General features: G+C 43.9%; 5 protein-coding genes across 8 annotated transcripts; 3 read left to right on the forward strand and 2 right to left on the reverse strand.

Annotated features, from left to right (window-relative positions):
* Positions 1-13,165: 13,165 nt before the first annotated feature.
* On the forward strand, positions 13,166-17,604 carry TMEM247 (transmembrane protein 247; the record flags this gene model as incomplete). The annotated part of the gene is made up of 3 exons (XM_079791622.1): positions 13,166-13,393; positions 14,117-14,449; positions 17,416-17,604. 3 exons carry the CDS (start codon positions 13,166-13,168, stop codon positions 17,602-17,604), a joined length of 750 nt encoding a protein of 249 aa, XP_079647748.1.
* Positions 17,605-42,127: 24,523 nt separating this feature from the next.
* On the reverse strand, positions 42,128-42,808 carry ATP6V1E2 (ATPase H+ transporting V1 subunit E2; the record flags this gene model as incomplete). Its single annotated transcript, XM_079791891.1, has 1 exon — positions 42,128-42,808. The coding sequence occupies one exon, from the start codon at positions 42,806-42,808 to the stop codon at positions 42,128-42,130; it is 681 nt and encodes a 226-aa protein (XP_079648017.1).
* Positions 42,809-59,838: 17,030 nt separating this feature from the next.
* On the forward strand, positions 59,839-89,462 carry RHOQ (ras homolog family member Q; the record flags this gene model as incomplete). 2 transcript variants are annotated; one of them, XM_079791707.1, is made up of 5 exons in its annotated part: positions 59,839-60,291; positions 60,880-60,938; positions 85,462-85,626; positions 85,942-86,037; positions 89,311-89,462. In XM_079791707.1, exons 1-5 carry the CDS (start codon positions 60,150-60,152, stop codon positions 89,341-89,343), a joined length of 495 nt encoding a protein of 164 aa, XP_079647833.1. In that variant the 5' UTR covers positions 59,839-60,149. The 2 variants fall into 2 exon arrangements, with proteins under 2 accessions (XP_079647833.1, XP_079647832.1); XM_079791706.1 differs by having other exon boundaries at positions 59,847-60,291; positions 89,307-89,462.
* Positions 89,463-89,769: 307 nt separating this feature from the next.
* PIGF (phosphatidylinositol glycan anchor biosynthesis class F) lies at positions 89,770-112,340 on the reverse strand. Of its 3 annotated transcripts, XM_079791705.1 has the most exons (8): positions 112,153-112,340; positions 110,181-110,429; positions 109,533-109,624; positions 108,199-108,315; positions 105,490-105,531; positions 103,858-103,903; positions 99,172-99,280; positions 89,834-89,962 (listed from the first exon to the last, which is right to left on the reverse strand). In XM_079791705.1, the coding sequence occupies exons 2-7, from the start codon at positions 110,406-110,408 to the stop codon at positions 99,257-99,259; spliced, it is 549 nt and encodes a 182-aa protein (XP_079647831.1). In that variant the 5' UTR covers positions 110,409-110,429; positions 112,153-112,340; the 3' UTR covers positions 89,834-89,962; positions 99,172-99,256. The 3 variants fall into 3 exon arrangements, with proteins under 3 accessions (XP_079647829.1, XP_079647830.1, XP_079647831.1); XM_079791703.1 differs by lacking the exons at positions 103,858-103,903; positions 105,490-105,531 and having other exon boundaries at positions 89,770-89,962; XM_079791704.1 differs by lacking the exons at positions 99,172-99,280; positions 103,858-103,903; positions 105,490-105,531 and having other exon boundaries at positions 89,770-89,962.
* A 14-nt stretch (positions 112,341-112,354) lies between these two features.
* Positions 112,355-120,259, forward strand: CRIPT (CXXC repeat containing interactor of PDZ3 domain). Its single transcript, XM_079791710.1, has 5 exons — positions 112,355-112,490; positions 116,015-116,080; positions 116,743-116,797; positions 118,709-118,812; positions 119,119-120,259. Exons 1-5 carry the CDS (start codon positions 112,475-112,477, stop codon positions 119,181-119,183), a joined length of 306 nt encoding a protein of 101 aa, XP_079647836.1. The 5' UTR covers positions 112,355-112,474; the 3' UTR covers positions 119,184-120,259.
* The last annotated feature ends 1,637 nt before the right edge of the window (positions 120,260-121,896 follow it).

Consider the following 121,896-nt stretch of genomic DNA (forward strand, 5'->3'; position numbering starts at 1 on the left):
GATGCTTACCTACTGGCCGCGCGCGCCATCTTGTGGACAAACGCGGTACTGCGTCCAGAGAGAGGCTTCTCTTTCAGAGATTTCTAGAGCAAACTTGAAAATCGGGGCGAGGTGGGAGGGGACGGATTACTCTTAAGTGCCAAGAAACCAGAACAGGCATACCTCAGAGATACTGCAGGTTCCATTCCAGAGCACAGCAATAAAGAGAGTCTCACAATCAAGTGAGTCGTCATCTTTTTGCTAGTGGAGGGTCGGTCTTGCCTTCAATTTGTAAAACACGCCACAGCTGTGAAGCTCAATAGAGCCAAGCTCAATAAACGTGCTATACCTGTAATAAAGTTCCTTTCCTACAGCTAAGATGTATGCTATGTTGTTTTTAATCATTTCCAGTGTGTCTTGCATCACTCGACAAAGCATGTACTTGAGCACCTACTATGTGCCAGATATCCTGCTGAGTCATGGAGTAGAGATGAATCAAGCAGTCCTGCCCTCCCACCTCCCAAAAGTTAAATTTATCAAAAAAGAAGCCTGAAGTCCAGAGGTCCAGAAACACATGAGCCAATAGTACATTTCAACGTGTAGTGCCTGGAAGGGTGTGCCACGTGCCCCGAAGCCCCAAAGAGGAAGTCTGCTTGGGGAAGGAAGGAGAAATGGTCCCTGGGAATAGAGAAGGTGGCATTTGGCTGGTGGCAAGCAGCACAACAGGAGGGCAGAGAAGCTTCGATTAAGTCTTGTTGAATGGAAAGCTCTCACCACTTCCCTCGCACTCCATAGTGGTCAGCAACACTGTCAGTAAAACGCTCGTCACTGGGGACCTGAAGGGCATCCAGGGAAGGGGAAGAGGTGGGAGGTTATGGGATCTTCTTGAAGATGATGTGGGGGCTGCCTGTAGGCCATTGGGCTCAGTCTGTGGCTGTGGGACCATAAGTGCTGGGGCCAAGAGGAAGTAAGATGCTGGTCTTTGGAGTTAAAGAAACTTGGAACTCCACTTGGCTACGTCACAGCTGTGTGACCTGGACAAATCACATAACCTCTCTGAGCTGCAGTTTCTTCACCATAGATCAAGGTGATAGTCACAACCACTCCTGAGGGGCGGGAAAGGAAGCACTGCATGCAGAGCCCCGCCCGAGGCCTCACACAGAGCCGCCCCCCACGTGACTGGCTGTGGTGGTGTCAGGGTGAGATGCCCGGGTCCCAGGGTGGCTCTTCTGGGGAGCTGTGTATTCAGTCACTGTTCTCAGAGGCTCCCCACACCTCACACGTGTCTTCAAAATGGGGTTATCACACACTGCATGGAACACACTTATACTAAAACGTTTGTTGTTTATCTGAACTCAAAGGCAGCTGGGCCCCCTGTAATTTTAGCCGCTACATCTGGCACCCCTAATTACAATCCCAGGTTGGAGGCGTAACCCCGGGTCGCCCAAGGAGCTGATGATTTGGGGCTGCCACGGAAGCCCCTCGAAGACACAGGGAACTCAGGAACTTCTGCCCGTCAGAGCTTCCTTTTCATTCGCCCTCTGATACTGGTCCCAGCACCACTCGGGCAGGCGCCCTGGGAGTTCCGTAGGAAACCAGTTTTAGGGCAGCAAGCACCGAGCACGCAGGGGAAAACAATTCTGAATCAAGTAAAGCTGGGAAGTCGCACTAAACTCAAGTGCAGGGTTCCTTCGCTGCTAGACTTCTCAGGCCTTTAATCTGCTGGTGTGAATTGGGGGCTCCAGCGGTGGGGACATGGTGTATAGCGCTTCCCAAACTGACCTGGAAACTTGACCTTCCTGTGCATCCCTTGGGACTGGCTTTGGAGAAATGACACCTGAAAACAGAGCCACATCCCAAACGCCATCAACTGCAGGCAGGACACAGGTGCTCACCCGGTGCCTGTCAGAGTGAGCCATTCTTGACCCTTCCAGCGATGATTAGCCTCTTGGCCAAGTAATGACAGCACAGCCATGGCTCATCTGTGGGTTTTGGTGTTTTTTGTTTGTTTGTTTGTTTTTTAATATATTTCATTGATTTTTTTACAGAGAGGAAGGGAGAGGGATAGAGAGCCAAAAACATCGATGAGAGAGAAACATCGATCAGCTGCCTCCTGCACACCTCCTACTGGGGATGTGTCCACAACCAAGGTACATGCCCTTGACCGGAATTGAACCTGGGACCCTTGAGTCCGCAGGCCGACGCTCTATCCACTGAGCCAAAACGGTTAGGGCCATCTGTGGGTTTTTAAGGAAGGTCCCACTCTCAGTGCCTGGGTATTTATTGTCTTGTGGAGCAATGAGGGGTTCTGAGAAGCTTTCCCCAAACTCCCACCCTCTCTCCCATCATTCTGCTTCTGCACCTAAAATTCCGTCATTTGGGTGTGGAGGCCTTCACACCAGTCCCAATGCAAATTCGCCGGGGAAGAGGGGCTTGTTGAGGCACGTGGTGGGATTCAGTAGGTGGATCTCTCTCGGGTATGAGCTCCAGCGGCAGCCTTGTGTTCCTGGCAGGGAAGTTACTTGGAGACCCAGAGCAGGTATACACGCTGCGGGAAGGAGCAGGCCTGGCCACCAGAGAGGAGCAGGGCCCTGCGGGGCAGGCAGAGAAGACAAGCTCAGCTCTTTCAGAATTTACCAAGCTCAGGTCTTACATGGAATCTTATAGAAAGCTAAACCCAAGCCTGAAATGACAGCCCCCCACATGCAGCTAGAGGCCTAATCCTTTCCCATAGGTTCGGCCGCCCCCTGGAGCCTCCATCTGTCCAGGGCCTCGAGTCCCCTGTGTGATTGCATAGCATTTACAGGCCCAGGTCAGACTCAGAGCCAGACCTGCTCTAACCTGGCCCCCAATTCTAGTAACTGAACCCACCCGCTACCCCAGTTCCAAGACCTGAGTGCTTACTCTTGTCCCCTCACCTGATTTCCTAAGCCCCCAAGTTTTTTAAATCCTCACTCAAGGATATGTTTATTGATTTTTAGAGAGGGAGAGAGAGAGAGAGAGAGAGAGAGAGAGAGAGAGAGAGAGAGAAACATCAATGTGAGAGAGAAACATCGGGGGGGGAGAGAGAGAGAGAGAGAGAGAGAGAGAGAGAGAGAGAGAGAAACATCAATGTGAGAGAGAAACATTGGAGAGAGAGAGAGAGAAACATCAATGTGAGAGAGAAATATCAATCGGTTGCCTCTGGTACGTCCCCCAACTAGAATGAAATCTGCAACCTTCTTGGTGTATGGGATGACTCTCCAAGCAACTGAGTCACTGGCCGGCTGACTAAGCCCTGAATTTGATTCCCTGCCAGACCCTCCTGTCCTCCTGTCTTAATTTTCTGCCTGTCATTCCATTTCTTTCCCCCCCAGATCTGTAGCCCTGTACCCTTCAAGGATCAGGGTCCTACCCCAAGCCCCAGAACCACTCTACAGCAGTAGTTCTCAACCTGTGGGTCGCGACCCACAGGTTGAGAACCACTAGCAGGGTCGCCTAAGGCCATCGGAAAACACAGATATTTACATTACGATTCATTAACAGTAGCAAAATTACAGTTATGAAGTAGCAACGAAAATAATTTTATGGTTGGGGGTCACCACAACATGAGGACCTGTATTAAAGGGTCGCGACATTAGAAAGGTTGAGAACCACTGCTTTAAAGAGTGAAGCTCCCACATCCATCACCCTACTTCCCAAAATTGAGTTGAACTTACAAGACTGATTGACACCCAGCTTTGTGGGAATTCGTCTACTGCTAAGTCACCCACATTAAAGTAGAGGAATCAAACAAGGAGCGTGCTTAGGAAGTGGGGTCTCCGGTTCTGCTTGGGGTGTGTAAAGACAGAAGGTGTAGCTCCTTAACTCTCTGGTCTGCCTGCCTATGTCACACTCACTAGCCAGAAAGGAAGCACAGCCTGGCCAGGGCCACTGGCTAAACCAGCCCTTTGCTGGCACCTACTGGGAGCAAGGCAGTGTGCTCCGCGCTCACCCAGCCTCTACTCCAGGGGGAGTGATGCGACAAGCATCACATCGTTTTAACACCAAGCAGCCTGAGACACAAAGCACTCAATTTCACAGGGAGCAGTAACTGCCTGGGTCCTGAAGACTGGGTGCTTTTCCTCAGGTGGAGATCAAGGAGAGAGTGTTTTGTAGGCTGAGGAAACTGCCAGCAAAAAGCCAGCGAGGCAGGCAAACTGAGGTGCATTCAGGGAACATCGGAAAGTAGTCCTTCTCTCTCCAGCTAGGTTATGTAGTCCACAAAGGTAAGAACGGCATATGATGATCCTTGGTTTTCCCTCCGTGCCTAGCACAGGGTCATGAACCTGGAAAGGGCTTGTGAAATACTGCTTTGGATGAATTCTCAAAAGGCAGGACAGTCCCCCGGGGCAACGGGGCAGGTGTGTTGAAAGAAAATTGAATTCCTGGTGTGCACCTGCTGTGCCAGTTACCGAGGTATTGCCTCACAGCTACAAACCCACTCTTCATTGCCCTGCTCCTGATACTCCAGCAGAACACTATAAACATTTCTTTGCCAGTCCGCGATGCTAAACTTGGCCAGTAGAGGGCGTTGGAGAGACACTGCAGAGGGAAGGGCCTCCTCTGGCTCTGGCCCACCTTCCTCTGTCTCTCTGTCCATGGCATTGCAATGACTGACCAGCACACCTCGCGGCACTCACCACCCATGAGTCCCAGGGCACCTTAGGGGCAGCTTCTCGAGTTTCCCACCAGAGGTTCTCGCCAGTGACTTCCTGGCAAGTTCAACTCCACCCCCTAGGCAGCAATCTGGTCAGTTTCACTGGCACCTCAGTGAATAGCTTCCTGTTTGCCAGCCTTGACCTCAGTGAGCTTTCACACCGTCCAGAGGCTTAGCCACACCCTCCCCAGTGAGATCTGAATTTCAGCCCAGAGGAACTCCTCTCCCAAATGCATAATTTAGAGTTCTCATGACCCCTTACTAGGTGTACCGGTTAATAATGCGTATTTTTTTCAATAGATGGAGTTACACATATGTTGATATATGTATGCCATTTTGTTGTATTGACAACAAGCTGCAAAACTTCATGTCAAATTTTCTGAAGGTATTAACATCATAGATATTTTTACGCTCAAAAATGTCGAATTTCGTGCCAAAAAAGAAGAGCACCTGGGGGAAGTTTTAATTCATTATTTTGAAGAAAAGTGCTGCTGTTATAGGTTCATTACATGTTATACAATTTTACCATGAGATGAACTACCAATAAAAATTTTAGTTAACACTTTAGGACCAGCTTTTTGTCCAGTACAATTAATTTTTCTAGAATATTCGCTTATTTCAATTAGCCAATTTAAATTAGTCTGAAAACTTGACTATTATTTTACTGTCAAATTTAATACTCTAACAACAATCTTATTTTACCCTGTAAATATTAGTGGAAAGGATTATTTGCCTTCTTGAGTAGGCCCTGAGCATTCCTGGTACTAGGTTGGATTTAGGCATCAAAAACCCACTTCTCCACACCATGGGTACAAGACATCTCAAACAAGTCTTGTTGCAGTGAGAGGGCAGCTGCTGTCAGCCATGTCTCTGTCTATTTATTACCAGGGTCCTGATTTGAGCTGTGCATGGGAAGCGAGGTAGCCATGGGGGCAGTAGACCTCCCTCAGAAGGGGTGAGGGTTCAGGCTCCCGCAAAGTTGGGGGGGTGAGGGTCTATGCCCCACCTCTGTTGACCCCATGTTCTCTCCTGTTGGCCCCTCTGTGACTGTGCCTGTCTTAGGTTGTTCCTTCCCTGAGGAATCTTACCCGTTTGGGCAAAAAAATGAAAAAGGATCCCTAGTCAAATTTATTGAAAATATTCCTTTATTAACTTTTGGTCGAGATATGTTTGTATATTTTCAGAAAACAACTCCAAGACCATGTGGATTCCTGCAACAGAGAGGAATTGACAGGACTGCTCCAGCCATGAAGACAGAAGAGAAACAGTCCAGAGATGGAAGATGGTGACGACGCCTTGCCATACTAGCAGTCAGCATCTGTGCGTCGCTGCAGGTTGCCCAGGACCAAACCAGAGAGGGTCGGACCTGCATTGCCACCATTTGTCCACCATTCAGAACTGAAATATCATTGCTGACATGTACACATAAGGAACTGTTTGACATTGAAATTGGGACTCAAAAGAACTGTTGGCCCAGAATGAAACTCACTACAGACTGATTCATTTGCCTCCCAGCATAACCATTATTGCTTGCCTCATTTTCGGTTCTTATAAGTGTATTTCTTGTATCACATGATCTCACTTATCTAGGGGAAATAGTGAACATAAACTGATGAACAAAGACAGACCCGGAGACAGGGAAGCATCGATAAGACTGTCAAACCTCAGAGAAAAGGTGGGGGAGGGTGGGGGAAAGGGGAGAGATCAACCAATGGACTTGTATACATGCATATAAGCCTAACCAGTGCTCATGGACAACAGGGGGGTGGGGACATACATGGGGAGGGGTTTGGGATGGGAATGGGGGATGAGGACAAATATGTGATACCTTAATCAATAAAGAAATTTTTTTAAAAAAGCAAGAAAAGTGCTGTTGAAAGTTATCGCATACTTCAGGAAGCTTGTGGTGAACATGCTCCATCTCAAGATCCTTGTGAACGCTGGTTTAAAAGCTTTAAAAGTGATGATTTCGATGTGAAAGACAAAGAACGTCCAGATCAACTGAAAAAGTTTGAAGACCAACAATTACAAGCATTATTAGATGACGATGCATGTCAAACTCAAAAACAACTTGCAGAAAGATTAAATGTTGCTCAGCAAACAATTTCCAAACATTTAAAAGCAATGGGAAAGATTTTAAAGGAAGGAAAATGGGTACCACATCAACTGAACAAGAGACAAATGGAAAACTGAAAAGTCATCAGTAAAATGTTGCTTCAACGGCATGAAAGAAAGTCTTTTTTGCATCGAATTGTGACTGGTGATAAAAAGTGGATTTATTTTGAGAATCCCAAATGCACAAAAATCATGGGTTGACCCAGGTCAACCATCAACATTGATTGCAAGGCCAAATCACTTTGGAAAGAAGACAATGCTCTGTGTTTGGTGGGATCAGGAAGACGTGGTTTATTATTAGCTTCTAAAACCAGGTGAAACCGTTAATACTGATCAATACCGACAACAAATAATCAATTTGAACCACACTTTGATTGTAACAGGACCAGATTGGGCCAGAAGACACAGCAAAGTAATTTTGCTTTATGATAACGCACCATCACACACTTCAAAACCAGTTAAAGACACGTTAAAAGATCTTGCCTGGGAAGTATGAACCCACCCGCCATATTCACCAAACCTTGCTCCTTCAGATTACCACTTGTTCCGATCGATGGCATACACACTTTCTGAGCAGCACTTCAAAACATACGAGGAAGTGGAAAATTGGGTCTCTGAATGGTCTGCCTTAAAACAATAAAAGTTCTATTGGGATGGTATTCACAAATTACCTGAAAGATGGGGAAATGTGTAGCTAGCGATGGATGTTACTTTGAATAAAGCACTTTTGATGTTTCTCTTGAAAATATTGTGTTTTCTTTGATTACAAAATCCGCTTTATTAACCGGTAAAGGTCAATCCACATTTTTAAACTGTACCAGTTAATAATTCGGATACCGGTTTATAATGCCAATTGAACATTTATCGGTTAATAATGCGGATTTTGTAATCAAAGAAAACACGATAATTTCAAGAGAAACATCAAAATTGCTTTATTCAAAGTAATGTCCATTGCTAGCTACACATTTTTACTTCTAATTGCCCTACCCCCACCACTCCCTAACCCCCACTGATTCAACGTTCACACACTTGCCTTCACACACATCCCTGACCTGCTGGGGGAAGAGGGAGTGTCCCCAAACAGCTCCTTGCTCCCTCCGCAGTGGGATTTCCCCAACTAATCCTCTGAGCATCTTGAGTCTCCTCCTCCTGTATCAGCCAGAGTTCAGCCAAGAAAACAGAAACCACTCTCAGTATCCAAGCAGGAAGGGACTGAACACGGGACTTTGGTGCTTCAGTCTCGGCGTCACCTGCTCCTCTTCTTGTGCCAGGTGCTTTTGTCTCTCTGAGACTCACTCCCCACCCCTGTAATGACAGAGATAATACTAGTACTTATTAGTAACTCATATGGTTCCTTAAAAATTATGTAAAATAACCTATGAAAAATTCCCGGTGCCTGGTACATGGTTAGTGCCCAATGAATGTAAGCTAGTATTAGTGTACCTTTTATAATCTCCTAATTGTTCCAGCACATCTGACCTGAAGTGCCCCAAAATCACAACAGTCTGAGGCTGAGGCAGCCGGGAAGGGAAGAGGCCATTTCAGCAGTAAGACCTTCATCCCTGAAGAAAAACTACCCTAGACTGGTAGGGGGCCACGGGAGGGGAGATGATGTGTAGGTTGGATGTGGCTCAGTGGCTCCAAGATGCCCCTCCTGTCCTCAACTAGAACAAGTTCTGCATCCTAAACTTCCGTCACTCATACTGAGCAGAGCTCTCTCTTCCAGACGCCTTTTTAAAAGTCTAATTAAAAATGTAATATATGCACATTTAAAAAAAAACACACCAAAGGGTACAAAATGCTATAGTTAATAATGCCCCCCCCCAAACCCCAAACCCCCAACACCTCAGCTCTCGCACTGCGAGACGCTCATGAACCACTCTTATGTAGGCACACATACAAGTATGACATGTTTGCACACCCCAGTACATTTGGGAGCACTGGTTTTGCTTTTCCACTGAATAGTCTATTTTGGAGAGCATTCCTCATTTGCACTGATGCCTCTACCTATTTGGATTTTTCTTTAAGCTTATTCTTTTTTAAATCTGCATACTATTCTTGATATGGATACAGCACTAATTAACCAGATCCTTCCTGGCAGAAAGTCCAATTTCCCCCAGTCTTTTGCTGTTATAAACAGTGTTGTACATACCACCTTCTTTCATTTTTTTGAGGTAGAAAATCATCTCACCTCTTAGAGTTGGAGCCCCTAAAAAAACATCTTCATGGGCTGATATTAAAAAAACAACAGGAAGGGGAGTGGAAAACCTGCATTCCAGTCCTGGTTCGGCCGCTAACATCCTTTGCGCTCAGAACCAATCACTTCATCCCTCTTATGACTCAGGTTCCCTGCTTGCCAGGCAGCAATAATTGTACCTGCTTCAAATTACCTCACAAGGGCGTTCTGAGAATCAATGAGATCATGTACATGAAAGCTCGTGAGCCCTGTGTTAATATACAAGTCTCTCCTCTGGTTATTTGCCAAAGCTATGATTGGACATGTGGCTCTTTGAGTGCACCCATAATCATCAACATGGTGCCCGCTGCACCCAATGTCCACTCTAAGGGACACTGACCGCACACACACAGCTCCCGCTCACGGACAACCCCAGGCTGCTGTGCCCCGCACTGTATGTGCCTGCCTTCCCCATCTTTCCACCTCTCCATGGCCGAGTGACCGGGCTGGGCACTTTCCCAATCCTTCAACTGCCCAGTGGCTAGAAGGAAATACTTTGCCCAAATAGAAGCCAGCCAGGGCGTTCTGATTCTTGCCCTTGGAAAAGTCCACCAGGAACCACAGAGTTAGGACAAACAACACAGAGAGTGGCCACGAGGCGCCATGAGAAGCTGAAGTTACAAATACTAAAATCGAGAGGAGGCAGAGATCCCAGGCACTCTGAGGCTATGAGGTAGGAAAATGTCAGGAAGGGTGACAGTGAGGAGTGAGAGGATACGCTGCAGCAGCAACACCAGAACCAGCCACGCCGTAACCATGACAGGGCATATGAAGGTGCACCAGCCCTGGCTGCTGAGCCCAGCACAGTCCCCAGCCACCTGAGTCCCTGCCCTGTCTCCACTGCTCTCTCGTGTGGCCTTACTACACATCCCTTCCTCTGGGCTCAATGGAGGAAGGGGGGACCCTTTCCATGCTGCCAGGAGTGCCATATCACCCAAGGCTTAGGAGACCTACCTTCCCAGCTTCCTGCAAAGTCCCCTCGAGGACAGGCGTGTGAGGATTCCACCTTGGGACAGGGGAAATGAGAATCCTAGACTCCATGTTGCATTAGAGCATATTGCTTTGCTTAATGAATTAGTGCAGTTTTGTGGAGGTCTGCCTCCGAGGGAAAGGGGAGGGTGGAGAAGGGCAGAAAGCAGAAATTGAGAGGCAAATGGATAATAATTATCAGTGGAGACATTGCTCATGCTGGTCCTGCCCTCTTGCCCAAATCCCACCCATCCTTCATGTCACTGCCTCCCACAAACGTTCCCTAGCTGCTCCAACCATATCAGTACCGACCTTTTTAAAAAAATGTTTTTATTGATGTTAGGGAAAGAGGAAGGGAGGGGGAGAGAGATAGAAACATTGATGAGAGCCCTAGCTGGTTTGGCTCAATGTATATGCATCAGCCTGTGAACTGAAGGGTCCTGGATTCAATTCTGGTCCAGGGCACATGCCCAGGTTGCAGGCTCAATCCCCAGTAGGCGTGCAGGGGGCAGCCGGTCAATGATTCTCTCTCATCATTGATGGTTCTCTCTTTCCTTCTCCCTTCCTCTCTGAAATCAATTAAAATCAAATTAATTAATTAATTAACTTAAATAAAAGTGGGTGGTAGACTCAGGATTTTTTAAAAAAAGAAACATTGATGAAAGAGAAACATCTATCAGCTGCCTCCTTCACACTGGCTACTAGGGATTGAACCCGCAACCCAGGCATGTGCCCTGACTGGGAATCGAACCAGTGACCTCTTGGATCATGGGTTGAAGCTTAACCACTGAGCCACACCAGCCAAGACCAACCTTCTTGACTATGATGACAGATTGTGTTTGGGGACCCAACTCTTCATCCTGTCCCATAGCCACACTTGTTGCCCTAGGTCTTTGCAGTTCCTCCCACTAAAGGAACAGAGTGCTTTCCACCATCCTCTGACTTTGGGTTTGGCCATCTAAACATATTATTGGCCAAAGGTGATGGTGTGTCAGCTCCAGTGCCTCTTGTGCTACTCCCATCGCACTGAAAAGAGCGTGCTCAGGCTAGCTCTGTTCCCAAGGAGACGACAAGGGACATGTGAAATAAAACTGCCTCGGCCAAGCCCCCTAGACAAGCCCAGCCAACTCGTAGATATCCAAGCTAAATAAATGTGTATTGCTGTATACCACTGAGATTTTATGGTGGTTTGATATACTGCTGACCTAACTACCCATAGCACTTATTATATATTTCTGTACTTGGTGGTTTGAATCGCAGTTCATTATTTGTTTCTTTGAGCAGATTAAAATTGAGCAGATTAAAATGGACAGGTTTGGCGACTAAAAATACAGGATCTCCAGCTACATGTGAATTTCAGATAAACAATGAATGATTTTAGAATAAGTGTGTCCCATGCAACTTTTAGAATGTATTTATACTAAAAAATATTTACCTAAAATTCTAATTTTACTGGGTATTTTATGTTTGTCTGGTAAGCCTACTCCTAGTGCTTGAGGCAGGATCAACATCTTACACAACAGCTGTGAGATAGTTCCCATGGTCACCATCATAATGCTGGGAGAGGGAAGTCATGGTTCCGTTAAAGATTTGCAAGAAGGTAGATCTTGAACACTTTTTTCTCTCAGTGCAAACCCATCCCTTATAGTAATGATATGATGGTTACCATTTACTTAGTCCCTGTATAGGCAGGTAGTGGACAAATACACATTTTATTTTTACATCAGTGCTGTAATTGTAAGGGACTGGCTAAATCCTTATCCCCTTTAGAATGAGCAGACAGCTAGAGTGAGTAGCAAAGCTAGAATTCAAATGCAGCCCTTTCTCTCTTCATAATATAACCCTGCCTTCAACTACCAAAAATGTTTGATGTCATTTTCCACAAAATTAAAGATGGCAAAGTGTATTCCCCAGCCCCTCAATCTCTTTGCTGGTCCGCCTTAACCCATTGATGAATGACAGTGGTTATATGAATTTGCTAGGGCTTTTGTAACAAAGTACCACAAACTGGGTGGCTTAAACAACAGAAATTATTTTTCTCAAGTTCTGGAGGTTAGACATCCAAGATCCAGGTGTCAGCAGGGTTGGGTCCTTCTGAAGGCTGTGAGGAAAGAATCTGTCCCAGGCCTGTGATTACTGTGTCAATTTGACTACCCATGGAATGTCCAAATATCTGGTTAAGCAATATTTCTGGGTGTATCTGTGGGGGTGTTTCTGGAAGAGATTAGCATTTGAATTGGTGGACTGAGTCAACCAGATTGCTCTACACCAAGCATGTCAAACTCACAGCCAGTGGGCTGCATGCTCTGCACAGTGTGGGTAGCCATCACCTAATTCTTTGAAGGCCTGAATAGAAAAAAAGAAGGTGGAGGAAAGCTATATTGGTGCTATCTGCCTGACTGCTTGAGCTGAATATTGGTCTGCTCCTGGCCTTGGACTGAGACTTATACCAGCAGCATTCTTAGTTACTGGGCCTTTGAACTCAGATTGGCTTTCCTGGGCCTCCCACTTGTAAATATCAGCTCATGCCACTTCTCAGCCTCCAGAATAACATGAGCCAATTACTTTTAATAAAGCACATGTATAACACACACACACACACACACACACACACACACACACACACACACAACACACACATACAACACACACCTATCCATCCTACTGGTTCTGTTTCTTTGGAGAACCCTGACTCACACAAAGGCCCTCTTCTTGATTTATAGATGGCATCTTCTCCCTTATTTTAATGTCATCTTCCTCCGTGTATGTCTGGGTCCACATTTCCTCTTCTTATAAGGACATCAGTCATAGTGGATTAGAACCTACCCTAATGACCTTATTTAACTTAATCACATCTCTAAAGACCCTATCTCCAAATAAGGTCACATTATAAGGTACTGGGGGTGAAGACTTCAATATATGAATTGAGAGTTGGGGGCATAATTCAGCCCACAACAGGGTTTGTGGAGCTAATTGTAACTCATTGCATACATTCTACATTTAAAAGAGGACCCCAAGGGAGCAGATTTCAAATGATGGAATTCTGGATTTCAAGTGGTGGAATTCTAGTTTTCAAAGCAGCCCCTAGGAGTGGCAAAGGCCCACCCTGCAGTTCCTAATAATGGCACCTCGAAGGTGTGGCACCCTCCACCAAAGGGGCCCTAGCAACTGATAGAATGTGGGTTATTATGAGGGCAGGGGATTGTGATGGTGGCCAGGCTGTGGAATCTGGTGAGGCCAAATGTGAGGCCCCCAAAAGATGTCCTTTGGTCCCAAGTGGCAGCATTGTGGATTTCAGGATGACAACAGACTCCAGGGAGTTGATGGAAGCCCGGGGGGCCGGAGAAAGCTGCCCAACCTTCCCCAAGACGGTGCCTGATGACCCCATGTTTGAAGGGAAGTTCAGGGCTGCTTTGGTAAGGACGATACCTCATCTCACTGCTCCAGCCAGACCCCCAGAGGGAGGGAGAGGACTGTGGGGAGATGTGATAGGGGCTGAGTGCTATGGGATTCCAGAGAGCTGCTAAGGAGAGCAGGTGGGGGGCACCCCATCCCCACAACTGGCATCTGGTTATAACCGGGGGCCAGAGAGCCCTTCATGAGACTGTGAAGACACTTGAAGTTGACAGGTCTTTCCCATATACCTCCCCATTTGGGGCCCTTTCTTCCCTCCGTGTATGGGATCCAGATCCTCCATAGCCCTTTGGTTGGTCCCCATATATTTAAGTCCTCTCAACAAAGACCGTGGGTTTCTTCCTCCCACTGTAGCCCCAGAGGACTGGGTGTCTAGATCTTCTCAAGGATAAGTGGAATAGGAGGTGGGGAAGTTACCTCCAAAGTGATTTGAAATTACCAGGAAGAGAGCCTTTTGCCTCAGCTCCCCAGCATCTCTTTCAATTCTAGGGTTTCATTCCTTTGTGTCAGCTTGCCCTCTTCCTCTTAACTCAGGTCCTGATAACCCCATGTAAGTGCATGTCTAGTAAGAACTCAGTCTAGATCTTTACAACTCCCAGGAGGCACTCTTCCAAACACTGCAGTCCACTGTGGCCTGGGGCTCTGGGAGTGCCCTGGGGTGGGAGAAGGGGGCAGCTCCATACTGACTCCTCACCATCCCTCTACTTCCCACTTCCCCACCTCAGGAGGCAGAGTCCCCTAAGCCAGACTCCTCCTCTGACTACATGGAGGAGATGGAAACTTGTGAAGACAAAGGCTGCTCAGGGTCACCCAAATCAATGTCCTCCAAGACTGGCTCCACCACCAAAGGCCAGGCGGGCGATGGACCTGAATTCTTCTCAGAGCGGCCCATGACCCTGGGGAACCCAGCAATTGAGCTCAGTGCCGAGATGGAGCTGGAGAAGGTGCGCATGGAGTTTGAGCTCACACGGCTCAAGTACCTGCACCAGGAGAATGAGCGGCAGAGGCAGCATGAGGAGGTGATGGAGCAGCTGCAGCAGCAGGCACGGCCCCGCCTGGTAAGTGACATGAAAGTGGAGGGAACTTTGCTGGTCTCGCCAGAGGGCCAGGGGCTGACTCCAGGGGTGAGGGAACCCCCATCCCTGAAGCCCACCCTACCTGCTCCAGAGCCGCATCCTGCCCTGGGTCCAGAGCTGGGCGCTCACTGCTTTAGAGTTTCCATGTTAAACTGAGAGTTGACCCTGGAAGGGCCTCCCCGTGGTCCACCCACCTGCCCATGGTTTTCCTTCTCCGGGAAAAGTCTTCAGCATTTCCTCCTGGGCTGGAATTCCACCACGCTTTGTTCCTCTCTGCATCTCTTTTAAGAGACGAGGTGCTTAAGCTAGACCCAGAACCCCCACTGCAGTCTGGCCAATGGAGTTTGATAAAACCACCACCTCCCCTGATCAGGGCTGCATTCGCTCTGTTGGATCGCTCTGCCTTATTGTCAACTAAAACTTAGACGTCTTTGGCAAGAAATGGACCATTCTCCCCTAATCTGTACGAAATGGGGCTGAGAACGCCTACTTGTGATTAAATGGGATGTGAAGTGCTTAGCACAGTGACTGGGCCATAATTAACACTAAGTAATGAAAGATGTTATTGTTTAAAGAAGTCTCTTCTGGGCTTTAAAATCAGACAGTTAAAATCCTGGCTCCATCGCGTATAAACTGCGTGACATTGGGCAAGTTACTCATTGTCTTAGAGCCTGGGTTTGCACATTCATAAGGTAGTACCTACCTCATAGGCTCATTGTGAGGATTACATGAGAGAATGCATGTAAGGCACGTTGCCATGAGCCTAGCACATTAGGTAAGCACTCAATAAATGTTAGCTATTACCATTTTTATGTACTCATGCAATTCACTTCCTGACCCAAATGCAACGTTCATCATTTTTCAGTTTTATTGGAATATAATGTATGAGCTATGCTTCCCAGCTCTGAGTCATCCTCAATTCTGAGAAACTTGCCTTTTGCCTTTATTCAAGTCATTGCTATAACTGTTAGGAGGGTATGATCTAAAGAAAATACCACCAAAAAATCTCCCTGCATGTTCCATTAATCACCACCCATGTGTTATATTTTATCAAGCTCATATTTCTCTACTTTGTCCAAAACACTGTCTTGAGACACACTGTCAGGTGTTTTCCCAGAATTATGATATTACACTACCTGTAGCATTTTCCCAATATATAGTTTTTAAGAAAATGGAGTTGGTTTTGCATGATTTGTTCTCAAAGAATACATGCTGTCTTCTTAGCAATTATCATTTTTTTTTCTTGCTCACAAAATACCTCCTTCATCATGCACTGAATGCGTTTGCTGAGCCAGGTCAAGCTAATTGAATGGGGATTTCCAGAATCCATCTTTTCCCCCACTTTTTAAAAATCTGGAAAATATTTGCCTATTTCTAAGACTCTGGCACATTTCCAGATGTTTTTGACATCTCACAAATAATTGCCATTTTAAACGTGTTGTATTCTCAGTATCCTGGGATAAAATTTGTTATAAGTTGGAGCCCGAAACTATTGAAAGCAGGTATGCATGGAATTATGCCTTTGTTCAATGTCTCCTCCCAACCATATTTATTTTCCCTTTTCCATCTGAAGGCCTTTCTCCTTGCCAGATGAGATAGAAACCTTTGGTGTAGAGTCCTAATCTGCTTTCTGACTTCTACTCAAAAGATAAACCATTGAAAGTGTTTTAAAAGTCTAAAAGGTTTCACAAATGCATGCTTTGTTATCAAAATCATACATCTCACCCAGCAGCATTTCAGATTGAAAACGCATGCAGACCACAAAAGGTTGGCAGAGGTTAAGCCCGCGGATCCAGAGCCATAGGGAGTCTGCCCAGCCCTCCCATCCTGCTAAATCACAGGCTTCCTCCTCTGGGCTCCAGCCCTGCTTGCCATTCATTCTAGAGTGGGCATCACGGAGTCATTTTCTTCCCCCTCTGTTTGATTTCATTGCCCTCACATTTTATGTAGTGATTTCAGCAACGCTGTGTCCAAATCCCCAGTCTCTAGCAATAGTTTACAAAAGTGTTTTGTGGAAAGGTGGAGAGCTGACTTGATATTTCAACTTCCTCCCCGCTCTCTCTTTTCTGGGTGAATGGGATACATCCCATTGCATTGAAAACTACCTCTGTGGGTGTGTTTCTACCGAGTTTAGGGAGCCACAGCCCCTGCCCTCTGCCTGCTTACAAAAAAATGTGGCATGAATTTAAAAGATATTTTAAAGAATAAACCATGGGTGGTATCTTAACTGCAGATCAAATTATCACCTTCCTTATATGTTGGCACTTTCTACAGTTACAATGGTCTCTGTCAACCTCAATTATATAGATTCCAGAAAAAAACAACACTCAGGCAGGGTCAGCCAGACAACTTCAGTAGCTTTCCTCGGGACTACGATTCTCAGGGTTGAGGGAGGCCCCCCCGCCCCCATCTCTCACCACCTGTCCACAGGAAGACCAGACCCTGGGCTGAAGGACCACAGACTGACCCTATGTGCCATGGGCCAGGACCCAGAGAGTCAGAAACAGTCATTTGTGCCCAGGGGACACCCTCGCATTGTGCTACTGTGCAGAAAACAAACTGGTTAAGTGTCCTGGGAAAACTGTCAGAGGACACGCTGAGACCCGGCCTCCAGATCTAGGGTCTCAGAGACCCAGGAGACTGCCTACCTGTGTGACTCAGAGGCAGCATGAAACAGAGAGGGAAGGCCTGAGTCAGGAGGGATAAGAGCAGCCTCAGGAAGTGAAGGCCCATGAATGCCCTCTCTGGCCAGTGACCTCGCTAGGAATTTATTCCTTGTCTCTCTCTCCTGGTTACCCCAGGAGGTGGGCACTATTACTTCCCTCAGGTGATGACAACGACCTGCTGGAGGTCCCATTCAGGAAGGCACAAGAGCAGGCTGGCAGCCCAGCTCTGCCTGGCACCCAGGCCCCCGTTTTGCCAGCTCCACTCTCTTCTTTCCCCCACAGTTCTCAGGAAGCTTCCAGGACCTCCTGCACCCCCAGAACCAGTTTGCCATGTTCCTGTACTGCTTCATCTTCATACACATAATCTATGTCACCAAGGAGATGATCTTCTTCCTCTTCTCCAAGCACTACCTGTTCTGCATCGCGGCCATCTTGCTCTGTTTGATTAAAACTTTGTGGTCATACTTCTAAGTGCTTTTGTTCTCTCCATCACTGAGAGCCTACGTGCTTGTGTTAATGGGACATGATCCACGTTAGCCCGAGCCACCCTGCCTCCTCCCTCCCTGGCACCTCCTGCCCTAACACGCTGCCTCCTGGCGATCAGAACTCGCTGTTAGAAATCACCACTGGCTGTCAGCCTTTTACACCTTAGTGTGAGTGACATGTTCCGGCCTTGCACTCAACCCAAGTTCTCACTAAGGATGGTGATGCTCAATCTGCTCAGGGGGCAATTTCACAAGTTAGCAGGTTAGGGGCACATCTGTAGGAAGAGGGTTTTAGAAAGCCTTTCCAGAATCACAGAAATCATGCCACGACCAGGCTGGCTTTGGATCCATCACATCTCCTCACTTTCATAGATCTGAGGTGTGGGGAGCTGTGGTAGCCTTGGCGGTGGGCCCTCCAAAGATGTCCATGTCTCAGTCCCAAGAACCTATGAATATGTCACCTTATGTGGCCAAGGAGACTTTGAGGTGTGACTAAATGAAGGACCTTGAAATGGGGAGACTGTCCCCAGTTATCCAGGTGAGCCCAGTGTAATCACAAGGGTGCTTATAAGAGGGAGACGGGAAGGTGGGGACCGGAGAGGAGATGTGACCTTGGAAGCAGAGGTTGGAGTGATGTGGGTACACAAGCCAAGGACTGCAGGCAGCCTCTGGATGCTAGGAAGGGCAAGAAGATGGGTTCTCTCCCAAACCTTCAGAAAGAATGCAGCCCTGGCCTCCAGAACTATAAGAGAATACATGGGAGGTGCCCTGCGCCTCTAAGTTTATAGTCACGTGTTATAGCAGCAACACGAATGCAGGAAACTAGTACAAGACCCGAGACTCCCTGAGCTCTTTCCGGCTCTGCAAACGTGTCAGCGGAGCATCACTAGGCCACTGGCAAGGGTCCATGTATCGCTGGGCTGAACAGGACTGCACAGTCAGCCATGCAGGCTTGGAGCCTGCCCTCGGGCCACAGAGAGGGATGCTGAAGCTCTGGGAGCCCAGGACAGGCCTATCCGAATCTGACTGGCAAAGGGTGTCCCAATCCCTGAGCAGTGCATGCCTGGTGAGGCAGGGGAGCAAAATCTGGGCATCCTCCTAGGGAAGGAGGAATTGAACGCCTGATTGGGCCCAGAACAAGTCAGCAATGCAGCTCCAGTGGAAAAGTGGGAGGAGGAAAAAAAACAGGCCCACACAGCCCAACCCACAACACACACACACACACACACACACACACACACACACACACACCAGCAGATAAACAGTTATCCACAATAGAATTGCACACACCTCCCTCCACCCCAGATAAACAGGCAGCCACAACCTAAAGGAACAGACTTTGAACACTAGAGGGCTCGCGGGAAGCACCAAATGAAGCTACAGGGTGCATACGTAACAAGATAAAGAACTTCAACTCCCCCATTGCCAGCCCCTACCCCTTCTCACACACACTCCACCTCACGGTCAGCTGCACTGACCCCAGCAGCCCCGCCCAGGAATGATGGCTGACCGGCTGGCGAAGGAATAGGAATCTTGGATAAATGCAGCAAACTGAACGTGGCTGGACAGCTGTACAATCAATCAAGTCTTTAGGAACCTCTTCTCTTCCCAGGCACAGGGCTCTGCCTTAAGAGGACAAAAGAGTAAGTTTCTGTCTCAGGCTCCGAGTGATGCTCAGTGAAAACACATGAAAAGAAGACGACCTCCCCAGGATTCAATGTCATTACACATTATCCTGCCATCCAAGCCTATGGTGACTTCTCATCTTCCCACTCAACTCAATGCATCCACCCCCATGTGTAGCTCCATGGGACAGGTCACTTGGAAGTAATAAAGCTGTCATTTCTCATTAAATGCTCAATGGTAGAGTTTTCACTATGGGTCCTTTTCACAACCTTCTTGGAGAAGATGGTCATGTGGCTGCTCCTAGCTGCAGGGCATCAGAGATGGCAATTTTGTTTTGTTTTGTTTTTTGCATGGACACTATTGCAGAATTGAACAAAATTAGGATTCTCAGAATATGGGAAGAGGGAGAAGTGGATATTGAATAAGTGACTGTGTCTACCGTACACAGCCTTTTTTAGGCCCAGCTCCCACTCCATTCCCCAGCGCCGAGCCAGAGTCATGGTGGGGTTGAGACAATTGGGTGGAGTACAGCTGCAGCCAATCTGAGCCTGGCCCACTTCTGTCTGAAGACCTCATTCTCATACCACAGCAGGAAGGTCATGGTTTTCCCTGGATACATGACTGGAACAGCTCTGCCCTCATCTTCCTGACCTCTGCCTGGGGCCCCACAACCTTGCACAGCCAGTACAGCAGCCTGGCCTGGGGACTTAGAAGGATGCCCCTCTGTGCTGGGCCCCTTCAGCAAAAATGCAAGAGGAAGCAAGTTTGTTCCTAGATCCCTCCTCCTCCTGAGTCCCAGATCCCACAGGGCGAAGCCCAGTGCCCCCGACAGCTCGACAGACAGCTCGCCTGTCAGCCCGCTCACACCACATGAGCTGCTCAAGACTGAGGGTGTAACAGAGCCGCACATTACACTCAGCTTTCGTCCAAACAATCATGCGCTCATAGCCAAGTTTCAGGCAGGCTTAGGGAGAGGTAGATGGAACTATCTTTCCTGCTCCCCAAATGGAATCACACTGGTGGCAACCGGGCTCAAGGGCAAGACCAGTCCTGGAGACTGCTGGTCACAGGAGGGAAGGGGGAGCAGGCTGCTTCCAAAGGCCATTTCCTGCCATGTATGTTTCTAATCCTGCTTTAGGGGATGACTGGCTGCGGCAAGTTGGTTAAGCTTTCTATTTTGGTGACCTGTAAGTTATCTAGACTCAGTTTTTTGGTTTTTTAAAAATATATACCTTTTTTAACTGATTTCAGAGAGTAAGGGAGAGGGAGAAAGAGATAGAAACATCAATGACGGGATAGAACCATTGATTGGCTGCCTCCTGCATGCCCCACCCTGGGGATTGAGCCTGCAACCCAGGCGTGTGCCCTGACTGGGAATCGAACCAGTGACCTCCTGGTTCATAGGTCAACGCTCAACCACTGAGCCACACCAGCCAGGCTCAAACTCAGTTTTTTAAAAATTTAAAAAGAACCAAAGCCTAGGGTTGAATTTAATTGATTTGTGATGGTGTCCAGGGGGTTTGGTAGCCTTAAAAGTGCCCCACTGGTTATACAGGGCAGCCACATTACAAAACCTAAATCCTTGCTACTCAACATGCCAATCGGGGACCAGCTGCATCCACACTGCCTGGGGCATCTCAGAAAGGCTAGGAAGCTCTCTGCTCTAGGTGATGTGACTCAATTCTACCTGTGCCTTGTTGTGAAGACATTGCTCTTAGCCTCGAGGGTCTGGGGGAGGAAAGGTGCAGATGGGCAGGAGAAGAGAGAGAGGATAACTGAGCCCATAGCTCCTGGAAGTACTCCGGGAGCCTCCATCAGCATTGGGTGCAGCCCAGGGTGTCCATGCATATGGCCTCCCTCTGTGCTCTAAGTCCTTGCCCTGGGCTTCTAAGGAACCAAATGATTTTTCCCAGCACTCCAGGACTCACAGAAACTTCAGGAATCCCCCAGGCCTGTCTCTGTCTCTGTCCCTTTTTTGATCCACCTCTGATGTGCGCAGCTTTGGGAAAATCTTGCTAGTAGACGTTCATTCATTATTTAAAGGCTGCCACTGTTCCTTCAGGAAGGTTAAGCGTGATTAAAAGATGGGGTTTTTCCACAGGGCACAGCAGAAAAGCTGGGACTCCCGCATTTTTAAGCTGTTTTGACCAAGCCTTGTTGCATAATTTAAAGTCTGTGACTTATTTAGACTTAATTAGCCACCGGAGCAGCAGCTGCAGGTTCATTAGTCAGTATTTATTAAGCACCCTCGGAGGGTTTGGTTGGCTTTTAAGAGCAAAGTGGAGAATCAGCTTCGGACTTGCAAATTTCCTACACTTCAGTAGGATGGGTTATGCATTTTTGTTCCTCAAGGGGAACACAGGGCCTGAGGTCATGGGACAGATCCCCACAAACGACCTCCTCCTCAGCCATGAGTGGGTGATGTAACCACCTCACAGGGCTGTGGTGACAGATGAGTTTCATAAGGGGTGCAGGAGGTAAATGGGGAGCTATACAAATGATAGGTGTTAGTAAGAGATGAGCAGGGAAAGGTAGGAATTGTCCACTCAATCTGAAGAACTGGGAGAAGTGGAGAGGACCGGCTCCAGAATTTGTGGGGCCCAGTGCAAAAGGACAATGCACATGTTCAAAAATATTAAAAATTGCAAGGTGGCAATAGCAGAGCCTGAAACCAAGCGTGCCCCTCCCCCCAAATGCAGAGGTCCCTTTCAGCTTGGCAGCCTCCCAGCACAGGGGTCCCTCTGATCACAGGGTCCCCTTGAGCATGGGGCCTGGTGCCACTGCCCTGGTGGTCCACACAGGAGGCCAGACTGGGGGTTACATGAAGGAGACCCCCTGAGGTAAGGGGCTTTGGTGGTACCTCTCAAATCCCACCCTGAGAGACTATGTCCTGGGACACCCCAGCAGCAGGAGGGAGGGGAGCAGGAGCTGTGCATTGTGAAAGGGGGTGGGGGATGCTGAGGCCTCCTCCCAGGTAAAGTGGACCCCTGGTTCACCCATGGGCTCTGGAAGCAGCATCTGAGGGAGCAGGAGGCACCTCTCTGCGTGCAGGTCACACCCAGGGCTGGCAGCTGCTAATCACAAGGCTAATGACCAGGAGCCTCAAGCTCTCCAACTCCTCCGAGGTTCCCCTATCTCCTGGCTCTGCCCCTGGCCCCATTCAGCTGACCATTTTGCTCTGGGTTAGAAAATCCAAAATTAGAAGAATAAAGCTCAACTTGTACCCCCAGGAGCCTCATTTGTATCAAATGACACGGTCACTTTGCCTCAAACTTTTCATCAAAGGGGCCTTTGTAAGGTCCTGGGACAGAAAGCAGGCCTTGGACGCCAGCCACCAGGAAGCTGGGCAGAAAGTGCTGAGCAAGGCAACTTTTGGCTGAGGAGGTGGGGGGGGTGGGATGGGGGTCTCCAGATCTCCCCCACCCCCAGGAAGGGCCAGTGCTATAGCTCCCTACCATGAGCAGCTCTTCTCCCAGCTCTGGCTTCAGCCAGGAGGCACCAGAGAAGCTAATAGTGTGGCTGCAGGGAGCTCCCAGTACTTGAGGAATAAATGAATGAACAATCCAACAAACAAAAGGATGCAACAGGCTGAGCAGGGCTCTGTGGGCTGAAATACTCTGTGAAGGCTTCTTGGAGAGGGGAGAAGGGTGCGCACAATACCTCCTGCATATTCTGCCTGTCCAATGCACTTGATGCCTCCTCATTTCATCCCATGCCCACCCTACCCCACCCCATCCCACCCCCCGAAGGAGCATGATTACCACCCTCTGGTTGCAGCTGAGAAAGCAGACTTAGGTTCAGGAGTTGCCTGGGGCTTCCTCAGCCGGAAGATGGCAGAGACCAAGTGTGGCAAGGAGCTGAAAGTTGATCTAAAGAAAACAGAGAAATATACATATATGTCTATTTGGGCTTGTGGATGAAGATTCAGAGCTGCTTTGAAGAGTACTGTTATTGAATTTCCAATGGTATTGTGCAGCCCTACTGTGTGTCTCTCTACTTGCACACCTAGCAGTAGCAAATTCAAAAGTGTTTGACTTAAAAGCCTACCCTTTTATTCTACCCATTCTCTTCCTGCCCCCCACCAAAGGCTGTGGAGGGAAATGTCTTTCAGAGGGGACATGATGTAAGTCCTCACTCACTGGCCCAACCGGTGTCATACCCCTGCCATGTTCTTGAGAAGTACACAGGAGATCCACACTCCAAGCCCTGGAGAGCTTCCTCTGGACCCCACCCAACATCCTCTATTTTGTCCCTCAAGTCAGGTGAGTGGGTCTGTAGCTGGCCTGGGGGTCTTCCCTCTTGAATCAGCCATACCTAGCTCTCCCTCTGGAGACCAGGATACTAAGGCAGGTATAAGAAAGAAGAGGAAGGTGTTTGGACCCCAAGAGAAATCTTACAGTTCACACTCACTAACGTTCACTTGTGGTCAATTTCTGAATCCTCACATGCACAAAGCTCCCTGGTACCAGAGCTGCCCCGGTGGGTTCCTAGAAATCAGTGTGCTTTGACTGGAAGAGTCTGGAAGCAGAAGTAAAGTGGTAAAAAGCTCACCTGCCCTCAGATACCAAGCTAACTTCAGAGAAGCTTCAGATGGCTCTCCTAAGCAAACCACGTACTGCAGGACACGCCCCATTCACCAAATGGGGATGCCCAGAGGGCCCAGACAGGGCAGGTAAAAGAGGGACGCTGGCCTGGTGTAGTTAATAGGAAAGGAAGAGCCGTTGTAAAAGCAGCAGCCCCTACTCACCTCCCTCCTGCCCATCTTGACCATGTGAAGGTGCAGGCCTCATGTACAGTTTTTCAAGGGCAGCAAGAATTGAATCTTTTTTATGTGAACCTGCTGATTTTCAACTACTGGTTCAAGTTTCTTAGCCACTCTCCAAACTGAACAAAAGTCTGGGCCACCAGCTCACAATCTCTGAACTTCAGATATGACTTCCCTTATGATAGAGTCTGTTTCACTCAGAGACCTGCCGGGGGATCTCTTTAAACAGAATGCACTCTTAGTACAAAAATAGAACATGATCGCTCTCGTCCTCGGTTTAAGCAGCAGTAAGGGACTCTTCTCTTCACAAATTGCCTCATTTTGAGGTGTTTCAAGAGAGATAGACCTCTTAATGCATTTCAAATCGAGTTAGAGTGGTTAAAATCTAATTTTCATATACAACTTCTTGAAGAAAGATAGGACTTTGGCTCAAGCCTGGACTAGGAATGAAGAAGGGGCCCGGAAGCACCGAAATGAGGAGGGAGGGAGTGTTGGGGTGGAGGGCAGAGCTGGGTGCCCAGGCTGAGTTATGTAGAGAGAGGCTGACAACAGCTCTATGAAATTGGTCAGACAGAGCAATGAGGCCTAGAGACCAGAAACAGCGAGAGAGGGGAACAGGAGGAGGAAGCATCATTAGTTGCCATGGTGACAAAAGAATAAGGAAAGGGGGAGAAAGAGTGAGGAGGGATCTCTGAGAAGAGCTATATTGTGCTGCTGTCTACAACCAGCTATCTCCTCTCCACCAGGGGCCTTGCCTATGACTCCCTGACCCCTTTCTTACCTCCCCCACCTGACTCGGCTCATCCCTGGCATGCATAAATTACTATGACATTATATCAAGGATATTTAGATCCTAAACATGAGTGGGATGGGTGGGTACCTACTTACTGTGCCTCTGGGTCTCAAAGGACCTCTTGAATTAAAAAATATTTTCTCCAGGCTTGTGTGGCTCAGTTGGTTAGGTGTCATCTGTGCACTAAAAGGTAAGGTGGCAGGTTTGATTCCTGGTCAGGTTGCATGCCTGAGTTACAGGCTCCATCTCCGGTAAGGGCCATGCAGGAGGCAACCAATAGATGCTTCATTCTCACATCGATGTCTCTCCCTCTCCCTTCCTCTCTCTAAAAATCAATTTAAAAAATCTTTTAAAAATTTTTTATTTCTCTAGTGTTCTGCCATAAAGCTTATATACCATTAGGGCAAAATTTCTTAAACTAAGGATTTGTTCATGTTCAATTCCAAACCATCATTAAGGAAGGGTAATTATTAAATATCAATTTCTAGAATCTAATAAGAAATTAATTTATCATATTTAGCAGGGATCTCAGCTGCAGCCTAGGAAAGTCCACTACTCGAGTTAAGGCATATCTGAACATGTATGATAAACTAGTAGGGCAGATCCCAGACAGGCCAGGTCATAGGATGATTCCAATGACATCCAATGCCAGATGTGTCCAGCATTCATTGTCCCTTGATTCTCTTTTGAGGAACTCCTTGTTACTCAATATCTGTCCATGAAGTTCAGGTGGGCTGACTTTCAGTCAAGGGAGGTCCAACACCCAGACCTGACCGATTGGAACATTCCATCTCTTGGCCAAAATACTTGGTTGTTGTGTTGTCACATGATCCAAGCCTGACCAATGAATCTCAGAACTAGGACTTTTCCTGGAACTCTGGGGTACTCAGCTGATAGAATATATGTCCAAAGCTGCTGTAGGCCATCTTGTTCCACTTGGGAAAAGCCTTCCTGAGAATAGAACCAGTAGAGAGAAAAGCAGAGCCAAGAAAAGATGAGAATGCACAGGTAGGGTGGGGGTGGGGTGGGGAGGAGAGGAGAGAGAAAGTGAGTCCTTGTTGGCATGATTTGAGCCCCTGGATCCACCTAAAATAAGAGACACCCTAAAGCTTTCAGTTGCTATTAACTTGGATTGGAATTGGGTTTCTGTCACTGGAACCAAGAGTTCTAAATCATACAAGGGCTTTCCCATTTGACTAAAAAGTTGGAACCTAGGCTTAGCAATGGCTAATAGAAGGGGTATCATGGCATCTGTTCCCAGGCTGTCCTATGGAGAAAGCTGTGGGGATGAAACTACACAAGGGTGTTTGGGAGACATTGGGGAGAAGTGGTGTTCTCTCATTTGCTCTCCCTCAGGAAAGGAAGCCATCTCCCCCATTCCTTGAGGAAAAACAGACCTGCTCTGGCACCATGAAGGTAGAGACATTGATGATAGTGCCAAGGGAAAATGGCAGCATGGCCCGACTGAGAGGGACACCCAGTGGGAAACTCCACAGACAAGCATATGCCATGCACCACCAACATTACAGAGTACTACACTCAGAAGAGGGTCCATTAAAAAGACCATGAAAGCCCAGCTGGCATGGCTCAGTGGTTGAGCGTCGACCTATGAACCAGGAGGTCATGGTTCGATTCCAGTCAAGGCACATGCCTGGGTTGCAGGCTCAATCCCCAGTGTGGGGCGTGCAGGAGGTAGCCAATCAATGATTCTCTTTCATCATTGATGTTTCTATATCTCTCTCCCTCTCCCATTCTCTCTGAAATAATTTTTTTAAAAGTTTAAAATAAAAAAAAGACCATGAAAGATCGGGAAACAGCCCCAATGTTCATCACCTGATGGGTGGATAACTACAGTGAGGAATAGCCACACAGTAGAATATTATTTGGCAATACAAAGGAATGAAGCACTGACATATGCTACAACATGAATGAACCGTGAAAACATTATGCTAAGTAAAAGAAGCCAATCACAAAAGACCACCTATTCTATGACTCCTTTTTATATGAAATGTCCAAAATAGGCAAATCTATAGAAAAGTAGATTAGTGGTTGCCTAGGGCTGGAGAAATTGGGAGCTAAGGTTCCCAATTGACAGCTAAGGTTCAGCGTTTCCTTTGGGGTGATAAAATGTTCTAAAATTGTTTGTGGTGATAGTTGCACAACTCTGAATACACTAAAAGTCATTGGATTCTACACTTTAAATAGGCAAATAAAGTATGAGTATATGAATTATATCTCTAAAAAAAAAGTGGCTCTTGTGGTTCCTACCCATCTGCATGTGGTGAGGATAAGGGTGGGGGTAGGTCTCTAAAAGGCCCAAAGCTGCTGCTACTCAGAGACATGGTTCTACCCTTAGATCTGATAAGAGGGACATCATGCTGGGCTGGCACTTTAAGAGGGCCCCACTCTGACTCTTCTCTCGTCTCTTCCTCTCAGGTAAGGAATCTGTGGGGCCAAGTGGATGTGTCCACCATACTCACACATTTTTCCTAGACCCTGGGTATATAGGACACAGGAATACCTTGCCCAAAAGGTACCAAACCTGTTTTTAGAGCCTGCAGGCTTCTTCCCCTCCCCAGAGGAGACTGAATTGGTGGTGAGCATCCAAGAGATGTGATTGGGACTTAAACATGTAGGCTGAAATGTCCTTACCAGGTCCCTCAAAGGATGAGGCAGAGCTGGGGGAGAGAAGAAAGGGGCAGGCCATGTGTCATGAGTATAGGGTCAGAGGAGGTATGGGACCAGCTCTCTGCATAATCACCATGTTCCAGCAGAGTAATGTAAGGAGTATAAAAATTCTCCATTCAACTTGACCTTCTAGGTCATTATGAAGATTTTTTTTTTCAAGATAAGGAGGTTAGAACATTAAACAATATGTTAGCTAGCTTTAAAGTTATTTAAACCCATGGTTTGTGGACCCCCACAGATACAAACATCTGACCTGCTGGGAGATGCTGCATTTAAGAGAGAAATCTATCTGAGCTTTTCTTTCTAATGAATCCTGTGTGGGATTTTCCTCGGCTGCATTTATGGGTTTAGAAAACATGGTTCATGGATTCCTTGCTCCAGGCTAAAGAGAAAGCTGACACATGCCTGCCCACAACCTTGACGTTTAATGATCTTTCTCAACATTTTCTCAGCTGAGCCCAGGGTTTAGGCATGTAGTGAGGTGTGGGCTGAAAATGGGGGTGGTTGTATAAGGCATACTAAGGAATTTTGTGGCTCTCTTTTTGTTTTATCATGGTTTGTCAAGATATAATGTAATAGAGTCCAATTGGCAAGAAATTCCAGCAGAAGCTCAAAAGTAAACTCTGAGAGCATCTTCTACATCTTCCTGACAGCCCAAAACCCTGGGAGATCTGGTGCTGGTGCCCTTCAGGCATGGTCTCTGTCCTCCAAGAATTCACCATCTGGTTGAAGAAGTACCCCTGACACTGAAGTCATAAAAACACATTGTAGCCCTACCCAGTTTTCTCAGTGGATAGAACGTCAGCCTTCGGACCAAAGGGTCCCAGGTACCTCGGTTGCAGGCTCCTCCCAGGCCCGGGGCCCTGGTCAGGGCTCATGCAGGAGGCAACCAATCGATGTGTTCTTCTCACACTGATATTCCACTCTGTCTTTCCCTTTCTCTCCCACCCTATCTAGAAAATCAATGGAAAAATATCCCCAGGGGAGGATTATAAATAAATAAATAAATAAATACATAAATAAATAAATAAATAACACGTTGTAAAACAACCAAACAAACAAACTCAAAAAATATTATTTAGGGTGTGACATAAAGTCTTTTCAAGTCTAGAGATCATCTCATCCAGAGTTTCTCCTTGACACTACTGACCTTTTGGGCCAGATAATTCTTCACTTGGGGGGATGGGGGTGGGTGGGAAGGGGAGCTGTCCTATACATTGTAGTATGTTTAGCAGCATCTCTGGCCTCTACCCACTAGATACCAGTATCCAGCTCCCTGCCCTCGTTGTGACAACAAACAATGTCTCCAGACACTGCCAATCATCCTCTGGGGGTGAAAATTGCTCCCAGCTGAGAACCGCTGCTCTAGTGTAACTCCCCACCGTTCCCAGTGTAATTAATGTGTATAGACTGACAGTCCTGCAGGAAGCCTGAGAGGGGGGAGATGACTGTTGGGGGAGGAGCCTGGTTCCTGACAGAGGAGGCAGCACAGAACTGGGCCTCCAAGCATGGGTAAGACTGGCTAAACTAGCTAGAAGGCCAACACTCCACATAGGGGAACAGTGAGCTCAAAGGCAGAGAGGCGGGAACCAGCAGCATATCCAACATGGCCATGCAAGTGTGCAATGCCCAAAGGTGCCCAGATGAGGGGACAAGTGCGAGCTGAAATGCAGCCCACCTTCCCTGGCCAAGCCATGCCCCATGCACTAAGCTGTGTCTGTCCAGAGGAAAGGGAGCCTTTTTCTTAGGACAAAGGTGTCTTGTGCTCTCCACCTCCTAGGCTCATAGTGCTGCATCTGCACAGAGAAGACCTTCCCTAAGGACACAAAGGCACCACAGAGGCCAGCCAAAGCCTCATGAGTGAGCACGTCTTGGGATGGAGAGGAGACGCAGGCCAGCAAAGAAGCCAGTTCTCTGTTGGGGTCTGATGGAGGCTCTAGCTTTCTCTGGCCCTTGTTGGTCCCACTATGTTCCTTTCCACTCTACCTGGTCTATGGTTACCCCACCCTGCCCTGCAGAGACCCCCACATGGAAGAATGAGAAGGAAGTTCATTCAAGAGCTTAAAGCAGGTTGAGCCAAGAGGAGGAGGAAGGCTCTGAGAGAAGAATCTGGATCAGGAGACAGACAGCATCCAGTGTACCTAGGATTCAGATTACTGTTCCTCTGCCCCCTCAGCAGAGAGGCCCTACAGAGAGGTGGTCCCCCCCAGGGAGGTCACCTCTACCTAGAGCACCTTTCCTCCTACCACTAGACCTTCAGAACCTGTAGGAACCCCTTACCCCATTACCTTCCCTTCCTTTGTTCATCAATCCAGCAATGGGCCAAATCAAACTAAGGTTCAGATGCTCTTGGGGATACATGAAGACTCTCCCAAGGGTCTTTTTAAAAGCCTCACACAAGCACTCTCTCATACAGGTGTCCTGTCTGACCTCTCGGTCAAGGGTTCCCTGCTGTTTCTCATGATCACCTTCCTCCCACGTCCCCAAAGAAAGGCACACTTCTGACTCATCCCAAATCTTACCATGTGCATAGATGTGGTGGGAAAGGCACAGTGCCAGAAGGGGACAATCTAAATCCTGGTATCCATGTCGAAAAAAAGGAGGGACTAATAACTGGGCACATCAACTAGCCTCTGATTCTCTCCTTTAATTCAAAGTGAAGGAGAACCTATTCCACTTGTCAACTGATAAGATGTTTGATGATTCACTCATGCGATCTTTGGCATACAGCTCGAAAGGAGTTCATAAAATTGAGTGACATTGTTGTAACAAAACTCCTTACATGCCTTTGTACTTACGTATGTGAAACTGTTTCTGAGCTCAGCTCTTGTATCTATTAAAAACAAAACAAAAAAATACAAAACACAAACACACACACACACACACAAACACACACACACACACACACACACAAAAGAAAACAAACCACACACACCAGAAATAGAATGCTGAACCCTAACCCCTTCTAGCAATGAGTAATAGCCATCCAAGGATATATGAACTAATTAGTGTAGGGGAAAAAATAGCTTCATCTCATTAAGAGATGCGTTTCCAATTAAGCTTTAGTTTTTTATGCTTCCTTAGTATCTATTAAATTTTCTAATAGCATTTGTTTTGATTAATTGTGTACTAGTTGTCATGGTACAAATCCAGACAAAATGTTCCCTAACATTTAGAGTCGATGGTCACAGGAAATTTTAAAAATAAATTCATTTTATATACACAGCTTTGTTGGAGAGAAATATGATGAGGTGATACATAAAAGACATTCAATCATAAAAAAAAATATGATAAGATAAAATTCTGCAGGGGAGGTAGAATGAAAATATAAATTCAAGGAGAAAAAAAGAAAGATGAAATATTTTCCACATTTAAGGACGAACTTCGTGTATTTTTTAAAAGGATGATGGAGGGTATCCAATCACTACTATAGTATTTCATTTAGAAACATTTTTCAGAGTACTAAAACAGTTTTATTTTAAAAAGTCAATATTTGCATACATCAGAAGGCACACCCTATGTAAGTGTTTATACTATGAAAAAATTTTTGAATGTTTGCTTCTAAAAATGTGCAAACAGGTACACTGAAGGTTTGCTTCTAAAAATGTGCAGATACATAGGAGGGTGCAAGAAAAACGTTTAGAACACCTGGGTCATCAGTCTGGCTCTTGCCTGCGAGCAGAGTGTGCCTACAATGAATGCAATCAACAGCGTTCCCTAAATCGTGGGGGACTTGTGGGCACCCTCAAAAGGGAAGTAGGTCTCTCACTGGTGCCCACTTCATCCTATCAATACTTTCCTCGATCTTTTTTGTCTTCTTGCTTTATTTTAAGCTTTCCTCTAAAATCCCATGCTCTCTACTACAAATCCCCATCATACTTTTCCCCACGCGGCCTCAACCCTTCCTTTCTTCCAGAAGCTTTCGGTGCCCCCACCCCCACCCCCAGCCTCGCGGTGGCAGTCTAATACCCCTTTTAACGCCTGGCACCCACTGTTTCCTCCAGGTTTCTGTTGCTTTGGGCCTGTCCTCACTCCCCAGCTAGGCCATAAGTTTTCTCCTCTGTGTTTCCAAGTCTCTTTCCTCAGCAGTAAGAAGGATGTGGATAATAAGAATTGAGCAAGATGAAATTTGCAGAGTCTGGCCCCAAGCCTGGCCTGCAGCCAGAACTGGATACCCAGTTGCGTTCAGCAAATACTTGCTAATCGTGCTGTTAAATTTCTTACTGACCAGTGATTACAGAGGTCTGGGCATTCTAGCGTCCCCCTTCTTCTTCGCCCAGGAAACCAAGGACAGTTACCTAATTCCCAGGTCTCCTTTAGGTAACTTGCTGGCTGGGAGTGACGAACACGCCCTCCCCCTCCTGCTGCCCTCGCGGAGGGGAGGGGGGGCGGGGCGCGCGGAGAAGCCGGGAGCTATGAGGTCATGCTCAGGCCACGTGACCGCTGCTGCACTGTCAACTGTGGTACAATTACAGAGACTGTCTGGGCTTGTGACATTCAAACTAGTATCTCTCCCTCCTCCCTCTCCCGAGCGCTGGCCCCTTTCACATCAAGGGACCGTCTCAAAAGTCTAGGACCCTGAAGTTTATGGCTACAACTTAAGATCTGGGAAAGAAAGATTGAAGGAGAGAGAGAAAAAAAGTCCAGGATTGCACTTCTTGCTGCCGCAGTTTGAAAACCATGTTTAAGCCCCGGGCTCTTTAAAATCTTTTCTGCCAACGCGATTTGGCAAAAGCATTAAAGAGCCTTTTTAAAATCGTCATATTCTTTAACCCATTAATTCCAGTTCTAGGATGCCTGCCTGTGGAAATAATCCAAACTGAGGCAAAGGTTTAGATACATAAAATTCATGACTTGTTATTGAAACTTACATATATATACTGACTAGATTACAGTATAAATAAGCAATATAATATTGGGCGGTCATTATAAATAGTGATTCCCAAGACATTTTCAATACATGGAAAATGCATGAAAAAATGGCCATGGGGCGTATTTGTTATGTGCCAGATGTTTTTGCTAAATGCTTTATATGGATTGAGCCTTACAACCTCAGGAGACAGATACTATTATTATTCTTTTAAAAACTGGCCTAGAGAAGGAACTTCCTAAGGTTAGCTAGCTAATAAAGTATGAAAATTGAGGCTTCGAGTTTATTCAGAGGGCTTAACTGGGTAAGTGGCAGAGGCAGCGTTTGAAGTCAGAGTATCTGAATCTAGAGTCCAGTCTCTTAACTCCCATGCTCTCAGCTGCCTGCCACAATAGTAACGTGTAGAGATCAGGATGCAGCACAGTACCTACACACCATCAGGTCAATAATGTGTATCCACATGTGTGCTCCTACCCACAACATATGTAACGAAACAAATAGACGTACAGACTCCACATTTTCTTGATGGTACTCCCAGTGGTATAATTACCAGTGAGATAAATTCTCTTTAAACTCTTCTGGATCTTTAAATTTTTCTACAATGTGTGTGTATTAATTTAACAAATAGGCAAAACGTTAGATACAGATAAATTCCACTAAAAGGCCATGTGCCAATGACAGTATCATGTATTATAATGAAAACTTGAAAGTAGCTCAAATGTCTGTTTGAATGGTTAAATAAATTATCAAGCACTAGAGGCCCAATGCACGAAATTCATGCAGGGGCCTCTGCCGCCTCTGCCTCAGCCCGCTGTGGCTTTGTCCAGAAGGAAGGATGTCCGGAAGGATGTCTGGTCTAATTAGCATATTATGATTTTATTATTATAGATGACAGGTACAATAATTTGCAGGCATGGAAAATGAAGGTACCAAAGATCAAGTATCACTAAGTGAAAGATCAGAGTATAAGATGGTAGGCATATTATGCATAATTATTTGAGAATATCACTGTGAAATCTGAAAGAAAATAGAAAAGGGTAACTGTATCAGGATTTTTAAAACTTCTATAATGTTTTCTTATTTCTTGTATAACAATAAAAATATTTTCATTGAGTTAAGGTTCAGTAATCAAAATTAGCATGAAACACATGGGAATCTGTTTTTTCCTTTCTGTTTTATCTCATTTCATTGCCAACTCTCCCCCCACCCCCCACCCCCGACCCCATGGTCATCAGGCCCTGGTCCCTTATTTAACAAAGTGTGACTTGCCAGGTTCACACAAGGGCTGGAGAGAGTAGGAGTGAGCCTAATCCACTAGGCCTTTTCTCTTCCATTTTACTGATTAGAAAGGTGAGGCAAAGAGAAGGTGAGTTTCTGGGAGTAAACTAGCAAATAAATGGCAACCCTGGGACTAGAATCTCCCGCCCCAGGGCTCTGGCTGATAAACCACACCTATCCTTCTGAAAGGGCTGCATGGTGCTGCCTGAAGGATACAAGCTACGGTTAGTAAGACCCCAAACTCTGAGAGGCAAGTGTGGATTCTCTCCCGTGGGTGAGAGCCTGGAGGCAGGAAGCAGGCCCAATTTATGCTCTTTGTCTTCAGAGTGGGAACGCCTAAGGCTTTCTCCATCCACCCTCCAAACACATCCACCCACACCCACACCCACACCCACACACACAGCCTGCCTTGTCCCCAGATCAGGCTCCCAGAGAACATGCCTTGCCCTTGGGTGAAGAGAAGGTCAGTAGGCTTGCAGTTTATCCTTCCCCACTCCCTTTAGGGGACAGTCCTGCTCACAGCCCTCATAAGAGGAACTGTGACCCCCATAGGCCAGCATATGTCAAAGGCCAGTTGCAAACCAGGTGGGCACCAGAGAAGCAAACCTGGGAAGAGAGATCAGAAGAGGTCAAAGGTCAACAACAATGGGTGAAGCTAGCAGTGGGGACCTGGGAAGCTGAAGTGCCCCAGAGAACATGGTCATCAGGCCCTGGTCCCTTATTTAACAAAGTGTGACTTGCCAGGTTCACACAAGGGCTGGAGAGAGTAGGAGCGAGCCTAACCCAAAGCCCCAGGGAATCAAAGGCCAGGCGATGACTCCACAGAACCAGGCTCCGTCATCTGTTCAACACACCTGATGCCATTCCTGCTTACCCCATCTTTCCATTCTCATGGGGTCAGAGCCAGTACCCGATCTCCGATTCCACTTCACTGGGGGGCCCAATGACCCCATAGTTCAAGGTGGAAGAAACCTGGGAAGTCACGGGCAAAGGAGCAGCTCCCCCTCCAGGGAAATAAGCCCAAACTTCAAAGCACATGGAACAAACCACTGGGCTGAGAGTCCAAAGATGTGTCCAAGTCCAAGAATCCCAGAGCCAGGTGGGGAAAGGTTCCAGAAGGCAGGAGGAGTCCAGGAAGAGTCACGACTTGAGTGGTCCAGAAAGAGGGGCCTGCTATAAAGAGCTCAGAGAAACCCAGAGATCCCATAGGTACGGTAATGCCACAGAAAGTTCAGACGTGGGGCTAAGCCCAGGTGTACCCATCCCAATGGCTGGGCGGGCCCCTAATGAGGAGAAACGGAGGTGGCGGTGCTTGGATGGGGTGACTCTTGTCATTCGTGCATTTAAGTGTTCGTTCCCACCTTGAAGTGGAAGCCACGGAGTACCTGAATGCTAGCAGCTCCTGCTACTGAAGATAAATGGAAGTTAATGGTACTTTTTGTGAGAAAAGGAATGGCATTGGCCCCAAATGCTACTTACAGGGGGCTTTTCGGGGGTGGGGGGAGGGAAAGTGTTACCTATAAAAATACCTGTGCATTGGTCCGAGCTGGCTGGTGACTGGCTGACTTGGCTTTGGTATTTCTGTGGGGTCACTGTGGTTTCCTTTGTGCCAAGAAGGGGAGGGGCAGGTGTTATATGAGAAACCTAACAGAGAAGCTGATACGTTTTACACAATAAAATGAAGTCATGCCCCTTTCATGCTTGCAGGCCCTCGGGGGCTTTCCACTGTACATAGAATAAACCTGAATTTGCCGTGTGCTGTTCACAAGACCCTCCCCCTTCCCTCCCCCCTCCCCTTCACACACTTAGTGAGCTCCACTGGCCTCCTCTCTGCTCCTCAAACTGGCATGGCTTTTTCTGCCTCGGTGCCTTAATCTGTGGCTCCTTCTGCTCAGAATGCCCTTCCTTTCTGCCCACTCCCAGCCTGCTCCTCTGCTGTTTGCATGGCCAGCTCCTTCTCGGGCGTTAGGGGCACGGGGGCCCTGCTTGAGCAGGGGTCGGGGAAGACCTCACTGCCCAGAGCCCTGCACTGAGATCAACCCGAAATGGCCAGTTGTCCACTTGTTTGGTGTCCTCTTCCCAGTCCTGACGCCTCCCTGTGTCCCCACCCCCACGTACCACATTTGAATGTTCCTTTCTGAAAGCTGGGGCCTTAATTGTCCTGTTCACTGCAAGGGATGGAAAGCCCGGCAGAGCACCTGACATCTGGTAACCACTCAATAAATATTCGTGGAATGAATGAAGGAATGAATGAATGAGAGGTCTGCTGATTGGAATTTACCCAAGTGAAAACCCAGGGCTCACACGCCAAACCAGAAAAGACAAGACTCTTTAAACTCTTTATTGTTCCCCTTCCCCCAATGGAGCCCAGCGCATCTTGCTTCCTCTTTTTCCTCTCCTCCTTCCCTCTCTCCCTCCATTAGCTCCATTAGCACCTGCTCTGTGCCAGCTCTGGGCTAGGTACTGTGCCACCTTCCTACCCACTCTGCTCCCCAACATGCCCCCTGTGCCCTGACCTCCCACAAGGTCCCAGGCTTCCCCTGGGCTCCCTCAAGTCACATCCCTCGTGCAGTCACCCACTGGTACTCCTTCTCTGTGGGCCTTCATTACGGCCGAGGCCTGAGGCCAGAACAACCCGGAAAGAGAAAGGAAGGATTCTCTGAGGATCCAGCTGTGGCCATGTATTTGCTACATCTCTAACCTGCAGGGAGTCAACGTTCTGGAACTTCTATAATGGTAACTTTTTCATAAAATGAATGACAACAACATGGTCTTTTCAGGTTTTTTTCTTTGCAGTCCCAAGTGTCTTGGCTGATTATGACCCTGGACAGTGTCCTTGCCTCTTCTGAGCTTCAGATTCAAATGAACCTTTGCTCTCAAGATCCCTTCAAGGTCTAAACATTCTGGAACCTCTGGGACATGAATCCACCCAGATTTGTAGCCACCAGGATGAGTTAACACTTCACCCAGTATGGGGTTATCTCCCAGAGACAAAAGAATGTGCTCAATTCTGTCATGCCAAGGGTGTGTGGTGACTGGGCCAAGGGTCTGCCAGAACTGTCTCTCAGATTTAGAGATTCTTTCGCTGTGTCTGCAGAGAGAAGTGGAGTAGCCTGCCTCCCGCATGAAAGGGCTGCTGACCTGCAGGAAAAGGCCACGGGGTGAGCTGTGAGATGGTGCAGGAAAGCACTGGGCACCGTGAGAGAGTGCAGGTTTATCGTGCTTCAGAACAGTTCAGAAAGGTGGGATGGACGCGATCCTTCCCCAGTGCCTTCAATAACAGGTATGATTTCAGGATGAGGTAATGACTTAGAAGGATATAGGGACAGAAACAGGAAAGCATAGGAAGGGGCAGACTTGAGCAAATTTCCCCTGGAGAACTCAGTGAGGGGCTGCACTTGATCCCCAGAGGTGTGTGTGTAGGGGGGAGAGGGAGGGTCATGATTGGCCTAGAGTAGATCTGCTGACCCACTTCCAGGGTCCTGGGACCCCAGAGAGAGACAGAGAGGAAGCCCTGCACATTTTCTGTTCTGCCAGTCTGCTCTCCCTGCCTTCTCTGAGCTTCCAGCCCATGCTCAACGCATCCCCTTTGCTTCTGGCTCTCCAGGCAGCTCAAAATCAGAACTAACTCTATACTCTCCCTCCACCAGTCACCCCTGCCAGCAATATTCCTGGGGTGGAGGCCTCCGTGAGGGGCAGGGCCTGGCTGGGTGTGTTTCAGACCCTCCAGCCCTCCCCCAGCTGGGAGTGAGCCCACCAAAGCAGCCTCGCCCTAACTCAGCCCAGCCTCTGTCTGCCCCTGCAGCGAACAGCTTCCCTTGCACCTCAGGAGGAAGTGCTAATGAGGAAAGGGGTGGGGAGGGTTGGGCCTGCCTGCGGTTATAACAGTTTGCTCTCGGGGATTGAGGAGCTAAAAGGAGAAAGGCGCCTTCTTGAGGATAGGACAGTTAACAAGGCGGGTGGAAAGAGATGAACCAAAGAACTTGTATGCATATATATGCATAACCCATGGACACAGACAATAGGGTGGTGAAGGCTTGGGGTGGGAGGGCGGGTTAGAAGGGGTCAATGGGGGGAAAAGGGGAACATATGTAATACTTTCAATAATAAATAATTTAAAAAAAAAAGAATGCCTGTACATGTGTTCCAGTCAACTAACAAAGTGCCAGTGCATGCATTTCTAAAGCAGAGACCCCTATGGGAGGGCAGCCATCAGGATGGTGACAAACAGCCCACCAGATGGCCAAGGCTAGCGTTGGGGCTACAGAAAGGTAAAGGCTAAGGTTTGCCTCCCATGCCTGAGGCCCCTAAGGATGACCCAGCCGCTAACTTTGCACCCAGGTCCAAAGCAAACCTCCTCCCCCTGTATTTCTGAGGGAGGGAGAGAAGCAATAGGGCCCCAGGTTTGTCCAGCAGGTAGCCAAACCCAGACAAGGTGAGGCAGGGGCACAGTCCTGCCTGAGTTCAGGCTCCGCCCATCCACAGCCTTGCCCAGGGAGCAGAAGAGAAGGGTTTTCGTGTCAAGCACCACCCCTGGACTACAGAGCAGGCCCTTGTTCTCCCTGCCCCTGCCCCCATCTCCCATCCTTGCCCCTTTCTGTGGCACAATCTAGGGGCCAAAGAGAAGAGAGACTCTGAAGGCCTCCATTCAGGAAGCGGAGCCAGGCGGGAAAGAAGGACACAGCAATCAGAAATGTCTGTTCAGAACGTACGACGTGCACACCCAGCATCAGCACTGAAATAACGAGGAGGAGGGAATGCAAAGAAGGAAGAATACACACTGTCCCTGCCCGCGTGGAGCCGAGTCTAGAAGGTGGGACAAGTGGAAAGAGGGGCTCCCAGTAAATGAAGGTGAAGTACTTGATGGAGCTGCTGTCCTTGCAGCCAGGACTGTGGACTGCCAGGCGTGGTGGGCCACCAGTCTATGTTTTGCTGAAGGGACATTATGAGGGAGGAGACTGGAGCCCATGGGTTGAGAGGGCTGAGGAGAAGAAGGTTGAGGAGAAAGAGAGAGTGTCTGGCAGCTTTGGGAGAGAGAAAATTGGGGGAAAACAGAGATATTTAAATAGGACTTAAGGGAAATTTTGCCCCACAGGCACTAAACCTTTCATAAAACCTGACTATCAATTTTTTTGAAGATGAATTAATGTCACGCCCCAGTAATGGATGGGAGCCAGTTCAGGGGCCCAGAGCTGGGGTAGGCCAATGGGGTTCAGACACTCCTGGGTTACATCAGGAAATGGGGTTCCAGGTCCCAGAAGGAGCAGCAGCTGGGGGCTGGGTCAGCTGGGAAGGGACTGCTATGCTGGGCCTGGAAAGATGACTAGGAGAGAAGTCGGAAGGAGAGAAGGCAGGAGGAGAGAAGGTGGGAGGAGAGAAAGTAGGGGAACTCTGATAAGAAATTGTAAGACCGTGTGAAACTGTGATGGAAAGCCTCGGGGCCTGGACAGGCAGGAGGAGTAGAGGCGGGAGTGGATAGGACATACAGGTCACTGATTCTAATCTCTTCCAGTCTATGTATCAATGAATTTGACGACCTCACACAAGAACTGGGTAGGGTATTTATCATCTCTTACTTGGGCTGATAGATTGTTCCTAATGGGGCTTCTACCTCCCGCCTCTCCCTCCCTCCAATGTGTCTTCCACATACAGTGACACTAAAATAGTCTTTGAGAAGTCCAGTTTCCATTCTTACCTAAAGTCCTTCAATGACCCTTCACCCCCCTCCCCCCACCCCACCAGAATCAGTGTAACTCCTAAGCAGGGCATGCAGCACCACCTAATCAGGCTCCCTGTGCCTTCCCAGCCTCCACATGGTCACTCCCCCCTCACCCCTCACACTCATCACCGTGAACCACACCCCATTCCTCTAACACCACTTGCTTTTTCACTCCTTGGGGCCTTTGCATATGCTTCCCCCCCTTTTCCTGGAGTACTTTCCCTGGCTCCATTGCCAACACCCCAGAAGCTTTCTGTGACCCTCTCTTCCTTGTATATAGCACTAGGCTGGCCTTTCCACATTGTAGCATTATCATGATCCTCATGATAATGTTTATGTGCCTGTGACTAGTGAAAGGACAGGACCAGATCGCATTCTTTGCCCCCCAGCACCTAGCCCAGGGCCTCGCTAGCTCTTTATTGGAACTCAGAAAACGTTTATTGAATGAGAGAATTTGTAACTCGAAAGGACCCACATAGAAGACACCCTTGGAGACTCTGTCTAGCTGACAAAGACCCCCTTTTCTCTGAGAAATGAAGACCAACTGGACCATAGGAGGACATCTGATCTGAGCTGGGCCAAATGGACTCTCAGGAAAGTGGAACTAAATCCAAGAGAAGCACATTTGTTTCTGGAGCCACAACATGTAAAGTTCGGAATGTAAACTCTGTGGGGCATGCTCACTCCATCATCTACTGGCCCTGCACAGTAGAGAAAGTCACTCTTTAAGTAAGGAAATGAGTGGCCACCAGGGAATTTCAGATGGCTTTCTGATCCCCACGTCCAGCCCTCTCCTGAGACCCTGGAAGAGTCCTGTCCTTTGGTTCTGGGAGGCACCCCGTTGAGCAATAACCTGTCCCTAAATTTCTGTACCTTACACAGTCCTTCCTGCACAAGCCAACCTTTGCTGTTGGCAAAGTTACTTGGGGTTTTTCTCTTTAAAAATCTTTGATTTTAATATATAAATTAAACTCTAATTTATAGAGTTTAATACATTAGACTCTAAATCACCGTATCATGCAGAACTGGCCACATTATTTACAGGGCCCGAGGCAAAGTGAAAATGTGGTGTCCTTTGTTCAAAAAGTACCATGAGAGGGACTAAACTATAAAGCTTTTTCCTTTTTTCTGCAGTCTCTCTTTTGATTTGTCATCGTTTTTATTTACAATGTTAGTGGCTACGTAAATAAAAATTAAAAGTTTAAATCGTAAGCATGAATTTTATTCTTTATCTTTATATTGTGCCATGCCCAAATGGGGAGTCACCAAAATCACAGTGTGTGTTTCTTGGCTTCTCCCAGAATATTCATCAAGCTGGCGGGAGGAGATGACCCCAAGTCTCCTCGGGCACTGACTGAGCTGTTTGATGAGACCTCTGTCAGTCACGGGGACACTTGGCAGGGCAAGTACAGACCCTCATAAGCTCCTGAAGTTCCCGCCCTGAGACTCAGGCCCAGTAAGCTTGACAACTGCTGTGTCCTCTTTCCCACAGATCTATGTGCTATGTGCTGGCTGGGGTCAGGGAAGTCCTGCCATTACAGCAGGCTGGCTGACCCAACCCACAGCAGACACGTGAACCCAGGGTCTTTAAACCTCCACACCAGGATGTGCTCAGTATCTGGTGGGAGAAATACTCACCTTCATTGAGTCACCTGCTGAATGGAGCTGCCAGCCAGGGTGCTGATGGCCACTATTATGCCCAGTCATAACACCCTGCAGAGCATGTACACCCCCCTCTGACCCTCCCTGCATGCACACCAGGTCCTCACCAGGGGCAGAAGGCAGCAATATTAACTGGGTGAGGAAGAAGAAGGCTGGGGCACAGGGAGCTGGCAAGTGGTGGCTAAGAAGCCATCCAAGGGAGATGGGTAGGCTTTGGGAGTTGGCACCACGTGTGAGCCAAGGCTCCACGCAATAGTGCATGCTCCGAAGCCACATGGGGCTTCACTTACAAAACACACATTCAAAGTTAAATTAAGAATTTCAGGCCCGGCTGGCATGGCTCAATGGTTGAGCATCGACCTATGAACCAGAAGGTCACAGTTCGATTCCTGGTCGGGGCACATGCCTGGGTTGTGGGCTCAATACCCAGTGTGGGGTGTGCAGGAGGCAGCCTGTCAATGATTCTCTCTCATCACTGATGTTTCTATCTCCCTCTCCCTCTCCCTTCCTCTCTGAAATCAATAAAATTAAAAAAAAAAAAATTTTTTTTTTTTTGAAAAACAGAATTTCAAGGCAGTGGTTACAGAGCATTAAACCCCCAAGTACTGAGCTCTTTTGAGCATGGAGCCCTGTGTGAGTGACTGCACTGGTCACATATGCCCATGGAGTTGACCCTGTACATAAGAGGAAGATCTCTAAATCTCTTTAAACAACGTAAGTACAGGATGTTGAAACAAAAGAAGGAAAACATTCTCCACACACATACTAAAGAAATTTAGAGCACTCAGACCCATAAGCCAAAAATACCACTCACATCTCACCTTGAGGATGAGCTAAAGAATAGACATCTCGTCTTTACTCCCTTCAACCAGACTGCAGAACTGAGCAGAAGCTGTGGTATGGGTGGATGAACTGGAATTAGATTTCTAAGAATGAAGTAAGGCTTTATCCCAAAGTAGAATGCCTTTAGCTATTCAAAGGGTATTTCTTAAAAGAAGATAGAATGATATCAGAGCAACACAGAAGAGAAAACATGACTAGTTTTATTTGCCTTAATAACATGCTTTTATGGCTCAGAAGTTCAACATGAGCTTCATTTCCCAGAGGTTTATATAAAAAACTTCCTGTTGGGATTGGCTCCAAATAAGGTCTTTCGGATTTCTGCCATCTTTTGATGGGCTAAGAGATCCAGTCGACTCTCTAGAGTATTGGAAACCTTTATTTTCTGATTGCTACTGTAGACCTCCACACCTCCCGCTGCATTCATAGGCAGGTGCACCTCTAGATCAAGGTGGACATTCACATGTTTTTTGGAGACTGTCTTGTATTGAGGGATGGCTTTTTTCACTGCATCCTCAACCAGGAGGTGGTCCTGTGGCCTATAGCGTATAATCACCTCAGGCTCCAGCAGTCGGAACAGACCTTGTAGCACCAGTTTATACAACATCTCCTGGTAGACTTCTGGGTCTGCCACAATCCTGATGAGTCTCAGCCTTGCTTCACTTAGCAACTCTGAGACGAGGTCATTTCGGGCTTTCAGGAAATTCAGCCTTGCCTGATTCCTCATGGTGGACATCTGGATTTTCTTCTGCTGCTCTATTTGCTTTTCCTTTTTCTCATAATACTCCATAATCTTCAGTCGTTGGGTTTGCACAAGGCGTCCTTTCTCGATGTTGAATTCTTCCTCAGCCTTGGAATCTATTTGTTCTGCCTTCTCAATGGCTTCCTGCTCGATGAAAGCCATCATGTGCTTAATCCGCTTCTGCACATCGGCATCACTCAGGGCCATGGCTGCTCCTGGAAAGGGAGGTGGAGGGAGAGCTGGCAGACCCTCTGGTTCCTTTGATTAGGGCAGAGTTTTAGGAGTTCCACTTCCTTAGCTGTGGAGTGTGTAAGGGGAGGAAGGAGAGAGTCAACATCCAAAGAAAAGGATCCTGGAGACCACCTATTGGCTGCTCGTTTCACAGATGAGGAAACTGAGGCCCAGAGAGGGAAAGCCACCTGTCCAAGGTCATACCTTAGAAGAAGAAAGACTTGAACCTGGGTTCCTAGAGTTCTCTCTTTATTATACTTTCCACCTTTTTGTCATCAAATAATAATGAGACGATTAGGGCAGACCTAGTCCAGAAGTTTTCTAGGCAGTGATGGTTCAATACACAGAAAGCATTACTATTGATGCCACAGAAAATAAAAAGAATTACAAGATACTACTACAAACAATTATATGCCAACAAATTGGAAAACCTAGAAGAAATGGGTAGATTCCTATAAACATACAATCTACCAAGACTGAATAAATAGACAAGAAGAAATAGAAATTCTGAACATCTCTATAACTAGTGAGGAGATTAAGTCAGTAATTTAAAAAAAAAAACTCCCAACAAACAAAAGTCTAGGACCAGATGGCTTCATTGGAGAATTCTACTACAAATAAAAATAAAAATTAATGTCAATCCCTCTCAAACTCTCCCCCGCCCCAAATGAAGAGGAAGAAATGCTTCCAAATATATTTTATGAGGCCTACATTACCTTGACACCAAAGTCAAACAAAGACACTATAAGAAAACTACAAGACAATATCCCTGATGAACACAGATGTGAAAATCCTCAACAAAATACTAGTAAATCAAATTTAACAGCATATTAAAAGGTTCATACACCAGGAACAAGTAGGATTTATCCCTGGGATGCAGGGATGGTTCAACATACAAATATCAATCAATGTGATACACCACATTAACAGAATGAAAGATAAAATTACATGACCATCTCAATAGATGTAGAAAAAGAATTTGATAAAATTCAACACCCTTTCATAATAAAAACCACTTAACAAACTAGGAATAAAAGGAAATGACATCACACTCAACAATGAAAAAGTGAAAGTTTTTCCCTCTAAGATCAAGAACAAAGAAAGGATGCCCACTCTTACCACTTTTATTAACATGGTATTAAAAGTCCTTGCTATAGCAATTAGGCAAAAAAAAAAAAAAAAAAGAAATAAAAGGCATCCAAATTGAAAAGAAAGAAGTAAAATTATTTCTATTCCCAGTTGACATGATGTTATATCTAGAAAACCCTAACAATTCCACAAAAATAAAATGCTAGAACTAATAAACAAATTCAGCAGTTGCAAGATACAAAATCAGTTGTGTTTCTATACATTAACAACAAATAATCTAAAAGGAAATTAAGGAAACAATCCCATTTACAGTATCACCCACAAAAACCAAATACTAGAAATAAACTCAACTAAGGAAGTTAAATACTCATGCACTATAAACTACAAAATGCTGCTGAAAGAAATTAAAGAAGACACAATAAATGGAAAGATATCCCATGTTAATAGATTAGAAGACAATATTGTTAAGATGTTCATACTACCCAAAACTATCTACAAATTCAATGTCCCTATGGCATCTTTTGAAGAAAGAGAAAAAGACAACCCTAGAAATTCATATGGAAACTACAAAGAACTCTGAATAGCCAAAAGCAATCTTGAAAGAGAACAAAGCTGGAGGTCTCACACTCCTGACTTTAAAACATATTACAAACCTACAGTAACCAAAATAGTATGGCACAATAAAGATGAAATATAGACCAATGCAACAGAACAGAGAGCCCAGAAATAAACCCACACATATACAGTAAAATGATTTTTGACAAGGATACCAAGACTGTGGAGAAAGGATAGTGTCCTCAACAAATGGCGTTGGGAAAATTAAATACCTACATACATAAAAAACCCACTGAAATTGATTAGAGACTTAAACATAAGACCTAAAATTATAAAACTCCTAGAAGAAAATATTGGGAAAGACTTCATAACATTGGTCTTGGCGATGACTTCCTGACATGATACCCAAAGCATAGGCAACAAAAGCAAATAGGACTATATCAAACTCAAAATCTGTTCAGCACATAATATGATCAGTATAACAATAGGCAACTTATGGAATGGGAGAAAATATTTGCAAACCATATATCTCATAAGGGATTAATATCGAAGTATATAAGAAACTTCTACAACTCAATAAGAAAAAAAATCAAAGAATAGATATTTCTCCAAAGAAGAGGTATAAATGCCCAAAAGGTATATAAGAAAATGCTCAACATCACTAATCATCAGGGAACTGCAAATCAAAACCACAATGATATATTGCCTTACATTTGTTAGAATGTCCATTATTCACCCTCCCCTGCCATACCCCCCTCCCCCCAAAAAAACAACAACAACACAATAAAGCTGAAAATAATGTGTTAGGGGAAATGTGGTGAAATTGAAACCCTTGTACAATATTGGTGGGAATGTAAAATGGTGTTGCAGCTATGGAAAACAGCATGAAGGATCCTTAAAAGGTTAAAAACGGAACTACCATATGATCTAACAATCCCACTTCAGAGCATTTATCCAAAAAAGTTGAAAATAGGACCTCAAAGAGATATTTGCCACCCTCCCCCATGTTCATTGCAGCCTTATTCACAAAAGCTAATAGGTGGAAACAACCTAAATACCATTGAGAGTTGAATTGATAAAGAAAATATTGTATATATATACAATGGTATATTATTTTGACTTAAAAATATGACAAGGATATCCTGTAACCCGCTACATCATGGATGAACCTTGACATTATGCTAAGTGAAATAAGCCAGTCACAGGACAAATACTGCATGATTCTATTTACATGAGGTATTAAAAGTAGACCAATTCATAAAAGCAGAAAATAGAATGGTGGTTGCCAGCGGCAAAGGGGAGGGAAAGTTGGGGAGTTGATGTCAACGGGTATAGAGTTTCAGTCACGCAAGATGAAACAGTTCTAGAGATTCAACAATGTGCTTATAGTTTACAATACTAACAATACTGTACTGTAACTTAAAAATCTGTTAAGAGGGTAGATTTCATGTTATTGTTTTTTTAACACAATAACAAAATAGAATGCTGTCCCAGAAAGATGCACCAAGCTTGGTGAAAAATGACCCAGTGATGGTGACAAAGACCAAGACTCTGGATTCAACCTTCAAACTGCTATTAGAAATTAAAAAGAAAATTCCCACATTCATTTAAGATGTAATTTTTTTTAAAGACTGCACTTTTGTAAATAGAGCAAAACATTCTCTGCTCCTGAATAAGACAAGTCAACTAAATGGTTAAGGGGAAAACAGGCTCCCTGGGTAAGCACAGAGAGCAGGAGATCTAGGACGCCCCAGCTTATGTGCGTACAAGGAAAAATGTACCCTTACCAGTCCGCTGCCAAGAGCCAGCCTTTGCTCTGGCGCCTGGAGTCCGCAGGCAGAATGTGGAACTTGGAACACACACTGGAACCTGGCACTGTTTCTTCCTTCTTTCTGCAGGCGACCCTCGCAGCCTGCCCAGGCAGCTTGATCTGAAGAGCCAGGCTGTCACCGGGGAAAGCTGGCCAAGTCTGCAAGAGGAGGCCAAGAGGGATTTCCTTGGCACACAGGCCATGCCAGGGGCTTCCCTTGCATGCTCAGAATCTCAATGAATTGGCATACAGTGGGCTTCAGGCCTGGGGTAGGCTGACCTTAACCGGGATATCAGAAATGGATACGTGTGTGAACCAGACAGCCAGTTTATTAATTTACTAATGAAAAATACAGCTGTTGTGTTGGCAGATCCTGGCCTTCCTCCCCTCCCCACCCCTGTACGTGGGAAGGCAACCCAAAAGCAGTTTCATGAGAAACCAGAGCAAGCAAAATTTGCCAGATGGTCTATAAGGGGGCCACACCCACCACAGGGGCTGGCCTGCTCCAGTGGGGAGGGGGGGACACCCTCTCCAGGCCCAGACGAGGTTGACCTGGGCATCGCTGGCTCCTCGGGGTGGGCTCAGGAGTCAACGGCCAAATTTAGATCCTAGTGCTGCACTAACCATTTTGTATGACTTTGGTAAAGCAGCTCACCACTTGAAGCCTCATCTGTATAATCCTATATAATAAAAGGCTAATATGCAAATTAACCCAACAGAGGAATGACTGGTCACTATGATGCACACTGACCACCAGGGGGAAGACACTCAACACAGGAGCTGCACCCTGGTGGTCAGTGCACTCCCACAGGGGGAGCACAGCTCAGCCAGAAGCCAGGGTCATGGCTGGCGCCTCCATGGTAGCGCTAAGGATGTCCAACTGACTGTCCAACTGACGGGGAGCGGACCTATGCCGTCAGTCGGACATCCCCTAAGGGCTTCTGGACTGCGAGAGAGTGCAGGCCAGGCTGAGGGATCCTGCCCCCCCCCCCCCCCCCCGGACCCAGTGCATGATTTTCATGCACCGGGCCTCTAGTGTAAATAATAACATCCCCAATAGAATAATTGTGAAGATAAAAGAAATGAATATTTAGCTTAATCCTCATGCTTGGTAGTTACCATCATTACTACCACGATTGCTACCATGATTAGTGTCTCTTCTCTGCTTCAGGCCTCGTTCCTCCTCACAGTCACTCTGTGTATTCAGAGTGCCTGTGACTGACTTGGTTTCCACTCGCTCAAGTAAGTGGAAACACAGCCTAGTCTTGCCTCCTTGTATTACACTTAGGAGCCCTGCCTGGAGTTTGGGAAGCTCCCAGCACTTCATGGCATCTTCACCCACAGCCTCAGGTGGCCGGCCACATCGTTGGTGATGGTGGGTGAAGTCCCGGGAATCCAGGGCTCCAGGGCTTGGGTGGAATCCCCTCAGAGCCTGTCACAGTCACCATCCAGAAACTCAGTCCTGAGTTCTCCTGCCCCCTCCCACTTCTCAACAGCTGATCAGTGGGGCGACCTGAAGGCAGCTGCAAGGTGGGGCAGGTTTAAAAGTCAGGATTGAGCAACCGTCTCTGCAGGCGTGTGGGTGCCCGTGTAATGCATCTGGCAGCTGTAACTCTTAGTCTGTCTGGAATGGGGATTATGAGGCCAATGGGCCTGTGGCTTGAGCAAAACAACAAGACAAACCGAGAAATGAGAATCCCACATGTCTGCTCCTGCGTGAGAGCCCGTATGCCTCCATTGCAATGGGGCAGGCTTGTGCTATAAGTGGCATCCACTTTGCCATTGTTTGGGGCGGGGGAAGGGCAGCATCTAGGGCTCTTTAAGAAGGCCTTCCTCCTATAAACTGTTCAGTACCAGGGTTTTTCATTGCCTGCCCAACACATCGAGCTCCACCGCACCTAACAGCTTCTGCTCATACCATTTTCTCAGCTAATTGTCCCACCTATATTTTCAGGCCCAGCTTGAGCCCCACCACCTTGACCTCTGGACTCCTTCTCAAAAACAACGACAGCATGGTTATTTCCATGATAGAATCGGAGCTGGATTCAGTGTCTTGTTTTCTCAGTGACTCTGTTTCTTCCAGGAACTTCCTTGAAGACAAAGGATCTCCTTCTCTAGCAGGGGCTGGGCACAGAGAGGCATGGGAAGGGGCAGGACTTTCTTTTTTTTGTCTTTTATTGTGTATATACATATATTACACATATGGAGAAGTGTATAGAACATAAATGTGTGGCTTAATGACTTACTATGATATACAAATATCCTGTAACCACCACCCAGGTCAAGAAATAGAACATTGCCAGCACCCCTAAAAGCCCCTCCTTATGACATGAGGGAGACAGTTCAAAACTGGCGATTTTGTATTTGTGGGCCTAGGAGGGTCCTTAGAGGAAATGTGAGTTTGAGGATCTCTTCTGGGCCCTCACAGTTGCCCAGTGAGCCTGTGTGAGCCTGGGAAGGAAATGCAAATCCCCAGCCATTGAAAGGGAGGAGGGGCTGGCAGGAGTGCCTGGTGAGCAAAACGTAAAACCTGTCCTTCGGCCTGGAGCCCTGCCAGAGCCGCCAGCAACTGGTCTTCATTCCAGCTAGGATTTGTAAGCAAGTCTAAGGGCAAACATCTGGGTGTGGGCTCCCTACCCCTGGCCAGAAGAGAGGCAGCCCAATCTGGGCCTCCAGACACTTGGAGATTGCAGAGCAAGAAAGGGAAGGGACTTTCCAGAGTTAGCAGCACCGGGCAACTTGCAGAGCCCAGGAAGTGGGTGAGGAAATTGAGAGGAACACTGATTCCTTTAGGGGATTTCAAATGCTAAATATGTGGGAAGGCCGCATCCCTTTTTTTTGTCTCTCAACAAATGCTTGATGACGATCTGTTATGTGCCAGGTGTAGGCATTGGAGATATAGGAGAGAACACGTCAGACACCAGCCCTGCCTCTCCAGCCCACAATGTAATGGGGGAGGGAAACCAGGTAATCACTTGACAGTGTTCGGTGTTAGCAGTTTTAAGAAAGCTAAGTGAATGCAGGGATTTAGTGTCTAAGTCCCCTTCCTAGTTCATCACGGACTCTTTTATAATGCATTGCCTTACAGATAGGTAAGCCGTGCCGTGGGTGGTTTGAGATATTTCATCATTGACAACAGATGTCTTAACTGGGAGGCAAGTCACCTGGCAAAAGTAGCAAGTTGGGATAGAGAGACCAAGATGGAGACGTAGGCAAATGCCTGTACTGGCCGCCTCCTACAACCACATCAAAATTACAACTGAAATACAGAACAACCATCATCCAGAACTGCTGGAAAGCTGGCTGAGTGGAAGTCCTACAACTAGAGACATAAAGAAGAAAGCACACTGAGACTGGTAGGAGACGAGGAGGCACAGAACGGGCTGGTCTGGCACCCACGTGTGCCGCTTTTTTAATTGGGAGGGAGACTATCTCTGTGGAGGCCGCCTGGAGGAGCAAGAGGTCTCAGCCCCACAGCAGACGCCTAGCCCAGAGTTCCAGAGCTGGGAAAAGAAGTCCCCATAACTACTGGGCTGTAAAAACCAGTGTGGATTGGGGCTCAGTGACACAGAGGCTGCTGAAGACCCAACTGCTCCTCTTAAAAGGCCTGCACACAAACTGAACTTACAAGCTCCTGCTTCCTCTGAGCTTCAGTGCCAGGACGAAGCTCTGGAGGACAAAGACACATACGAGGAGGAACTGGATTGTCTGGCATCAGGACAGGAACTCGAGGGCAGCTTTCTTCCAGATGGAGGTGCTTTTAGGGATCATTGTTCCTATGCTGGGATCTTCCCGATTGCAGGGCTGACTGGCAGCCATTTCTGTTTGCTCTGCCCTGGTGATTCCCTGAGACCCCGCCCCATCCAATTTGCAACCCCACCCAACCTGTGTGGAGTGGATTTTGCATATGAATGGCCTGTCCTTGAAAATCTCAAACAAGCTGCAGCTGAGTCAGGGAGCCCCAAACCTATCATTAAAAGGCCCAAGACCCAGCACCAGCATCAGCCTGCCTTGCTTCACAGCCAGGCCTCGTCTGGGCATTTCCAAGCCTGATGCAAAGAGGAGGAATCTGTAGATCTCTCTGTAGCTCCTGTTGGGGGGCCTCAGGCAGGGCTGACTTTACTCTTCCCTGGAAATCCAAGAGCCAGTGTACCCAGTGGTCAGTGTCAGACCATACCAGATTATAATTCTACACATCCATTAGCAACACACTCAAGGGTCAGACTTAATGAGCACCAAAGCCCCACTGAAGCAAGTCCTGCTCCACAAGGGTGTCTCCTGCACAGCAGTTCTCCCACTGTAGTTGCAGCTGGTCCTCACAGCCCCTGGCCTGGAGGTCAATTCCTCCCAGTGACGCCAACAGCAAACAAATCTCAACTACATCAAGACTGTGCACAAAGCCCACAAAGGGGTGCACCTAGAGTGTCCACCTCAGGTGACTGGGGATGCTGAACCACTGTGTCTTATAGGGCCACTCTATCAACTCAAGGAGACCATTAGCAGCTCTACCCAATACATAGAAACAAACACAGGGAAGCAGCCAAAATGTGGAGACAAAGAAACATATCACAAATAAAAGAAAGCAAACTACTAGGTATAGAGTTCAAAATCACAGTTATAAGGTTACTCAAGAATCTTCTAGAAACCTCATAGGGACTTAGTGAGACTTTCAAGGATCTTAGTGAGAATGCCAAAAAAATGGAAAAGGACCAGTCAGAAATTAAGCATACTGGTACACTGACTGAAATAAAGAATAATATACAGGGATTCAACAGTAGACTAGAGGATCCCGAGAATCAAATCAATGATTTGAAATGTGAGGAAGCAAAAAACACCCAACCAGAAGAGCAAAAAGAAAAAAGAATCCAAAAATATGTAGATAGTGTAAGGAGTCTCTGGGACAACTTCAAATGTACCAACATCCACATTATGAGGATGCCAGAAGAAGAGAGAGAGCAAGATATTAAAAACCTATTTGAAGAAATGACAGAAAACTTCCCCTACTTGGTGAAAGAAATAGACTTCCAAGTCCAGAAAGTGCACAGAGTTCCAAACAAAAGGAACCCAGAGAGGACCACACCAAGACACATCATAATTAAAATGTGAAGGGTTAAAGACAAAGAGAGAATCTTAAAAGCACCAAGAGAAAAGCAGTTAGTTACCTACAAGGAAGTGCCCATACGACTGTCAGCTGATTACTCAACAGAAACTATGCAGGCCAGAAATATTCAAAGTGATGAATAGCAAGGACCTAAAACCAAGATTACTCTACCCAGCAAAGCTCTCATTTAGAATTTAAGGTCAGATAAAGAGCTTCACATACAAGAAAAAGCTAAAGGAGTTAGCTTTTATATGAAACCAGTATTGTATGAAATGTTGAAGAGTATTCTTTAAGAAGAGGAAGAAAAAGAAAAACATCAAATATATGAACAACAAAATGGCAACAAATACATACCTATCAACAATTGAATCAAAATAAATAAGAGATCTAATGAACGGAATAAACTGGTGAATAAAATAGAATCAGAAGCATGGAAATGGAACAGACTGATGATTCTCAGAGGGAAGGGGGTTTGGGGAGTGGGAAGAGATTAAACAAATATCTTATATGCATATATGCATTACCTATGTGTCAGGGCCAGCCTGACAGGTTGAACCAGGCTGAGGTAGGGAGGTGTGATTTGAGAAAAGAAAGAAAGACAGGACAGCGGGATAGGGAGGTCTACGAGTCAATTGAGAGACTGTAGCGAGTTTATTAACTCTGTAATGCCTTTTATACACAAATACTGAATAGGTCTGTGAAGAGGAATGTATTCTTTGTTCCTCTTAATCTCTAAGGGAGAGACAGAGCAGAAGGACAAATTCTCAGTACAGTAAATCAGGCAGATTCTTAGTATAGTAAATTTCAGTAAATAGTTACAGACTTCTTGGCAAGCCATGAATGGTTGCTCTCATTCTACTGATAACCACTATCCAAACAGGCCTGGGAAAACTGTGTGGGTAGGGGACCTAGCCTTGCTAGTCCCTTAGGGTGCAAGGACCGTGTCAGCTTACACCCAGTCTCCAACACCTATGGACACAGACAATAGGATGGCGAAGGCTTGGGGTGGGGCAGAAACCAAGTGGAGGGGAGCAATGGGGGTTGGGGAAAGAGGAACATCTGTAGTAATCTCACCAATAAAGATTTAAAAATGATAATAATAAAAAGAAAAGAACATAGAAAAAAAAGTAGCAAGTTGGTAGTATTCATTAAGGAGAATTTATCCAAATAGACAAGAATCGATTAGGTTGTTATGGATATCTGACTCTACGCAATCTAGAGAACCTTGGTTCAGAAATGGCACCTCAAATGGGATGGGATAAGAGCCAGGAGAGAACACAGGATGAGTTGCTATAGGCGTCAGCTGAAGGAGTGGTCTTGGGGGAAGGGGTCAATCCAGGAGGCAGGAGTCAAGACGATTATTGTGGGACTGATCAATGAGATAAGCAGAAAGAGAGAGCCTCTAGATGGGGAGAATGCTGTGGGCCATGGCACAGTTGTGGGATGTGTAGGAGGTCTGGGTGCAGAGAGTAGATTGGGTTGGCAGCAGCAAGCAGGCCTGCAGTGGCAGTGGGTGTAAGCAGTGTCCAGAAAGACTGGTGTTCAGTTAGGGAAGGTTGGAAATGTCAGACTGAGATTGGGGCAGTAGGCAAAGGAGACCCATCAAAGGCTTCTGAGCAGGGCTGGAACTTGGCCAAACCTGGGTTTAAGAAGATTAGCAGAGGCAGGAGAGTCTGGCTATAAGCCAAATAAGTGCCATGTCGAGACTGCTTGGGTGAGGGTTTGGACAAGAACACAAGGACAGGCTTTGGGGTAGAAGGAGATGTTGTACAGAGCCAGCTGGCAGGTTTGATGAGTCAGGGGCAGGCCCTGGCAGCCTGCTGCAGCTCACAGAGCCTCGCAGCTCAGCTCAAGGTGAGGATGTGGGAAGCAGAGACTGTGCACCCTGCTACCTTTGGAGCATGCTGAGGGAGAAGAGCATGAGCCAGAGAGTTCATTTGGTCTGGAAGTAAACGGAGACACCAGAGAGAAAATCAAAAGTGCCCAGAAAGCTTCAACTCTTTTTCAGTGCTGATGAGTAAGGGGACACATACAATTTTAATCCAAGAACTCCACCCCCAGTGCAAAGCAGGCTTTGGTCAGGGCAGAAGAAAGCTAATGCCTGCAGGGGCCAGAACCAGACAGGGTAAGAAACATTTCTCCTCAAATAATTTACATTAAGAATTCACACCTTGCCCAGCATCCACCTATGAACCAGGAGGTCTCGGTTCGTTCCTGGTCAGGGCATATGCTTGGGTTGTGGGCTCGATCCCCAGGGTGGGGTGTGCAGGAGACAGTCTATCAATGATACTCTCTCATCATTGATGTTTCTTTCTCTCTCTCTCTCTCTCTCCCCTTTCCTCTCTGAGACCAATAAAAACATATTTTTTTAAAAAAATAATTCACACCTTGCCCTAGCCAGTGTGGCTCAGTTGGTTGGAGCGTTGTCCCATCCACTAGAAGGCTGAAGGTTCGATTCCTGGTCAAGACACATATCTAGATTGTGGATTTGATCCTCAACTCAGGGTGTGTACAGGAGGCAACTGATCAATTGATCTCTCTCCCCCTTCCTCCCTCTCTGTTCCGGTTTCAGTCCTGATGTCACTCATAGGCCAGGCAATCTGGATAAAGGCTCAAAATCTGCCTGAATTCCATCTGGATCAAGACAAAAGCCTCATCTATAAAATAAGGATATTAATGAGGAATTCTGCTGCCTTGTCAATGGAGCTGTGTAAGCCAAATGTAAGGAGTGAGTAAGCTTTGTGAAGTGCTAGGTAAAATGTCAGATGCCATTCACAAAATACCCTGCCCCTCATCTGCCCTTCCTAGAACCACAGTTCTTGAGCTGTCTGTGGAGAGGCAGGCCCAGGCCAGAGCCCAGGGAACCTGCAGAAGGCTGGGAGAAAGGATGAGGAGAACAAGGAGTCCCAGGACAAGCCTCCAGTGAGCTATAGGCAGGAACAGCCCCAAGGAGTGCAGATGCTCTGCTTGCTCAGAAACACACAGTCCTCAGCTCAGAGGACATAGTCAGATGCCAAACATTGCTTTACTGTTGACTTAATTCTCAACTGAGAGGTCCTGGCTTGCTTCACCTCTGCTAAGAGGCACATCTCAATGCCTGACACAAGGAAGAGAGTGTGTCCATCCAACCTTGCCCCTCACCATGGGTAGGGACTTCCGTGATGACCTTATTGGGGAAAGTACTATTTCTGATTCATCTTAGTACTTCCCACAGAGTCAAGCACACAGCAATCACTTAATAATAATTATAGTGGGATAGATAGATGAATAGATGGGTGGTGAGGAAACAGTCTTCCCTATAGACCAGGGTCCTCAAACTTTTTAAACAGGGGGCCAGTTCACTGTCCCTCAGACCGTTGGAGGACCGGACTATAGTTTAAAAAAAAACTATGAACAAATTCCTATGCACACTGCACATATCTTATGTTGAAGTAAAAGAACAAAACGGCAAAAACACCCGCAAGTGGCCCGCGGGCCGTAGTTTGAGGACGCCTGCGACTGTCACAACTTTAGAGGTTTGCAACCCTCTTTGAGAAAAGAAAGGAAAGGGAAGGTGCAAAGAGTGCTGCTGTGGCCTGCCCCGAGGGGTACCTCCTCCTGACCTGACCACACTCCTAGAACACAGAGCTCAATAAGAATTTTAAAAATGTAAGTTACTTGGATGAATTTTCCCAGATCCTCTAGTTGAGTCTATTCTTCTCAGAAAGTGACTTGAAAGCCCAAGAAGGCTCCCACAGTCCTAACATGTCCCGTGATCAGAGATGACACTCAACACAATTAACAGCTAGCCAACCAGAATTGTCCTGCCTCAGTTGCAACAGGGTTCTGCCAGGCATTAACCCTTTATGTTGAATCCGGATGTCAGAGGGAGCCAGGGAAAGGCCTGGGGTCTGGGGCACCTGGGGGAGGAGGGTTCAGGGCAGGGAGCTTTGACCAACCAACATGAAATGATTTAATTTCGTTTACAACCTGTTCTACTACATTGTTGTAAAGGGGCTGAAGGTTAGCCCTGCCCCCTATGGAATCTGTTGGAAATTTCTACCTTTAACTAAAGGCCTCAGGAATGTAGTTTAGGACACAGCAATTGTGTTTTGTTTTATTTCCTTAGGCCTTCTCTCTGTGTGCTTTAGTTTGGATAGGTTCTATTGTTATGTCTTCAATGTCACAGACTTTTTTTTTTTGTACCATGTCCAATCTGCTGTTAAAACCGGCCAGTGAATTTTTCCTTTCAGGTATTGTGTTCTTTAATTCCAGACGTTCAATTTGGTTCTTCTTTATAACTTCCATTCCCCACCTCTCCATATTCACATTTTTCTTTAAATCCTTGTGTATATTTATAGTACCTTTTAAAATCCTCATCTGCTAATTCCATTATCTCTCATTTCTGGGTTTGTTTCTACTGACTGGTTTTTCTCCTGATTATGTTTTCCTACTTATTTGCATGTCTATTAATTCTTGACATTCTGAATTTTATGTTGTTGAATGTCTCTATTATGTTGCTGTTCTCTAAAAATGATGAAACTCATTTTGCCTGGCATTTATGGTAATAGTGGATGAACTTGTTCTTTAGGAGGCTTGTTTATAAACTTGGTTGGTGGGACATCCAAAGTTACTTTTACTCTAGGGCTAATATAGCCCTTCTACAAATGTGCACCCCTCCTGTAGTTTCTACTGAATCCTCTGGACATTCTACAAAGTCCCTTCCTATTGGCTGGTTGGAACTCAAACACCTCCTGACTCTGTGTGAGCCCTGGGAACCAACCAGCTCATGTTCTCGGGCAGTTCTTTGCCTAGCGTTGTGGAGTTTGCTAGGAATGTACAATTTAGTGTCAGCAGCCGACTCAAGAGGATCATGTTGCTATACTCCCTCCATTCTGGTCCTCTGTCTTGAAAAGTCTCCTCAGCTATCTTCTCAATTCAGCAAGCCACTGTCATCTACTACAGTTCCCCCTCATATGCTGCAATTCAGAAAGTACTTTCAGTAGAAAGTTAGGGTGATAGCAGAGCTTGCCTCATTGGTTCTGTTCTTTTAGGAATCACTGTCCCTTGCTATGTGCTGTCCAATTGCGGAAAACAGGGGTCTTGTATATTTTGTGCAATTTCCAAGTTACTTACATTAGGAAGGTATTATAAGTTCAATGTGTTCCCCCAGATTTGTATGTTAAAACCTAAAGCCCAAAGTATTGGTATTAGCACGTGAGACCTTCTGGAAGTGATTAGGTCACCAGGGCAGAGCCTTCATGAATGGGATTAGTGCCCTTATAAAGAGGCTGGACAGAGCTCCCTAATGCCTTCTCCCATATGCAGACACAACAAGTCTGCAACCCTCACCAAACCACACTGGTATCCTGATCCCAGACTTCCAGCTCCAGAAATAGGCAAAATACATTTCTGTTGTTTATAAGCTACCCAGTCTATGGTATATTGTTATAGCAGCCAGAACGGATTAAGACAGAAGGTAGGTATGACAGAAATGGGAACCTCTGCATGAAGCACAATCAATATCATAGTTCCCAATTAAATACAAAGCAGTTCCCCGGCACCACTAATCCTGCACTCTATCCACCCATCCTGCACTCTGTCCACCCACGAAATCGTGTGCTGTTCCTTCTTGCCCTGGTGTGGGGGCTGTCTTTCGCAGGCACTCTTATCTTGCTCCTATTAGCCTCTTAAACCGCAGGCCAATGACACCCTTCTGCAAATCCTTCTTCAGCTAGGTACTAACAGCCTCCCCTGCACTTCCAGAAGTCTGTTCTTTATCCTCTACCACAGCACTGATCACATTATTTAGTAATTATCTATTTGCTCATCAGTTCCTTTCTGCCTCTCCCTCCAGCGATTGCGGTTTTCCAGCTCTTTGTCCCCTGCCCAGGAATAAAGTCTGGCATCTAGTAAATCCCAATAAATGCTTGTTAAATGAAGTACTGGATGAATCAACGAAGAGTAGGAACTACAGGAAAAAGAGAAGGCTAAGTAGAGATTTCCTGATTCTCATATAGATTATTGTATGTTTTGATATATGCAATTGACACAAAAGGAGAAAAGCAAGCACAGAGCCTATGGGATGCTTAGAAACAAAGTTGATTTCTGTCTCTCAAGCCCCTGAAATTTGAGCATTATTTTTGTTGTTGTTTTGACCACTGGAAGCATTATCCTTTTTGCCCATAGGAAAAAGGTTTCTGCTAAATCTATCTGGTCCTTCCAGCTAACCCATCTGTGGGCTGGGGCATCCAGGATAATCCTCCCTCCCACTCCGCATACACACTAGTGGAATCAACCCAGAGCACTAAGTATTCCTGGCAGTCAATTTTGGCTTTTCTGTGGGCCAAAGGGATGAAGTCATCATCACCAATGAAGTCACCTCTGCATGATTCATCTGACATCAGCTCCCCACGTGAAGTGCTCTGACTTTTTCAGAGCTTCTCCCAGACCATCCAGAACCTGGGGGCCCTGACATTTTTCAAGGTTCTGGAGCTGATCCTCCAGCTCCTTGGATCGCTAGTAAATGCCTGCCCCAACAGGAACTGGGAAGCCAGAGTCCTGAACTGGGGAAGCCTCCCTGCTCCAGTCCAGGGAGAGACCTTGTCATCCTCATAAAGGCCTTCCCCATGTCTCCAACAACTGCTTCTCCTCGTCCCAAAACAGTAAGCAGGACACATTCTGAGTCACCCTAGAGTTCTCAAGGGTGAGACCTGTTCTTATTCTTACGGATGCGCTCACATTTATAGATGAGAAGTGGGCCTCTAACTAGCATCAGGGACCAAAGGCACTCTCCTGGCTGAGTAGACTCCAGTAGCTTCTAACCTCTTCAGATAGAACTTCCTTTCAGAATACTAGACCCAGCAAATGCTGCCTGAAGAAATGGTCCTATAGGCAAAGGGAGCAAGTCCTTTTTTCCCCCCTAAGTGGCAGAAGGTGACCTTGAACCAAGATCTGACTTCAAGGCTGCCTTTCTTGTCATTCATACAAAGTTTCTTCCAGATTCATTGCAGCGGGCAATGCACATGCCCACGCACACTTCGCTGCATTTGGAGGGATCTGGTGAGATCTTGAGTGTGATGCCACAAGGAACTAACTACCAGTAACCCAGGAAGTCCTCCTGGGACAATGGAAGTCAGATTTTGGGTTTGAGAGTTGAGGCCTCAGAAGTGAGGCACAGGGACCTCACAGTGAGCGTTTCCCAAAGTGAAGTGTCCTTGAGGGCTGGAATTCGCTGGAAGCCTTGAGATAACCACTCCACCTCTCCAGGTCTGTTTGCTTACCTACCACCTAAGGAGTCTAAGGAAGATGGCCCAGTTGACTTCTGCACTGCCTCTCAACACAGCAGTTCCTAACCCTGTGAATCAATGAAAGGAAGTGGTTTCTCTCATGTCAGCAGGGGGTGCAGCGTCAGCGCTAGAGTACCTCCTCTCCTCCACCCCTCTCGCCCAGTGCCTGATGTTCAAAGCTGCACTATTGGTCAGTGAACGGGACCTGGCAGCCAGTGTTTCCAGGCTTTGCCCAGGGGGATAGGGGTTGCTGCCTGGATCGCAGGCCAAGGCTTAGAGCACCATAGTGTGTGGCTCCTCAGGGATCACAACCTAACACCTTCGAAGGGCACTGGGGACCGCAGGGGGAACAAAGGTCCATTTGTGGGGTCCAAAGCCAGCAGTGTCTCCCTTTTCTGGCTGGTTCTGGGTGCTTCCATGATTCAGGATGCTGTAACTCCCTTAGTCACCAGTTCCAAAGTAAAGGATTCAAGCTTCGGCTGCGAACGGCTTGGGTGGTTGTGGGAAGGGGGCCCAAGCAATAAGCCAGGAGTCCCTACTTTCTAGCCCAGGGTCGACCACTCCCCCTCCCCCATCACTCTACCCGCCTTAATGAAAAAAAAATTTTTTTAATCCTCTTGGTCTTTCTTCCGTCCCGGTTTCTAGTTCTGTTGTGTACGTAGAGGCCGATGGATCCTGCCTTCCGGGTGGAGTTTAAATATATATGTATAATTTTGCATGGCTATTGCGTCATCGTTGGAGTCGTCGTAGTTCCCCAAGAGGCCTCCTCATCTCCCAGCATCGGGGCCTCTGGACGCTTCCGGGCGCTGCGGGCACTTTCGCGAGGAGCCCTCGGCTCCTCCCAGGCGCTCCCCCGCACGGCCCCCTCCCCCAGCCTCACCTTTCTCCCCTCCCTCCTCCTCCTCCTCCTCCTCCTCCTCCTCCGCGCCTCCTCCGCCTCCTCTCCGCTGCCCTCGCGGGGAGTCCAGCTAGGGCAAGCCGGCTGGGCCCGTGGCGGCCGCGGGCGGGGCGCGGGAGCCGGTGGCGGGCGCGGGCGGGCGCCCCGCACTCGGGGGAGGCGCCTGGGACCGCCCTCCTCCGGGCCCAGCGGGGAGGGGGCCCGGGCCCGCGCGGGGCGGGGACAGCCGCCTGGCCCCTCCCCTCTCTGCCCTCCCCAAAGTTGCGGTCTCCCCCGGGGCCGGACAGTCTTATGATCCAGCGGATCCTCCTGGGGAGGCCGGGTCGGGGCGCGGGCGCGGGCGCCGAGCAGCTGGGGCAGCGGGCGGGCGCGGAGACCGGGGCCCGGGCGGGGATCCGGGCAGCGACCGAGGCGGCGGCTGCGCCCCGGGCCCGCCGCCCCCTCCCCTTGGGCGGGGGGAGCCGCTGCATGGGGCCGGGGGGACGGCCCAGCTGCGCGGAGCGGCGGCGGCGGACCCCCCAGGCGGGCTGGGGCTGAGCCGGGGGCCGGGGCAGGGGCTCCGGGGGGACCATGCCCGGAGGCCGGCCGGCCGCAGCATGGCTCACGGGCCCGGCGCGCTGATGCTCAAGTGTGTGGTGGTCGGCGACGGGGCGGTGGGCAAGACGTGCCTGCTCATGAGCTATGCCAACGACGCCTTCCCGGAGGAGTACGTGCCCACCGTCTTCGACCACTACGCAGGTAAGCCGCGGCGCGCCGACCGAGGGGCTGCCCCCGGGCCGGGAACTTTGGAGCAACTTTGGCGGAGCCCCCCTCGCCGCCTCCCCCGAGCGCTCCCCCCGCCCCTCCCCCGCCGCGCCCTCCTCGGGGCGCCAGCCCCACCCCCAGGCTTTGCCTCGGGCCACCCCTTTGCGGGCCGATTGGACCCCTCTTCCTACCCCCACTCCCCTACCTCCGCTCTCGGTGCCGGCTCCCCGCACTTCCCAACCCCCTGGGCGTCCTGGACCGACCAACCTCCTTGACCTTCCTAACCACCGCCTCCCCTGCTGCCCCAAGCCCCCGGGAAAACATATGGGGGACCGGGCGGGAGACACGGGGCTTCGGGAACTGGGGAGAAGGGAGTAGGCTGTAGCTGGGGGGTCCATCGCACCCCCACCTCAGGCCACTTCGTAGTGAGCCGGGCGCTAGGGAAAAGGGGTGACATCTCCCTTCCTGCGCCCTCCTGCCTGCAGCTGGGTTGGGAGTGGAAGGTCCTGGTGGGAAGCGAAATTGCCCCAGAGTCTAAGTAATTGTGAGCTTTTCTCCCCGCCCCCACTTCTGCCCCTGCAGTCAGCGTCACCGTAGGGGGCAAGCAGTACCTCCTGGGACTCTACGACACGGCCGGACAGGTGAGTGTCTTGGCTCCTGGCCTACACCCCCTCCCCTTTCTAGATTCAGGGTGCTTGCGAAGGGCCTTTGGAAACTGAGGTGTCTGAGGAGGGAGGGCGTGTCTGCGAGGGGCTGCTCTGGATCGTCTTGATTTCTTTTTTTCAAGTCAGCAAATTAGGAAAAGGGGGAAAAACCCAACAACAAACCCCAGACCTGCCCACCCGCATGTGAACGCCTGGGCTGTGAAAGTTTTTGCTTGTGTTGTGTGTGCCTTCTGTATGGTGCCTGGTGTGTGGGTCCCAACTCCTGTTGCAAAGTGGCAGCAGCCAATCGTGAAGCGCCCTTATTTTTGGTTGCAGATGCCCAGGTCTCCCCCTCACAGCCTCTGTCTGGTCCCTCATTGGTGAGTGGCCTGCCTGCCCGAGGAGCCTGATTGGTGGAAAATGGCATCATCTAATATGATGGGAAGGCATTTGGTCCTGGTTATGTTTATTACAACATCACTGCACTCTGGGACTGGAGTCCCTGAAAACATAATTTGTGGTGTTACCAGGGGACCACAGGGAAAAAAAAAGAAAAGAAACAACAACCATTTAGCCACTCCCTGGGGCTGGGAGGGGCTGGAAGGGTTAGGAGTTCAGTGTGAATCTTGGAGAAGGACTTTATTTTCCCTAGGAAGGCCAGGTGACTGGCTTATTTTCTGGGAGAGATTATTTTGTAGAAATTCTGGAAATGCACACTTCTTCTGGCAGCCTCTGACCATTATTTGCAAATTAGAGGTGTCTCCTAAAGGATTAAGGTCTCTTCTCTCTTCCTCTGTCCCAGCTCCACCCTCTTCCCAGACCCACTATTGCTGTGGGGGCTAGATTGTATGATGGAGTTTTGCAGAATCCAGGCCTGTGATTAGATATGAAGGCTCAGGCAGAAGTTTCCACATGTCATGCAGACTTGGGACCTTGAGGATATGTGAGCAGCTGAGAGACGTAGCGGGTGTCTTTGGGGGATGCTCTTATCTGTAAAATGGGGGCTTAGCACCGAGTCTGGCACATACTAGGTAGGGGCTCAATAAAGGGGACCTGTTCTTTGTGGCTTTTCTAGTTTTGATTTCAGAATTGTGGTACCAGGTTGGATTCTGAAAAAAATGTCTTGTTTGGGGGGTTCCTTGATGTGACCTCTGGTTTCTAAACTGCAAAATTAGAGAAACATCTGAGGGTTGAGAAACTGTTGCAGTGGGCGGTGCCTGAGGCTGCCCCCTTTATCCAAACCGACCCAAGTCAGTACAGCCAGTTCTTCTGGGACCCTTTTGGTTGCTTGCTTTGTATTCTTTCCACCTATCAGAATGCATGGAGACAACTTTTAAGCAGTACACTCTACTTTTAAACAACAGGTTAAAATTATTGGTTGACAGGAGTCAGGTTTTAAAATATGGCCTCTATTTTTAACTTCTGTCACTACCCCTTCTTTCTTTTTCTCTTTTACTTGTCACCAAGACTGTGTGTGTTTTTTTACCACAGTCCCTATTCAACAGGATGTGTATATGTCAGAGCTGTTCTGTGCACATTCAAACCCAATTGATATTTACTGAGTTTCTTCTATATATTAGGCATGGATGACCACTTGCAAATCCTGTCTAATAAAGAGGGAATATACTAATTGACCATCACCCCTCACAAGATGGTGGCACCCGCAGCCAATAAAGAGTAAATATGCTAATTGACTGTCACATCCTCAAAGATGGCAGCGCCTACAGCTACAAGATGGCGGCACCCAGTCCCCTCAGCCCTGCCGTGGTGGCAGGCACACTGCATGGCCGGGCCCGTCCCCAGGCAGGTCCAGCTACTCTGCACACCTGCCTCCGCAGTCCCCCAGTCCCCTCTGCCCCCGAGCCACCTAGGGCCAACCCAAGGTGCAGGCAAGCCTCAAATGGTGGCTGCCTGGCTGCCCAGGCCTGGCCCAAGGCATAGGCAATCCTTGGATGGTGGCTGCCCGGCTGCCCACGGCTGGCCTGAGGCACAGGCAAGCCTCAGATGGTGGCTGCCCAGCCGCCCAGGGCCGCCCGAGGCTCAGGTAACCAGGGCCAGTTGAGGCTTGTGCTGCCGGATGTGGCAGCAGCAGAGGTGTGATTTGGGGCATCTCCTTCCCCTGATCGCTGGGTCGCCTCCTGCCTATGAGGGCTCCCAGACTGTGAGAGGGGGCAGGCTGGGCTGAGGGACCCCCACTCCAGTGCATGAATTTTCATGCACCAGGCCTCTAGTATTATTATATTTTCTTCACAAAACAACCCTATGAGATAGGTGATATTTCATCTTTGCTGATGAGGAAACTGGGACTCAGAGAGATGAGGTTGCTGACCTAAGGTCACAGCTACTGAGAGGTCTTGCTTTGTTTAGGACATGCGTCTGAATCTGTCCTACTTGAGGCAGAAAGCCATGGGAGGTGCCGAGATACCACCTGAGTTGATGGAATTGCTTGTGTGTCTGTAGACATTGTATTTGGAATTTTTTAAAAAATATTTTTTTATTGATTTCAGAGAGGAAGGGTGAGGGAGAGATAGAAAATCAATGAATGAGGGAGAATCATTGATCAGCTGCCCCCTGCACACCCCCTACCGGGAATTGAGTCCACAACCTAGACATGTGCCCTGACTGGAAATCGAACCATGACTTCCTGGTTCATAGGTCAACGCTCAACCACTGAGCCACACTGGCTGGGGAGTTTTTGAAATCTTCACAGCCATTTTCTGAGTGGGGGCTGTATGCCACCTTTACAGAGAATAGAGAACCCCCGATCCAAAAAGTCACTCAAAATTAGGGCCCACTCACAAAAATCAGGGCTTTCCATATGTCAATATAATTGCTGTTTCCTATGGAGACTGTAAGATATATACCAAGTGGGGGGTCAACCTGTTAGTGAGGTTCAAATATTAATGTTTTTGCCCAGTGGGTGGGACACCTCCTCTGTTGGTCAAGTCAGTGTTTCTCCCAATGTCTGAGACTTTTGCTTTTGCATAAACGTTAGTGATAATTCATCTTTCAGCATCTAAGGGTTTATTACTACTGTAATATGCAATCTTAGCAAAGTAATCACCAGTGAGATTAAATGGCAAGCTGCCTACTGTGTACCTAGCACTGTGCTAAGCACTTGGCAGGTCAAAAGAACAAATTTATTAGGAGGATCTGCCATGACTGGTGACAGCATAGGGGGAAGTGTCTGGATCAGATGCCTGTTTATGCATGTTATGTAGGAGATTTCAATGTATTTGGTCATTAAGACCCATGCCTCTGTGAATAGGTATCAGGTTAATCTTATAGTAACAATAATGATAAACACGTGCGCGCGCACACACACACACACACACACACACACACACACACACGAGAATTCTTAAGCCTGATGGGCAGTAGAGGAAAGGCAAACCAAAGGGGGCTCGATCTCACCCTTGCTCTACTAGTCATGTGATTCTAGCTAAGTTATCTTCCTTCTTTGTGATCTAGTAAAGATGTGGATAATTAGACTCTATACTGCAGTGCTTTAGGCCAGCTTATATTGCTTAATGTATGCAAATTTCTTCATTCATAGTAGATGTATAATACTATATTACAACAAATTATTGTATTCCACCCTGGGCAGCCTTGTGGGGGGAAGGGATCACAGGTGGAAGAGGACAGTGTATTATGCCTGGAGTTGATTGCAATTCCACTAGGATTCCAGATCCCTCTACCTCCAGCAGAGGTGTGGAGCCAGCTTTGCACTTTATGATTCCCACAGTCCCCACCCATCCTGGACCGACCCATGACACAGTCGAGTGCCCCCTGCTCTAAGTGCCCTGTTATGTCACATGGCTTTCTTTCTGAACCAGAGCCTGCATCCTCAGTGAGGTAAAAGAAACTCTTAGGAAAACGAAGAGTTCAGTGTAGAATTTGAGGGAAAAGTGGGTTGTGTAGGATTCAGTTGATTCTACTTTGGGAAACAAAATGGGATGAGGAAGAAGCTCACGGCACGGATAATAGATGCTTTCCCTCACGCACATGGGCGCTCACTGTGTTTGAATAACAGCAGCACTACCTCCCTCTGGTTGGAACTTGTAGTCTATGAACTCATTCTTCTTGGTCTCGGACCCCAGTGAAGTTCAAAGCCATCGGCAAACATTTGCCCAATTTGTGTATTAGGGAACTCAAGAGATGACTACAGGTATACCTTATTTCATTGTGCTTTGCTTTATTGCACTTCCCAGAGGTTGCACTTTTTTACAGATGGAAGGCAAGTCCCTCCACCAGCAAAGGTTACAACTCACTTTCTTGTGGTGGTCTGGAACTAAACCCACAATATCTCTAAGGTATGCCTAGAGTAGGTGACCTTTTGCCTTCCAGAGCAGGCTGCTTCCCCTCTTGACTTCTGCTGAAACCTCTGAGAGACAGAGAGAGGAAGAGGAAGAAATATGAATGTGAGTGTGTTGGCCAGTATTGGTCCCCATCACATTTTCTGCCTGGGGACATCCCTCAACATCCCCAACGCACTCACGGGCATTCCTGCTAAAGGGAAGCCCCCTCTCCTGGCCAAGCCCCTGGGTGGTCCAGGAGCAGCTGACATTTTGACTGCCTAGCATTGTGGAGTGGAAGTTGAGGCCAGTGCCTTCCTCCTCACTGGTGCCTTGTGCAGGGGTCTGGCTTCCGGCCCGGGGCTCTGTGCAGCTTCTCCTTTCTTGCTTGGCTTTCAGGATCAGCGTAGGCTCTGCAGCAGCCCCACTGTCTGCTCAGGGAGGGGCTGAAGAGGCGAGACTTTCCCTCCTGCCTCTGCACTGTTTGGAAGCACATGGGAAGTGGGAAGAGCTCTGGCTCTCTGTGCAGATGAGAGGTGGGGACCTGCTTGGCAAGCTGCTCTTGAGCTTCTGGCTCCAGGCTGATCTCTTAATCCTTGGCAGGAAGGCAGAATTTGATACCCTGAAGAGAGAGGACTGACGCCCAGTTTATCCCCGGCCCTGGAATACCCACACTCTGGAGAGTGTGTTGGGGGTGAGTTTGGGTTCTCCAGAGTTCCAGATTTAGCCACTGCCTCTGTGTGTGGAAGTCTGTATGTGCGCTTTTGGGCGTGCCGTTGCTATGTCTGTTAACTTCAACGCACACCAGTTTAAGGGCACATCCATGAGAGCTATAAATACCCTTAATTCAGATGTCGCTTGGGGTTGCTTTTTTAGTGACAAGCCAGATCTGTTTCTCTCTTAACAGCCTAGCATCTGTGGCTGCCCTGCCAGCCCTCTGGGCACCCAGGGAAGCACTTCCCCACCAGAAGGGAATCTCCCTGAGAGGCAGCCTCAGAATTCCCCTCCAGGCCCCCCCCCGCCCCCCCCCCCCCGAGTCTTCTGCATTTTCTGGGGCTGCCCCCAAGGGCCCTGTGTAGTGGGAAGGGGGAAAGGGGAGGGCCAGGGCCAGCTCCCCCCACCTTTAGGCCGCGTTCCTCACTATTATCTTCCCAGGTAGACTTTTCCCAGATGAGGAAATTGGGCTTATAGGAAGCAGCGATGTGATTAGGAAAAACGTTTACTTCGGAGGGGGCCTGAAGGGAGTGTCAGTCGGGCGTAGGAAGTGCCCACTCATGTCATCTGTGAGGGGCCCAGGGAGCAGAGTTTAGGAGGAGCCACAGGGTTCCTTCCAGACATCAGCTGCAACAGGTGGGATGCTGACACCAAGCATCCTGGTTTCCCTTAGTAACCTACTGTAGATTTGTCATCTGTGCATTTTGCTAACCTTTTTAGAAGCTATTTATATCTCCAGCCTGCACCATGTCACATGGAATGCTGGCTTCCTTCTCTGCTGGGAAGGTGGACGGCCTTTGTTGACGCCAAAGCCTTTGCAGCGACGGAATGCCCTGTGTTTCCCTCTCCTGGGACTCGGATGTGGGTTTGGGATGTGCCAGCTCAGGCAGGCAGCAGGGACCTCAGGGTGGGGTGGTCCCATCAGAGCTGACTGGTTTCTCTTTGTGCCTCACACGGGTCCGTCCCGTTCCTGACTCTTTGACCCATCTGGCTTCTCCACTTCTGCCTTGATTCTCTTGAGGTTTGGTGACATTTACACTCTGGGAACCAACGTTTCCCAGCAGGTGTATCAGGAATGGGTGTTACAGGTGTGCCGCCGGGGGTGGGGCAGCGTGCCATTCCCAGTGTGTGCCAGGGTATCAGAAAGGTGGGGAGCACGGCTGTAAAGCTCCTGGGTCAGAGGCCTAACGGGGAGCTGGGCTTTTGCGATTTTGTTGTGGAATTTGGGGTGTCAGTATTAAAAGGAAACAAAACAAAGCAGCTCTCCAGGGGGTATCAGTTTCTAGCAATGACACTCGTATTGGCAGCAGCAGGTCCTACCAAGAGGCCTCTGATGCAGAAGAGCAGTACTGCACGGAGGAGACAAGAGAAGCAGTTACAAAGAAACAAAACCAAGGACCACACATGTCTTTTTAAAGAAACTGAAATTCCTGAGCCTCTGCTGAATTTCCTTTCACTCGGAGGGGCTTGGTTTTGCCCTCGTTTGGCACGGTAGGGGTGAAGGAGCAGCTTTCCTGGCCCTCAGCAGTTCGCTCTTCCTTTTTTTTTTTTTTTTTTAGTTTCGGGCAGGCAGTTGCTTTGCTTGAGGAAGTGAGGGGACACCCAGCCAGGGAGGCTGCATGGGGTGGCAGGATGGCTATGGCTGGGCCATTGGAGCTCCCCCCGTAGAGATCTCCCAGATCCACTGCCTGCAGCCCCTCCTGGCCGGTGCTTGCTCTCCGGAAGCTCCATGGGGACAGACCACTGTGTCTGTCTTTCTCCACCACATTTCCAGTACTTAGCCCAGGACCTGGTGCATGGAAGGCATACATCAAATATTCCTTAGATTGAGTTGATTCTCATTTGGCTGTCAAGTCATTTTTGCTACAAGGTTAACCAAAGACTAAGGTTATGGCTATTAGAGAATAACTTCAGGCACAACCCCTTTCTTGAAAAAAAAAAAAAAAAAAAAAAGCTTTGTTAACCCAGCAGTAGGCTGGAAGGTTAAAAGGAGTGACTGACGGTATGGAGGTGTGCAGGGGCCATCAATTTCATCCCCACCCAGAACCTGCACATATGGTCACCCGTGGGTCCATCCCCCAGGCTCAGGCCTCTGCATCTCAGCCTCAGGTCTCCTGGGGAGGCGGCAGCTTGGCAGTGATGGATTCTTGTGGGGTTTAGATTCTCCAGACCAACCTTGAACCCCAGGTCCTCTTCTCTGTAGCTGTGAGACTGTTGGCCAGCAGCTCACCCCTGTGAGCCCCCTCCCCTCCCTGGAACAGGAGATGATGTCTACCTTGCAGGGTGGCTGTGAGGGTGTGTAGGTGTGTTGCCCTATATGGCCTGATGCTCACTCAGCCTGTGGTTACTGAGAGTGATGGCCCAGGCCAGCCTGGGCGGCGCCACACCGGTTCATGTCAGTTGGTGCGGATGCAGGGCCTGCTCTGTGTTCTGATCTTCTGTGGAGAAGAAAGGGGGGATCCGGTCGCAGAAAGGTCCGCCTGTGCAACTGGGAAAGCTCATTATGTGAAACTGAGCGCTGCCCGGTCCCAGCTAGGAAGGGGTGGCAGGGATGAGCTTTTGGGGAGGTCTAGGCTTTCAGGAAGAGTTGGGAAGCAGTAGAGTATCCTGGTTACCTCTGTGGGCCCCCACATTGAACTGCCAGCGCCCACTTTCCAGCAAGGAGCTTGACCTCTCAAAGCCTCAGTTTCCTTATTTGTATAATTGTATTATGGAGCCATTGGATCCAATCAGAGCTGCTCAGCTCCCAGATAACGGATTTTCTCAGGCTCATGGAGGCTGGGTGGAGCCTGGGACAGACAGCCCCGGGCTCAGGTTGTCCCTTCTGACTTGAGCAGTCCAACCTCAGCCACTTAACCCATGGCCCCTTCATCCCACCCGCTGTGTGTTGAACATGGCACCTCCTTTCTCTGTATCATGAAGTGAAAGCTTGGGAGGCATCCGACTAAATGAGGTCATGCCAGGCAGCGGGTCCATGGGACCTCATATTCTGGGTGGGGAGGAGTGCGGGCATGGGGGTGTCTCAAATGTGTCTTTTTCTGGATCTCAGATCCCTGCTGTCAGTGTCAGCCTGTGGAGTAGGGATGATAACTAAATTATGGAGTTTTTTCACCCAGTAACTGACAACTTGGTAATTAGGAGATACTACTCTGGGGCTGTGTTGCTTGTTGATGTTAATAAAAAAAGGACAAAAAGTAGGGGAAGGGGCCTTTATTGTTGTTTCTGTTCAAGAGGCTGGTGAGAGTAGTGAACCAGCCCCTCCTGGACTCAGGACAGAATTTGGGGTTTAGTAATGACACACTAGTCATTGAGCGGCATTTTTTACAGAGTGCAAAGCATGTTGCATTTTACAGATTGCAAAGCATGTTGCACTTGAGGCTTCTCACCTGCTCCATTAATAAAGTGGTTAGCACCTGGTTGCCTCGTTTTGTAGGTTTTGTGAGAGTAAGTGACTTGCTCCAGGCCATGCAGCTGGTAAAAGGCAACACCCGGATTACAGGGCAGGCTGTCCAACTCAGGTCCCGGGTTACGTTCAATCACTCACACCAAGCAGCTTAAGTGTCTCCTTTAGTTGTATCTGTTCTGTTGTTGAATATTTCATGTGAAAAGTGCATTGCTTTTACAAACGGAGCAGTTGGTGGAGTGGTGTCTATAGGTGGGACAGTAGGGGCTGCTGCTAAAGTGGCTCCAAAAAAACCCGCTCCCCTCTACCTGGGAAGTTGAGGTTGTTTTGTCAATTTGTTCACTAACCTCAACTCTTGCTTAAAAAGAGAGATGCCTGTGGCTGCATGGCTGGTGAGGGTGCGGGGGAGGCTCGGTGCCATTTGTGTGCAGGTGTAGCTCTTCCCGGGAAGGAGGAGCGGGGACTCTGTTGACATGAGCTGACTCCTCAGACCGAGGAGGCAGGGCTCCCTCCCTGCCCTTGGAGCTCTCACCCCTGCGCTGCCTGCCAGCCTTCGCTTGGCATTAGCTTGCTGTTTGGGGGCTGCCGAGCAGGGAGCTTTGGCCTGCAAGTGACAGGTGTCTTTTCTGTCCCAAGCAGCTGCCCCAAGTCTTTCTTTTCTCCAACAGTTTTCTTATTCAGGTGAAAACTGCCATTTCAAATCCGTTTGTCTCTCTTCCACTTGAATATGCCCTGGATACACCCAGAATGTTTTCTGCCGCCTGCTACTCATGTTGCTTGCCTTCCTGGGCTGTCCCCATCGGCACCACCTCTGCGTGAGCTCCCATATCCTCCTGTCTGGCTGGCTGTCAGGACCAGATGAAAATATTCATGCAGTCAGTCAGCAAACATTCCCAAGTGCCAGATCTGGGCTGAGCCCTGTGCCAGGGGCAGGGCTTACAGGACAGGTCAGGCACAGGCCCCGGCCGCAGGAGCTCACGATTCAGTGAAGGGGCCACAGTGAGTGATGGGAGAGGAGCGGGTGCCTATTCACTGGGGACACAGAGGCGGCCGGGCCTGTCCTTCCCAGGAGATGAACAGCTCCTAAGAGCTAAGTGGACCCAGGGGTTCTCCAGGTCAGTTTTTGGCGGAGAAAGTGGCTCAGATTGGATTCTGACACGTACTAGATGCTTAAGAAGGATTTGACTTACTGCACTGGTTTTCAGATGTGCAACTCAAACCAACATGTATCTCCAGTGAACTTGTTAGAAATCCGAATTCGTAGGCTCCACCCCAGACCTGAATCAGAAACTTCGGGACATCCCTGTTACAATGAGCTCTCCATCCCGACGCAGGTGGAGATGTCAGAGCTGCAGAGGGAGTTCATGAATGTTTGTGTACTTACGTACCTCCTCTTAGCAAGCCACCTTCCCTCCCCCTCCTCCAACACACACACACACACACACACACACACACACACACACACCCTCCCCCAATCCCCTCTCCCTGGAGTGCGAGATTTATTTATTTTTAACCCCTGCCCCACCAAACACACCTCCTTTCTAGTTCTTTGCACATGGTTGTGACTCTCCATATTTGTTGCAATGAATTGAAGCATTCAGCCTTCCTAGCTTTCCTGGGGATGGGACCAGAAAAACACAGAAGCAGAACTTCCTAAGCCTCCCTTGGCTCCATTGGTATGCTGTCGGGCCCAGGGCTGTGCACACAGTAGGCTCCATGGGTATTCTTTGCTAAACCATTTTCTCTCCTGTACATTAAGCAGCCAGACAAGTTGGGGCCCGGGCCCTTCTCTGTTCTCTGTAGCTGAGGTTAGCACTCTGGGTGGTGACAGGCCTGCCCCTACGGAGGACGCCAGTGTGGTTTGTGCTAAATTAGTTCCAGAGCAACAGATGGCGATGAGGTCCTTTTGTTTTAAAACTCCTCGGGCAGGTCACCAGGAAAGGTGGGAGGGAGGGCTGTTACTCAGACACCCATCTTGGCAGGAATTACTTCTCTGGCTGTCCTCCTCCATTCCTCCATTCTCCTACACACACACACACACACACACACACACACACACACACACACCCCACTTTAAAATTAGTTCTTCCTTCCATCCTCATCTCTTTCCCTCCCCCCCACCCCCACCCCGTCTGTCTCTCTTCTAAACTGTTCCAGTGTAGAAAAGACATCCGCTTTCAAATGGCATAATGGTTGGGGTTACAAATGAGTTGGCTCAAAGTGTGCTGCCTCTGAGAGCCACTGCTGAGAAAGAGCATTTAATTCTGATTGTCCAGTTCAATTAAAACTCCATTTGCCCCAGCTTAATTTTCAAAGGGCTGTCCTCCCAGGCAAGCCGGTTCGGGGCTCACATTTACGACCTTAAGGTTTTTTTCGAGGACTCCTTGGCCCTGCAGGGATAGGGAAGGGGCTTTGTCTGGCAGGAAGTAGCCCTGTCTCCATCCAGCTGCAGAAAGTGGGAAGGTCCTTTTGAGACTGGGGCACCCCCATGCCCTCCTCCTCAGTGACTCCAGCCCTCTTCAGGTTGAACCCCTTCTTTCAGTTTCAACTGAGCCAATTGTCTGTTAGCATTTGGTTTCATTCACGTGTAAATCTCTATTCAGCACCCAGATGGTAATGGGGCACAAAGCACTTAGCATGAGGTTTGGGGGAGGGGGTCCCAGTAGGAAACCAGGTATGTGTTGGGTTTAGGGAAATCTGTCAGAAAACTTATGGAAAGAACCTTTCCCATGACTTTCCCACCTCCATGTTGGCTTTCTTATCAGTTCACTTTGAAAGGAATTCTGGTCTGTCTGGACATGACTGAAGGTCTTTAAAATCAGGTTATAGCCCTGGCCGGGTGGCTCGGTTGGTTAGAGCGTCATACCAATATGGCACGGTTGTGGGTTTGATCCCTGGTCAGGGTACATACAAGAATCAATCAATGAATAAGTGGAACAACAAATCAATGTTCCTTTATCTCTCTCCCTTTCTCTCTAAAAATCAATCAATAAATTTAAAAATGACATCAGGTTACAGGTGGTTGTCCTAGTGCATTGCTCGTTTAAGCACAATAGAACTCATTTCTTCACTCATGGAGCCCGTTAGTAGAAAGGCTGTCGGGGCTATTTGGCCAGAGTGTGTGTTGTTCTCGAGCAAGTCTGGATCTTTAGGAATCCTTCAGCATGTTTGAGGCCAGTGTCCCTCCAGGGTGTCCTGTGGCCCTCTGTTGAAAGCAAGGGCGAGAAGGTGCAGAGAACGGACTAACCTGCTCAGCTTCACCTCGATAGGAGGGAGACTGAACTCTGCCTGCTGCCCCTGGGGAGCCCTCACATCCTTCCTGCTGCCGGACCTGGCAGGCCGGTGTGGAAGCAGCCACACCTTGGTCGGCTGGTGTTAATGAAGAACGTGATCACTCAGAATTCCTGGTGGACCAAACTGCTTATTGTATACGTTTATTCCTCTTTCCTTTTTTATTTTCATTTATTTTTAAAAATATTTTTTTATTGATTTCAGAAAGGCAGGGAGAGGGAGAGAGATAGAGACATCAATGATGAGAGAGAATTATCGGATCGGCTGCCTCCTGCACGCCCCACACTGGAGAATTGAGCCCACAACCCGGTCATGTGCCCTGACCAGGAATTGAATCATGACCTCCTGGTTCATAGGTCGATGCTCAACCACTGAGCCATGCTGGCGGGTTCCTCTTTCCTTTTTGAAAAAATTGAAATATAACTCACATTCATTGGATCTTATATATTCACAAAGTTGCACAACCATCAGCACTATTTAATTCCAGAACATTCTCATCACCTCCTAAAGAAACCCATTTAGCAGTCACTCTCTATTCCCCTTTCCCTCCAACTCCTAGCAACTGCTAATTCATTTTATGTCTCCATGGACTTGCTTCCATTTAAATGGAATCATAGAATATGTAGCCTTTTGTGACTGGCTTCTTTCACTTAGCATAATGTTTTCAAGGTTCATCGTGTTGAAGAATGTGCCATATTTCATTTCTTTTTATGGCTGAGTAACCCTTGCCTTCCCTTTTTATTCTCTTTCGTCAGTCTGTGTTACACGGCATTTTACCCCCGGCTCTAGGAACCATTTTTCAGGTTGTGAGGCAAAGAGTGAGGTTCCGCTGGTCATGCACCTGCACGAGTTCACTGTCCCCGAGTTCTCCAAACCCTGTCCTTTTGGGGTTTTATGGAGGTTTCATTGCGTAGGCACGATTGAGTAAATCATTGGCCATTGGCAATTGATTCAACTTCAGCCCCTCTTCTTTCTCCTCTAATCACATGGTTGGCTTCTCGGAGCTGTGAAGTTGAACACGGCTCTAGTAATGTGATGCGGTTACTTGCTATAGGACCGGAGGGGCTCTGTTGGGAGCCTCCTGGAGTACAAGAGGGCCAGAGCTGGCAGGAGAAGATGAAGGAAGAAATGCAGAACAATCAGGGGGTTGGTATAAAATAAGGATAAGCTGAGCTCCGGTGCTCAACAACGGGGAAGCCTGCCATGGGGATCGGTGTGGGTCCTGAGCAGTTGATGTGTTGGGCTCCAGGGACTTCCTGCAGGGTATTTCTGCTGTGTGCCTCACCTCTCTGAATTTCAAAGAAATCTCTGTTACTCTGTGTGTGTGTGCACGTGTGCATATATGTGAGTACTTGCAAGGTTCCAGCTTTGCACACTTATGGACCTGTATTTTTCTTAAATTCCGGTGAAATTCACACAACATAAAATGAATCATTTGAAAGTGTGTAATTCAGCCCTGGCTGGTGTGGCTCAGTTGGTTGGAACATCATCCTGTGCACTGGAAGATCACTGGTTCAATTCCCAATCAGGGCACATACCTAGGTTGGAGGTTCGATTTCCAATTGGGCACCAACCGATCAATGCATCTCTTTCACCTCTCTCTCTCTCTCTCTCTCTCTCTCTCTCTCTCTCTCTCTCTCTCTCCCCCTCCCTTCCTCCTTCACACTCTACAAATTAATAAAAAATAAAGAGAGAATAAAATAAAGTGTTAGTATACATTCACGATGTTGCAAACCTATACCTTATCGAGTTCCAGAATATTTTCATCAGTCCAACAGAAACTGTAATTTTCAAAGGGTCTGTTCTGTGAAAGTGTATTTGTGAAGTGCATTAGGTCATCCTGATTTTGCCTGCCTGCCTAGAAGACTTTCTCATCGTCAGATGGCAAATTTCACTGTATGTTTGGCCAAGGAGTGAGGTTTAAGTACTCAGATTCCAAGTGGGTTTGTCAGTCATGGTTTAACTCCTCCATGCCTCATCTGGGCATGGAGAAAACCAGAGTGTCATTCCTGGGGTCTTCTCTTATTGTTTGGCCTCTTGTCTTGGTGTATTAAAAGGCCAATGAGAGACTTCAGTCTTTGTAAGCCTCTTCCCCAGCCTCAAAGGCAGGTGTTAGTTCACAGCTGAGGAGAACGATGTTTCCTCCGGATTTGGCCCATCTGTTACTTACAGTTCTGTAGTGGCTGTTTCCCTCCCCTGATCCTACTCTGGCCCTCACGATGGAAGCCCAGGTGACCTGCATTCACAATGGCCAAGACTCCTCTGTAGCCCAAGTGTTGGAAAGGCTGAGAGGGATGCTCCTGTGGAGGTGTGAGGCCTGGTTATTATATGTGCCTCCCTCTAAATAGCTAGTCCTGGGCAGTATGTACTCCAGTGTGATACAGGGACCACAGCATTGCTGATGAGGAAGGGGTCCCTGAACAGTCTTCATGATCTGCAGAGGGAGAGCCTAGTGAATGGCAGCTACATACTGAGTGAGAGAAGGAGGGCGGGAGGGAGGAAGGGAGGAAGGGGGAGAAAGCCGAGGATAGCAGAAGGAGAAAGGAGTGAATGAGGAGCCACCTTGGATGATCCAGGGAATACTTCTTTCTGATTGGACTTCTTAGATCATGTGCCCACAGAGAACCAATGACTTTGGTAGGGTGGGGACTGGGGGAGGGGGCAGGGAATGAGTCCCTTGGATAATCCAGAGACTACTTCGTTCTGATTGGACCACTTAGCTCGTGTGCCCATTTGAGAACAAATGCCTTTGGTCAGGGGGTAGGGAATGAAACTCTATGATTGGCTTAATCCAACCAGGAATTCTTTTTTAAAAAATATATATTTTATTGATTTTTTACAGAGAGGAAGAGAGAGGGATAGAGAGTTAGAAACATCGATGAGAGAGAAACATCGATCAGCTGCCTCTTGCACACCCCCCACTGGGGATGTGCCCGCAACCAAAGTACATGCCCTTGACTGGAATCGAACCTGGGACCCTTGAGTCCGCAGGCCGACGCTCTATCCACTGAGCCAAACCGGTTTCGGCAACCAGGAATTCTTTTAGCTAGGGGCATGTGTCTGGATGAAGGAGTGATGGGGTCCTGAACAAATTCAGTTTGGGGAAGAAGAAGGAAATAGGAGAAGGATGCTTAGTTGACAGCCAACAATATTCCTTCATACTTAGTAAAATAAATGTCAAGACAGTGAGTAGAAGGCAGTGGTAAAAACAGTAGCAGGAACTAAAATGCTGAAAGTGTGCCCACTCTGAGGCTCTCCTCTTTAGAGCTCCCATTATTCAGGCAGGTGGGTTGGACCCATTGGTGCACCACAGAATAGCCCTGATCACAGGAGGCAGTTTGATTCTTGGCTGAATGTGGTGATGGCCACCTGAGATATTAGCCTGTTACTGGAGAGGTCAGTAACAGGCTAATTTCTGGTGAAGGAGGTGCAGGCCAGCTCTGTGCAAGCCCCCATGATCTGGCTGCACTTGGCCTTTCTGACTTCACCTTCCCACATGCTACCCTCATTCACTCAATAAGAATTTAGTAGCAGTTACTAAAAGCCAGGCTTTGAAGTAGAGCCCCCTGCTCTCAGGGACTCCTGTGCAGCTTACAGAGAAGAAAGAGGCAATCCTCTTAGTGTAAGAAGGGGGAATGACAGAAAAAGCCTGGGGTGCTACAGAAGTACTTAGTGATACTTAATCTAAATGGAAGATCTGTTGGATGAAGAGATTTCTAGACCAAAGCCTGAAAGACAAGTAGGAGCTGCCCAGGTACGGACACGTGGAGAGGGAAAGGGCAGTGAGACTGGCTGGGCAATTGACTCACGTGCTGTGTGTTTGGGGTGGATATTGAGGACCTCCAGGGGTCTGGCTGGAGCCTGAATGAGTGGTGATACCTTTTACTGAGATGGGGAACACAGGAGAAATTGCAGATTTGAAGGGGAATGAATTCAGTTCAGAAATGTTGAATTTGAGATTCTTCTGGTTTAGCCAAAAGGAGGCATCTGGAGCAGGAGCCTGGACCTCAAGAGGCAGAGAGCTCCCCCAGATACACTTTTCTGACAGTTTTCTTAACATCTCAAGCTTAACATGTCCAAAATTGGCTTCTTGCATTTTCTCCATAATGTGCTTCTCCACCCTCAGTCTTCCTCATCTCCCTGTAGAAGACAAGACCTATGCAGCTCCATAAGCCGAACCCCGGATTATTCCGGGGACCTCCCTGACCTCTAGCCACACTTCCAGCCCATCACTCAAGCCTGAGTTCACTTCCAGAATATATCTAGAATCCCCCATTTCTTTAGCTGTCAGCTACTGCCACTCAATCCAAGCCACCATGTTCTCACCTGAATTGTTGTAATACTTTCTCTCCTTGTATTCCTGCCCACATCTGATTCATTCTCCACAAAGCAGCCTGAATTGCCTTTACAAAAACAAAATTAAAAAAACAACAACAGAAAACTCCCCAAATTACATGACTCGTGTTTTTCACCTTTTTGGTGACTTTCCAATGCAGTAGGCTCTGATAATATAGGACTGCTAGCTATCAACCACCTGTCTCCCTGCCTTTCCCCCAGGGTCTGCCAGGGCTTTTGTGCCTCAGGCCGTTGCGCTCACAGTCCTGCATTTGGCTCCGTAAACCCTCCCTCAGATCTCAGGTTAGATGTCTCTCCCTCTGAGAGGTCACCCTGGTGATCTCTCTCCTAGTACCCAGCTCTCTTCCTTCATCACATGTATTTCAATTTGCATTTAGAGTTCTTTTTGTCCCAATTTGTTGAATGCCTAGCTCAGGGCCTCAACCAAATCAGACTCATCCCCCCTTTGATAACAAATGTTTCTCCTTTACTTATCCTTGAATGAAATCTACAGGTAATATAACCTCTCTATGCACCTAATTTTAAATCAATATAACATCCTAGCAGCAATAGGAAAGAGAAATAAAAGGAAAGTGATTCATCATAAAAAATATTTATTTCAGTATTAAACTCCTAAGTCTTTAGAGCTGAGTTTTCCAGAAATTATAATGAAGTGGTCAGGTGCCTATACCTAGAGGTAGAATTACCATGAATTATAACCGCTACAAATGTTGACTAACAGTTGTGGTTTATTGGTGATTCAGTTATTAAGAGCCATATTGCCGGTGGTGCGCAATTTTCTAAAATGGTAAGCAACTCCTGTAATGTTTTAAACAAAATAAAATACAGCCTATTTTTCTCCTTCAATTTGCACTGAAATTACCTTCCTAAAAAATTCATTAAAACCGTGCAAAAAATACTTTTGTGCTTTTATGTGTGCCAGAGTTAGATCCCAGACTCGAGTAATTATAAAAGGGTTTTCCATGCTCATCAATGCCAGGCAGTACACTCACCAGTCATGCACACAGTTTACGGTAGTACCCTGGCTTGCTGAACGCCAATAGGCACACCATAGAAATACCATTTCACAACTGAACTGAAGAGTGTATGGGAGGGGGTGGGGAGGAGAGGCAAATATTTAAAAAGTTTCTCAAGTTACCTCTTAGGAATTTATAGCACTTTAAAAAATCCTTTTTCCTCCCTCAGTTTTCATCCTTCATTCATTTGACCATCAAAAACATCTCCCACGTTTTCAAAACAGCGCGCGACACGGTAGCACTTCCCTAGTTGGGAGGCACTTGCTTTCTCCTGTCACATTGTGAACTCCGTTGGGGCAGGGTCCTGTCTGTTTTTCACTAGAGCATTCACAGTGCTCAGCCCTGAGCTGACAGATACTTGTTAGAATGAATGAATGAATGAATGAATGAATGAATATTCCATCAGCATGAATTTGTGCCAAGAAAGTTAGAAAAGGAGTAGACTGCCTGGAAGCATGACCTGACATTTACCTTCTGTCTGTGTGCCTTAGGCCAGCTGACCTCTGTTTTAGTGAAAAAGACTTGTCATTATAGCTCCAGACAGTGTAGAATTTCAGCTCTAAATCCTTTACAACGAGGGAAGTCATCTCACCACGCACAGAAGAAACTGTACTGGCTCCGAAGTTGTGGTTTGTCTTTTTTTGGAAAGTCAGGCTTGTCTGTTGCTCAGAACACTTGACCAGCTCTCTCATTTATCTTCACATGTGTATGCTATATTTATTCTCCCCTCACAGATGGGGAACTACAGCTTGCCCGAGGGCCATATTTAGCTAAGTCTTGATCCTCTGCCTTGTGGGGTCAGCTTAGATAAAACAGAATCCTAAAGCTTGATTTTTACCCAATCGGTTAAATCTCCTCCCACATTAAATCTGTTACTAAGGCTGTTCACTAGGGTAAAAAGTGTTCTTTTGAGCATTTTTAACCACATAATGTGGTGATCTAGCTCAGCCCCTCCTTTTAGAGAAGAGGAAGTGCTGGTTCATAATGGCACTGTTGGACAAGGGCTGGGCCAGTGCTCTGGCGGACTGCACATTTCAACTTTCCTTTTCCTCCAGCCAACGTACCCAGGACTTAGGATCAGTCACACAGTCAAAAGGAAGATAGTGAGGGGGAAAAAGTCGAAGATTTGGTTCACTAACTCCCTAAATAATTGGTAAATCAATTGAGCCTGATTTATTATAAATCAAAATATATGAAAATGACAGTTACTGAAATTTAGAAGCTAAAACTTCGAATTCAAGAATTCTTTTACTGAAAGCTATTCAGGCCAGTGATATACACTGAGTGGCCAGATTATTATGACCTCAGAACGCATAATAATCTGGCCATTCAGTGTATGTCCTATATAATAAAAGGCTAATATGCAAATTGTGCCCTCTACCAGGAATTCGACCAGCAGGCAGGCCGGCCAGCCACCCATGTCCCCTCCCCCTGGCCAGGCTGGCCAGACCCCACCCATGCATGAATTCATGCACCAGGCCTCTAATATATATATTTGTGCACAGCGGGGTGGGGGGGTGTCCCTCAACCCAGCCTGCACCCTCTCCAATCTGGGACCCCTCGAGGGATGTCTGACTGCCCGTTTAGGCCTGATCCCAGTAGGATCGGGACTAAACGGGCAGTCGGACATCCCTCTCACAATCCAGGACTGTTGGCTCCCAACTGCTCACCTGCCTGCCTTCCTGATTGCCCCTAACTGCTTCTGCCTGCCAGCCTGATCTCCCCCTAACCACTCCCCTGCCAGCTTGATTGATGCCTAACTGCTCCCCTGCCATCCTGTTTGCCCCTAACTACCTTCCCCTGCAGGCCTGGTCACCCCTAACTGTCCTCCCCTGCAGGCCTGGTCACCCCTAACTGCCCTCTCCTGAAGGCCTGGTCACCCCTAACTGCCCTCCCCCGCAGGCTTGATCACCCACAATTGCCCTCCCTTGCAGGCCTGGTCCCTCCAAACTGCCCTCCCCTGCTGGCTATCTTGTGGTGGCCATCTTGTGTCCACATGGGGGCAGCCATCTTTGACTACATAGGGGCAGCCATCTTGTGTGTTTGGAGTGATGGTCAATTTGCATATTACTCTTTTATTAGATAGGATGTATACACTGAGTGGCCAGATTATTTTTCGTTCAGAGATCATAATAATCTGGCCACTCAGTGTATACATAAATACCATTTCATAACTGAACTGAAGATGAGGGAAAACAAACCAAACAAACAAAAAAGCCAAATATTTGAAAAGTTTTTGAAAAACAGTTACCACTTAGGAATTTATAGCACTTAAAAAAAATCTTTTTCCTACCCAAATTTTCTTTAATTCGTAGTAGTAGGAGGTGGTAAGCAAATTCAATACACTCATCACTGATGTATTTAGAACCAAACTTATCAAAATGCTCCCCAAAGGAACCCAACCCAGCTTCCATGAAAAACACAATTATTAAGGGGATGAAAAGAGATATATTCATTTCACAAAGTCAAATGTAAAAACTCAAAAGTAAAGGATCACACAAAGGAAATGATGTTTCATGGACCATTATTACTAAGAATTATTGTAGGTGGGTCCAGTGTTTCAGGAGCCATGCCTGATACCTATTTTGGGCTTCTCACGAGAAACAGATGGAGATTACTACTGTGTGCTTTGGAAGTGACAAAGTTGTTCTTTTATATACCACAAACCACCAGTTGTCAGGGGCATTCTTCATTGTCTTACATTTTACGTATTTCTTAAAGTAGTTAGAAGCTGTTTCAAACTTTAGAAGTTTGGGCTTGTCAGTTAAAGAATTATTCCCTTGTGGTCCCACATTTTATCTTTCAAGGTTGTTACAGAGGAAAACTCTTGTAGGTTTTGATGAGTGACTATCTCTTAAAGTAACATGCTGGATTATTCGGGAGTACATAATATGTTCTTATGGCACTTTATAGTCTTCAAAACATTTGTCAGTGATGTTCTCCCATTTTACAGACAGAGAAACTGACCCTCTAAGAAATATGTGACTAGACCAAGGCCACATTGCTAGTAGGTCATATATGAGCCAATTCCCTTCATTCTTTAAGGCCACCTCCTCTAAGAAGTCTTTTAGCATTCCCTAATTACCACTCTTGGTATTTACCACATTCTGACATGTAATATAGTGTTCACGCACATTTGTCTCCATTACAATGAACTCCCTTAGAACAGGGACTGTTATAAATGTTTATGTGTCTCTCCACCTGTCAAATTCTTCCTCCTCCATGCTGACCTTATGCATGTTCCCACACCAGGACTGAAATTTTTTCTCTTCTAGGCTATGGCTTTGAGGTCTGCAAAGTTCTAGTGAGGTGCACGAGCACATAGTGGGTACTATTATTGCTCATTTGAGCTGGTTGCCTTGTTTTTAACATACAAATATCTTATGACAGAGCTTTGCAAATGTATAAATTATAAGGGTGTTATAGAAATCAGATATGATCAGAATCTTGTCCTTCCTTCATTTCCCTAATGATTGTACTTCACACTATTCTGGACACATAGTAGGTGCTTATTAAGGTTTTTTTGGATTAAGCATTTATATGTTCACCTGACCAGTTTCCACTTTTATTTTTCCCATTATTGTATGTGCCTGTCATTTTATATCTATATATCTTGAACTCCCAACTAAACCGTAAGCTCCCGAGAGGACAATTATTCCTTGTAATTATGTCTTCCATGCAGTACGATCTCAATACATTTTTGCTAATTAATGTTATGTGACCAGTGTGTGGTAGCATACCAGTTAACAGAGCATGGTAGGGGCTGTATTATCTGATGTGAGTGGGTTTACTTACAATTCATGTTTGGATATGTATTTTAAATAGGCATACATGTGCTAAAAAATATGTATTTTAAAGAGAATTCACTAAAGTAGGAGAAAGCACCAGGTCCACATGAGGGGACAAAGGTCGTTTAGGAGTGGGGATGGTCATGGGCACTGCTGGCTGCCTATAGTGAAAAGGGGTCTCCCACCTGGTGGTCACTTGCTGCAGTTCTGTTACACCTAACGGTCTTTTCTTTCCTCTCAGAACACTTCTATTCAGTCTCCTTTTGTCGGAGGATTCTTGTCCGGTTGTAAGTGTGTGATATTTTTCCAGGGTTAAGGCTGTCATCATCGCAGATCAAAGACTCTTGACAAGAGCTGAGAGCTTAATCACTAAGCTACCAGAAGACATTTCTAAAAAAATTGGACACTTCTGGTACTTAGCCAGTTGGTCAGAAACTAAAGCTTTTACTAAGCATTCTTAATAATCCTGTTGATCGAGCTCAAGATTGTTTTTCATGTTTTTGATGTAAGACCAGTTATCTTTAATATGGTTTTCTCTACTCCTAAGAAAGTTCCAGTTACCGTGCTGAAATATCTAAAACTCTATCTTCTTTTAAAGAACTAAAGTAGAATTGGCTTGTTAATTAAGAAGACCACTAGAGAGTTGGCTTTGGGAAGGTACTGACTTTGATAAGTGGCTATTTAAAACGAAGGGCAGTTGTTCCACATTTAACGTCCTTTGTGTCGTCAAATCTAAACTAGATAGCTGGAAACGAACTGTATTCATCCCCAAATCCAGAATTTCACCGTAAGTTCACACAAGATACTACACAGTGGATATAAACAATTTTATATGATGCAGGGTAGAGGATGCATGGGAGATAATTTATTTTTTTTAATGTGCTATTATTAGACTTCTAATTACTCAGGCTAGATGGAAGCAGAAGGCTCTCATTCTTATAATAACTGCCAATTATTTAGTTGGAGAGTACAGGCAGAGTTCATTTTAGGTAGTTCAGACTTCAGAGGTAACATTTGTTTTTAAGGAGGTCTAAATGTACTTGTCTTTGTCTTGTGTTTTTATAACCCAGATCCTTCACATTTTAATTATTTTTATAAAATCTGCAATTTAACAAATATCTAGAAATGATTAGTCTAATTTCTTTCCTTTGTGCCCACACGTCTCTCATTGAGGAAAGTCAGGCCTCACTATGGTTATGAAAGCAAACACACAACACTTATGTTCTGTAGAATATTTGCATTAATATTATTAGGCATATCCAGAGAATTGTTGTGCCTTCATTTTCTTTTTATTCTTTGCAATACCCTTCTAGAGAAAGAGTGCACATTCAATTTCCCAGATGAGGTAAACGTGCTTGAAAAGTAAAATTTCATTTAAAAATCTCATTTGGTTTTCTTAGATATATATATATATATATATTTGGTTACATTTTAAATAGTCTTAAGGCTCTTGAGTCCTCAAGTGCCTAATTAGTACAGTAATAATACTCTCTTTTATTAATCTGAAAATGATGCTGTCCTCAAGAGACTTCAGTTTGATTTGTGTGTTTTGATGCCAATGTAGAAATTTTATTTCTCACTAAAGGAGTTTCTTCTCTGTGGTTGGAGAGAGATGCAAAACCGGGTCTGGAGTGGGACTGCGGGGACACGGCGTGGTTTATGGAAGGATAGAAGAGTCAGTTTCCCATGGGGTGAAGAATTTATGTGGAAGCATTGGAGGTTTTTACGTGCCTGGCACTACGCTGAGGGATTGAGTTGCATTCTTTCATTTATTCCTCATAATCCTATGAGATAGTATCCCCATTTCCAGTTCTGTGAAAATTGGAGATCTAAATATGGATGAGGAGAGGTTTTGGACAAGAGTGCCCCATTCCCTGAGCATGCCAAGTTTTCTCTCTGGAATGTAGAGTTGCTGGGTGGATGCTGAGATTAAATGCTGTCACTTCCCCCCTCCCCCCTTATTAGAATATGTTTTTAAAAATCAGCTTGAAATAGGCAGCAGAGTACAGAAAGTATATTTAATGCGCCTAGTCGTACTATCTAACCCTCAAACTGATTTTTAAAGACATATTCTAGTATCAGTCCTTTGATATTAATTGGCTGGGGTGCAACCTGTTTCATACCCACATTACTTGATTTATTTATTAGTATTTTTTAAATTGATTTCAGAGAGTAAGGGAGAGGGAGAGAGAGAGATAGAAACATCAATGAGAGAGAATCATTGGTCAGCTACCTCCTGAACGCCCCCTTCTGGGGATTGAGCCCACACCCCAGGCATGTGCCCTGACTGGGAATCAAACCATGACCTCCTGGTTCACAGGTGGACACTCAACCACAGAGCCACTGCAGCCGGGCTATTTATTAATTTCTTAGTAGCAGAGCACTGCTTTATTAAAAACCAATTAGAAGCCTCCACTTTTAAAAATAAAGGGGATGGCTTTTCCCTTCTTGTCCTGTAATAGCCAACACCTGAGAAATCTTTCAATGCCCAGGGCTCTGGGTTGTGGAAGCATCACAGAGAAACAGAAGGATTAACTCCAGAGTCAAAACTTTGAGACCTTAATATGCTTGGGTTGAACATTACACTGAGAAAAATGTTAGAAGATAACATGCAAGAAAATTTGTTCCACAAGGGAAATACTGCTGCTGAAACTCCGAGTGCCAGGTGTTCTTAATATTTGTTCCTGTAGCCCCACATTCAGGCAGCAGTTTAGACTTTCATGGCCGTCTAACACATTCTGGTCTGGAAAGATCTCCAAGATGTACCAAAGGGTGCAGGACAGCATGGATTGCACAATCTCGTCTAGTGCAGAAGTTTGCACGTTTACAGTTGTAGGTATATACATGCATAGAAAAAGAACTAGAAAGATACACGTGAGAACATCTCCATTTCAGGAAGGGAATGGAAATTAGAGAGGGAAAAGTTTTTGTGTGAATTTCCTCTATATGTTTCTATCTTTAAATTTTCACACAACACACACACACACACACACACACACACACACACACACAATTTAAAAAAAAAACCTATATTAATAGGGAAAGCAAAGATTTAAGGTCTCAGAGAAAATGTGTGGTGGGTAAGGCATAGGCTCTGGAGTAAAATTGCCAGGGTTGAAATCCCATCTCTTTTACTTATTGGCTATATACATCCCCACCCAAGTTATTTAACTTCTGTGCCTCAGTTTTCTCAACTGGAAAACAGGGATAATGGTACTTACGTTATCATAGGTGTTAGGGGGCTTTAATAAGTAATACTTGGGAGAGCATATGGCTCAGTCCCTGACACAGTAAACTTTCAGTACATGTTAGTTATTATAAATGGTAACACTTAGACTACATCTAGCTATAATCAATTCTTCGTGCAGACGTTTCAGTGAAAAATGTTTCCAGTGACAGCTTTAGTAATCGCAATATATTTTCTGCAAGTTTCATTGTGGTTGTCAATGATCTTGTCATATTTTTACCCCACTGGTGTTCAGAACCTCAAAAGGAGAAATAACAAAAACAAATGGGCATTATCTTGTTTTATGTAGCGTGCCATACATTTCACTTGTAGAATAGTCCTAACCTGTGTCTTTGACCATGTTAATGTCATGGACATATTATGAGTAAATTGAAGAAATGGAAATAATTAGGTTTTTCTTCCTTCCTCAGGAAGACTATGATCGTCTGAGGCCTTTATCTTATCCGATGACTGATGTCTTCCTTATATGCTTCTCCGTGGTGAATCCAGCCTCATTTCAAAATGTGAAAGAGGAATGGGTTCCAGAACTTAAGGAATACGCACCAAACGTACCCTTCTTATTAATAGGAACTCAGGTAGGTCTGCTTTGATCTCACCCTTTTAAGAAAACGCTCTCTGGTCTATCTTGTGGTGTTGCTCTCAGACCAATGGTCCTAAGGTTTAGCAAATGATATGCGTGTTTAAGCTCAGCTGTAAGTTATGAGAAAATCTGTCACATTTTTTTTGAAAATGTAGTGCTGAAAGAAAGCAATTATCTTAGTTGGTTTAAAAAGTTAAGATCCTTTGTTTAATCTTTTACTGGTATGTGGGAATTAAGTGGGGCTCCATGCTTTGATTCATCTTTAAAGATTTGTAATTATTATGGGACATTATTGACCTTTCTTCATTAGATTGATCTTCGCGATGACCCCAAAACTTTAGCAAGACTGAATGATATGAAAGAAAAGCCTATATGTGTGGAACAAGGACAGAAACTAGCAAAAGAGGTAATGGAACCTTTACAGAATTTATAAATAAGTGTAAAAGCAGCTAAAGTAATACTAGAAGCTGACATTTATTGTGCACTTACTGTATGCCGGCCACTGTGCTGAGAGTTTCCATGCATTATCTCATTTAATCCTTGCACTGACTCCAAGGTAGGTCTGACGAGTTCCCTGTTTTATAGAACAGAAAACAGAGGTGTGGCGGTGTCAGGTAACTTGCAAGGTCCCGTAGGTAATAACAGCAGAGCTGGGCTTCAGTCAAGGCCTGACTCCAGAGCCAGACTCTTATACCACCAACAATATTTTCTTAATAAGTCATGTGTAGCTAGATGCATTATGAAAAGGTGCTGATCTCCAAGCCCTTCTTAATCACTTAAATATCTGTACTGTGTCAGATCAGGCTCTGTCATCAGTTAACACTCATGGAGTAGATAGTGGAGTGACATCGGGCGACAGATTAAATCTGCAGTTAAAAATAAAAATGATGGCTAGGTTTGAAATAAACGAGTTGAATTTTCTTCCAATCTTTTAATGAAAGATTTGAAATAGTAGCATTCTAAAAAAGATCTAACTATGACGCACATAATATCTTTTAACTTGTATTTTTCCTCATCCCAAAGCTAGGCTTACTTTTTTCTCTATTGGGTCCAAACATTATTGGATTCTATTTTTTTGATATGACTTTAATAGGACTTTGGTGGAAACAGATTCTAATAAGTTCCTTTCAAATGTACTCTCAGGAGGCAGAAGAAAGCAAGAAAACTTTTGGGAGGACAATTTTTCCTAAAGCAGAAGATAAATAGCTTCACTAACAAATCACTTTAGAAATTTCATATATTCATTTTGTAATCTTGGGGAGAGAAGGAGTTTCTAAATGACACAAAGGTAAAAGTCATAAATGAAAATATTGATGATTTAACTACATAAAAATTTAATACATCAAATGCCAGGAATAAAATTAAAAGTCATATAACAAACTTGACACATATGGCAGAAAAAGGGATTAATATCCTTAGTACACAGGAACCCCTTGCATAGGAATTAATCAGAAAAAGAATTATATGCCCAATAGAAAAGCGAGCTAAGAACATCAATGGAAAATTCACCAAAAAAATGCAGATTGCCATTGAAGAGAGAAAATATGTTAAAATTCCTTAATAGTCAAATGTAAGTTAGATTTTCACCTATAAAGTTGGCCAAAAAAATGAGAAATGAATTACAATAACCCCTGCCAGGGGTGCAAGGAAATGGGCATTCTATTGTACTGTTGGTCATTGAGTAAAAGCAGTCTTGATGATATGCAAAAGCCTTTGTTCAAGCAATTCCATATGTTGGAATTTATCCCAAGGAAATTATTTGGACGTTCTTAAAGAGATAGCTACAAAGTTGCTGTATTGTTTATAAAGGCAAAAAAATAAAAAAAACCGCATCTATTAAAAATTTATACTAATATATCCATTGAGATGTTCAAATTTATTATGTAGTTTAAGAAAAAAAGTGGTTGCAAAACAATATGATCCCATTTTAGGCCTCTCAGCAGCATTGGGCACAGTTGGTTCCTTCATGAAATACTTGCCCTTGGCTTCCTTGAATGCTCTTTGGTTTTTCTCCCTGCTTGTCGGCCTCTCCTCTATCCCTTCATCTCCCTGTCTCAGAATGATGGGGGGGCCCAGGGATCAGCGTTCAACTTCTTGAACATTTTTTCTTCTATACCCACATTCATTCTCTAGGCTTAGGTGAGCTTCTATCAGTCTTGTGGTTTGAACAATCTTCTACTGAAGACCCCCAGATTTCTATCTCCAGCCTGAAACTCTCCCCTAAATTCTAGACTTGGTTATCCAGCCATTCACCCGACAAGTCCATCTTGGTGGCTAAGCATCTCAAAATTAACATGTCCACAACAATTCCTAATTTTACCCTCTAAGCCTGTCCTCCCAGTTACTCAGGTCAAAATCCTTGAAGTCACACTTGACCTTGCTGTTCTTACATAATGCTCTACCTTCATAATATAGTCAGAATCCAAATGCTCCACCTCTTCTATCAGTCAGGTTTGGGCCCCTCCATATCTGGCCTGATTACTGTGAGTTTCTAACTCACCTTTCCATTTCTCTCCGTGCCCCGTGTTAACCTGTGCTCCACACAATATCCCGAGCGAGTCTTAAAATATAAGCCCCATCAGATCACTGCTCTGCTCGGGATCCACCAGGGGCTCCCAGCTCACGCAGTCAAGGCCAGAGCCCTCACTGTGGCCCCTGGTACCTCTCTGCCTACTCAGGCACGTGAGCTCCTTGCTGTTCCCTTCTGTCTCAGGGCTTGGAATTTTGCTGCTCCCTCTGCCTGGAATGTTCTTCCCTCTGGAACGTTATTCTTCCTCCTTTCAGATCTCTGCTCAATCACTTTGTCAATGAGACCTTGCCTGATTTCATCCCCGCTCCTTCCCTATCTCGCTTCTCCATTTTTCTGCAGACCACATAATACCCTGTGACATTCTACCTCTGTATTTATTAGTTCATGGTCTTCTCCCTCTAAAATGGAAGCTTCATGAGTAGAGACCTTATTGTTTCTTGCTATATTCTCTCATTTGGCAAATAAAAGTGCTCATTACATTTTCAATGAATTGGTTTCCCCCAATGTAGAAGCCAAAGTCTTTAGAGTGGCCTCAAGGCCACCTCACTGACCTCATCTCTGCCATCCTCCACCCTCCCCCCACCCACACTCTCTCTCTCCTGCCACTGTGGCTTCTTTAGCCTTCCTGGATCTCTCCAAGCAAGCTCCTCCATCAGGACCTTTGCACCTGGGCTCCCATCTGCCTAGATATGCTTCCTCTAGTCATCCCTCACTGCTCAGACTTCGCCTTGTAGAGCTTTCCCTGACCACCACCGCCCTCTGCTCTCCCCATCTTCCTCACTCTGCTTTCCTTTTCTCCAGAGCATGTGCCCCCATCCCTTTGTCCCTCCCCCAGAACTTAAGCAAATGTAAGCATCACACAGCAGGAACTTGGCTCGATTGTTCAGTTCATTGACAGTATCCCCAGCACCTAAAGCAGTGCTTGGTATAGGGTAGGTACCCGGTAAATATTTGATGAATTATTCCCAAAATGTCTGGAAGGATATATACTAGTAATTTAACAGCTATCTCTGAGTATTTTGATTTCATTCTTTTTGCATAGCTATATTTTTAATGTTCCTTATAATGGTGTCTGTGTCATACCAGTTGACCAGTTGTGGAAAAAAATTTTACGTATTTGTGTTTGTTCTTTTTCTTCCTCCCAGATAGGAGCGTGCTGCTATGTGGAATGTTCAGCTTTAACCCAGAAGGGATTGAAGACTGTTTTCGATGAGGCTATCATAGCCATTTTAACTCCAAAGAAACACACAGTAAAAAAAAGAATAGGATCAAGATGTATAAACTGTTGTTTGATTACGTGAGAAACATCTTCAGTGGCCAACGAAACTGTCCATTTCTCTCTAAGAAAGCATATGAAATGCTACAGCTATACCCAGACCTCTTATAAATACTGAAGCAGTTTAAAACTTGAATGAAAAACAACCCTGTCCTCAGAATTCTAAAAAGTTCATTAAGAATGTTTCTTAAAGGTCCAAGAAGCAGCAAACAGCATCTGAAGCCACAATCTATTATAAATACTTTATTTCAACTAGAAGGTACAATCTCTCAGGGGTTTCATAGTTTAAAAAGCTACAATCACATCATAAAAAAACAGTGCTGTAAATGGGACTGCCTGGCTTAGACCATATACATTTCTGCACAGTCTTTATGGAATCTGCACACACAAAAAAATCTTCCTTTGTTCCAATTAATTGTTCTTGTATGTAAGTTGCTTTCTATTCCAGTATATCCAGAGTGGTGAAATAACGAGGCCAGCCACGTAGCCAAAGGTCGCTCCAAGCGTGCAGGAGATGGGCCACACCTGAGGAGAGAATGTTATGAGGTCAAAAGAGAACAAATGTTTTATTATTACTTGAGCACAAGTTAAGTGTAACCTAAATATTTCTATATTAAAGCTTATTGTGCTTTCTTAAAGAATGCCAAAAGTGTAATAAGGTCATAACTGCATTTATCACGAACACTAAAAAATGTACGTGTTTTAGTTAATGTGCATTCAACTGTAACAAGGCTTTTGGCGACTGTAGATTTAGTTTGATACTCCCAAACTGCATGAGACACATGCTAAAATTACAAATTAAAATTTTGGGTCAGACTTTGCCATAATCTTGGACTCAATTTAGCTCTCTGAAGTTGGTAATTTTGTTTGTGAATTTCCACATTGACTTGTATATCAAATGAAATGAGAAGAGTGTATGATGACCAAACGATACGAAACTTTAAATTGTGTTAAGGAGAAATGACCTAGAATTCAAGCATGTTACATGCAATTTATAACAAAGCAATTGCTTCCATTATAAAACTGATGTTACCTTTCAGGTAGATATTGGAACCCCAGTAGAAGTTACAGAACTACAACTTAAGTCAAACGCCCAGAGTGTAAGTTAAACAAAATACCGGCTTCCAGAACCCATTCTGTTCCAGCCACATTACATTTCACAATATTACACCAAGCCAGAAGTAAATAATGTTCACTTATTCCATCTACAAACAGTACATGTTGGTCCCTAGGTGAAAGGCCCTGTTTTTAAAAACTTCTTCATGCTATCTGTGAAGCTTATTTGGCATGCTTGAGCCACTTCTAACCTGGGGGAACAGGCTATAGAACTGTGTTAGAGGTGACCATCTGTTACCTATTTAAGTTCCTGCTGTGGATCTGCCTTATTCCACATACCATGCAACAGACAACAGAGTTAGACAGAGTTTCAGTGTGAACAAACCAATGCAGTTCAGAAAGGCATAATCTCATCCATGCATTTCCCCCCAGCCTTTTCTACATTTAAACTTGCCGTTGCCTAAATTATGATTTTATGTCTTTGGTAGGCTCCTGTTAATTTCCATGACTTGAGCTTATAGCTATGTCTATTGCATAGATTGGTTAATGGAACATTAAACTTCTATACTTGAAAACGACAGCCTTAAATACTCATATCAGTCACAAATCTAGGATGCACTGGCTTGTCTGTGAGCTTTGTAGATTTTTTAAAAACATAAGCATCATCTTCCACATTGAAGAGTGGAGAGTCTACTGGGTAACTAGTCAGGAGCTTTCTCTCAGAGCTGGACAGTGCATGTCTTTCTCCCACGAAGCGGTAGTTCACATTAAGGACCATGGTCTTATGTATGCTTAAAAGGAATCTCATGTAATGTTCTCATTCACTTTTGGTTTGCTGGTTTTAGATAGAACTGAAAGGAATTGTATAAATCAATTAGTATATTATCTAAGTTGTCCAACACATGGTATAAAGGAATTAAGACAGTAAAGTATTATGCATTTCCAACTGTCTTTGGGGATTTGATAGGAATTTTTTTTTCTCAAATTCACATCTCTGGAATTCTTCACACTTGGTTTTGTTTTACTAGCCAATGAAAGTTAAAATCTAGAATTTGTCCTACCCTAAGAGAAGGAGACTTAGGAATCTGGAAACACAGTTCTGTTATCACCTGTTTCATGAATGGGCCTCAGTTTTCTCATCTATAAATATGGACGTAGAACAGATGATCTCCAATGTCACTCACTTTTATCAACTCTTATGATTCTCTTCTTCTTCACAATTATAATGGTTGGCCATTACCTTTTCAGCTTCACATTATTTTTATTTTCAGCTTCACATTCTTAAGGTGGTACAATCCTGTGCATAGATTATTAGAACTTAAAGCAAAGATGATTGTATCATCCGAACCTGAGGTGCCTTAGGTACTCTATTGACCTTGATGGGGTTTGGAGTTTCCCATTGCTTATTAAGAGCCTTTTCATTTCTTTGGTTCTTGATTATTTCTTTTTGCAAAATCCTTCCTGCCACTTTACCTAAAAACCAAAGATTTGTTTTCTAGTCATTTGTTTTCAGATTGTAGAAAATTGCCTTCTTTCCAGAAACACATCTTCATTAGGTCTTCATAGAAATTGAGACTAGTCACTGAACAACTAATTCAAAGAAATGAAATATCTGGGAAATAAAATATTTCAAAAATCTTAGTGACTTGAATTTTATTAGTGAGTGCAAATACACTGCTTCAAATAAGATCACGTATGAAAGAACTTAAACTTAGTTAATATTTTTTATATATAATCAGTTCTGATGTTCTTAAAAGTAATTTTAGTGGCTCCCTGAAATCTTATTTAACACTTTGCTAACTTATCCCTCATTCTATCTCTAAAGGTATATTTTAGGTTAGCCGATTTCGAATTACCATATTTCTATAAGCAGAGCCTGAATTATGGTTTTTATTGTGAATTATCTTAGTTACTTTAGACATTGCTTCCATTTGATTTTTAATTATTAATTTTAAGTACCAAATTATATACTGGTTTGTTGGTTGTTGCTTTTTAAGTGATTGTTAATTTAACAGTGTCCCATCTTAACACATGGGGTTGCAAATAAAATAACATGCATAGTTTACTAAATATGTAAAGCATTGAACTTCTTACCTTAGTAGTTTTAATTTAACACCCTGTGTAAACATTTGGAATAATACTCTTTCGTCTGTTTCTCATGCTGTGAGTCTATTCATCATTGGCCAAGTGTAAGCATCTGCACTTTGTTAAAAAGCATGCTGTCCAAGAATAGGGAGAAATATAATCCCTTGGGAATTCCAGCCAAATTCCAATTTGGGTTACTAAATTCTATTTTAATCACTTTGTAATTTCAGTGTGGCTCTTTGTTTCTAAACACATACAGACATTCGCACACACATTCTTTAAGCAGTTGCTGTACATCACCTCCGGTGGAATGCCAGAAATGAAATAAATGTCGGTTAAAAAGTTTTGTCTAATGAGGGGGCAAAGCTTCTTGAACATTTATTAAATGTCTCAAGAAATCCATGCCTTCAGCAAATTAAAATGTTGGACTGACTGTGAGATTGTTTCCTAGTGATGGATCAGGCTTTCTTGAGTGGTCCTTAATTGTAACATGGTCATTTTTTTAAAGAGAATTTCTTTATACAACGGTAACTTCCCTGATTTTTGTAGACCAAGATAGGGAATGGTAAACGGAGTAGTTGAAGGGAGTTGGGAGAAGTTGCCCACTAATAATGTCTTTTTTCTCAAGCAATTTCTTATTAACCTTTTTACAATTATTTTTTAAAAATGTAAACCTATACTATGGCAACAGAATTTATATTAACCTGTCAAGTAATCCTATCTTAATCATGTATTTCATAACTAGATCTTGAAATTTATATTTAAAACTATTTACTTGTCTCACATATAGAGATGTTTCTATTTAACATTCTTCATGCCTAAAAGGACCAAAAACAACAACGCATGGTCATCTACTGAACAGATGATTCAACTGCATTGCTACAAATATTTCTCCAAATTGTAGTAATCTGAGATGGCTATGTATAATTATATTGTTTTGTTTAAGGAAAATAGAAAACTCAGAGACATCCATGTAAAGGAAGTCATTCACAAGTCTTTGCCACCAAAACAATGGTCATCTTTTTATCCAATTTTTATAAGTTTAAAAAAAAATTTTAAATCATGAAATAGAAGAAAAGCCCCCTGTTGCATAACAAAGATAATACAATGCACGTAGGTAAAATTATTAAAATTAACGTTGCAGGGGAGGGAATGGGGTGGGTAGAGGTGGAAGAGGGTTTAAGGGGGATCAATGGTGATGGAAAAAAATAAAAATAAAGGAAAAACAAGCATAAAAACATTTAAAAAATGAACAGTTACATCATGTGAAGTATCTTACTTAGTGTACTATTATCTTCTATACCAAATAATTCATATTTTTCACCACTTAAAAAAGGTCAGTGTTCTCTTAAAATAATCAGCTTTAACAATGGCCTAATAGTATAGGTTCTGGGTAAATGGCATCTGGAAATTTCATCCTTATAATATAAAAAAATTATTAACAAATAACAGTTATAACTTTGTGTTTTCTCTTAAAAACTGATATATTTCTGGTTGAAAGGAGCTTCAAAGTTACACAAGCTTATTCCCACCTGAAGACCACACTGCTCTCTCTGCTCAGACATTACTGTAGAACTCTGCTTACATTTTAGGAAAGCGAAATGTGTTAATATATCTATGTAGTGTTTGATTTTTTTTAATTGATTTTTTTCTTTTAGGGAGAGAGAGAGACATCGATCAGTTGCCTCCCGCACTCGGCCTGACCAGGGATTGAACCTGCAACCTGCGTATGTGCCCTGACTGGAAATCGAACCCACAACCATTTCAGTGTACAGGACGACACCCCAACGAATTAGCCACACCACCAGGGCTTATTTGATATTTTTCAAAGCATGTTCTGAGTAGTACAGAATAGGGATTAAGAACACTGGTTTTTGTATTAGACTGAATGAGTATCAACTCTGCCACTTGTTCAACATGTGACTCTGGGCAAGTCACCTAATCGTTATTATGTGCCTTGGTTTCTCATCTGCAAAATGAGGATCATCACAAAACTCACCTCCTGGGGTTGCTGAATGACTAAATGAGAGAAGGCACTATACGGAATTTACAGCCATACCTGTAACAGTATCTGGCACACAGTACCAGTGACTAATACATGTGAGCTATACTTGATGATAATCTTTTAATTCATATTCCTAATGGGTACATACAGGATGGGGCACAAGTAGGTTTACAATTGTTTGTATGTAAATAATACAATAATGATAAATAATAACATAAGAATAAATTTGCACGAACTCACAACTGTAAACCTACTTTTGCCCCACCCTGTATACGTTTTTACAATACAGAAAATTGTCATTCCCCAAATCTCTACAGCTAAGATTTCTAAAGCTGCTCCTATTTAAAAAACAAAGTCCTGCCTAAATTTTAAGTACTTTAAAAATAAATTTTAAAAATGACATCTAACAGAATTCATGCTTCTTTGTCAAACACTATCCAGATATATCACATATATACAAAGTGCCTATAATTCCAGGGGTTCACAGGCCTCTGAAGCCCATCTATGGACTCCTGGTTAAGAGTCCCATCACTCTAACAAGTATTTTTACTAACTGTTCTAGTTGGCCAAAGAAATATGATGACCCTTTACATTTTTGGTTTCCTCATTTTAAGGATCATTTTCAGTGGTGTAGATGGCATTTGTCTGTTCTGTGATTTGAGAGTAAACAATTTTAATACATTTTACCTAACTATAAAATGCACAATATTATATAGGTCCCTTTAGTATATATTAAGTACAAATAGATGTTTAACTTTGTAATGTCAATAAAGTGATAACCCACACTTTCTGATACTCAATGTAACAGCTAGTTTGATATGTCACTGACTGGCAGGGTATAAGCTGCAGATTTTCTAAAGTGATGATCGTATTTATTAGGCAATTATGATTATATAATTATGATTTTTGTTGAAACTAGTTATAAATACTCAACAGAAAGTTTTGAAATAATTACACAAAAACATTAGGCTACTTTAAAAAATACTTCCTATTTTACTTTGCTTTTCTGGGAAGGAACGTGGGACAGTGGGCTGAGAAAGTTCTGAGTCTGCAGTGCCAGGTCAGCCACTTATTGTCTGTATAACCCCGACCAGGTCACTGAACACCTGAGCCTCAGTTTCTCAATGTGCAAGGCAGGAATAACAGCACCTCTTGTACTTAAAGCATGGGGCTATTGTATTTAATAAAATAGTATTTTAAAACTGTCATCAAAGTTGTAAAGTACCATGCATTGGTATAATTTTGTATATCACATGTCCTAACTTGAAAAAATTAAACTTATGTGATCAATAATATAAGTATTTCTTAGGTAAATGACACTGCTAGGTAATAATTAGAACCAGCAGTTTAGAATAAATTTGTTCATGAGCAGTGTTAGTACCCTGCTGTAGGAACTATCCCCTTGCCTTTGCAATATTATAATTTTTAATACATGCTATTCTTTACATGAAATGTCTGGAGAGTATAAAGTTTACAAGAGAACACACTTCATTCATTGTATTACTATACTAGAGACCCGATGCACGAAATTCGTGCAAGAGTAGGCCTTCCTTCCCCCGGCTGCCAGTAGCGGCTTCCCTCTAGCACCCAGGATCCGGGCTTCCCTCCAGCCCCGGCTTCATCCAGAAGGACGTCTGGAATGATGTCCAGAAGGACGTCTGGTCTAATTAGTATATTACCCTTTTATTATTATAGATGCACACCCCCCCCCCCCTTAAAAAAAGGGGCGGGGGGAATTCCTGCTCCTAGTTGTCATTTTATAAGTTTAAGAGTGTAAGTACAGAAATTGGTTCTACACCAATCAATGGGAGACATCTGTCATTCTTAAGAGTCTCATATGAATGACTCCATTCATTCATAACTATTGAGCCTCTACTATAAACCAAGATACAAAGTAAGATTATTTAATTCAGGATATTTTAAAATAAAATTTTAAAAATATGTGCCACAATCTACACTAATAAAAGAGAAAGATGAAAACTGACTGTACCTTCACGACACCCACCAACCAATCAGGAGTGAGTATGCAAATTAACCAAAAAAAGATGCCCCAGCCGCTCCGGGCCTCTGGGCAGCGTGGGAAGGTGGAAAGGCGGCTCTGGGCCAGAGCAAAGGCAGAAAGGTGGCTCTGGGCCGGAGTGAAGGCGGTGCCGGCAGCCAGGGGAAGGCCCATTCTTGCACGAATCTTCGTGCATCGGGCCTCTAGTATAATTATAATTTTTGGAGAGATATATGTCATCACAGATATCATGGGGAAACCACCCTATCTGCAGATCAGAGAACCTAGAACACTTAGAACAAAGCAACAACCAATAGGATTACTAGCTCTTTCAGATAAAAAAGGAAGATTAAACCCAGGCAGCCAGTTCTAAATTTCTCACAAGCTGTTTTTTAATGTTTTTATTTATTGTGCTTATCACAAATTTGCATTTGCATGACACTATCTTTCAAAGCCTGGTAACACTTCTACTGGTTTTAAATGACCATTTATATTTTCCTCTGAATTTGATTGTGATGTTTTTCCAGATGTTCCTAAAGCAAATGCTATTGTCTGATGTAGGAGTACATACAGATGATCTACCCATGTGGACATATTTCTCTAGTTGTAAATCTGCTCTGATCCGTGTATACTCTACCACTCTCCTATGCCTAACAGTACATACCTGAGAACAGCTGTCTGTGGTGAGATGTGTAGTCTCCAGTCTGGGACTTTTTGTCAAAGTGATGCTAAATGGTTCTTGCTAAGATCACACAAATGAGTTAATTTGGCCAGCACTATTCTCTCTCACATTGAAAGTCCTGCGAGCAGAGCACTTTCAACAAGACTGCCTTACAATGAACCCACCTTTTAAATCTAAAACCATTTTCTAGCCCTGGCCAGTTTTGCTCAGTGGATAGAGTGTCGTAGGCTTGTGGACCAAGGGGTCCTGGGTTCAAGTCCAGTCAAGGGCATGTACCTCAGTTGCAGGCTCCTCCGCAGCCCAGGCCCTGTTCAGGGCGTGTGCAGGAGGCAACCAATCAATGTGTTTCTCTCACATCAATGTTTCTTTCTATCTCTCCCTCTCTCTTCCACTCTCTCTAAAATCAATGGAAAAACATCCTCTGGTGAGGATTAAAAAACAAACAAACAAAACCATTTTCTGTCAGTTAAGTATTACAGTTTTTTTTTATCCATGTTTGGAATGTGGCATATTCATATAAATTAGTATTTTATTTTGGTCTATCTAAAACACTGCTTAATACCTTTGATAACGAAATACCAAGTAACCTAAAAACAGGCTACTCATCAACAATTAAATCCATAATCTAATTTCATCCCTCACTCTAGCATTATTTGTAGTAATTCACTTAGTTATAATCCTTATGACCCCTAGCTTCAATTTATGAAAAAATTATCTGTGGCATCTCTGATTGTGGAAAATGAATATATGTTTCCCAAATATGAAATTTTTAACCTAATAAAACCAGAGAAAACAAAAAGGATTTTAAAATATAACAATGCTTCATTTATCTGATATCTGATGGGAATAAGTACAAATGTTTTTAAAATAACTTTAAATTGTTTTAAAGACAATCTCAATTAATTTTGCTTTTTAAGAAATAAGTATGCTCAGAAGAGATGTGATTATCTGGTTTAATTCCATTTTGGAGATAGTAGCATTAAAGTCCAAAGTTTAAAGGCATCTAAGTGGCTGGATATTGGATAATTTTTCTTTGTAACTATAATTTTTCTTTGTAATCTTTCTTTGTAACTATTAATGTTTCTTAAATTTTCTAAATACAGTATATATACAGTCTCTGTAATCAGAAAAAAAACTTTCTTCATGTTAGAAAAAGAAAAAATATATTTTTAAAAGCACAATTCCATTTAGGGGAAATTATCTTAAGAATATAATTGGGAAAATCGGTGAAGATAGAGTCAAAGATGTTTATGATAACACTGTTTATAATAGTAAAATATTGGCAATAACCTAAATGATCAATAGTGAGTTTGTTAAATAAATTTTAGAATAACTATATAATGGCATACTACTAAGCCATTAAAAATTAAATAATGATATATGCATTACTAGCTCAGTGAACTTTAAAATATTACATATCCCCTTGGTACCGTTTCCTCATCTGTAAAATGGGGATAAAAAGAACACTTATCTCATAGTGCTTGGCTTATTTAGCCAAATCCTATTGGGATAGTAAACGAAAAACCTGATGTTAATGAGCTTCCATCTATATCATGCACCCCTTTTAAAAACCCACTTTGCTACATGCTTTTAAAAAATATTTCAAGATCAACATAATTTGGCCATCAATCACATTAACAACAATATGACTCTAAGGCCACAAAGGCAATGAATATCAAGGTTAAAAATAGGGAATTCCTGCAACTTCTAGCTTATTTTTTTAAAAACTAAGCTTGTTTATTCACCTATATATGTAGGGGGGAAAAAACACCAGTGCTGGAAGATAGAACTGTCATTGCTACTTAATTGAACAAAACAATTTACATAAATAAATAAAATATGTTAGCATCATCAGTTTTATTGTTGTAAAAACATTTATCTTTTAGTTTTAAGTAGCTAAAACCAACCTGCCATGGCCTTTCCCAATCGAGTGGAATAGGAAAGGCTCCAAGCCATGTTCCTAGAAAACTAGAAATTGTGGTGATCTGGAGACTATTCTCCCAAATGGATGTAACTCTGTAAAACATAAACATGTAAATTGTTGGTGGTATATATCTTAGCTGCTGTAGAATCTAACAAACAAACTTGAAGCACAAGTTAACACTATACATACATACTGTTCATTTAAAATAGGCACCTCAAATTGACATATATTTACCATGAACTATTAACAATCGGCAAGAAGAAAGCATTTTTCAGTTGAAAAGCTAACACATGCACACAGTATAAGTCAGACAAAATGAGAGTGCATTTGCGGTGAAATCTAAGTCTTCCTCCTGCCCTTATCACTATTGGTTCCTTTCCTCAGAAGCAACTGCTACACCATCCTTGTAAATTCCCTTTGCTTCTCAGTGATTTTGAGTCTCCTGTTTTCTAGATTCCAACACTTCCTCTTCCTATTTTCCTTTTTTTAAAGTATCTCCTTCAATAGATTCCTGAGAAAGGGTCCATGGAAAATAGATTTTAGAGATGTTTTACGTCTGAAAATGATTTGACTATAATTGTTGGAAATCATTTGCCTCAGAATTTTGAAGGCATTGCTCCATTGTTTTGATTCCCACCTGAGAAGTTCAGTGTCCTTCTGGCTCTTAGTCTTCTCTGGGGAACATGTTTTCCTCACTACCCCCTTCTGGGACCTTTTAGAATCATCTATTACTAGTTATCTAAAATTTCACAATAATGTGTCTTAAAGTGGCTGTCTTCTCATACATTATGCTGGAAATACATGGGCCTTCTTAATCCACAATCTCAGGTCTTGAAATTTTCTTTTACTTAAAGACTTGCTTTTTCAGCCCAGATCCCACTGTATTAATTCCTATTGCTTATATTAATTTTTTATAAATATATTAATGAATAAATATATTCTATTCCGTAATCCCAATTCATTCAATTATTTTCTTGATATAGTGAACCTCTTAATATACAAACTGAATAATTCCTTCATTTGGGAAAACTGTCTTCTACCTTTTCTTTGAATTATTTTTTTTTTACTAGTACATTTTAGGTGCACTAACTCACCTTAAGTTTATTTCCTTTGTTCCCTATTTATTATTTCTTCTTGAACTGGTTTATTCTTCCAAACCCTCTCTCCACCTCTCATTTATTTTGATTAGCTCAAATCTTTTCTCCATGCTGGAACTTGATTTTCTAATTTGTCTGTTTCTAACTTATGATTAATAGTGTGGTTTGGATTCTCAATTTATTTCATTAATTTGGAATCTTCTCCATCTCATTTTGTTTCGTTATCTCATCTTTGAGCTCTTATTTAATTTAATTCATATCCTTAATGACATTTTTCTATGGTAAACTATGTGGTGTGTATATATATACACACACACACACACACACACACTTTGGTTTGTTTTTGTTCTGTGGGTAGTATTTTCTTCTAAGCTGGATTCTTTGTCTTCTGCATGCCTTTTTCTTCTTTTCCTATAGTGTGTTTTTAGGGTTGCCATGCCATTTTTTTCATTTTGCTCACACTTCACATGGGCAGGCTACCACACCATCTATTTGCTCAGATACAATGAGTGAATTATCTTTGAAGCTGTTATTCCATCTTAACTGGTACCAATTTTTCCTGTCTCGAAGCTGCATTCTGAGGATTGTATGTTATTTTCTATCCAGTTTTCTGTAACATGGAGGAGAGAATGAGGGCAGGGAAATGCTATCTACAGTTTAATCAGTAATATTCAGCTGAAATTTAATAAATGATGATTCCATAAGTCAAATTTAAAAAAATTTTTGACTGGGGCTTATACATCCCATTAGAAATCCAATGGAGCTACTGTAGCCCCGTCTGCTGCCTCGGCAAAGGCCCCTTGGCAGAGCCCACTATGCAGCAGCCCCAGTAGATTGATAGAAGTAAATAGCCCTGCCCTGGCGGGTGGCTCAGTTGGTTGGAGCATCATCCCATACACCAAAAGGTCGTGGGTTCAATTCCCTGTCAGGGCACATACCTAGGTTGTGGGTTTGATCCCCAGTCAGGGTGTATATGGGAGGCAACGAATCGATGTTTCTCTCTGTCTCCTCCCCTTCCCCAATCTAAAATCAATAAACATATCCTTGGGTGAGAATTAAAAAAAAAAAGTAAACAGTCTTAATGGGGATTCAGTGAAACCATTACTCTTATGTGTGTGTAAGTATGCATGTGTATACTCTCCAATACCTTCATCTAGAAAATGCCCATATTTGTATATATACTTATATATACACTAGGGGCCCGGTACCCGAATTCATGCACTAGTGAGGTCCCTTGGCCTGACCTGCGAGATCAGGCCCGCTCTCCGACACCCCCCAAGGGGTCCCGGATTGCGAGAGGGCACAGGCCAGGCCGAGGGACCCTACTGGTGCACAATCGGGGCCAGGGAGAGATGTGGGAGGTTGGCCAGCCAGGGAGGGACCGTGGGAGGGCTCTAGGGCATGTCCGGCCCATCTCGCTCAGTCCTGATCCCCAGCAGCAAGCTAACCTACCGGTCAGAGCGTCTACCTCCTGGTGGTCAGTGCACATCATAGTGACTGGTCGACTGTCTGCCCCCTGGTGGTCAGTGCATGTCATAGCGACTGGTCAACCGGTCGACTATCTGCCCCCTGGTGGTCAGTGCACATCATAGCGAGCAGTTGAGTGGCTTTAGCATGTCATTAGCATATTACCCTTTGATTGGTTGAACGGATGACTGGAGGACCAGACACTTAGCATATTAGGCTTTTATTATATAGGATAAATAGGTATATACCTATTCTTCACATCAGAACTTTAGTTTGGCAGTGTCTATCAATTTCTTCATTTTAAAAAAATATTTTTTCATTTATTTCAGAGAGAAGAAGGCAAAGGGAGAGATAGAAACATCAATGATGAGCCCTATCTGGTTTGGCTCAGTGGATAGAGTGTTGGCCTGTGGACTGAAAGGTCCCAGGTTCGATTCTGGTCAAGGGCATGTACCTTGGTTGTGGGCACATCCCCAGTAGGAGGTGTGCAGGAGGCAGCTGATCAATGTTTCTCTCTCATCAATGTTTCTAGCTCTCTGTCCCTCTCCCTTCCTCTCTGTAAAAAATCAATAAAAATATATTTTAAAAAAAGAAAAAAGAAAGAAACATCAATGGTGAGAGTGAATCATCGATTGGCCACCTCCTGCATGCCCCACACTGGGGATCCAGCCCGCAATCTGGGCATGTGGCCTGACCAGGAATTGAACCATGACCTCCTGGTTCATAGATTGATGCTCAACCACTGAGCTATGCCAGCCGGGCTCTATCAACTTCTTTTGATCTAGGAATTCTATTCCAGAAATCTAGTCTACAGAAACGCTTGCACAAGTATACAAAATTAAATAGTACAAAGATGTTCATAACAATATCCTAAAAATGTGGTAATAATCTCAATAGCAAACTAGTTATAGAAACTTGATGTAATACTTACAATAATGATTAACTGCCCAACATACATCTCATCCCTGATGATTAGAATAATTAAATAATGGCAATCCCATTCTCCTTCCCAATGATTAGTTTAGGAAAACTCAAGGATGAGAGCTGCTACCATCTCACTACCAGCCCAAGGATGAGAACCAGAGTGTCAGTGAGAAGCACAGCCATACCTTGACTATCTGGTATCTAGAACCACACAACCTGCTATGTGACATAATCAGTTTCCTTATTGTTTACAACAATATAAGCTGAAGTTTTCCACTGCTTATAGGTTAAGATATACTAAGTAAGAATACTATGCAAGAAGATGTAGTTTATACACACATATAATGAAAGACATGTCTAATAAATGAAAAAAGCAAGTTATAAGAGCAGTGACTAGTGTAGCCATTTTAAATTACATATGTTATATGCATAGATAAAATTAGAATATGTAAAATGTTAGTAATAGCTGCTTCTTTGATAGGATTACCAGGATCTTTAACTTTCCATTTCCATTATTTCCATTATTTAAAATTTTACAATATGTGTTTCTTGTAATAAACAATTAAGATAAAAATAAATTCCTTCCTATTAACTAATTTATAGCAATATTAACATTGGTTTATTCTTATTTTATAAGTTTCCATAATAAAGTCATCTAAATTCTATGGTTATTGGCTAATTTTTTCATAATTAAGAAATGTGTATACACATAATCAATAAGGCTGATAATTAGAATAAATGGTTCACTGTTCAGTAAATAATGAGCAATGTTACAGATCAATTTTCATGACAATGAGCTCCAAGTAACTGGCCACACTGACTCCACTGAAATTCATTATACCAAATATTAATTGAAGTAAATAGAATATTTTGAATGCCAAATACTGTATCAGGTACCTGAGGTAGTTCACATTAAACACTGTGGCTGGACAGACTGTCATCAAAACAGAGCTTGTTTAGATGGAGTTGATCTTTTTAACCGTTCACTCTTCATTTTAAAAAGAGACACCACACAACTCTTCCTAGTGGCTAAAAATATTTTATAGAATTCTTATGCAAACTTTCCCCTTAGCCACTGAATGAGTAGTAAAACCAATCCCTCTTAGCCACTAAATTTCTGTGTCCACATTAAGGTGAAACTGCCTATTTTTTAATATGTATACATTTTTCATCATTCATACCTTTTCACTCTTAATGTCCACAGTGGCTTTTCCAACATAAAATCCACTTCAATACAAAGATGAGAGAAAGAGGCTTGTTGTTTTTGTCTACAAATAGGTCCTACTAACTGTCTTTACCTTGGCAAGATAACTACAGATTCAGGCACCTATGCAGAAATTCAATTTTTTCACTTCACCAAAGGTGATGAGATTCTCACTTAAACATTTACCTAACAACATAAAAGAACTAGTAAGTCAAAAAGTAAACTTCAATGACAAATATAGGTTTAAGATAGTTAGATTATTATTTTCCTTTAGAAGAAAGTCTACAAATGAAAAAAAAAAAAACCCCAATAACTATAATACAAAGGCAACAAACTGAATTAAAGTAGTACAAATTGAGTACATTTTTTTCAGTAATAAGCACACCAAAAAGTTGGTAGAACGTTTTAAGAAACCAAATGACTTTTCTACCTTTAAGTCTCTTTAAAACAACATTTTTTTAAAAATCTGGAATAACTTTGCATTTACTTTAAGGGAAAGTCTTGTTAAAATAGTGTCATTTAATTATGTATTAAATCTTGATAATATCCCAAGGTCCTTTACTCTTGGGATATAATTCCAACACAATTCTCACAATTAAAACTTTTGTGTTTGTCAGTCAACTGATATCATCTACTTAATTTAAACATGCAAATAAGTAACATTAAAAATTAGGATGCAATACTTATTTCACTTAAAAGTAGTATAAAATATTTATATTGATTCAATACTGAGTGAGATGTCAAACCCAATTCAAAATTGGCCTATTCATGCTGAACATCTAAATGATCATATTTACTAAAAGGGCCAGCTTTACACAAACAAAACAAAAACTCTACCATGTTTTATACACTAAAACACAGGATGAATAATAAAAATATTTTAAGCTCTAAAATCTTCAATTCAAACTTTTTACATAAAAGGTAACATCTTATACACATTAAGGTATTTTAAATACTTTTAATTAATTAGAACTACAGCGTAAGAACTTCAAATCTGAACTTTAATTTCTGTAAATAATTATTGGGTAGGAAAAAACATATTCATATGTTTTGTGTAACCTCTTTAAATAGCAATAGAATTCTTTGAAATTAAAGTTGTTTCTTAACCTAAGTAATGTGAACTGTGTAATAGAACAATTTCAAAATAACACAAAAGTAATTTTTTGTGTGTGGGTATTTCATATTTTCACTGAAGAGCCAGATCTTTGAATTTTAAAAAGATTTTTGCTTAACAGTGAACATTTAAGAAGGCCAACTCTAACATTAAATAAGTTAACCTATCGAGTTAATTATTTCCTAAGTCATTCAAAATTTGACATGCTTTTTATTCTAAATTCTTGAAGTGTAATGAAAGTGCTAGGGGAAAAGGTGAACTATCACTAATGTATGATGGAGACAGGAAGACTTACGTTCCCCTCTTATGAAAAAGTTCAAATTAATTTTACATTCAATGAACTGAAAAACTGTTCCTCCTTCTCCATGGTTGCACTCCTGGGTCTGTTACCTGAACCAGGAAGAGCTACTAAGACAAACAAACTGGAAGTTTGAGTTATAAAAATGCTCCCTGACATTTGTAAATCCACTGGGCAAACATTTCTTGAGCACTTACTATTTGATTTCACTCATCGTTTCATCAGTTCTGACAATAATCCTGGAAAGTACAAATTTGTATTATTCTAATATTATATATGAGGATCTGTAAAGTTAAATAGCTTGTCTAACATCATTGGCCAGTAGTGAAGACAGGGTAGGAACTCGTTTTCTGACCCTCAACTAGTGGAGTCTTCTAAAAATTTCTACACCATCGGATGATGCGGATTGAAGTCCCATCTCTACCTCTTTCTGGCTATTGGACTTTGGTGAGTCACTTAACCTGTTAGCTTTCCAATACCTTCATCCAGAAAATGTGAAATAGGAGTATCTCACTAAACTACTGTGGGAATTAAATGCTATAACATATATGAAAATGCTTTAGAAGTTATTAATGTATTTTTGCATATTTCTATTTCATGCCATGCCCTGTGTGATGTTAAAGAAAATGTTTTATATTACAAATTGATTATTTTTAGTCATATTTTTCTAGCAACTGAACTGTTATCTGGTTGTATGTTAGAAATTTTAGAAGGATATTTTTGTAGTCTACAAAAAGTTAGGTGGCATCAGAGAAACCTAACAGATTCTTGATACAGATCTAACTTTCAATTACTAAAAAGAAGTTAAGTATTGGCAAAATCCTACTCATTTAAAATTTTCATTTTGACTATGTAATATATGAATATAGTTCAAATTCAAAAGATACCAAAGGGTAGTCAGTGGAAAGTCTCCTTATCTTGTCTTCTAGCTTCTCAGATCCCCTCCCCAGAGTCAATGGATGCTATATTAGTTTTTTATGTATTCTTTCAAAGGTATACAGGTATATTTATTCCATCCTAAAACTTTTTACATAAATGGTAGCTTCTTATACACATTTCTTCACCTTGCTCTTTTCCACTTAACAGCATTTTAATAAAGACTTGATTTTTTAACAACTGCATAGTATTCCATGGTGTAGATTAAATTAAATGTGATCCATCGTATTAAAGGACATTTAGACTATTTTCAAAGCTGCAAGGAATAACCTATAGTCAATATTTTACAGGTATGTCAATATATCTATGATAATATCCTAGAAGTAGAATTACTGGGTCAAAGTTATAATAACTTACAAGAGACAACTATTCCCACACCTATTTGCAAAAGCAAATTTCAGGGTTTTTCCCAAGGAAAAATGCTACATTTATTACAATATTTATGTATTTCTTAACATGTCTAACATGTATAAAACCGTCCTACCATTTTTATTAAGTTCCCACCTTTCTTTGTGTTTCTTATTGCCCAAGTTTGCATAGTGCAGGGATTTTTAGGACTGCATATGCCATATTATAGCAGGAATCAGATGTCTCCCCCCAATACACTATTATCAGAAACAAAATTCAAAGCTGGATAAATCACCAAACAAAACCAATAAGATTTCAACCAGTTTCCACTGTTTAAAATTTTCAAACTAAAATGCTAAAAGAAATCAACGCCATTTGGGATACTGTGGTAACAATATGGGAAAAAGTTCTCAATAATTACACTTTTGTTTTCTAGAGGTGTTATGAACACTAGATGGTTCAAAAGGGGGGAAAAAACAGCATTCATTTCAAAAACAAAAAGTCAGTAATTTATGGAGCCTCGATACCCATCAGGCATCCTCTGCTCTAGCTGGGTTGTTCCCTCTCAAATGCCACAAAAATACCATGTTCATTTCAGTTTCTATGGTTTCATTCCTTCCCTTAGCATGAGGTGTTTTTCCCTTTCCCCAGTCCCCCCAAATCTCATACTCCTGATCCAAGTCCTTCATAGATCATCCCACCTCCAACTCATTCTTCAGTGGTCTCCTACTCCTGAGTTCCTACAGTACTTACTGTCTGATTCACACAATTCTAGCCTAATAATGTTTGCTCATTTCATTCTTGTCCCGTGAACATACAAGGGACAGGGAGAGAATCATGGCTGACACTTCAGAATCCACACACATATACAAAAAAAGAATCCACACAGAGCTTGCACCACATGGCACAGAGTAAGAAGAGCTCAAGATTTTTTGCTGCTGAGTGATAAATAGGACAAAATTATGGGCACCAAGAAACTTTCTAGTTTTATTAGTTATGACTCAACCATTTCTTTTTTTTACCGCCCCCCCCCCAACCATTTCTGATACAAATCATCTCAATGCCTTTCAAGAAGCTAAAATTTTAATTTAGTTATGCTGAAAATATATATGGCTGCTAAGGAAGTAAAATCCTGTAAAACTTGCACTCAGATGTCATATCACAAAAGAGGCTAAACAAGAAATGGCAGTTGTGACATTAAACATTTTTAGATGGCGGACTCCTATTCTACATTAGAATACATAAGGAAGCAATTTTATCTGTCGTAATTTTATCACAGTGACAAATTATCCCTGAGGAGTGGTCTTCAGAGATTACCTTTGGTAGCAGAAACCCTTTTGCAAACCAAAGGCTAAGTGGAATTCTACCATATGGAAAAATGCAGAGCTGATCTTACTAAAGCAGAGGGAGGGGCCTGTAGTTCTGCCAGCTTGGATCTCCCTTAAGTGCATACAACTCCTTCTCTCTCTCCAGTCCCCAACTGCAGTGGACCCTTAATGCATTTCCGAGAACCATACAGAGCTGAGAAACACTCATGAAATAATCAGCTAGTCGCCATGAGTAGAAAAGTACATTAACTTAAAATATTTTTCAAATCACTAAAACATAAAATTAAAACTTACCCGTTTCTACTGAAAACTCTTAGCCATGCTTTGATGTTTGGTCCTAACAAACACAAACAAGGTACAGTAGTAAAAGTAGACAAGATCACTGCAAATAAAAATGTTTCCAACACCAGCCTAGGAAAAAGAAACTTCATTAATTTTTAAAAAAGTATTAAAGCACCACATATGCCTACATAATCTTTGTTACTTAAATGGATTTAATATAATAATATTTTCTTGCACTTTCCTTTGAAAGGTAACATGAGTCCTATCAAAATGATGAGTATAAAAAATGTAAACTATAAAAAATAATCTACCAAATATCTGGCTTTAATTGTAGAGTGCAGAAGTGTTGAAAACCCTATGATCCATTCTGTTCAAGGCAAGAAATCTCATTTCCAGATAATTAACTTTCTTCCTCAATAGTCTCTAGAACTTTCTCTGCAACCAGTGGTTCAACTTTAGCTTACATCAGAGCCAATTTAAAAACTGGGTAAACTTAAGAGATTGGAGGACCACACCTCTAGAATTTCTGACCTGCTGAGGCCTGAGAACTTCCATTTAAGTAAAATGCTGATGCTGGTTTAGAACCACACTTTGCACACCATTGCTCTAGGCATTCATTCTACTCTAAAATGGATTAGATAGAAATATCCATTTACCATTACAAAGGTCTTGTCCTCCCTTCTCCTGAAAAGAATTATCTGCTAACTTAATATGTATATATAACAAACTATGTATGCATATATATAACTATGTACATAGCTATGTATTTGTGTATATACATAAATCAATCATTTCACCATGATCACTAATCACTGCTAAAGTTTCCCAAATTCTAATGTAAGAAATATTCATGAATTTTTGCTAATTTAAAATTGGTCAGTTTTGAAAAAGTATTGAGTTAAATTTTACCTTTAAACTATAAGCATTAACTTATTAAGTATTCAAATACCGGAATCTATTGGCTTTTCTTAAGAAAACAAACTTTTTTCAAGCACATAAGAATCACATTTACCAAGAACTGATATGCTAATACTACCTAAGTTATTCATATCATTATTGTAAGTCCCACTAGAGGTTCTATGGGTCACACATTTATTGGTATAGTATAGTTTCTCATCCACCTCCCACCCCCCACATGCAACTGTGTAATAGAAGGCTAGGTAATAGGAGCACTTGATGAATTAAGTTATTCCTGCTAAGGAAGGGCAATGATGTCAGTATCCTTTCTTGATCCAATAATAAAACACACCACAGTCTTTCTCTAATCGTCAACAGAATTAGCCCTTTGTTTAGCAAAAAAAGTATTTTAAAATATAATTGGCTTAAGGTAGAAATTTCAGACTTACTCTATTAATGGTGCTCCATATAGAACAAAAATTACATGAAAGACAAAACAAGACATAAGAAAGTAGATACAGCATTTCAAAAATCTGGTTACCTTAAAAAAAAAAAAAAGAGAAATTTAAAGACTCAAGAGAATGCCTAAAGGACAGTACATGTTTCCATTTTATTTACAAACATAACTTATTCCCATGTGTGAACAGTTGAATGCTCTTTGGATTTGGGTATCCTGAAGTCAGATTACATCTTGTGCACAGTCAGGTACACAGCCCTCAACAGAACTCCCCCCGCCAATATTCTACCCACCCAACTAGCACTAGAGTCAAAAAGCATTTCTGTTTCTATGGTATGCATTGAGCTATGCTGTTAACCAGTATTTATGAACTCTTTACCAATAACAGACTGCTAAAATACAATACAAACAGTCCTTATTATTATGAAATATTTGCTATATTATTCACTAAGACACCTTAATTCCACAATTAATGCCCAACAAGGATCTATCAAATGCTGTGGGCAGCCTTCCAGCAACCAACATTCTCTTTAGTCACTGTAAATAACTCAAGTGAGTACTGGAATAATGCTTTATTTTTCCATAAAAAAAACAACCACTACCTCTATCTAAAAATCACTTATCAAGAAATGAGCCTTACCTTGTATGATAATGAACTTCTTTTAGTGGATGCGTTTGGTTTCACCACTAAATATAATACTAGGTTGACGGCAGTTACAAAAACAGAACAGATGCACAACCACGTCAAGTGAGTTTCCAATATTGAGAAGTTCTCCAAGAAGATTGATGGAATGAAGATGCTTAGGATAATTGAGAATATGCATAAAAGATGGGTATACAGTAGTCTCTTGATATCAGTATTTTTCATGGTGTTTCCTTGAGTGGCTGTCTAATAAAAAACAAATTAAGAAGAGCATATGCAATAATGACTTTTTCCATTGTTCTAAATGTTACAACACCTAAGAATAATTATGAGCCAGTCAATTTTCTAAGTATTAGTTTCAGAATATAGGAAGATGCATATGCGTGTATGCTCATGAAGACTAATATAGTAAACAGCTCTCAGAACCTAAGAAGGACAAATTTTCTAATTTCTTAAATATGTGTGACTGGTTTCTGCAAAAGGGTCGTGTGCTAGGACCAATTACGTAAGTGATTCCTTTTCCTTTGTTTTTGTTTTTTTTGCCAAAATCAGAGGTGACAACAAATTGCATGGAGTAATGATCTGCCACTGTTGGAAATATAACCTATGCATTCTAGAAACTCCATGAATACACTTTGGCTAAATTGTTGGCATTTTTTACCATTGTGGATCCTTGTCCAATATCATAGAAGTTCACATCTTCTAACAAATGCCAGGTGATACCAAGTGCACACTTGAATACTCAAATGGTGACTAGTGTAATCAAGAGTTCAAAAAACATTATGCTAAACTAAGGGATCCTAGCGCTCCAGAAATACCAAAATGACAATGTTTGTTACAGGTGTTAAATTCCAATAAAAAGTAGAACACAAATGGAAGGAAGAAAATAATTTACTCTTTCTACATCACACACACACACACACACACACACACACACACACACACACCTTTATAAATTACCTAGCAGAGAGCTTATACATAGCACAATTGTTAAGTAAAGATCTTATTAAAAATAATAGTCCCTATGTAGCTCTGGTTACTCCAGTATATTTTATACACACACAGAAGAGGGGGCGCCCACTAGCAAGCACAAAAGGGCAAGCCCATGACTTACCCCAACAGCTCTCCATTAATTCACACTATAATTTTCAAAGGTAAATATTTTACTGATAAGGAAATAGGCTAAAACAGGTTAGAGGACACGTGTAAGATCCCAAGCTTCCACGTGCTAAGCCATTTCAAATAAAGACACACACCAGGGATCGGATCGAGAAGCATATGAATGGCAAGAAGGAAAAAGGAAAAATTTCTCAGAGGTCCAATTCTCAGGGGCGGGAAGCAGATCAGCAACACACTGTCTCAACAGACATCCCTTCGCACACTTTTTTCTGGGTCACTCTCACAATCCCAACTGGCATGAGCAGATCTGGATGTAACACATGGAGCAATACCTCAACTCAAATGCTTCCTGAGTCAATGAATGAACGAAAGAATGAATGAATGAACGAAGGACCAAACAAAGGAGAGTGGGTCAAGTGTTAGCCCCTCTGGAGATACCAGCCCTGGAGAGCGAGCGTAGGACACCCATCAGGCGCCCCCTAGGGAGGCTACAGCCCTGGCGTCCGCGGTCACACCTGGCCCGGTTCCGCAGACATTGTAGGGTGAGAGAAGGCCGTTCTGAGAGCGGCTCCCGGAGACTTCGCGGGAATCGCCTGGCCCCACCATGAACTGGGTCGCTTAGGACTCAGACCAAACCTCAGCCGGCCGGAGTGCGGGCCGCGGGGACCGAGCTGAGGGGCATAATCAAAAAGCACAGGTGTGGAGACCAGGAGAGACGGAGGGGCGTCAGAGCAGCCCGTGGGTCACACGGGCGGGCCGGGGGCACAGAGGCTCGCGGGCATTTGGGCAGTTGGCAGGGTTGCTTGCACCCCCGGGAGGCCCGCGTGCCGGACTGTTGGGCTGGGCTTACCTAACGCTCCCGCCCGCCGAAGGGAAGGGGAAGCTACCACCTCCCACCATCAGGTGCGACTCTTCGCGCAGGCGCAAGCCTGTGGGGCGGAAACCCTAGGCCGCACAGCCAATCGCGGAAGTGGAGGGGCGGGCAAAGGAAGCAGTCCCGCCTTCCCTCTTAAGTTTATTCCTCCCTTGGCTTTCCAGGTGTTGGAAAGGCGGGCGGAGGGCGGAGAGGCCGGAAGTGGTTGTGGTAACCCGGAAGGGGTATCCTTCCCTGGCTTGTGTTGTTGTTTTCAAGCTGCTCCTGCTTCTGCGACTAAGGGAACCATCGCGGAAGGATGGTGTGCGAAAAATGTGAGTTAAAGGGCCCCTTCTGCGGGAGAAGGAAGGTAGGAGAACCTAACTGGAGTTCCCCGGGAACTTTGACCTTTTTCTTTTGGTTCGCCCATAGATCTCTGGTTCTAGTCTCTGTCCTCCTACCCTGTCCTTTGACTGTTCCTGCCCCACCCCAACGATCATACTCTCCTATATGTTTTGCATTCCGGATGGTCTGTTTTTGTACCTTTGTTTATTTGCGTTGTTTCCTCTCAACCCAGAATATCCCATACAGCTTCTTGACTGGCTCCCTCGCCCCACAGACCCTCAAGGTTAGAATGAATTTACTTCAGATCTCACTCATATGTGGGATATAATGAACAACATAAACTCCTGAACAAAAATAGATCCAGAGACTAAGAAACACTGAACAGACAGTCCAACCTCAGAGAGAAGGCAGGGGAAGGGGTGGGTGGGTAAGAGAAAAGTCAGGGGAAGGGGGTGGGTAAGAGATCAACCAAAGGATTTGTATGCATGCATATTAGCATAACCAATGAACACGGACACTGGGGCGGAGGGGGCTTGTCCTGGGGGAGAGGAAGGAGGGGTCAATCGGGGGAAAAAGGAGACATATGTAATACTTCAAACAATAAAAATTAAAAAGTAAGGAAGAAGGGAGCAATGTAGAATCACTTTCTGTGCTTTAAATTATGTGTACAAATATCAGTAGTTCAGATAATCCCGGACATAGTTTTGATATTACTAGTAGTAAATAACCACACCACTTTAAAAATTAAAAACATTTCTGACAATATTCATTGTACCTGCTACTTTAGACAATTTAGTGAAAACATATCCATTTTAATTGTGGTGAATGCAATGTGTGAATTCTGAGAAATGAGACATCTTACATTTTATATTACCTTGTCAGATAGAGGTAGACAGGGCGATGAGGCATGATGGATTTAGATTTGAGGAGTAAGAACTGGAATCTAACAGGAATCAGTTGTGGTCTGGAAGCAAAATTCAACAGTGAGGATGTTTCCCATTTAGACAATAACCAACAACCATAAAAAGTACTTGGCACCTGGCACTTGACTGGAAGAGAAAATTCGGTGGTCCTCGGAAAAACAGTGATACAGTTTGGCATTAGGGCAAAGCTTCTTTTCACTGTTTTTGCCATGGCAAGGAAAATGTGGTGTCAGTGAGGGTGGGGAGAGTCTCCCCGGTTGCCATTTCAGTTGATTTTTCCAAACTCTTAAGATCTTTCAGACATTAAGCAATATTCTACACACAATCCCAGATATCCTACTTAGCCCTTACATTTTTTGCAGTATTCTGTTGGTTAAGGTTCTTTGGGTTTCAATTAACAGAATCTAATTATAGCTCTTTAACTAGAAAGGATATTTGAATATTGGGGCATTTCACAGAAACCAAGAAGGAATGACATATCAGAAATTGAGACAATTCTAGGGTCCTTATGAATCTACTTCCTAGAGCACAGCCATTAACAGGGCCCACCTACCAACCTGTTCTGGTCCCTATATCTTTCATTTCAAATATTCTAGAGAAGCATGTCTCATTTGTCTAGCTTTGGTTATAGGTTTTTCTCTAAGCTATTCAGTGAATTATTCAGGGAGAAGGTTGAGTATTGCAAAAATTATTACTAAGAGCTTGTCCTGATGGAAAGAGTGGCCAGTTTCCAGTAGTTACGCCTTCCACAGACCTTGCAGCCTCTGATCCAAAGTCTCAAATGAACCATCGTTTTCAGATAATATATTATTAGGATTGCATCTGAGCCTAAGAAATTTAGAAACTCTTCTACCAAAGGGGTTATAAAGTCTTACTGGTATACCAACAGTAAGGCTAGGTCTTGAAAATAAAAGTAGTCTTAAGTTGTTTTTACAAAAATGGAACCAAATGTCACAATAAAGTAAGGATTTAAAAATAAAAATAAAAACTTGTTAAATTTTCTCACTGTTATTAAAATATTCAGCAAATACAAAAAAAGTCACTTCAACATTTGCCAGATTTAAGCAAATAAAAATACTGATGCCCGATTAAATTTGAATTTCAGGCAAACAATGACTAATTTTGAGTATAAGTATATTCCATGCAATATTTATGACTTAGTTCTGTTTGCTGCTCCTTACTACTGTGAGGAGTTCTTTGTCCCAAAGCACTTACTTACAGGACATTCTTTCCAAAAATAAGTATTCGTTGTGTATCTGAAATTTAAAGTTAACTGGGCATCCTGTATTTTATCTGACAACTGGAAGTCAGTATCCCACCCAATGGCTTTGGCGCTTTTTTCAAGAATACCCACAGTATTGAGGCAAGGTGGCAGGAGATTCTCACCACTTTCAAAGCAGTCTGTGTAGACTTCACTGGCTTTTAAAAGAGTCTTTCCTCCCTATAGTTGCCACCCAGTGATTCTAATACCAATCTAGAAGATACCTTATTTTTGACCTCACAAACTGTCTGTATGTTTAAAAATAACTGTCATATGCCCAAGTCTCTTTTTCCCCAAGCTAGACATATCTGACTCTTCTGTGACAGGGTTTCAAGTCCTCTTATGTCTAATTAACAATCTATTTTGTTTATATATCCCCATTGCCACATACCCTCTCTAATACCTTTCCCACATAGCTTTCTTGGATTTCTTAGCCAAGGTTGTTTCTTTCTCCATGGAATTTCTCCTAGTATGTTACTCTCAAATTGTTTTAGCTCTCAATTGTTATACTTATTTTAAGCTCATATTTTAATTGAATGGTTAACTTTTTTTCGTTGTTGTTTCTCTGAACCCTTTGAAAATTTGATGAAAGCTATAGATTCTTACCAGAATCTATAAATACAAGGAATATACAAAAGGTTTGTGTATAATTTCATCTAGTTCATGTCCACTGGTAAAATCCAAGTTAAGGACTACTGTTAGAGAAATCAGAAAGCTCCTTGAAATTTAGATCTTTATTTAACCCATCAGGGTTTTTTTTCTCTGTATTTTATATAATGGTTTATACTTGGTATAAATGGCTTATAGATGTTTAGTAAATATATATGGAATGAACAGATTAGTTTACCTAGTTTGTTTAAAGTGTGCAGAGGAAGCCTATTATAAGCCTACTAAAGACCCAGTCCGGGGGGCCCTCAGAGAACGTCTGGGCTAAGCTGGCAGTCGGACATCCTTAGCGCTGCAGCGGGGACAGGAGAGGCTTCCACCACTTCCGCTGCACTCGCCATGAGCCCAACTTCTGGCTAAGCAACACTCCCCCTGTGGGAGCACACTGACCATCGGGGGCAGGTCCTGCGTTGAGCAGGTTGTTCCCGTCAGGTCGATTTGCATATTAGCCTTTTATTATATATGATTATACTACAGATTTTACTATGAGTCTGTTATACATTGCCCATAGTTAATAGCATAAGTCACAGTTCACTAGCCCTGACCCCAGCATTAACAGGATCCTACTATAATATGTCTGTTGAGACCATTGTGAACTTTGGACAATATAATATATTTCTTAGATAGTAAATACTAGTTCCCTTTTACTTTCTTGTTATAACAGGTGAAAAGAAACTTGGTACTGTTATCACTCCAGATACATGGAAAGATGGTGCAAGGAATACCACAGGTATTTTTCCTTTTAGAACACAGAAGTTGGATCCCATACTTTCTGTAAATAATGTTTTAGCTTTTAGATTATTTGTAAAATGAAATGTTATGTGTACAAAATATTTCATTTATTAAACATTAAATTGTACATGGATTCCCCAACAATTTAATATCTTATATAGTTCTCTCAGTTACATGTTGGGGTTCCTAATTTGGTTGGCAGGAGACAGTAAAATTATTAAATGACTTTCAAGCAATAAGTATATCATAGTAATTGATTTGATTTAGCTTAATTACAGTTGGTATCTAATCCCCCTCTTCTTACCTGATTTTTTGTATTCTTAAACAAATCATTTCAATGTTTTCACCTTCTTACTCATTTTTTTGGTATAAGATAATTTATTACAAGACTAGCCAATATCACCTTCCTAATTAAAGTTCTGCTTTGATTCTGAGAAATAAAATGATTGTGTTTTATCTAAATTTTTATTGTTTTCCTAATAAGTAATTGTTTTCTATTAAGAACCTGGCTAGTAAATGAGAATTTTTGAAAATTTTGATATAAACTAGTCTGGTAGGGGGTCAAAAAGGGAACGTTTTAATTGTTTAATGCTATATGTATGTATTATATGTGACATTTATAGAAATAACTCACTGAAATACATGTATGTTTTGACATAGAAAGTGGTGGAAGGAAACTGAATGAAAATAAAGCTTTGACCTCAAAAAAAGCAAGGTAGGTATAAAAGCATCTATAGAATAATAATACGTAAAATTGCCACTTTTTAACATCAAGCTTGCTGAAGTGAATTTGGTGTGCATCATTCTATTGTAATAAAACAGGTAGTTCCTAGCATGCAAAACCAAGCTTTCTGTTTCAACCTGCTGGTTTCACTCTGTTCTTCCTCACTATATCAATACCTGAAGATATTAGTACTATGGTAATTTTTTTTTTAACTTCATCCGAAAACATGACTTTTATGTTTTCTAGTTTTTAGTTATCCTGCAAATCCTGGTAACAGAGAAATGTAGAAAGAGCACAAGTTCTGGAGTCAGACCAAAATTTTAATCTAGACTCTCTCACTGTCTAGCTCTGTGACCTTACACAAGTTAAGCCAGTTGCTTAACTTTTCAGAACTTTACTTTTCATCTGAGAATGGGGATAAAAATGTCCCCCACCTTAAAAACAATTCTTGACTCCATGCTTTATTATATCCAATCTTAAAAATCCCATGAACTCTTCCAGCTGCCACCCCATTTCCTTGCTTCCTTTTACAGCAGAAGTTTTCAAAAACCTTATCTAGATAGTTTCTCAATGCCCTTAAGTTCCAGTCTCTCCTTCAGCCATTCTAGTCAGCCTTTTATCCCAACCACATCCCTGAAACTGCTCTTGTCAAGATCACACATGACCTTTAAACTGATGTCTACTTCTTTATTTTTACCTTACTTAATCTTTTAACAAGACTTTATTTTTGGAACCCTTTTTTCTTTTGGCCCTGGGACACCACACTCTTCTCTCCTCCCAACTCACTGGCTGTTTCTTCTAAAGTGCCCCTGGACTTTTTTTGTCTTGTTATAAATTTATAATTTCTCCTCATTGACTTTAGTCTAATAGCTTTAGGTTCAAACTATCTGTTAATGACTCCCAAATGTGTATCTCTAGTTCTGACTTCTCTGAGCTCCAAACATACATCCAACTGTCTACTTGATTTATCCAAATGGATGTCTAACAGGTAACCTCTTTTTCTTTCAGTTTTCTAATCATAGTTTTTTCATCATTGCACTATTGTCCAATCCAGTTGTGCAAACCTAAAAGCTAGAATTCCTCACTGGTTCCCTCCTTTTCCTCACTCCCCATACCCATCAGCTAGCAACATATAACCTGAATCCACCTGCTTTTGTGCATCTCACTGTTATTCCCATGTCCCAAACCACCATTATTTCTTACTTGGATACCTTACTTTCTATCTCTCTGCTTCCTCTCTGTTTTCCTGTAAAATCTTAGAGTAACCAGAACTGTCCTTTAAAAGGCATGTAACTTCTTTGCTGAAAACCTCCTTTGTTTTTCTTGTTATGTTGAATAAAATCCAAGCCCCCTACTATGTTCTTACAAGGTCCTCCATGATCTGGACCCTCCCACCTTTCTGACTTCCTGTTGTAGCAATCCCTACATCAGATATGCCAAGCCCACTCCCACTGGAAGAGGTTTGTGCTTATTGCTCCCTTCTAGAGCTCATCCCTCAAAACTGGGGAAGGAACCCACAACTAAGGTGTGTGCCCTTGACCGGGAATTGAACCTGCAACCCTTCGGTGTACAGGCTGACACTATAACCACTGGGCCACACGGGTCAGGGATCCATAATATTTATATTATCTATCGACCAATCGATCGATTGATCAATCGATCGATCAATCAGACAAATAGATCAACAAATACATTGGCTATAAACTGGTTTGGGATTAAGTAAGCATCCGCTTGCATGGAAAGGGATAGAAGTGTGCAGGCATTTTATAGAGTAGCCAGAGCTGGTAGAGTTTGACAGAGGGAATTGAGAGCATGGATTAATCCCATTTGTTGTTCAAATGAGGTTATTTAAGAGTGTTTCTATGGGATTATACATTTTTCTTTCTTTAAAAAATTCTCTAGATTCGATCCATATGGAAAGAATAAGTTCTCCACTTGCAGAATTTGCAAAAGTTCTGTGCACCAACCGGGTTCTAATTACTGCCAGGGCTGTGCGTACAAAAAGGGTAAGTTTAATACTTTCTATTCATATCAAACTTATTTTATTTGGTATTGATTTGGATAATATAGAAAAAGGAGTAGCATTTATAAATTCTATTACAGTCAAATCCTTCTTATTCCTAAGGCAAAATAGAACTTGTCCATCATTAAAAATATATATTTCCTTTTTCTGTTTTCTGATGTTATAAAATTATGGTTTTAGCTTCAGGGTTGACTTAAATTAACCAAACCAAACCATTGTTATTAGATATTTGTTGGTATTATTAGTTGGTATTGTGATTTGACATGTTCACATGTTTTCTTTTGTTTAGGCATCTGTGCAATGTGTGGGAAAAAAGTGTTGGATACCAAAAACTACAAGCAAACATCTGTCTAGATGTATTGATGAAGATTCTGTCTTTCTGTATGATTTTGCTTTCTGCTTTAAATTTTCAAGGCATATCACAGATGTTCAAGTTATAAAATAACATGTTTTAAGACTATTAAGTTTAAGCCAGGGAAGTTGATTCATTCTTTTGCTCTCTAGAAGTTCTGAATAGCAACAATGGAACTAATCTGCCTTACAAGCATCTTATTGAACTAGAATAAGAGGCAAATTTTACAACAAAATATTTTCCCAGTTCTGTAACACTTTTTATTTAACAATATTCACATAATTGTCATTATCCGCTCCCTCTACTTTATACTTACATATATTGCAAAAGTGAAAAGGGGATTATTGATATTTCCTCAGAACTTGGCATTAGGATTTGTAAATTTCCCCTCATTCCCTTGTTGGTTGCCTAGTTCTTAGAATCAGCAGTCCCTTAATTAATTTCAGCTTCCCAAGGTATTTAATTATCTGAGACCACAATTGCTGAATGGTTCCTTAGAAATTAGCCAAAACCCAAATCAAACACAAGTTCTATTTATGATTTTTAAAAATTTGTTCTTGAAGCCATAGTGCTTTCATATGAGAATAAGAACACAAGGGATACTCCATATATATAAAAATGAATACACTGGATTTCAGAAAATACATGTTACACACATAACCTTGAATTTACACTATTACGAAAGCCAGAAGAACAGTGTTCATTATGACAATGTATGATAGAAATGAATCACTACTCTTTGGGAAGGTTTTTGAAGCAAAAATGAAACTTCTTTAACCTTTCCCCCCCAAAAGAAATAAATAAAACAAAGCAAACATTTTGATTCTCAACATACATATCTTCAAAGAAAGATTTTTTTTTTAATGCTACTTTCAAAGGTTTAGGACTTCTGCTTTGGAAATCTGCAGCCTGGTAGGGGAGACCAAAAAAGTATCCCCTATTGCAAAGTATAGTATGTGTAAATACTTATCACTATAAAATGTGTAGAATAGATAACATGATATACATAGTATAGATATTGCATTATTATTTTAAAATTATTATGGAAAATAAAGTTTAACTGTTTAAGTTTTTAAAATAGTGTTTCTGGGATATGTTATTAATATCTAGAAAAACCACAAGGATCATGTAAAATATAAATAACAATAGCTGTGAAGGCAGGAAGTATCTCCTCATGCTTTAATCAATTTGGGACTTTTAGTTAAAATCAACAAAAGGAACTCAGTTAGAGAGTGGCCCAGATACATTAAAAGTTGGGTTTGGCTCAGTGGGTAGAGCAGATTGAAGGGTCAAGGGTTCGATTCCAATCAAGGGGGCACTATCTCAGTTGCAGGCTTGATTCCGGCTTGGTCCCAGTCCTGGCTCAGTTGGGGCTTGTGTGGGAGACAACCAATAGAAGTGTCTTTTTCACATCTCTTTCCGTCTCTCCCCTTCCCACTCTCTCTAAAAATCAATGGAAAAATATATATCCTCAGGTGAGGATTAACAAACAAACAAAAGTTGGGTCAACCAACTTAGGGAAAAGTACATTTCTCAGGTATTAACCGGGATCTGGACTTCCACAACTCACATTTCATGTGTATGCCTTGAGTGGCCTCCTTCATTAGTATTAAACCTCAGATCAGAATACAAGTATTATAAATCTTCATATTGTTGAAGTAATAATATGACTGCCATATATTGAATAGACTATTAGATGAAAAGGAAAATCACAAAACAAAACATGAACATAAAATATTTTTTTAAAAGGCATAATAAACAGAAACTATAACATTAAATGAGATGATAGAATTAAAGGCAAACATAGTTTTTAAGTAAATGTTAAAGTGATGAAGTAAGGTACTTTTTTAAATCTCAGACTAGATTCAAATATATATTAGAAACAACTTAAATATCAATAGAACACTTCTTCAGTACATCATAAGAACATGGAGCCATCAAAATGATATAAGAATTCTATATGCTATCTATGCAGAAGTTTGGGTATATACATAGAAAACATCTGAAAGCTATTGATACTATTTCCACCCCCCCCTCCCATGGAGTGGAACTGAAGGTTGAGAAAAGAGAGACTTAACTCTTTATAGCCTCATGCCAACCACCTAATATTTTTAGCTCCAAGTTTTTTTTATCTGGGGAGTACTGATAATTTTAGTACCCTAGAAATATATATCTACATATACATATGTGTTTTTGTGTTAAGGATTTTAAATAGAAGAAATATATACATTGTTCTGCGCTTGGGCTTTTTAAAATGTTTCTCATATTTGCTTTATCATTTTCTCTCTATCTCTTGTTATGTATTTTTTTCCTTAGCCTATTTGAGAGTATATTGCAGACATCATACACTTTACCCTTCAATACTATGTCTGTACTTCATAAGAACAAGCATACTAAGTACAGTTATGAAATTCAGGAACTTAGCATTGATAACAGTACCCTTGTCTACAGTCCCTCTTCCAGTTTCATTTGTTGTTCAATAGTTTGTTTGTTTATTACAGTTTCTAATTCAGGATCATATGTTACTTTATCATGACTCTTTAGCTTCTTTTTGTCTTCTATAGTATTAATGTATTTGAAGAATATAGGACAGTTAAAGCATAGAACATCCTTCACTTTGGCCTTTCCCAATATTTCTTTATGTTTAAATTCAAGTTATGAAGTGTGGGTTGAAATACTATGAGTGATGTCACATCCAGACTCACAGAACATCCC

This window comes from Cnephaeus nilssonii, assembly GCF_951640355.1.
Source record: "Cnephaeus nilssonii genome assembly, chromosome: 15".
NCBI lineage: Eukaryota > Metazoa > Chordata > Mammalia > Chiroptera > Vespertilionidae > Cnephaeus > Cnephaeus nilssonii.

Excerpts from the sequence above, each read along its gene's own strand:
- CRIPT (XM_079791710.1), top strand. Across the intron at positions 116,081-116,742 it reads TGGTGCAAGGAATACCACAG|AAAGTGGTGGAAGGAAACTG; the intron begins GTATTTTTCCTT and ends GTTTTGACATAG. Across the intron at positions 118,813-119,118 it reads GGGCTGTGCGTACAAAAAGG|GCATCTGTGCAATGTGTGGG; the intron begins GTAAGTTTAATA and ends TCTTTTGTTTAG.
- PIGF (XM_079791703.1), bottom strand. The coding sequence starts at position 110,408 with ATGAAAAATACTGATATCAAGAGACTACTGTATACCCATCTTTTATGC. Across the intron at positions 109,625-110,180 it reads GAAGTTCATTATCATACAAG|GTAACCAGATTTTTGAAATG; the intron begins GTAAGGCTCATT and ends TTTTTTTTTAAG. Across the intron at positions 108,316-109,532 it reads TATGGAGCACCATTAATAGA|GCTGGTGTTGGAAACATTTT; the intron begins GTAAGTCTGAAA and ends TCTTTTTCCTAG.